This window comes from Nuphar pumila, chromosome 7 (assembly GCF_984573655.1).
Source record: "Nuphar pumila chromosome 7, dmNupPumi1.hap1.1, whole genome shotgun sequence".
In the NCBI taxonomy this organism is placed as follows: Eukaryota; Viridiplantae; Streptophyta; class Magnoliopsida; order Nymphaeales; family Nymphaeaceae; genus Nuphar; species Nuphar pumila.
Window position 1 is genome coordinate 3,614,851 of NC_143255.1, and position 144,179 is coordinate 3,759,029.

General features: G+C 36.7%; 4 protein-coding genes, 2 long non-coding RNA genes and 17 other non-coding genes across 25 annotated transcripts in view; 1 reads left to right on the forward strand and 22 right to left on the reverse strand.

Annotated features, from left to right (window-relative positions):
• Positions 1–20,226: 20,226 nt before the first annotated feature.
• Positions 20,227–32,211, reverse strand: NDB3 (NAD(P)H dehydrogenase B3). Of its 2 annotated transcripts, XM_090013534.1 has the most exons (12): positions 31,843–32,211; positions 30,701–30,974; positions 27,421–27,627; positions 26,195–26,445; positions 25,847–26,066; positions 25,648–25,752; positions 23,905–24,177; positions 23,420–23,541; positions 22,944–23,063; positions 21,102–21,280; positions 20,931–20,966; positions 20,227–20,466 (listed from the first exon to the last, which is right to left on the reverse strand). In XM_090013534.1, the coding sequence occupies exons 1-10, from the start codon at positions 31,929–31,931 to the stop codon at positions 21,193–21,195; spliced, it is 1,749 nt and encodes a 582-aa protein (XP_089869660.1). In that variant the 5' UTR covers positions 31,932–32,211; the 3' UTR covers positions 20,227–20,466; positions 20,931–20,966; positions 21,102–21,192. The 2 variants fall into 2 exon arrangements, with proteins under 2 accessions (XP_089869660.1, XP_089869661.1); XM_090013535.1 differs by lacking the exon at positions 27,421–27,627 and having other exon boundaries at positions 31,843–32,026.
• Positions 32,212–39,998: 7,787 nt separating this feature from the next.
• On the reverse strand, positions 39,999–40,101 carry LOC149830877 (small nucleolar RNA snoR97). Its single transcript, XR_016433513.1, has one exon. It is a non-coding gene; the product is annotated as a small nucleolar RNA snoR97 (small nucleolar RNA).
• A 174-nt stretch (positions 40,102–40,275) lies between these two features.
• LOC149830878 (small nucleolar RNA Z278) lies at positions 40,276–40,392 on the reverse strand. The gene has a single exon (XR_016433467.1). It is a non-coding gene; the product is annotated as a small nucleolar RNA Z278 (small nucleolar RNA).
• A 2,168-nt stretch (positions 40,393–42,560) lies between these two features.
• Positions 42,561–42,657, reverse strand: LOC149830879 (small nucleolar RNA snR60/Z15/Z230/Z193/J17). The gene has a single exon (XR_016433482.1). It is a non-coding gene; the product is annotated as a small nucleolar RNA snR60/Z15/Z230/Z193/J17 (small nucleolar RNA).
• A 250-nt stretch (positions 42,658–42,907) lies between these two features.
• LOC149830880 (small nucleolar RNA Z43) lies at positions 42,908–43,002 on the reverse strand. Its single transcript, XR_016433476.1, has one exon. It is a non-coding gene; the product is annotated as a small nucleolar RNA Z43 (small nucleolar RNA).
• A 1,727-nt stretch (positions 43,003–44,729) lies between these two features.
• Positions 44,730–44,832, reverse strand: LOC149830881 (small nucleolar RNA snoR97). The gene has a single exon (XR_016433524.1). It is a non-coding gene; the product is annotated as a small nucleolar RNA snoR97 (small nucleolar RNA).
• Positions 44,833–45,010: 178 nt separating this feature from the next.
• Positions 45,011–45,127, reverse strand: LOC149830882 (small nucleolar RNA Z278). Its single transcript, XR_016433469.1, has one exon. It is a non-coding gene; the product is annotated as a small nucleolar RNA Z278 (small nucleolar RNA).
• A 160-nt stretch (positions 45,128–45,287) lies between these two features.
• Positions 45,288–47,663, reverse strand: LOC149830883 (uncharacterized). Its single transcript, XR_016432970.1, has 2 exons — positions 47,473–47,663; positions 45,288–45,952 (listed from the first exon to the last, which is right to left on the reverse strand). It is a non-coding gene; the product is annotated as an uncharacterized LOC149830883 (long non-coding RNA).
• Positions 45,980–46,074, reverse strand: LOC149830884 (small nucleolar RNA snR60/Z15/Z230/Z193/J17). The gene has a single exon (XR_016433484.1). It is a non-coding gene; the product is annotated as a small nucleolar RNA snR60/Z15/Z230/Z193/J17 (small nucleolar RNA).
• On the reverse strand, positions 46,313–46,406 carry LOC149830885 (small nucleolar RNA Z43). The gene has a single exon (XR_016433477.1). It is a non-coding gene; the product is annotated as a small nucleolar RNA Z43 (small nucleolar RNA).
• An 18,309-nt stretch (positions 47,664–65,972) lies between the features above and the next one.
• LOC149830886 (small nucleolar RNA snoR97) lies at positions 65,973–66,075 on the reverse strand. The gene has a single exon (XR_016433436.1). It is a non-coding gene; the product is annotated as a small nucleolar RNA snoR97 (small nucleolar RNA).
• Positions 66,076–66,264: 189 nt separating this feature from the next.
• LOC149830887 (small nucleolar RNA Z278) lies at positions 66,265–66,381 on the reverse strand. The gene has a single exon (XR_016433468.1). It is a non-coding gene; the product is annotated as a small nucleolar RNA Z278 (small nucleolar RNA).
• An 821-nt stretch (positions 66,382–67,202) lies between these two features.
• On the reverse strand, positions 67,203–70,773 carry LOC149830888 (uncharacterized). Its single transcript, XR_016433244.1, has 2 exons — positions 70,525–70,773; positions 67,203–68,117 (listed from the first exon to the last, which is right to left on the reverse strand). It is a non-coding gene; the product is annotated as an uncharacterized LOC149830888 (long non-coding RNA).
• On the reverse strand, positions 68,144–68,243 carry LOC149830889 (small nucleolar RNA snR60/Z15/Z230/Z193/J17). Its single transcript, XR_016433486.1, has one exon. It is a non-coding gene; the product is annotated as a small nucleolar RNA snR60/Z15/Z230/Z193/J17 (small nucleolar RNA).
• Positions 68,627–68,707, reverse strand: LOC149830890 (small nucleolar RNA SNORD27). Its single transcript, XR_016433515.1, has one exon. It is a non-coding gene; the product is annotated as a small nucleolar RNA SNORD27 (small nucleolar RNA).
• LOC149830891 (small nucleolar RNA Z43) lies at positions 68,741–68,830 on the reverse strand. The gene has a single exon (XR_016433479.1). It is a non-coding gene; the product is annotated as a small nucleolar RNA Z43 (small nucleolar RNA).
• Positions 69,406–69,501, reverse strand: LOC149830892 (small nucleolar RNA snR60/Z15/Z230/Z193/J17). The gene has a single exon (XR_016433485.1). It is a non-coding gene; the product is annotated as a small nucleolar RNA snR60/Z15/Z230/Z193/J17 (small nucleolar RNA).
• LOC149830893 (small nucleolar RNA Z43) lies at positions 69,712–69,804 on the reverse strand. The gene has a single exon (XR_016433478.1). It is a non-coding gene; the product is annotated as a small nucleolar RNA Z43 (small nucleolar RNA).
• A 40,438-nt stretch (positions 70,774–111,211) lies between the features above and the next one.
• Positions 111,212–112,089, reverse strand: LOC149830894 (uncharacterized). The gene has a single exon (XM_090011906.1). The coding sequence runs from the start codon at positions 111,981–111,983 to the stop codon at positions 111,267–111,269; it is 717 nt and encodes a 238-aa protein (XP_089868032.1). The 5' UTR covers positions 111,984–112,089; the 3' UTR covers positions 111,212–111,266.
• Positions 112,090–120,301: 8,212 nt separating this feature from the next.
• Positions 120,302–120,374, forward strand: TRNAF-GAA (transfer RNA phenylalanine (anticodon GAA)). The gene has a single exon. It is a non-coding gene; the product is annotated as a tRNA-Phe (tRNA).
• A 7,800-nt stretch (positions 120,375–128,174) lies between these two features.
• FBS2 (F-box family protein) lies at positions 128,175–130,089 on the reverse strand. Of its 2 annotated transcripts, none has more exons than XM_090011908.1 (5): positions 129,942–130,089; positions 129,097–129,434; positions 128,923–128,997; positions 128,716–128,813; positions 128,175–128,582 (listed from the first exon to the last, which is right to left on the reverse strand). In XM_090011908.1, exons 2-5 carry the CDS (start codon positions 129,379–129,381, stop codon positions 128,468–128,470), a joined length of 573 nt encoding a protein of 190 aa, XP_089868034.1. In that variant the 5' UTR covers positions 129,382–129,434; positions 129,942–130,089; the 3' UTR covers positions 128,175–128,467. The 2 variants fall into 2 exon arrangements, with proteins under 2 accessions (XP_089868034.1, XP_089868033.1); XM_090011907.1 differs by having other exon boundaries at positions 128,175–128,585.
• A 2,961-nt stretch (positions 130,090–133,050) lies between these two features.
• TRNAD-GUC (transfer RNA aspartic acid (anticodon GUC)) lies at positions 133,051–133,122 on the reverse strand. Its single transcript has one exon. It is a non-coding gene; the product is annotated as a tRNA-Asp (tRNA).
• Positions 133,123–136,592: 3,470 nt separating this feature from the next.
• Positions 136,593–144,179, reverse strand: part of LOC149830898 (putative galacturonosyltransferase 10) — a 7,689-nt gene continuing 102 nt past the window's right edge. Inside the window, exons 1-2 of the mRNA XM_090011910.1 lie at positions 143,814–144,179; positions 136,593–138,440 (exon numbers count right to left, since the gene is read on the reverse strand). The exon at positions 143,814–144,179 is cut by the window's right edge and continues 102 nt beyond it. Of these exons, the coding sequence (XP_089868036.1) occupies positions 136,986–138,440; positions 143,814–143,951 (1,593 nt within the window). The 5' untranslated portion in view covers positions 143,952–144,179 and the 3' untranslated portion in view covers positions 136,593–136,985. The remainder of the gene's footprint in view (positions 138,441–143,813) is intronic.

Below are 144,179 nucleotides of genomic sequence, written 5' to 3' on the forward strand. Positions count from 1 at the left end.
AATGTCCCTTAAACTTGGACTTTCACGAGTCACTCCTAGATGATCTTAGCCCTTGCTAGCATAAAGGGTTTAAGATTAGATTAACTTCACTTATAAATACTTTATATTGTGGAGAGAGAGCGACGATTCAAGATCAGTTCATCCAATCTTTTGCACGGTGAGTCATGTAATAAGTATAAAGATTTGTTGTAAAAGTTAGTTTTAAATTAATATTTAAAATATTTGTGGGTTGTTTTGAAATATTGATTTCAGGTTGTTTGTAAATATCCAAAGCTTTTTTGTGGCCTCATCTTTTGTTTAGTCTTTTAGTGTCGTACTCTCTTGTTGACTGTGTTGTTTTCTTTATAAGCCCCATTTCATATCCATGATTTCAAAACTTAGATAAAATGATTTTGAGACTTAATTATAACAAATTATTTGACAAACTAGAAAAATTAGTTTCGAGCCACAAGAAGGAATTCTTGTGGCCTTATATAGGCTATGTTTGACTTAGAGGGCAAAGCCGTCTAGAGGGTTGTCCATTGCGATTGCGATTGCATTTGCATTTGTCTATGCCTATGCTCATGTCCATGCCCAGACTCTAAGCCTTAGCATTGGCTTAGTTTATATTGTGTTCATTTTTGTCCATGTCCACTGTTTGTTGACAGTCATGATCATTGCAGTTTCAACGGAACCAAGGGGTGTGACAGAGGGTCAATAGTGTGTCTTGAATGATGTGATTGTCTATAGGTTTGCCTCTGCTCTATTATAAAAGGTCACCCTCTAGAATGGATAAAAAACATGAGAATTCTATGCTTCTTGTTTTCTCTCTTTCTCATTTCTCTAGATTTTTTAATTTCATTTTTTGCATTAGGTTGCTGAAAATATTGTCTCTTATCTACAATATAAAGAAAATGTTTAAGTGTCTTTATATCTTGTCAAATTCAAGGCTTGTCAAGTGCTTCCCTAGCTTACTCATTTAGAAGTGCAGCGGTGGTGGTTGGCTTGTTATATCCCTAAGGTATACATCCTATGTCACACGGACTCTTCTAATAGGGCACCGCACCCACACCCAAGCAGGTGTCAACCACACTGAGGTCCATTTCCATCCAAAAGTAGATTAGTTAACCTTAATTAAGTTCATTTTTATCTATATCATATATATATATATATATATATAAATACATAAATGCATACAAATACACATAGTGTTAACTTAAAACTGTTAAAAATTATATATATACATCCTCCCCGCACCCCCAACCCAAGGTTTTTTAAAGTGTTGCATCACCCGCATCCGCACCCGCACCTATGTGACATAGTATGCACACTACAAGAAAAATGTTAATTAGCGACGGAAATTTGCGACGGATTTTTTCCGTCGCAAATTAGCGACAGATTAGCTAGAGAAAACTTTCTTAATGAATTTGTCTCTAAGTAGCGACGGATTAGCGATGAAAGTTGTTTCATCGCTAATTTGTCGCTAATTAGCGATGAATTAACGACAACAATTATTTCATCGCTAATTCTCAATACAAGAAAAACATTTTAGCGAGGGATTTATCGAGGGAATTTTTCCGTCGCTAATCCGTCGCTAATTTTCGATTTAAACCGAGCGCGAAATTTTCCCTCTCTCTCTGTTTGAAATTTAAATCGACCGCGCTCGATTTAAACCGAGCGACGTCAGAGAGCTTATTGGAGAGCATGTACATGAGAGTGGAGGATGGTGACGCCGGAGGACAGTCGGCGATCGCTGGAGGACGTCGGCGCCGGTTCACGGAGGACGACAACGTCGATTCACGGAGGACGGCGACGCCGGAGGACAGCGACGCCAGAGGACGGTCGGCAATCGCTGGATGATGTCGGCGCCGGTTCACGGAGGACAACAACGTCGGTTCACGGAGGACGGTGACGGCGGAGGACGATCGGCGATCGCTGGAGGATGTCGACACCGGTTCACGGAGGACGATGACGCCGGTCCACGGAGGATGACGGCGATGCCGGTTCACGGAAGATGACGGTGCCAGTTCATGGAGGACGGCGACGCCGGAGAGCACCGGTTCATGGAGGACGGCGACGCCGGTTCGCGATGAGGCAGAGCGATCGTTATGTGCATGCAATGCCTGTCGGGTGCGGTATAAGTCCGGCTTAGTGCTGCCGGAATACCGCCCGACAAAGATCAATTTTTTTTATTTTTTTTTTAAATTTAGCGACAGATTAGCGATGGATAATGTCCGTCGCTAATCTGTCGCAAATTAGCGACGGAATTAACGACAGATAATTTTTTCCACTAATTAGCGAGCAAAAATTCGCGATGGCCTCTATCCATCGCTAAGCCGTCGCTAAACAGTTTAGCGACGGCTTAGTGACGGATTAGCGATGGATAGAGGCCGTCGCTAATCCACGGTTTTCTTGTAGTGGCATCTAAACTCCTTGCACCATTGTAGGAGACAAAAACTACCTTAAAGAAAGCAACTAACTTAACACGGGCTAGTCTTACCGTTGGGAATTGAATCCCCAAAATTTCTTCATTTTCACATCCAATTTTACTACAAGATTGCTCCTGTTTCTGAATCATCATGGCTCTCTCTATCTCTCTCATATTAGACAATCAGTTTCTTTTTTCTTAAGGAAAGTCATTGTTGATTAACTGTCTATAAGTAGGCAAACGTGAAAACCAATATTGTGGTATTTCAGCCACGTGCATGCAATCAAAGGGCAGGTTCACTTCTGTTCACAAAAAGCTCCAAGATTAGCCTCTTGTTTCTTGAAGGAGTCCCAAGTAAAACTACCTGATTTATGATAATCTCATAATTTCATGGATTTCAAATAATAAATCAGAAAACACAAAAAAAAAGGTTGAGGTAGCTTCTTAAAAGAGTGCTTAAAATTTTGCAAGTGACAGCGTAAGATAGCAACATACTTAGTTCAACCCGGTTTGTTAATCAGGCAATCATTTCCTAAGGTCCTTGTGGAAAATAATAGTTGAAAGCTCTACAAACCATTTGAAGCAATTGGTCATTTACAGAATCACACAAAATATCCACACCCACTCAGACTAGAACTCAATGTACGTGGTTCGGCCTTAGATTGACCTACATCCATGAATAAGCTCTCAGATCAATGATCATCGTGAGAACATTGAATCTCATATGTATTCTTCATGGTACAAGGACAAATCACAATTGGAAAGCACACCAACTTCATTATTACATAGAATCCTTCTATTTTGGCCTTCTTTGATAGTTGTTATTGTTGTTTCCTTTGAGATTTATTTCTCCTTTGATTACATGATCTGCCTTAAGTAAGTTTGGACTCTTAACCTCATTAGCTTTATCTTCTTCAGACATGTTAGTCAAATTGTCTTTTTTCATTGAGTTGGATTTGGCTCTATTAGGATCCGTGATAATGAAGCTTGCCCTCTAACATTCCACCTCAAGTTCAAGAGGATGGGAATCACATTAAACCTGCCACATAATTCATGATGTCGAGGTGCTGGTAGAGGTTTTGTCAAGACATCTACCAACTGATCCTTAGTCGAGATATATTTTACACTTTTTCTTGGCAATTTTGTCCCAGACAAAATGAATGTCTATCCCTATGTGTTTACTTATGATATGAAAGACTGGATGAGAGGCGAAGAATAAAGCCCCAACATTGTTGCACCACCCCACAAGAACCTGATCTTGCTTTATCCCAGTTATTGGAGAAGAAACGGAAGCCAAGTTATCTCTACAATTGTATTCACAATATACTTGTATTCTAACTCTATACTAGACATGGACACGATAGCCTACTTTTTAGAGCTCCATGATATCAAATTATTTCTCATGAATATTTTATAACCTCTCATCAATTTCCTATCATCAGGGCACCCTGTCAGTCTGCTTCAGAATATGCTGAAATATGTTGATGAGGAGAGGCTTTAAGCAAGAAGCCATAATGTATAGTTCCCTTGAGATACCTTAAGAGCACTGCCTTAACCAGGAGGTTGACTCATGTAAACATTTTTTTGATAAAAAAACATGAAGAAAAGCATTATGAACATCAAGTTGCTTTATAGTCCAGCCATTACTAACTATAAGAGAAAAAACTAGTATGATTATGGTAGGCTTAACTATTAGACTAAAAGTATCAAAATAGTTCAAACCATCAAACTGATTGTATCCGTTGGCCACCAAACGAGTCTTATATCACTCAAGGAATCTATTAGCATACTTCTTGATCTTAAAGATCTATTTGCAACCAACTACATGAGGGGCTTCATGTATAGGAACAAGGGTTCATGTCTCGTTTTAATCAGAGCATCATGTTCTTTTTGCATTGCTTCATGTCGGTATGTATAACACCCCAAAATTTTTAACTTGTAAAAATGAGAAAAAAATAAATTTTTTAAATGGATCTCTTTTTCAGAGTCAATTTAGTAAAACATCAGAAAGAAATTTGTTCGAAAGAATTAAGTTAGCAAACCTTGGGCGGGTTACAGGCGAAGTACCCAACTAAAGTGATTGGGTTTGGGTCTCAATCTCCATGCATCCATTCAAGCATGCATTTGTTCAAACTAAGATTTAATTGAAAGAGATTATATAAAAGTTCACACCAATAAATAACAAGTTCATATAGAAAAAAAGAACATCAAAATATGCTCAGAAGCAAAAATATAGAGAGAGAGAATCCAAGACATTGTCGCGTCATCGCACCATTGCTTGTAGCAGCTAATCATTACCTGTAAACCCCATAAAATGGGTTAGACTTGTGAAAGTCTAACAGGTAAAATAACAATGCATAATTGTAAGGAATCAAAGCATACATGATAAATAAGAAGTAAAACATGTATTAAATTGTGCATTCAAAGTATGCATTTATGAAATCATTGGGTAATATCAACCCATGCTATAACTATTACCCATTTTCCAAACCATGCCAACATAGTTGCTCATCAGCAAGGTTGTGATATCAACAACATGCAATCATCTATGTTTCGCATTAATAGAGCATGTTTTCTATTCCAGTTAATAGTGTGAATAAGAGGTCATTGTTTTGATATTTAGCTTACATGCGGGTATCCGCAGGACCTAATGCGTAGAGACATTTCGAGCTCATCTGGGATTTATTATGCCATGTATTTTTAATACCCCGAATGACTAGCTGGATCTATTATTTTAAGGGAGACGGTATAACGATTGAGAGAGAATTTTTCTGAGGCAAGCAAACAAACTAAGAGGATGCAGCCTATATTTTTGCGAAAGAATGAGGGTCTACAACCTAGGACATATATTGGTAGACCGGCCCCATAACCTCCTAGTGACGGGAGATCAAAAGGGACACTTTGATCCCAAAATACATGAATTGTCATTGGGGTTGTATCTCTACCATCTCCAGGGTAGTCTATTAACTAAATGGGTTATGGGGTTATTTTATTCCAGGGACTTATTCTTTCACATGCCTCATAAAAGTAGGCAAATCAAAGCTCAATAGCTTGGGTACCTTAATAAGATAATAATCACATCGTGATCCGTTCATATGTACCCGACATATTCAGTGTTGCTCTGGTGCCTTTAGCCTATATGAGCAATTCGTCGATGAAAGTGATTTCAAACACTACAAGAAAAATGTGGATTAGCGACGAACGCTATCTATCGCTAATCAATCACTATTTGTTGCATAATCCTGGTCACTAAAATGCGATAAAATTTATCTATCGCTAATTAGCGATGAATTAGTGACTGATCATGTCCATCGCTAATTAAGGAGTGATTTGGTTTTGTGAAAGAATACATTTTGTCACTAATCTGTCACTAAAATTTAACGATGAATACATATATGCTACTAATGTCTGTCGCCAATTTAGCGATGGATTAAATTCCGTTGCAAAACATCGACTAATTTAAATTGGTGACGGATATTAGCGACGGATAATATCCATCGCTAATCCGTCGTAAATTTAAAAAAAAAAAATTAATATGAATATCGAGAAAAAAATTTTGTTATACAATTTATATAACCTGTGTATAAAAAACAAAATACACATAAATATATATATATACAAAGCAGGTGAAACAAATTTAACACAAGTTATAAGTTAAACAAATTTAACAACCCAGTATAGTCCTTGTCAAATTCTAATTAGTTATAAGTATGTGAAACAAATTAAACATATGAATCTAATCCTCGCCAAGATTCGGGGCATCATCCTCTTCATTGTCTCAATTTGCTTCTTCATCCATGCCTCCATCAGCTCCTCTACGTTGATCATCTCTAGCAACCTGCAAGAGAACTGAAATGTTAATATTGATAAATAAAATATAATGAAATAAATTATATGCAATGCACCTAATCTAATGCAACCAAAGTAAATGGTTGAATGACACATAGACAAGCAATAAAGTGAGGGACAATAACAGAATTCATATATATGTTCTAAGACTAACAAAAAAAATCATAGTAATTCAATCATGCAGATATATGTTCTAAGGTTGTCAAAAAAATATCACAGTGATTCACGCATGCATATAATGATTATAAGGCTATCAAATAAATGTGTTATGTATCATAATCATGCATATATGTGTTATAAGGCAGTCAAAAAACTTTCATAGTGATGAAATCATGCTTATATATATTCTAATGTTGTCAAAAAACTTTCAAAGTGATTTAATCATGCATATATGTGCTCTAAGGCAGTAAAAAAAATTTATAGTGATTTAATCATGCATATATGTGTTCTAAGGCAGTAAAACAATTTTATAGTGATGAAATCATGCTTATATGTGTTCTAAGGTTGTCAAAAGACTTTTATAGTGATTCAATCATGCATATATGTGTTCTAAGGTTGTCAAAAAACTTTCATATTGATTCAATCATGCATATATGTGTTATAAGGCAGTCAAAAAACTTTTATATATGCTAATATCATGCTCATATGTGTTCTAAGGTTGTTAAAATACTTTTATAGTGATTCAATCATGCTCATATGTGTTCTAAAGCAGTCAAAAAACTTTCATAGTTATTCAATCATGCATATATATGTTTTAAGGTTGTCAAAAAAAATTTATATTGATTCAATCATGCATATATGTGTTATAAGGCAGTCAAAAAACTTTCATATATGTTAATATCATGCTCATGTGTGTTTTAAAGTTGTCATAGTGATGAAAGAATGTTTGTATGTGTTCTAAGGTTGTCAAAAAAACTTTTTTAGTGATTCAATCATGCATATATGTGTTATAAGGCAGTCAAAAAAATTATAGTGATAAAATCATGCTTATATGTGTTGTAAGGTTGTCAAAAAAAAATTATATTGATTCAATCATGTGTATATGTGTTATAAGGGTGTCATAAAAATTGTATAGTGATTCAATCATGCGTATATGTGTTCTAAAGGTGTCAAAAAAAATTATAGTGATTCAATTATGCATATATGTATTCAATCATGCATATACTAGCTTAAAATCTAACGACATGAAACAAATTACATGAATCTTTATACCTGACGGACACCGGAGCTCATGTTGAATACAGAAGAAGTTCTCTTATCCCAAAAAAAGTTTCACAACTCATTATGAACAAGGTTGTAAATGACTTCATGTAAAAAGTCATGCATTTTATCCTCAAGATGCTGACAGACACCATCCCAAGACATAGCAGGGTCAATCGAACGGTGGGAGTTGATGCTGGCGATAGAACTCTGAGTGCCCTGACTACATAAGGCAACGACAGGTGTGGTGTTCATGTTACTCCCAAACCCGAACACACGACCCTTTTTGGGTTCACCAATTACAGTCACCCATGCTGCATGATCAAAAGGTGGATGCTGAGTGGAAGAGTATATTTAAAGCACATAAATGGTGTGATTGCCTCCCTGTGTGTGATCTCTTAGAATACTTTACACTTATAACCACAATACTAGAATTGTTCTTTTGCATAGTTGCTATGTTGATATGCGTCTCATGTTGACACCTTCAATGGTGCCTTAAGAGATAGTTATTTCAAATTAAGACATTAAAAAAAACTTTTACATTAAATGCAGTCTTGTTGCATGGCGGTCCTACACCTGACAGCCATTCATCTTAGCATTTCTTGAGATGGGTGTAGCGATGTTGAGATGAATGGTCAGAAGTAATGGAGCTGCATGTAAGTGCAGCTGCATAAAAAATGACCCATTAGAAGAAAAAACATGATTATCTCATTTGCATTATTAACCAATAAGATTTGAGGTCCAAGGGGGGTGGCATAGTGAGGTGGGACCTTGGCTGCTAGAGGGGCAATCAAGGTTCAATTTTTATTGGGGCCTTATGTGTAAGCCAATGTGTAGCATAGGTGTCGGGGCAGAGGTCCTAGCTTCAGAGTTTTACGCGATGTTCAGACCCGGGTATAGTTTGTGAAATTGTATATCTGACCCGGACCCAACTTGAGTTCTTATTAAGACCGGCAATTTTTCAATATAAAAATGATAAAAATATGGTTTTACCGTGTATAGTCTAGGTCTGGTTTGTGGTTTATGTAGTTCTTATCGGGTTCGGGTATGGTTTTTCTTATAATGGACCCAATTAGACTCAGGTCTGAACCTGATACCATAGTTGAAAATTGGGTTCAAGTCTAATTTCACCTGAGTCTGAACCAAACCCAACCTGTTGATACCTTACAAATAATGCACCATTGCAACTTATTTTTAAACTTAGAACATGATGAACCTGACGAAGCACACTGTTTAGTTTTTTTAAGAGGTTTGAAATAAAAGTGTTGCCCTAAGAGACCGTCTAAGAAAAAAGAAGAAGAATCACATTTGTCAAGTTTTTGAGCAATAGCATTTCTTTAGAATATATACCAACTCAAATTGGTAATTAAAATTACCGAGTAGAACTATCTTTTCGATTTTGCTTTTTTTCATTTAAACTATTTAAGAAAATTCATATTAAACTTGATATTTTTTTGTTATTTTATTATATTTGATGTGACCGCAGGACAAGCAATAAAATCCGACAAGACATGGTGACATGGTTTGGCGAAAAACTAATGAATGAATTATTAAATAATGCCAATTTTTTTTAGGTGATTATAAAATAAGCATATCTGTTAAATAATATATTTTAATACCAAAATTATGAGCATTTGGCATAAGAACCAAGGGACCAAAATTTTCCAAGTATACCCAAAGGAATTTTCTTCAATAATATGTGAAACATGACGCGGAGAGAGAGAGACCAATTCGTAGCGTTGATGATCAAGGCCAACTAAGGTACTAGGGATAACCGAGTCTCTTAGGTAAACCGGGTCACTAAGGACTGGATCGGGTTAATTAAGGAGACCAAACCAACTAAGGAGAGCGACCAAACCCAGCTGGTAAGGGGGTGAGAACTGAGTCACAAAGTGGGAAACCGGGTCACAAGGAGGAGGACTGGTTTTACTAAAGGAAAACCGACTAAGGGGGAGATGGACAGAGTCAAGAGTGAGCACCACAAAAAATGGTGGCCCTATAAGGGCTAATGAGAGAGGGGTGGAGAGAAAGAGTGAAAATGGAATGAGGCTAAAAAAGGGGAGGAGCCCTCTATTTATCGGAGATGGAGTGGGCTTTGGTATTGCCAACGTAACACCAAATTAGTTAGACTTGTTAAGAAAGGCAAATCTATGAATGGTTTTATCATGTGCTACTTTGGTGGGAAAGTAGAGAGGGTTTGAATCTTGGAGCATATCTTGACTCAATTCAAGTCTAGTTTAGTTGTATAACTTTTTTAAACTAGATCCTTATACAATTTTAAAATTTTGCTTAACCTCAAAAGCTAACTTTACAAAGGTGTTTTCTAGAAATATCATTCAATATATGGTTAACCGAGCTTGGTCAAAGAAGGCATGGATGATTATAATCCTTGGATCATAAATATCCTCACATTTATCTCAAAATTATCGTTATACCCCCAAGACATCTCGGGAGCGCTCTGATCTTATTTTAACTTGGTTTTATTCAAAATCAAGACTCTTACAATTTTGATATAAATACAACCACGCGTTTGAAACCCATAAAATAGACATTATAAATTATGATTTTGCCATGCTTTGAGTTTGCACAAACTCCCATTTTCGATAAAATTACTTTTGTTATCTTCAAATTTTTATGTGAAACTTTGCACTCAAAAATTATAAAATAAGTTATCAAAAATATAACATAGTTATTATAATTAATCAAAAATACCAAAAAAATTGTCAATTATTACATTGGATGATGTGATGGTGGCAGACGGTCGGACAAAGCACTGGTGCACACTGGCCAGTGAACACACACAAAGTAAGAACATATATAGAGAGAGAGAGAGAAAAAAAAGCATCTGGTGAACACAGAGAGAAAATGAGAGATAGAGATAGAGGGAGAACACAGTGATAGGGAGAGAGCATCCACCGATAGTGGTGTTCAACCAATAAACATAATTAAAGAGAGAGATGGAAAGAGCACCGACCGACAATGGTGGCTGCTAAACTAAGAGAGATTGTGAGAGAGAGGGAGAGAGCGACGGCCAACGGTGGTGATAGTTTGGTGGACATAGAAAGAGGGGGGAGAGCAACGGCCCGAGATGGTTGGATGAACACAGAGAGAGGGGGGGAGAACATATAGAGAGAGATTGAAAGAGGGTGGTGGTGGTCATCGGTGAACATAAAAAGCCTGCATGAAATATTAAATTTTTTAATTTGTATCTTTATACTGGTATGTTTTATTTATACGTCAATAAAACCATTTTTTACTGGCGCTAAGCAAAATAGTAACAGTGAAAGAGGAAGATCCTCTAAAAGGAAATTTTATTTTGTTTTAAATGTCAAATTACTGGTGCACTTTTTATTTGCGCCAGGAAAAAATATTTATACGCCAGAAAAACTTTATTATAGTGGCGCAGAACAGTGTGGGCCAGAAAATGCTCTTTTTCTTGTAACGGTGCAAACAGTATTAACTCTATCTAACCTCAAAGACTTGTCGGCATTATTATCTTTTTTAAGGATCTCGCCTTAGTATCTTGTTTTTAACATTAAAAATTGTGACTTCCAAATTATAACATTGTGGTACATTGGGCGTCATTAAACTTTCAAGCTATTGGAAAACCTGCATGCAAGTCATACATTCTGATTAATTCAAAACTTATTAGCAAAATCAACAGATACAAATGAGTCAATTTTTTCATGACTTAAGACAATATAATTTTTTGTGGAAAAAACATGATCCAATTCAGGGTTAATCTCGATCAAATTACTATGTTGAACGTATCTGCAGGGTCAGATTGAGTCAAAACAACTTTTATTTTAGAGGGACCTGCTCTTGAAGCATTTGATTCCAACACATTGGTGGGTTTTTATAAAGTTTGAAAAATCAACTGTCCAAAATCTTTGTAAATTTTTTAGGCTCCAAACATCATTTTTTTCATCGAAAACACATGATTCAGGTGTGGATTCTTAGTAAATTGACCATGCCCAACACATTTATTGGACCGGAACTGCATAAAAAACGCCGGACAAGTGATTAGTAGCTGTGAAATCCATAGGTACTAAATTTGTGATCAAATATGCTGACCGTCCATCACGTGTGTTGATGGATGGCCAGCACAAAACAAAAAATTATGTTTTTGATGAGTTTTTTCCGCAAAGGAGCATTGGCAACGATAATTTTTGTCGCTGTTGGGCAGAAATGAGCATTAACGGTGACAAATTTTTCTGTAAATGACCTTCAACGGTGATTTTTTTTCGCTGCTAATGCTCATTTGATCATTAGTCATCGTTAATGCCCATTTGGCAGAAAAACTCGTCATTTTGATGTTTTTTTTATATGTAACCATCTATCAACGCACGTGATAGACGGCCAGCACGATTGACCACCGATTTAGTACTTAAGCATTTTGCAGATACCAATTTTTCTATATATGTATGTTCAGGTGCTTCTGGCCATAGGAGGTATGGATCAGTCTTTTTAAAGACACGTTATTGCAAGTCATACACCTTGCAGAAAAAGCTATCAATTATCTCTGCCATTTTCTGATGATAGAAACAAGAAAGGATTGTAGAATGCAGAAAGAACAAAGAGATGGCACATTGAATTTTCCGGTGAATCCTGGCCCCTTCTTAATCATATTGGGCCACATAAAATCAGAGGCCATACAAGTAACTGGCTTTGCCATTGGAGATAACGATAAGAGAAAAATGGACAGGTTTGTTGCTTCTGCCAAGATGCCTTTTTGAGTGATTGATTGGATCACTGATGGGCCAACACAAAAGACCACAAGGAAGATGAGTTATTTTCCAGACAAACTAATTTGTTATTTGAATAAAGATGCCTGTGGGGGGGGGGCAGCCTTCAATGGCTGCAAAAGTTGCTTTCTTTGTCTATTTGTGCACGTGCTATGCCCATATTGGATGCACAAGGGCTAAAAGCCAACCTCTTATTTTTATAAGAAAGGTGGTAATGCCATGGACCAGATGATCATTGCGCAATAGTGAGAGAAAGACATAAGACAGGCCTGTAAAATGGATTTCTTCATTTCCTTGAGAGAGAGAATGTGAATATTCGTGCTGCATGTAAATTAGGCAGTTTTCACTTTCTTGCAAATCTAACCTTGCAATTGTGTTCTGCATAGTAGTCCATTTGGTGTTTTTCTAACAAAAAAAACGGGATTTTTTAAAGTTGAGTATTTACAGAAAATTTTGACCTAACGAAGAATGTGGTTCAATAGAAGCTTTCAAGAGAAATGGCATATGGGGTACATTCCCTTTTCTCCATGATGAAAAATTAGAGAAAAGGGAATGGTCTGCATGGTTACAAATTCTAAAGGATGAGAGAGTTCATGGAAAAGTAATCATGAAAAGTTGAAAACAAACTGAAGGGACATCTATGATCGAGTATTATAAGTTTTAGAAAGGAGACTGAGAGGAGAGTTGCCTACAGAATTGAACATCCTGCACAGTTTTGATAGGATTGACATTAGCCATAGTTACTGTAAAGTTTATTTTTTGGTTAAAAAACTAGCACAGCTAGCGAGGAGGAATGTCTAACACTTAGAAAGATCAACCCCCAGATTGGCACCCTTTGATAGATGGGTGAATTTTTTTGTATACATACAACAATATTTAGTTGATCAATGAACTGGTAGGGGTCTGTCTAACCCCACCTTGTCTATCAAAAAAAAATAAACCCTATAAAAATCTACCACGATCCATGAGCTTATTCCTGTAAAATCATGTCCAACACTCATCTGTTTGGTTAGATTAAAAGGAAAAAACAAGAAAAAGGCCTCAAAGATCCTAGTTTGTATGGGAGCATGGGGGAACTCATTATCCACACGCACACACATACGATGATGATGGTGTAAAATTTGTAGTTCTGGCAGTTCTTTCCAGCCTGGTGTAAAAATTGTGGATAGTCTTCGATAATGTAACCCGAGGCTTGAATTGTAAACTGTAATAATGATATGTTTTTCTTATTGTATACACCAAAATTTCAATTTTCTGTTTCAACTGCACATGATGATGCTTTTTTGTTATTGAGAAAGAGTTAAAAACCTGAAGTTGGAAATGAATTACACTTCTATAAGCAAATCAAACAAAGGAATGGGAATCTGCTCCCAAACCTGAAGTTTGAAATACACTTCTATAAGCAAATCAAACAAAGGAATGGGAATCTGCTCCCAATTTAATGAAGTGAACCAAACGATGTAATTGGAATCCTTGTGAATTGGATTCCAGGAATTGAATTCCTTCTAATTCTTTGAATCCAAACACAGCCATACAGGAATCGACTCTTGGATTGTCCGATTCTGATATGGAGATAGATTTTTATAATACTTAAAATCAACATAAAAATCGACTCTTGGATTGTTCAAATCCAAAAACTTATTTATGTGTCACAATCGTATGATTCAATACTCATTTTCCACTAAACAAAACTTGCAAGATCACATTCACAGGATTTAATCTAAAAAAAAATCTAAAACCTATGATTTTCAGCTAAATAGTTCTATATAATTTGGTGTCTTCAATGAGCTTCGAAAATTAATGGTTTACAATGTACTAAAATTGCATGTCTCAAAAAATCATATTTTTGGATTGAAATTACATGATCCAAGGTTTGATCATTAGCAAACAAACCATGATGATCCCAACTATGTGGTTAGATTGGGTCGATAAAGCTTGAACCTATGATTTTCACCTCAATAGTTATATATAATTTTATGCCTTCAATAGCATCAAATATTAACCCTATATAAAGTCCATGGTGCCCTGTCGTCCGTTTTATATGATATCTTACACAAAACACTGGTAAGTCACATTCCAAACAAAGCTATCAAAAGTCGACTTGGACCAGCCTGAATCAGTTGATTTAGATGTAATCAGCTTGTTACTTAAATAAAATAAGGGCAATTTGGTCCTCTTCCAAAATTGACTGATTAGTCGGATGCCCCACGCGCGGTCTTTAGCGGCAAAGACCCTTTTTATGATATATATAGTCACTAGAATATGAGAACTAGTGTGTGAACCGCGGTTTTCATAGATTTTGTGTTCTTTTCTCTTGAATCTAACCACACGGAGGCTATCTACATGATTGGTTTTATAAGAATCTACTCTTGAATCATTCGATTTTGATGTATAAATGAGATTTTTTTAAGGCTCTAAAATTAATGGCTCATAATCTTCATAAATATTCAAGCATTAAAAAACACATTTTTTAACAAAAATACATGATCAATGATTGATTCCTAGGAAATTAGTGATGCCAAGCACATCCACAGGGTCGGATTTGCAAAAAAAAGTGTTAAAATTGCCCATATTTCTAGTTCTCATACTCAAGTGACTATATATGCTTCAAAAGGGTGTAAGGTTAAACGCAGACAACATAAAATTATACGTTCGAAGTAGGTGTTTTCAGAAGTTACTAAATTTTATCAAGATTTGGTATCACATCAACCAAATCAAGAACAAGCATGCAAATTCTACATGGGGTTTGTGGGATTCACATAACAGTTCGCCTATATCCTCGCATATTCATGATCATGACAAGCATAAAACAAAATTTCAATTATCAATATTAAACATATTGATAAGAACACCACCATTAACAGCTATTTTCTCTTCCTGTTTTGCCTCGTTGCCAGCTTAATCAAATGTTTTTATTATGAATTTTAAGCTTTTTCCTTTTTCTCGCTCGCCCTAAAATCATAACATATTACTACTTGCTGTTACCAGGAAACATAAAATGGACTCCTCTGGCATACTATTACAAGCATATTTGGTTATTCCAAAATGTCATCGATTAATGCCTTGATAGAGAATGATGTAGAGGAGGGTAGTGCATAGACCTATACTTCAGAATAAGATACGATGGTCATTTGGAATTCGATAAGTTATTGTGGATTGAAAGCTAGAGTGTTCAAAGAAGGGTTGCATTTGCCCACAAAGGTTCCCCTTCATAGCTAGTGGGGATCCTAGTTTGACACCTGACATGGAACAATCATGGTTCAAAACCCACAGGGGCCGTAAGGTGGAAGATAAGTGTAATCCCCAATGGGCAGGGGGACCTCAAGTGTTTTAACAACTATAGGCCTGCCAATATAAGGTTGGTGATGGAAGAGACTTTTTTTTGGCTTAGTATATATATATACACACACGAAAATGTGTAAGTACATGATCACTTTCGAACATGACCAGAACAAACTTGAGTTGAGCGTCCATTGTGTGTGCGATGGATGCAAAGCACAAGTTTACATCAAATATCACCTTTAGTAGCGACTTTTGTGTCGCCTCTAAAGGTGTTATGCGGAAATAATGATGCTGAGCGTCCATGGGCGTGCAATGGATGCTCAGCAAGTTAGTTCTAGTCATGTTCTATAGTGATCATGCACCTATGCACTAATATATATATATATATATATAATGTGTGTGTGATTTTTTATATAAAAGTATACTTTTTTAAAAACCGCCAAGCAAAAAATGAGGTGTCAAACCTTCCGGCCGATGTGAACCCTTGGGGAAGATCAGCCTGTTATACCTAAATTAATATTTATATGTTAAGCGGTAGCCCTACCACTTGGCGTCATCAGATCTTGATCACTCCACAATGAATGGGATGGTCAAAACGTTTGAGCATCCCTTTTCTCCTTCCCTTCCCTCACATCCCGTTGAGCCAACCTGACCAGCTTTTTTTTAGAACAGTCAACAATTCAAACTCAAAAAGATCCTTTAAAATTCTTGAAAAGTGAAACAAGAGGATTGATCAAGATATATACATATATAGGAAAAGTGTTCGCTGCTCAATGAAAACGCACGCACGCACATAATGGATGTTCAACTCGTGTTCTGTATAAAAATGATATTTAGTGACACTTTAAAGCATCACTAAATGTCTTAGTGGGGGTGCCCTGGGTATTAAAAACTTTGACTTTACCTAAATGTCTTAGCGGGGCACCCTGGGTATTAAAAACTTTTTTTTAGCGATAGAATTGGGACCTTTAATGGCATTTTAAAAGTACTGTTAAAACATCTTTTTGGATTGTTTGTGTGTTGAGCGTCCATCACAGGCACGATGAATGCATGGACCGTGCGTACGTGTTTTTGTTAAGCACCTATGGATTAAGCAGCTAGCACATGTTTTATAGCTGAGCTTCAAAAGCATGTGGGGGCATCCATCATGAGTGGGTTTTAGCAAGGTCCCAGTTCCGTTGAGACCTTTAGTGGCGCTAAAAAACAGTCTTAAATACACAGGATGCCCTATTAAGGTATTTAGCGATGTTTTGCATCTTTATTGATACTTCAAAAGTACCGCTAAATGTAGTTTTTGTGCAGAACGTCCATCACGTGGGTGCAATCTAATGGTTGTCCACTAAAGAGTCACAAAAATTACTTTTAGCGGCAGAGTGACTGGCACTAAAGGTGTTTTTCAGCAGAAAAAATGAGAGGGCCGCGTCCTCTCGTGGTCAAGAGAGAGAAAGATCCAGGCTCCATCAAATTAAAACATGCATGGATCATGCATTTAGGCGATTTGCATGTATTCTAAAAAAAAATTCTTCTAATTTGCATATTCAAGATTCAGAATATAAATTTCGACATCGAGTCAAAAGAATGAGAGCCCTTAACACGGTTTTGGTGCTTCCGTCAATAACATCATGGTGTTAAAACGACGATTCAGCTTATGATAAGTAGTAAAACGTGCTTGGACCAACCAACTGATCCTTTCTGCACAAGAAAAAGGTAGGGATCTCTCTCTCTCTCTCTCTCTCTCTCTCTCTCTCTCTCTGCAATTCCCTCTTTTTCATTCATGCCCATTTTTAAGATTTTAAATGCCTAAAAACATCAAGAATCAAAGAGAGAAGAATTTCCCATCTTTTTCTATCATTGAAGCATTTTTTATGTGTGCACACGAGTGCAAAATCAGCCACCATACTTTGGAATCCTAAAATCCAGACTGGTGACCCATCCTGAACATGCATGTCAGATCCACGGTCTTTGATATTCTATATAATCACCAACGATAACAGCTTAAAGTGGTCACTGCTGCTCATAAAACGCAAAAAAAATGGCGCCTTGCTCAAAACTCCAGTGCATTCCCATGTAAACTTTTTTTTTTACTTTTGGATAATCCAAGGGACACCGCCCCTTTTCCCCGTAACCGACCACACATTGGCTGGCCTCCGGTTGCTAGAACCATGGGGGATCTCCACTGCCCACCAGGAGAGTACACCCAACTTCGACGTTGTGGCAAGGGACGCCACCCGTTCGAACTTGTGACATTCAAAAGTCACCCCTACCAGATGAGTGGAGTCCTTGTCGGCACGTGTGCATGCGAACTTTTTTAAGCAACTATCACTATATTCCTGACCACAAGGGCCCCATAGTGGGTCAGCTTAAGGTATTCAATTTGAAAGACATCAAGAGTTCCATACCCAGGGTATACATCCCTTGCCACAAGGGCGAAACTAATGGGAAACTATCTCCTTGTGGGCAGGAGATGAGTAACTATGGAGTTTTATACCACAGACACTAAAACAGGGCCATAGCCAATATGACAGCTCTCACACTTCAATTGGCGTTCAAATCAAAACAATGATTTCTCCCCATCTACACCATATTCTCTTGGATCCAAGAACTGAATCCAATATAGAAACTAGATCCAACGTAGGATCTGGCCACAGGGTCTCATGTATGAAACCGTAAGGGACCACAAACATTTATGGTGGGGCCCACAACTTATGAGATTCCTAAAAACAATTGAGAATCCAAGAGCCACAATCTTAGTGGTGGACCAAACATTTATGACTACCCAAGAGATGATAATTAGACCCAGCCCCTACCTTTGTAGGAGAGAACTCGATAAGTGCATCGAGGAAATCCCCCCAACAGACCGTTAACTAAAGTCTCACTTCCCTTCTTCTTTGTCGATTTAGAGCTCTTTTACTATGCACATCTGTCCAAAGTTTATGGTGGATCTGGATAGTATCAAGCCAGATATTTGGACCTAATAATAATATATTTTGCATGGATCTTAGTTTGACCTGAATAGAATAATATAAGTATAATGTTAAATGTGTGATGTAAATCCATTTGAATTTTTTAATATAGATCATGTTGGATGTGATGATAACATCTCAATATAAACTCATACAAATCTAATGGATTTGGATATAGATTTTTTAAGTGAATCTGACAATGGATTTGAACTTATATGTTCACAAGCTTGTAGTTTGATTGCTTATTATTAAAGATTAAAGTCTTGAAATAGACTGATCATGTTTGGCACATCTAAATGGTAATAGGATAACTCATTGAATATGGATCTAGTGCAAATCTAAATTGGATTTGGATACGAAGACTTAAGTTTTATTACTTATGTATATTGCTTATAGTTTATGATAGCTTAATGCACATATTGCTTAAATGCAATACATTGAAAAAATGAAAGTTGAATTATAATTTAACACATGCATGTGTGGATATTTATTTGTATATAATGATAAATAATTATCATAAATAATATTTTCTCTAAAATGCATGTATGAATGCATGAAAGGATATTTTTCACGTGTTAGAAGCTTATGCATGGTCTGCAACATGATGATATTTATATTATATAATTATTTAAATCTGAATATATTGATCCAAGATAATAAGTGGTAATAGTGATAGTATTGACTATAATAAAAGTTTTGAAAAGTAAAAGTATTTGCTATGTTAGGTAAATCATACTTTATCGAGGATCTATGAGTTGATAAAATCCATAGTAGTTCACTAGTGTGCATAAGAATGTGATGTTCTTTTATATAGTCATAGAAGAGTCATAAGAACTCTATAATTAATTAAGAAAGTGAGACCCATAATATGATTTTGAATATAGTATTATACATTAAGCGTTATGATTTAAACTATGACATGATGAGAAACCTATATGGTTATGTGAAATTAGTGCATGCATGAAAAATGTCATAGCTAAACTTATACTATATGTGAAAAGTATTATGGTTCATATGATGAAAAAACCACATGACTATGTAGGAAATAACTCATAGCATGTGTAAAAAATATTATATTCAAAAATGAAGAAAATATGCATGGCTATGTGAAAAATAACAAATAACATTTGTGAAAACCTCGTACTTTAATATGAATGATGGAAAGATCTATATGACTATGCGAGAAATAACTTGTAGCACGTATGAAAACCTTGTACTTGAAATTGAATGATGAAAAAATTCACATGATTATGTGAAAAATAACTCATAACGTGTGAAAAAAAACATCATTGATATAGCCTAAGAAATTGTGCAAGTTTACTTGGTGCTTGTTTTATCGTAAAGTATTATATATGATATATGATGCAACAGTTGTGATATAATATTGGTGTTTTTTCCGTATGGCCAAGTGGAAGATGTTGAATCAAGAAACGGGATCCAATATAAAAACTGAATCCAATGTAGGATTCAGATTCAGTGTGGTCATAGGGTCTCACGTATGGAACCGTAAGAGACCACAAACATTGTGGTGGAGCCCACAACTTATGGAATTCTCATAAACAATTGGGAATCCAAGAGTCACAATCTTAGTGGTGGGCCGAACATTTATGGCTGGGTAACGGTTACCCAAGGAAGGATAATTAGACCCAACCTCTGCCCCTGCAGAGAGAGCTCGATATGTGAATCGAGGAAATCCCCCTTGAAATAGGTCATTTACCAAAATCTCAATTCCCTTCTCCTCTGTTGACTTGGAGCTCACCCTCACTGCACACACCAATGGCGTGAATTTAAACATATTCCTTCTCAACTCTTCATGTAAGAGTAAATGTGATCTTAAGAAGTCAATACTAAAAATATGAAACTATTGTTGCCACCCAGCAAAAATAGTACAATTGAAGACAAATGAAGCACGATAATAATAAAAATGATCACGAAGGAATTTGCCAGTTTGCACCTCCAAGCAACCATTGAAAGCAAAGCATCTAAATATCGACCAGAAAAAGGAAATGACAAGAGTAACCTGCATGAATACCAAGTAATAAGATCAGTAAGAAACAGGAAATGAAAACATTCTAATGGTCAGTTACATAGTGCAACGTGCAAACTCATGTTTGACAGAATATTGGCTGTGTTTTGAAAATATTCTACAATATTAACATGCCAAAGATGGCCTTTTAATTTTTTTTATTGTTTATATTTCTATTTACATTTGTACATTTTTATATTGAACCTTTTTTATTAAGATAGATTTTTCCATGAGATTTTCCCAATACTGAAATTTGTAACATTGCTATCAGTATATTCATATGTAACTCTTCTAGGCAAATGAAGAAGCTAGAAAACTACACTGGGAGAGAAAGAAAAAACAACCTGAACATAACAATATGAATACAACCACTGCATCGCTTCAACTACCATTATAAATCATCCGACCAGAAAGTAGGGACAATAATATCAACTACATAATTGCATTTAAACATTTACCTGAAGCATGAAACAGTCTGCTTTATATTATGAAACCTACAGAAAAAACACAAGAAAAAGTACATCTCAACGTAAATGCTGGTTATCCAATCAAATTCCAATTCTAAGAACTTTTAACGTGTGCAATTTGTAATATATTCAACACAAGCTCTAAATCTAATAATTGAATACCTCATATTATGTGGTGAAAAGTGGGTGCATGACCCATTCAGAAGACAGATACAGGATCATTTGCAAATGCTCATCTAGCTCTGAGTAGCTGTTATATCCTACTAGAGTCCTTACCAAAAAAAAATCTTTTCGTCCAGTCAAATGTCACCAGAAATCTTGTGCGCCAGCTAACTTGCTTGCTGAGGGTAAAAGCAGTCATAGTATCAGGCCAAACACTGCAAACATTTGTAGGCAGAGACAGAATGCACAAAGAATATATTTCCAGCAAAACCAGAAGTCTAAAAATAATTTAACTAATCCATGTAGCTTGTGGATAACTTTCCGATGGCAGAAGCATAATGCACAATATACAGAAGAATTGGCTATGTCAAATCTGAAGACTTTGTTGACAGTGCACGGTTGCACTTCCTATAATTTCTCCAGTCTCATGATATAATTGCAGAGACATGATGAGTGCCAATAAACCCGTCAGAGATAGGTTGATGCTGCACCTTCTTGTTGGAAATATCTTCAACTCATCCCAACAGGATCCTAACGCTATACTTTTCCATACAAGGTTTATATAAGCACAAAAAGGCTTCTTGATGCTGGGGAATTCTTGGATTGACATTCACATTATTGCCAAGTGTTGTCAAAAAGTCTTTCTCCTATTAAGCCCAGCCTTATTAAAACCAGGTTTGGGGGTAAAGCTGGAGTGTGCAGTGTTTGGGTGAACCAGGTTTGTCAGTCAAGACCCCCTGAACACCTACCCTCCCCTTTCTACCATCATCATCAACTTCCATGTTCCAGCAGTCACTAACCTTTTTTTACAGGAACATTCAGCCATTTTACAGCTGACGAGTGGCTAAAATGGCCAACTTTTTCCTTTTTGTTTTGTGTGTGATGAATGTCCAGCTATTTTCTGGCCATCCACCAGCCAGAAAATGGCTGAGCTGGTGATGTCCATGCCAGAAGTATTGGACCAGCCATTTTTCAGGTGGTGGGTGGAAATTTATTTCTTTTTTTTATTTCCAGCCAAAAGACGACAAGGATGATTCTGTCTAGCATGAACAATACCATTTCGGCCATTTTCAGCAAATGGATGGTTGAAAAAAGGTTGGCTTCTTTTTTTCCTTTTTTTTGAGCTTTCGTCAACCAAAAACATTAAAAACCAGGGTTTTTGCCATCCAAAGAATTAGAAACCTAGGTTTTTGGTAAACTAGGTTTGCAAAAGAAACTGGTCTTATGCAAAACCTGGGTTTCTCAAAACCCAAGTTTTGTCCCCTGTCATCCAAATGGAGCCAAAGTGGCGTTGGCAGCCATCAAACACTAGCAATCTCGTGCCAGTTCTTCAATGATCAATGCCTTGTCTAGACTATCCTCCCGCATGGCCCTATACTACCACAAAATATGCTCCAAATCTAAGGACCAATTACTCAATAATTCTGAAATTATCTGCAAAATAACATCCACAAATCTATTAAGGAAACCCTCTTTTCTCTAGAAATATCATTGACAACCAAAAATATTAGAAGGTTTTGTAAATATGGATGGAGTGACCAAGGTTGAATGAAAAGGCCATCTCCAATATAGCCAACTACTTGGAAGCCCTTTAAAGATCCTCACATCCTCCGAATTTCAACAGCTAAAGAAAAGACATCTAAAATTGTCATCACTTTCAAAATTTTCAACTAAACCCCAAAACTCAAGTCTCCAAAGCAATCAATTGGCTTGGCTTCTATATGTGAAACAGTCATGAATTCTCTGTTCACCACAAAATCAAAATAACCAATAAATCCACAAAAGGACTGGCACAAATGTCAGAAAGAAGGTGATAAAGCAAGTCAGAGGACAAAAAATTACCTTGCATAAACAGAATACCAAAGCCATTGCGTGCTCTGCCCTATTGAAACCCAATCCCCTGGAAGTTCTGCAGCAGCTTGTTCTCCTCCCAGTGGAGCAAACTGCCCAAAATGCTTATACCTAAGTTACCAATTACAAGTTAGTAAGACATCAAAAGAAATCACATTCTGCTGTGCATGTCACAACAAAGAGAAGGTAAATCATATAGTGACACTTCATACATCTTCAACGAAGGCAACCCTGACCAAATAAGAAGCAAGTGCAATAATATGTTTTACAGAAAATTCAACAGCATACATGTGCAATACTTCAACATGCTCTAAGTGTTACTAGAAGTTAGTAACACATTCGCATGAAGAAAGTAGAAATTCACCCTTTGGCAAGCCTAACAGGTATCATGAAATTCATTTTCCAAGCAGATTTTTGTTCTTGCTTGTCCATTCGCTATTAAAAGAATGACACATTCAGGCACTTACCTAAAAGGGTGGAAGTAATGGCGACCTGGTTGAGTAATTCTGAGAGGACCTTCAGGTTCTGCTTCACGCTTGTACCTAAGATTGAAGCAATTAGCAAGGTAGGTGCCTTGTTGAGCAGCAACCTGAAAGTGATAAGCAAGGTAGCAATGATCTAGTTGCGATCAGACCATTTACGTGTAAAACAGAATTGCATAGAAGCATTGAACATTTTAAACATATCTTGGCTCTTAGCAAAGCCAAGCCTGAACTTCTGGCAACAAAACTCAGCTCGCTGCCCACTGCTAGTTGCACGAAAGTATTTCGGACCAATATATGATGCACAGAAAGTATGGCATTTCATCAAATCACAGGAGGTTTTGAGAAAAAACATGAATTTCCCAAAAAATATGCTGTAGTTTCCAAACTTTTTTAGTGAATATCTAATAAGAACAATTCCCAATTGTTCCTAATAACATAGTTCACGTAGATGTCAGTCTGCAGATCACCTGAGCGGTAGCAGGGAGATTTTTCATCTGTGAATCCACCTCTGCAAGAGCTAATTTGAACTCTTCAATATTCAGTGCTTTGGGTTGGTTTTCACCGCTTTCTTTGTCACCCAGTAACAGATCTGTAACATTTCGGATATGCTTTCTCTTCATATAGATCTCTAATTGAGGATATCTTTCACATAGCTCTCCAATAACTTCTTGAAATTCCTCAACACTCAAAGTGCCAGAGTTATCTGTATCTGCAACTTTGAAGATATTTGAAATATCTTCCTGATGTACGTTTACAGCATAAAATATACATTAGCAGAACAGTTTTCATGATATAGAAATTTGTGACAACCAATGATATCAAAAGAGCACAATTTGGTGATATGAAAATAAAACTGATTATTTGATCTAAAATATCAAATTTGGGTTCCAAGATGTTGAAGTTTATAAACGTGCACTATTGCATTCAAGGATCCAAGTAATCATGCCACTATTGAATCAACAATTTCATTTAACCACATAGATCCACAATTATTTAATGGCACTGAAGCCCAATGGAAATTTGAAAAACATTTAGGTCCAATGACCCCATTACAGCATGAAATGCCCCCCTTTGCATCACCTTAAATACAAATTGGTATTTGTTATCATTCAGATGACAAAATATAGGGTGATTATAGTCCACCATAGAGTTAAATCAAGGCTCTGTTCAGGAGCCCATGTTGGGAGTGGCATTGGTCTCCGTCAATTGGCATCCCAGTTTTGGGAGGGGAAACGGAGACCGGTTGGTGTTCGAAGGGGCGATGGCATACAAAATCAGCAGATTTTAACAATGTTCTTGCAAGGACGTTGTTGTGAAATCCCCTGATTTTGTTGCCCATATCAGAGCCCCTCCTAACAATGGCTCTCAAACAGAGCCTAAAATGAAGTAACAGCATTTTTTCCTTTTTCTAATAATATTAGACCATAAGAGGCCAAGGAAGGGAGAGGAGAGGAGTGCAGGAGCACTTTTGAAAGTACAAAATCAAGGTCTGTCATTGGTACCAGTACACAAGAACCTATCCTTTACATAGAGCAGAGGATTCAGTGAAGTAAACAAGGTTAATAAAATAATTTGTAAGAGCTCAAACATTTCATTATAAAAAATTCTATATAACACTTACAACTAAATAATGTCATGTAGTGAGAAGTAACTAGAAGTTTGGTAAGGTGAGTATGGTAATAGACCCATGGAGCACATGAAAAACAAATTAAGTGGACATCAAATTCATGCAGCAACCTCCTGATGGAACGCTATGGTGTTTGGATTGACTACTGATAGACATGGCATTCTGTATTTTCATAGGAGGCTTGTGGGATATTTTGCTTCATATGATTTACACTGCACTTCAGTACATAGTTTTCATGTGTTCGAGCAATTTTGCTGAAAAGAAAAGGTCCAGACAACTATAGTTTATTAGGAAAAAAAATCTCTTTGTTGAAATCACAAAATTGTGTTTCAGATGCTAAAAATAGGCTTTTTTTCATTGGTAGCTCAAACACATATGACTGAGGTCCTGCAAATGCCTTGAAATGTAAATGTTTAAGTGCTCATTTGAGTCCATAAGAAGAAAGAAAATGTGCACATAAGGCTTCAATTGTTGCATGTTAAGACTGCTAGCATACTTTTAGCTATAAATGTTATGCAAACATTTTCTAGATAAACATCCAGTTACTACACTTCAAGCTATCAAAAGAAAAGTTGGTGTATACCATGATTTTCCGTTGACGTACTGTAGCACAGTCCCCAATTGCATATACGTAGTCACATCCCTCAACTTTCAGCCATTCATTTGTAGCCAAAACCCGTCTATCATGCTGCATACTTCAGATAAACAGTTAAGTGCAAACTTCAACCTCCCACAGAAAAAGTATCATAATGCTGAGAACTTATGCAAGCATATGGCAGTACCTGACCAATTTGATCCATGAAATTCATTATGACAGGACGGGCTCCAATACCTGTAGACCAGACTATCATCCCATATGGAATTGATGATAACTCTTTCTCGTCCTTACTCTTCACATTGATGGACTTGTCAGTTACTTCAACAACTCGATACCCTATTTTCACATCAATACCATCTCTCTGGAACTTCTGCTCTGCAAATGTGCTGATTCTTTTGTCAAACCTATAAAAGCAAATTCTGAAGACATAAGTAATTTACAAAGAAGCAAATTCTATGGATAAACACAACATTATGAAGTTTCAATGATGAAATGCTAGCAATGACTGCAAATATGTCACAGTTGTTCTCACATGTTCAAAATATGATCTCCAGACTGGACAACTGTTATTTTAACCAAGTTTTGGACAGCAGGGTATAACTTCACCAAATCCTCACGGACAAAGTCATGCAATTCTGCAGCAAACTCCACCCCAGTGGGACCTCCACCAACAATAACAAAATGAAGAATAACTTTCCTTTCTTCTTCACTTAGATTTGGAAGGTTGGCCTTCTCAAAGCAGTCTATTACACTTCTACGAATTTTCTGTGCGTCCTCTATTTCCTGAGAGGGAAAACCAATGATGTGCTTCAACAAGTGTGCAAGAAGCAATGAAATCAGAGAATTGGAAGCAGAAATACATCTAGTAGCTGTAGCTACAAGTGTTCTAGGATGAGAATGGTTTGTCCCAAAGTTACCAGAAGCTTCATAGATGGGTGGGAAGCGCGCTTCCATGAAACATGCTTCGGAAGCGCGAAACTCCTCACTTCCAAAACTTGATAGGAATCTCGATTCTCCCACGCTTCTCCTATGCTTCCCACATGTTTCTTCCTTGCTTCCCTACATGATTCCTATATGCTTCTCTCACGCTTTGTTTCATGTTTTCCATGTGCTTCCTTTCACGCTTCCCACTCACTTCTCATGTACTTTCTTTAAATTGACAACCATCATTTTTATATTTTGAGAAAATTCTTACACTGCGAAATCACAAAATTTAAGAATAATTATTTTTATTTTAGTTTTTATTTATTTCTCCTTTGATTTGTATTTTGCTTCACATTTGATCCCATATCACTTCCTCTTTTATTCCTATTTCGCTTTTAAATTGATTCATCACATCCCACATTTTATAAATTTTAAAATATCTCACTTCTCGCTTCCGCTTCTCGCTTTGTTTCCCACTTCCGCTTCCTAGTCTGGTAACCAATGTTGTCGGTATCGGTCTAGATCGGCCAATACGTATCGTATTGGTAGAAAATCGGTATGATACTAACCTGAATTGGCTATTTTTTAATAAATGTAAAAATTGCTTAAAACTATTATTTTAATGGTTTTAACATGTGTCACGTTCTGATTGACACAAAATATTTTTAATTATTTTTTAGCCGATTTAGAATGATTCACTGGAGACTTAGTATCAGCCAATTCACCTGAATCGTTGGCCAAACGATTCAGGGCAGATACCGATACTGACAACATTGTTGGTAACCTTGGTTTGTCCTTCCTTCATCTAACCAACATATCCCAAACATCGGGTACCTTTAAAAAATGGCAATGCTCCATGACACCAGGTGTGTTGAATGTGTTTGACTGTGCTCCAACAGATATCACCAAGAAATCATAGTCCAAAAGGAATTCCTCTTTCCCTTCCATATTTTTATCATGATTAGAAAGACAATGTACTGTCTTGTTTGCTGCATCAATTTTAATGCATTCTGCTTCCCAAAAACGAATTTCATCCTTTTTCTGAAAAAGAAAATGGTCATTTACAAAATAAAACAAATACTGCAAATCAAAAGATGAGATAGATCTGGCTGTAATTGTTAACATAATTATAAATATCATCATATTCATGAAAAATAGCACAAAAAGAAGTGACATACTGGTAGTGTAGGAACCTTATATCATGGAAAAGCAAAACCTAGATAGGTGTCAAAAGGTCAACGTAGAAGTAAAATATGAAGGTCTTGTGAATATACAGAAATGGCAAGGATATGGAACTAAGTGAACACTTTGTGCATAAAAATAAAAGGACCATGGTTTATTGCAATGACAAGTACCCCTCCATTGGCACCCAGTATGTTTCTTAAGATCAAGCAAAGCACATGCCAACTGACTACTATTTTGATAGAGAAAAGATCAAAGTTAATCAAATAGAAGCAAGATATTTGTTGTTATAGAAAATCATATAACTGATAATTTCATGTGGCTCATATTTTCATATAAAGATATGAAAGGTGCAGCATGCATGCCCCGAAGACAGTCATACATGTTTAAACTTTAAAAGAAACTGTAACATAAGGAGGATTCTTAGATACAGCTTCCTTTTTATTCTTTTCCTTGACTGTTGGTTAGCGGCTGTGTACTTGTAATTCCTCCGTATTTAAGCCTGCAAGCATAACTTGATAAGAGTTTGTTTTATACAATACAATCTAAGAAAGATTGCCCCTACAAGAAAATTCTTAAAGTTAATGGTCTGTTTCCTTTCTCTTTATTTCCTTCAAGAGTTTTTTTCTTTTTTTTCTTTCCTTGAAGCCCTACTTCAATATATCCTTCATCTCACAGAAATCCCAGCTTTTCTGGCCTATATCTCAGTTCGATGGTCCCCCCTGTTCATGAAAAACATGTGCAACAACCCTCAGAATATGGATACACAAATAGAATGAGAGTAAGGTGATATATGTTTGAATGAATGGAGAAGCCAATTCAAAGTCTGACATTGATGACAGAGGATGTCTGTTGAACAGAAGGATATGAGGATGCAACAACTAGCTCACATAATGTGGCTGCTTTAAAATCAGATCCAAAGTAGGTGGGATGGTCATGCTCATACCCCACAAGTAAACAATCAACTGAAAGGTGATACCTATAGAGATCATGGATATGGGCCAATATTTAGTGCCTTAGGACTACAGAAAAGGGGCACAGATGGTCACAGAAAAGCTAGAATCTTCCTTGTGTATGCAAGTGCGTGTACATGAAAATATATGCTGGCATGCTGCTCATTAGATGGCTAATGGAAACTTTTTCTTGGAAGATCGACCATGCTTCTTGCAATCTAGCACCACTTCATAATTGTTTCATTTTATACCTCAATAGCTTAATTCTACCAGTTGAAGGAAAAATGATTCTGTCTATTCTCTTCAGATGACATAGAATAATTCACAAACCATGAACATGAACGAAAATTGAGAGAGACTGTAGTGAAGAAAATTGTAATTTTCTTTTGAGTAGAACATCAACCAGTAGTAGGTTATACAGCATGTACTTTTCCACAATAAATTCTTCAAACCGTAAAGTCATACCCTGCCACCAAGTTGAGGAAATTGTTTAACTAATTTTTTCTCAAATGCACACTTTCAAAATTTAATAATTGACTGTCAGGGTGAAAGCAACTGTTGACCAGCTGGCTCCCACTGACAGCATATCACCAACGAAAGTGTCATCATGCAGACCTAGACTTTTGACCATGTTTTAATAATGAAGTGCCCCATCCAACACATAAGGAGACCCAGTCCATGTTGCTTCAGCATGAAGCAGTCTTCCCAAAACCCAAAACAAAGTGCACAGTTAACACTCATGGAGTTCTTGCTACACTTACAACTTACAGACAGAGACAAGGTACTCGATATTAACTGCTAGATACCTCATCAGGCCACTGTTTTCTCAGCTGCCATGCATCTGAAAATTGCTGGTATTGCTCCAGTAATTCCTTCAACGTGCCTACAAGTTGGAATATCAATGATCCCATGGAAGTCCTTCACATACCACATATCCAGGCCACTTTCCCAGTCTATCCAGGAAGTAACAGTCAAAATCATCTTCTCAAATCTCACTGTGCAGCCGTGAAGTATTGGCACATTATGTTACATTCAGGAATAGCCATCTTGTCACTGGTGAGTGGAGAGAGAAGTTCATACTAGCAAACAAACTTATCAAGAGCTTTATGTCCTATTTTTCCAAGATTCTTGTCGATAATTGGCATTATCTGGTAGGTCATCATCATATACTTCATTAGATGAGTTACACGGATGGAGTTTCAAATCTACAAAACGGTCTTCAACTCATCGTCAAGCCACTTGTAGCTGTCAGAGGCAGCGAGTACTGCACCGCCTATCCTTTTCAAAAAAAAGTCATTATGTTATCTCTGCATGTAATTTGTGTTAGTTGTTTAGTGTATGAGAATTAGAACCATAGAATCTTTACTCCAACCCTATGACTTTGTCAGATATATTAATTGTTCTATTTAGACACATCAATGCACCATAATAATTTGTTGAGTTTTGCGGAAAATGTACAGGGTGAAGCTTATCGTGCAGCAGTTTCTTCAACAACCATCTGCCACTTAAAATAAGGAAAACATGGCCATCAGATTGAGACTGCAGATTTGTATTCTTTACTGCACTTCAAGAGGTATTTTACACAATGAGCTTGTTATGGATTATCAAGGGTGTAATTTCCTCACCACACATCTTGTTAACGTTCAGGAGGTCAGCCCAATTATGAACAATAATTAACCTTTTTGGCTAAACATATTCATTGTTCTTTGCAGTTTGCAATCCTAATCAACAAAATAAGAGACAAATATGCATTTCTTATGGCATTAATCTCATCATAAATTTACTTCTAACCACCTTTTATCATAAGAGCAAGAATTTGTAGCAAATACAATCACGTTTTGCATTTGGTAAGTGCGTATAAGAAAAGTATCAATACGTAACAGTAGCATGTGAAGCAAGAACAGGTTGATTTATATCCAAGCAAGAGTGTCCAGGTCAGCACATCCATCTTCATCCACAGAAAATAAAAGCATGCTTACCCTTCTGATAATATTACGAATTGGCTCAACAATGCTCCTTGCTTCTACTGTACCACAAGTCACACTTGGCAACAATGGCGTGAATGCAAAATAATTACGTGGTGAAACTACTTCAACATCATACAAAGAACTATCCAAATTCTTCAAGAAACTAGTGCCGGCCCATCCTGTCCCAAGTACCACCACCTTCTTCTTAGCTTCTGCCTTTGGAACATCAACACCATTCACGCTCGGATCAGATTTGAGCTCAGAATATGAAACAAGGCTTCCACCACTGCAGTAGAAGTTTAGGCACAACTCATTATACTGTTTATGATCACCAACTGATCGTGGATTACTCAATAAAGAAGTAATTGTAAACTTACCACAAATTTTGACTTTTTTAAAATTAAAAAACATGGGAAGCTTTTAGGAGGTGCTTAGATGCAGCCAATGGTCCAGAAAAGATGGATAAAGTTGAAAAATCAAATTAGACACTTATCCAAAAGAGTGGGACAAATTCAATATGCAAGAAAACTAGGATAAGGTCTGCAATTGCATCCTACTTTTCTGGATAAGTGGTTGGATCCAACTGACCTCCTAACAACATGTAGCTTTGAGCTAATTTTGCAAATGAACTTGCACCCATTTCTTTGAACCAAGAGACTAATCAGAATTCTTGTTGCTCTAATTCTAATCTCTTAGTTGCAGCTTGTGTTCCCACCAACCAGCATCACCAAGGGGAGCCAAAGGCACAACGGTTCATCCAGAGAAAACCAAGAAAAAATCACGTGCCCAACATTATCAAGCAAAGCAGAAAGTGTCCCTAATCACTAATGAGAACTAAACTACAGATTCAACGGCTGCCCACATCCGGGAAAACCCAAAAAAAAACAATGAATTACTAAAAATTCGAGCACTGACAAAACAAAAACTTTCCTAATGTATCAAGTTTGTTTTTGGAAGAATGTCCTGTTTCTTTTCACGTTTTTTGAGGCTAGCTTGCTTTTATGGTCTTATTAGAATAAACAAATTAACAAACACCAGAAACATAAAAGTTCTACAAATTTACTATCCTCATGTATTGTTTATCGGGATAATTGTTTTCTCTATCCAAACAGGTCCTGAAAGGAGAGAAAAAAAAAGGAATCAATGGATCTCACCTGACTCCCAAGAGAAGAACCAGCCGTGGAATCCCATGCCCACCTCGGAACCCAACAGTGGCCCTCTCCAACAACGGTAGGAAACCCATTCTCTCTCTCTCTCTAGGGGGAAGAAGCACAATGAGAGAGAGACCTCAGGAGAGGACGATGGAGTTTGCTCCACTCAATTTCTGACATTACTAAAACCAACACTAAAATGAAGGCACTAATGGTCACCTGACACATAACGTGAAGGACGGATTTCTTGTCCTCCACGAGGGAAGGAGAAACAAAAGGCGTCTGTTGGGGCCATCCCATTCGTTGGCAAGGTGCCCCACAAGATGTCACTGTGGCCCATTCTACAGTGCGGTACCCTTCGAGCTCCCCCCGTTGATCGTAGGGGCACCCGTAAAAATATGGTTCGGCTTTGCACTTTCTTTTGCCCTTTTTTGTTCTTTGGGTTTCCTTTTTGCACCGACAGTCAAACTGTATATGTTACATTATATTGGGGGTTTATATTTGATACAATCGATTGTACCTACGATCTATTTGACACAATCTAACTCACAGAAAAAAACATGTTTTTATAAGCTAAGAAAAATCTATGCCTGATAACCGTTGATTTTTTTATCGTTGGAAAAACTTGTATCCAGCTCGAATTCTGGTAATCCAAAAGCAGGTTTCACTAAAATAGATTATGGTGTTAGATGTGAGAAAAAACAAAGGAATTCTGACCACCTACAATCAACTGTAGCAAATCTTAACTCATACATTGCACATCACCGGCAAATAGGAGTGTCAACGGGTTGGGTTTACCAAACCCTATAGTTCAGACCCGATACAACAACAACAACAACGCCTTCAACCCAAACAATTAGGGTCGGCGATATGAACCAAAAAGAAAATCATTTTGGGTCCTCCACATGAATCCTTTTCCTCCACTCATTTCTATCCAATGTCATGTCCTCGGTGAGGTTCAAAACATTCATATCCTTTCTTATCATCTTCGTCCAAGTCTTCTTAGGCCTAACCCGACCTCTTTTAGCTAATATATTTTCTCATTTCTCCATTCTTCTAACCGGAGCATCATTAGGCCTTCACCGAATATGCCCAAACCATCGTAAACGATTCTCACTCATCTTATTTTCAATGGATGCAACGCCTACCTTCTTACGTATTTCTTCGTTCTGAATCTTATCTTTTAGTGTCTTTCCACACATCCATCAAAGCATACGCATCTCAATTACACTCATTTTTTGAAAATGATGTCTCTTGGCAGCCCAACATTCCGTACCATATAGTAAAGCAGGTTTAATTGTCATCCTATAAAACTTCCCCTTCAACTGCAATGGTATTCTACGATCGCACAACACTCCAGTTGTACTTTTATATTTCATTCACCCAACCTTAATCCTATGATTTATATCTCCATCAATTTCTTCATTCTTTTGAATGATAGATCCCAAATATTTGAAACAGTCATCCACCACTATTTCTTGCTCACCAAGCTTCACTATACTCTCATCACTACTTCGTTGCTTACTAAACCGACATTCCATATATTTTGTCTTACTCTTACTCAACGTAAAACCTTTTGCTTCCAAAGTCTGTTTTCATAATTCTAACTTAGCATTAACCCCAGCTCTAGACTCATCAATCAAAACAATATCATCAGCAAACAATATACATCACGGCACATTTTCTTGAATTGATCTCGTAAGTTCATCTATCACTATAGCAAAAAGGAAAGGGCTTAATGTAGATCCTTGATGTAACCCAACCGTTATAGTTTGGACCCGATAATCCCAATTAATACATAGACTGGGGTATTGTTTGTGAAATTTTATAACTGACCTTAGTTTGGATTAAGACCCACAAGTTTTCAATGTAAAAATAAATAAAAAAATATGGTTTTACTGGCTATGTTCTGAGTCTGGTTCATGTAGTTACTATCGGGTCCGGGTATGATTTAACACTTATAATGAACCCAAATAAACCTAGGTCTGGACCAGATACCATACCCCAAAATCGGGTCTAAATATGGTTCCACTTGGGTCCAAACCAAACAGGACCCATTTACACCCCTACCACCAAACAACTCACTTGATGGAGGTGCGTGTGGGTTCCACTCGCACATCTCCCACTTTCCTTAAGTGAGATTTCGGTGGGAATCAAATATGAATGCGGCTATACATGATATGAATGCAACTACCCAAAAAAACTAAACCAAGTGAGCCGTGTAGGGATAATCATGTTGAGATGGTCCTAACCAGAATAGCTTTTCTACCCTTGTGGGTAAGGAGCCCCTAGTTAGAACTCATAAAGGAGGGTTATTTTGAGCAAATCTGACCTCATGGATGTGATAATAGTGGTTAAAATGGTGAAAATCAACCCTTGGCCTTATCCCAGTTTTTTCAACATAAATATATGTTTTTGGGGGTTTGAAAATTTGGTGCATTGTAATCAGTTGATTTTTTCAACCCTCATAAAATCTGACATATATGTCAAAAAAAACATGATGCAGAGGTCAGTTTATTAGACTCAAATAGGAAAAAAAATAGAAAATTTTATATTTTCCTATTGGGGGAGATTTACCCAGTAATTGGGTTGGTAAACAAGCCGAGTGAGCTGAGTTTGGGCTGTTCAGACTCGGCTCATTGAGTGTACACCTTTGCTTGGGCTCGGCTCATTAGCTCGTCATGACCCAAGCCTGAACTCGTTATTTGCTCAGCTTTGCGAGCTGATCATGAGCTAGCTAGTTTTCTAAAAAATATTTTTAAAGAGTTTTCTAAAGCTTGAAAATATATATAATATATATAATATATGATATATAAATATATAATATATAAGTCGATCCAAGCCGAGCTTGCCATGTTCGTGCTAGACTTATTTCCCTAAACGAGATAGTTCGTAGCTCTGCTTGCCGAGCTCAATTGTTTAGCCGAGCCAAACAACGAGTTGCTCGTTTGATTTCCCAACCCTACCTACGAGAGTATCAAACATTACCCCGTCCTATCCAATGTCACAAATATCAAACGATAATTTAAGACATGGTGTTATAAAATCAGAAAATTGTGATATGGGCCTATTACTTGTAGGTAGAATACAAATTTTTTTTTTTAAAGGCAAGCTGGGGTTAGGCAGATCCCACCAGTTACTATTCAACGTACCATTAGGGTTTTGAACCTGCAATGTCCCACCAGAGAGAGACGTGCACTGACCATAGTAACAAAAGTTTAAAACGGCAATATCTGGGCAGGCAAAAAATTCAAGTGATTTGAAAATTTTCATAAATCTTGCATTTTTTTAGGTAAAATCTCCAGAATAAAAAATAAATAAAATAGTTTTTATAAAAAAATATAAGTAAAACACATTTAAAAATAAAAAACTTAGGGGTTTTCATGATAAAATAAATAAATATTTTAAAAATATAAATATCATGATATTTGTCACAGTTTGAAAATTTTGCTGGAAACTGCCATTTTAAACTTTCAGGCAATTTCTCGCGGTATATCAGCGAGATTTTTATAAATCTCACAATATTTGTCACAGAGGCAGCGGAACCCCCTTTGCTAGGTAGAATGCAATGTTTACCTCCCAAGATCTCATGTCAGCGATATTTTAAAAAATAAAATATTCTGACAAAATCCAAAAATTCTTAACATTTCAGAATGACGAGCATCGCCTATTTGAAAATTGTTACTTTCTATTGCAACATTATTGTATCTCTCAAAAAATATATTGCAACTGGGGGTGGCAAAATCTGACCCAACCCGCCAACCGGATTCTTAGTCGGGTTAGGGTTTGGCTTAAACGGGTTCGTGTTGTAAACGGGTGGACCCACCTAACCCGTTTATTAAACGGGTCATGTTCGTGTTAGGGGTATGCCAACCCGCCAATCCGTTTGACCCGTTTAATAAACGGGTTAGGCAGACGGGTCAACCCGCAACCCAAGTCCCGCCAAATACACGAACATGAATCCTATTATGGTAATTGGGTCCCATCACCAAGACCGGCAGGTTCCTGAGCAAGATTCTGACCGATGACAGCCCCGTTGGAACCCTAATCCTCCACTCGAAGCTAACAATGGTGTGCTTCCTCACCGAAAAGGCACTCCTCGCACGGATCTCAACACCAAAGAATGGGCCATTGATCACGTCGGCAAACGATCCCGATGCCACCATCGATCCGTCACGCTGCTTGGTCGCGACCACTCCTCCGTTCTCGTAGAACCCTAGCCGAAGACGATTAGTTGATCCTCTGCCGCCGTTCTCCTCCAAGAGGTCGTTTACCCCCAAACCCCCACCCGTCTTCCGATCAAAGAAGGCACTGGGATCGTCGGAGAATCCCATCGGCGGCGATCTGGCCGTCTTCTTGATAGAGAAATCGTCGGTCCGAGGGCTGAACCGGCCGAAGAACTTGGGGTCGCAGCCGTCGCGAAGGAGGTTGAACTCGACGCTCATGGAGAGCGGGGAGGCAGTGGGGGAGCCGAAGGGGCCGATGCCGGTCTTGACGACAAGGCGGAAGGCGTTGGAGGGGTCGTTGGGGAGGTACGAGAGGCGGACAGAGCCCCGCTGGTATATCTTTTACAACTTTTTTTTTTTAAAGGCAAGTTGGGGTTAGGCAGATTCTTATCAATTACTATCAACGTACCTTTGGGGTTTGAACCTACGTCGAACCACAAGGAAACCCCGTTGGTATCTAATTCTCAACAACTTGGTAGGACATATTCGCCTATTATCATTATTCAATTGGTCAATATATCAGATGGCTTCAGGACGTGTTGATTTTTTTTCATGACCAAGGAAAACCCTCACCGACTGGGTCACTTAATGGGCCCGCTTCAGAGCCTTACGTGCGGCAGCACACATGAATCAGCAGGATTTGATCCAGGCAAATTTAAAACATGGTGGTTAACGAGTGATAAACAAACCACAAAATTCTGCAACTTGGGAGCAATGATGAGGGCAGGGGACCCCAAAATGGCACATGCATCTGACAAGTGGACAAAAAAAAAAGGAATGCATTTGAAACGTGAGAGAAACTGCAATCACCATAATTGAAAAAGCCAAGCGGAAAAAAAAATGAAATACTTTATTTATCATCATGGTACAAATACAATTTTCAATTAGAGGAGATCCTGGCATGCCACCTAACATCAACCACTCCATTAACAAGGTTTTCGTAACGCCATCTTCATTACCCTCACTTACCACGCAACACCAAGAGTAATCGTTAGAGGTCTTGGTCGGAGGTAGGCACAGAGGGCTCGCAGTTAAATTTTGGAAGTATTGGCTAGCACCGAGGTGGTATCCCTAATATCCCATGCGGGGTCTTGTGCTAAGCTGAAGGGCCAGGTTCGAATCCATCTGCCACATGGGGTTTAGGAGATATCTGATAGGATGCCTAACCCCAGATAGACTTTATAAAAAAAAAAGATGTGGAATATCAATGGAGATTGAGAAAGTTTTTCCTCGGTTTGACATGTTTACAAATTTTGAAACAAATGAGAGCAGCAATTTTTTTTGAAACCGAAACAAAATGGTTTTAACTACAAACCCTGCTTATGCATGTAATTGTGGTAAATAATAATGCCCTTATTGTGGCTACCGATGTCTAAGTCCGTATTGAAGCATCTAAGCGAGAACTATGGCAAAAACTAATCCATCACCATAGAAAACTATGGCACACCAGCAATTTAAAGGTTTGATTGAGGTGAAAAGACTAACAAATATTCAAATTCGAATTCTCTGATCAACAAAATAGAAGTTTATGTTCCGATCATTTGCATAGATGTTTGGACAATGACCTCTGAATTCAAAGATTTTTCAAATTTCGAGGCAAAAATGATTACTAAATTGGTCTCTGATCAGACTTAGATTCATATCAACTCGACCACCAACTTTGATCATTGGCCCCTTACAGTTTTACAACTTTTAAGCTCTTAGGAATGACTGAAGTTGTGATTAAATCCTGCTGAGAATTTGAGATGGACGGGTGTGTGATGTTTGAACTCACTTCACGATTAGAGACAGTAAAAAAATAATCAAGTGAGCCAAGTCTTATGGAAGGTATATTAATCACCGAATTAAATATATACAACTAAAAGAAAGATGACCCATGTCACCTAAAGCATGAAATGGTGAGCACGATGATACGTAATGATTTTTTTAAAATAGAATTCTCTAAACCCTATAATAAAATAAACTACGATTTCTTACAAGACAAATTTTTAGTTTCGATAGCAGATGGATTGAAAAAGTAATGATAGTAAAGAATGACAGGAAAGCCGAGATATCCATCAAGATGACCCCATGTCACCTTTCCTATTTTTACCAATCATGAAAAGGCTCAAAAGAACCGTGAAACCGGCAGCTAAGGACCTTCTCCATCAAGGTGACATCATTCCTTTTTTGTAATGGTCTTATTTTCCTCAGTGACAACAGGCTCCATTCAAAACTTTCTAAAGGAGCATTTAAGTAATGTCAGGCCTTCAAATAAGCAAAGAAACGATTGTTTTGGGGTCATGCAACGTATAACATAAAAAGAGGCATCATTAAAAGGAGGGAGTGGCAGGCAAAGGATCTTTCGTTCCATTTGTTTGGATTGGACTATGTTCAGAAGTAGACCCAAGAAACGTATGGGAAGACATTGACAAGTTTCAAAATAAGTTAGAATCATGAAACGCAAAGAACAATCATCTTGATTAGATCCATGTTATTTTCACTTGCACTGTATTAGATGCGGTCATTTATCCAAGGAATGTTAACCAAGCAAATGAAAGCATAGGAAATAATTTTGAGGTATGATCAAAACAATCAAAATCAGTTTCACTCAATTTGTTGGGAAAAGATTGGAAAACCATGGAGAGGGCATCGACCGATTTGCATAGATGAATTCAGCAACCTTGGCGAACTCGGCTAGGAAGATAGCCAATCTTACCGGAATCCAACTGGTCAAAGCAAAATATCTCGAACTAAAATCAATCTGGATGCCTTTAAACCAAACACGAGTGGCATATGGACGGAGAGGGGTAAAGCAAGGGGTTGCTGCAATCTTAGATCAAGTTCATCCTGTAAAACGCTGGATGAGATTTGCAATCTCACCGGCATTTAATCATAAAACCCAACCCACTGAAACCAGCGTTTTACAACAATCATGTAATGTGAAAATTTGGCAAGGACAGCAAAATAGAGAATTGATTAATACCTTGGGATCCCAAGTCCCATGTTAAACCAACGCCTCGAGCTATCGAGATATATATCACAGAATAGGACAAAATAAGTTTGATGAAACCAACACTTAATCCTAGTATGATTGGTATTGTTTTGTAGAGGATATATGCCATCACAGTAGACACCTTATAGTTGATATTCATTACAGATTTGGTATCAAAGAGTTCGATGAATCTAGGAAGCGGCGTTGCAGTTTTGTTTAGGACACTTCCAAAGTGGGCGAACCAACCGCAGCAGAATTTTGACAATCAAATGAAGAGTCCCCTCATATTCAAATGGAAGGGACCAATTTGTTGACATCTTCAGGACTTGCAGGGTGATGTGGAGTTCAGATGGAAAAACTTATCAGATTAGTTACCACCTCGCCCAAAGTCGTTTCTAATCAACATTAATGCCAGACAGAAATTCAAATCACATTAATAGTTCAACTCATTGGTATTTTTTAGAGGCAGGATGCTACTCTATTTAAGGATCACTGCTATAGAAAAAATGATAGTGATGGAACAAAATCCTTTTAACTCCAGGGCCCCAAGGGCAAAGACAGTGGTAGGATTGATTTAGACAAAAATATTAGAAGAGCTCTTGAAGGTAGTGGCCGAAAATGAAAGTACGACAAGATTTGAATAACATTATGTACAGAATTGATAGATGTCTACAGAGGACAAAGTTTAATTAAAACACACTAAGTACCTAGGAAAATTAAGTACAGGTTTGAAAGAGCCCCATACGGATTCCTTTCACGCAAAGGCATAACACGATGAATCTTTTATTAATGAAATTTGGTAGGGTGATCGGACTCACCCAAGCTTTCGATTATAAAAAAAAATCGTCTCCCATCATGTAGACCCCTTCGAATCCGAAACTCAACACACTCAGCTGGGATATTATTAAGGACCGAATAGGAACAGGTACAACAATCAAAAGAGAATTTGCCAAGTTATGGAATGTTGTGCTGTTATTTAACTCCATTCTCAGGGATGATGAGAGGAAGCTGATGTCAACACAAAATCTATGAGTTATTCAGCCTCGGAGTCCAGGTTTATGGGACACAGAGGATAGTGAAACTCAATACTATTATGCATGTATGTGAAATATGAACCACTCAACGTAATTCATAGAAATTTTTTGGTTTCCATTAATTTTCACATACTACAACCTACCTTTAAATGATGAAATAACAATAAAATAAAAGATCATAAAAACAGATGATGGAAGATCAGCCTCAGTCAGGATCCAAGATATCAAAGGACTACAGTGGCAACTCCAAGTAGGTTCTCCTTGATATCAAGGGCTTGGAACCACTGCAGCTCAAAATATGGACTGATTCATCATCGGCCACTTAAAAAGAAAGTTGCTAAAGACTCAAATATCATAAGGAAATAACCTCATATAAATAGGAGAAAACACAGAATTCTTTCAACAAGATACAAGATCACTTTGGCTAGCACCTTGTCCCTGTCCCAGTTCAATGCATTTGATTCCTTTCAAATAGCATAACAATTAAACACCGGGTGGGTGTGTATCGTCATAAAAAGGTATCACTACAACTTCAAAAGAAATACATGCAGAAGCTAGAGCAATCACATAATAGTCATTTGAGCTAACAAATGACTCAATCAAAGGAATAGAACACAACAATCCAAATACAGAAACAACATAAGAAACCCATAGGAAATAACTGAATATATATCTAAGGATAGGCTTTAGTATGGATACAAAGGTGGGTGTGGCATGTGCACAGGTTGGTTCAACGCAGGTGCTGAAAAGGTGTGTGCATGTCACTAATTGCGTCATGTGCCTGAGCTTGACACTAGACAGTGGAAGGAGTGTGTGACATGTGCTCTGGCAAGGTGCAGTGCACATTCATAAGAGGCATGTGCATGCCACAGATGGTGTCGTGTGCTAGAGTGGAGCACAGGGCTATGCAAGGAGTGTGGCATGTGCCTGGTGTGGTGCAGTGCAGATGCGGCAAAAGATGCAAGGGTTTGTGTAGTGTGGTGGAAGTGCCCCAAGAGTGATGGATTGGTTGGTTGCGGCATGCATGAGGCGTCGGGCCCCAAACAACTTCAAATGCTCATTGGATTATCGCCTCAAAGATTGTGCACGCAACTGTGCCCACACTACGCACATTGCTGCACATGTCAAGCTCTGACCATGCTCACCACAACTACGTGCCCACCGCATGATGTGCTTCGCACGCCACATGCATCATGCATGACAATGATCTGTGCAACACATGATACCACTGTTATGCATGTGCACCAAACTCTGCACACATGGGCAAGGCCTGTTTGTCACAGGATAGTCATTTGAGCTAACAAATGACAGAATCAGAAGAATAGAACACAACAATCCAAATACAGAAACAACATAAGAAAGAAACCCATAGGGAATAACTGAATATATATCTAAGAATAGGCTTCAGTATGGATACAAAGGTGACTACTCCAAGTAGGTTCTCCTTGTAATCAAGGACTTGGAACCACTGGGCCTCATAATAGGATCAATCATCATCAACCCCCAACCAAAGTCAACCAACACAGATTACACAACCCAAAGTAAGCCAGGTCATTCTGGTACACAATCAAAAGATAGTGCATTATTAAGGAGTAGCTAGGTCATTCTCAAAAGATAATGCATTATTAAGGAGTAGCTAGGTCATTTTGGAAGAGCTGGTTCAAGGATACTGATAATCTCAACCCAAGCAACATTATCCCTACCAATTAAAGAAGTTATCGTTCATTAGGTAATGAAAATAAACACATCAACCCCAGCTTAGAACAAGTACAGATGTACTGATATGAAAACAGGCAGTGTACAACAGAAGATATCACAGGATAACATAATGAACAAATAAATCAAGTCAACTCGAGCTTATATCCATAACTCTTCGAGTGATCAACCCCTAACAAAATCTAACGACAACAAATGCATCCACTGTCCGAAGTATCAACCCAATGATCAAAAAAATTAAATACAAGACAAAGAGAGCCCATCAAGGCAGATCCCATTCCAGGCATTTAACAAGGAGAACATTACTGTGAATAATGTATGCTCAGATACTGATCAGTCCGTCAATCATGAATTTTCTGAAGCAGAGTACACCATGATCAGTCCGTCAATTCATATTTTCAAACACCATAATCCCAAAAATACTCCCAAAAGCAAAGTTTTCTGCAGTGGCAATGAAAATAGCAAAGTAGTTGTGTAGCATGCATAATGATAGAGAAATGAACCATTTATTTTCGGTATGTCTAACCAGAAATGATACGAAGTATCACTTTATTCTATTGAAGAGAAACTAGGACGAGTACATACATTACTAATAGAAATTGAGGAAACCAATAAAATTAATGCAAAAGACAAGGCAAACAAGGATGTTCTCAATTCCTTGGAAGAGGCAGGACGCTCGAGCATAATGAAATCTCATGCCCACTATAAAGAAATGGAGATTACATTCAAGCAGCACAACCTTCACTACAACAGCAAAGGAAAAAAGGAATGTTTAGTCATCAGATAGGAGCGAAAGATGTGAAGTGTAATCACAACCTTCAAGGAGGTTATCATTTGAACTATGCAACTTGTTCATCACATGACTAAACAAAACCATAACCACAAGTTTCAAAACAAACTAAAAAATTTGATAAATCTAATGAAAACAACAAAAAGAAAAAAAATCTAAATTCAAGCCTTTCCTGGCCATCTCAAACAAAAGAAATGAAGACCTGGTTATCAACAAAGTTTTCAGCAACATTCAAACGTTCCCCACACATCATCAGCCATCAAATCACATTCACAAACACAAGCACAAACATACACAAAAGATGCACGCATTGTGAATGCATCACATAGGACTCAGAATATCGGTGGTGATATATCAGAATGGTCATCAAGGCATGATTGCCATTATGATGAACGAGACCTTAATTAAATTTCCTCATTGTCCAATCCCAAAAAGAGAGAGAGAGAGAGTATTCAGAAACGCATTCATGGTCACACACACAGCGATTACACCAACAAACATCAACCAAAACCAACAAATCAATCACTACTATATTTTCTATAAAACTCACCATCAAGACCATTTCCTTGATTTTTTGTGTTCTAGAACCAAATATCAGAAATTTTGAAATAATTTCTTTATTGAGATTTTGGACAGCTCCTCATGAATGGTCACTACATCACGCTAGATTCAACTGTAGAAGGATGATCTACATATGGAGAGAGACAAGGAAGAATGGAAAAGAGAAATACGAGGAAGAGGAAGACAAGGAAAAAAATGCCATTAAAATTGGTCCACAAAGCGATCATTTAAAAAATGAATCGAATCATATATTTACAAAATTTAAAATAAATATATAAACCCCAAGAAAAGAAATAGAACTGCAGAAAAAATTTATAATGAGATGATCGCCATGTGTTCAAACTTCAAAGTATTGAAAATTACCCAACCAAACGTTTCCACCCGACATTTTTTTCATGACCAAGGAAAACCCTCACCAACTGAGTCACTTAACGGTCCCGCTTCAAAGCATTACGTGGGGCAGAATCCATGTGCCAGCAGGATTTGATCCAGGCAAATTTAAAACAAGGTAGTTAACGAGTGATAAACAAACCACAAAGTTTAGAAAACTTAGGAGCAATGATGAGGACAGCAAATAGAGAATTGAATAATACTTTGGGATACCAAGGTCTCATGTTAAACCAGCTCCTCAAGCTCCCGAGGGGACATGTATCACATTATACGACAAAACAAGTTTGGTGAAACCATCATTAAATCATAGTGTGATTGGTATTGTTTTGTAGACGCTAAGTGGGTCACACTGCAGACACCATATAGTGGACATTCATTACGGAATTGGTATCAAAGAGTTCAATGAAGATAGGAAACGACCTTCCAGTTTTGTTTTGAATGGTTTGAAAGTGGGGGAACCAACAGATTTTTGACAATCAAACATTCACATCGTATTCAAAACGAATGGAACCATTTGTTGAAACAGCACCTGTTGTGTATACTCCAGGACTTGCAGGGAGATGTCGAGGTCAGATGGAGAAAGTTGTCAGATTAGTTACCACGAAGTACAAAGTCGTATCTAATCAACATTAACGACCTACTGCAATTCAAAAAAAAGGCATAATCCAACTCACACTATTGCTTTTGTAGAGGCAGGATGCTACTCTGGTTAGGGATCACAGTTAGAGAAAATTGGAAATGATGGACCAAAATCCTTTTAATCTGAGGCCCCAAGTGCAAAGGCTATCTATCTATGAGTGGTTGGATTAATTTAACCACAAAAATTAGAAGAGCACTTGAAGGGAGTAGCCCAAATGAAAGAATCACAAGATTTGAGGAACATTATGTACAGGTTTGATGGATGTCTACGGAAGACATTGTAATTAAAACACACCAAGTACATAGGAAAATTAAGTACCGGTTTGAAAGAGCATCGAGAATACGGATTCCTTTCAAGCGAAGGCATGACACACGATCAATCTTTTATTAATGAAATTTGGTAGATCAGACACACCCAGGCTGGCCATTAAAAAAAAGTCTCCAATTTTCAAGCAGTGAAACAAATCGTCTTCCATCATGTAGACACCCAACTGGGATATTATTAAAGACAAAATAGGAACGGCACCACAATCAAAAGAGAATTTGCCAACCAAGTTTTGGAATGTTGTGCTGTTATTTAACTCCATTCACAGGGATGGTGAGAAGAAGCTGATGACAACACAAAATCTATGAGTTATTCAGCCTCGGAGTCCAGGTTTATGGGACACAGAGGATAGTCAAACTCAATAATATTATGGATATGTGAAATATGAACCACTCAAAACGTCGCTAATTCATAGAAATTTTTTGGTTTCCATTAATTTTCACATAGTACCAGCCCACAATTCAATGACGAAATAACCCCAAACAAAAGATCATAAAAACAAATGATGAAATATCAGCCTCAGTCAGGATCCAACATATCACAGGACTACAGTGGCAACTCCAAGTAGGTTCTCCTTGATATCAAGGGCTTGGAACCACTGCAGCTCAAAATATGGACTGATTCATCATCGGCCACTTAAAAAGAAAGTTGCTAAAGACTCAAATATCATAAGGAAATAACCTCATATAAATAGGAGAAAACACAGAATTCTTTCAACAAGATACAACAGCTATAAGCTTCCCAAGATATTTAAAGTTTCTACCAAAATCTCTGTGGCCAACACCATGAAATGTCACAGTTCAATGTATTTGATTCCTTTCAAATATCATAACAACTAAACACTGCGTTGGCATGTATTGTCATAAAAAGTATCACTACAACTTAAAAAAAAATACTTGCAGAACCTAGAGCAATTACAAGATAGTCATTTGCGATAACAAATGACTGAATCAAAGGAATAGAACACAAAAATCCAAATACTGAAACAACTTAAGAAAGAAACCTATAGGCAAGCACTGAATATATCTAAGAAACGGCTTCAGTATGGATCCAAAGGTGACCATAGGGATCAGTGGCTACTCCAAGTAGGTTCTCCTTGTAATCAAGGACTTGGAACCACTGGGCCTCAAAATAGGATCAATCATCATCAACCCCCAACCAAAGTCAACCAACACAGGTTACACAACCCAAAGTAAGCCAGGTCATTCTGGTACACATTTTAAAAAGATAGTGAACAAATAAATCAGAAATGATACGAAGTATCGCTTTCTCCTATTGAAGAGTAACAGGGACGAATACACACATTACTACTAGAAATTGAGCCAACCAATAACATGCAAATGACGAGGCAAACAAGGATGTTCTCAATTCCTAGAAAGGGGCGGGACGCTCGAGCATAATGAAATCCCATATCCACTATAAAGAAATGGAGATTACATTCAAGCAGCACAACCTGCACTAAAACAGCAAAGGAAAAAAGGAATGTTTAGTCATCAGAAAGGAGCGAAAGATGAAGTGTAATCACAACCTTCAAGGAGGTTATCATTTGAACTATGCAACTTGTTCATCACATGACTAAACAAAACCATAACCACAAGTTTCAAAAAAAACTAAAAAATTTGATAAATCTAAACAAAGAAACAAAATAGAAAAAAATCTAAAATCAAGTTTTTACAAGCTATCTCAAACAAAAGAAATGAAGATCGGGGTTTCAACCAAGTTTTCAACAACTTTCAAACATTTCCGACACATCATCAGACATCAAATCACAAATACAGACATACACAAAATATGCACACATTGTGCATGCATCACATAGGACTCAGAATATGGGTGGTGATATATCAGAATGGTCATCAAGGCGTGATTGCCATTATGATGAACGAGACCTTTCTGACTTTCCTCATTGTCCAATCGCAAACAAAGAGAGAGAGAGAGAGAGAGAGAGAATATTCAGAAACGCATTCATGGTCGCATACATAGCCATTAACCAAACAAACATCAACCAAAACGAACAAATCAATCATTACTATATTTTCTACCACTAGAAAACTCAATTTCAGGACCATTTCCTTGATTTTTCGCGTTCTAGAACCAAATAACCAAAATCTTGAAATAATTTCATTCACATTTTGCACACCTTCTCATGGCATCTCACTACAGCACAATAGATTCAACTGTACAAGGATGATCTACATATGGAGAGAGCCCAAGGAAGAATGGAAAGGAGAAATACGAGGAAGAGGAAGATAATAAGGAAAACAATGCCGTTAAATTTGGTCAAAAAGCGATCATTTCACAAATGAATCGAATGAGATATTTACATAATTTAAAATCAATGCATAAAGCCCAAGAAAAGAAATAGAACTGAAGAAAAAACATTATAGCAATGAGATGATCGCTATTTGTTATGCTCGAAGTATTGAAAAAAAATATCGATATTTACAATATTTATAATTGCCACAATAATAAAAAACAACACAAACATGGAAGCAGATGTTAATTGTTATGATTTTGTAAAAACAAATAAAATACAGAAATGACATTGTGAGGGGTTTTGAGCTTTTTAGAAGGTTTTAGTTCCGATGATTTGAACATGAAAAAACAACAATAATAAAGATCGTGAAGAATGCAGTCACCGGATCGCGCTTTAGATTGCGACCGAAGGAAAAAAATAAATCAAAACAATTTCAAGGTATTGAAAATAACAAGACCAGCTGTTTCCCGACATTTGTAGGGTTACAGACAGATACGGTCAGTTTAAGAAGGAATCGGTCAAATTTCAGATCGATCCCTAGTATTCAAGCAAGAACCAGACGATTTCAAGAGAGAACTCGTCAAACCTCTAAAATCGGCGAATTTTACCGTCGATTCTAAGCAATTTTCGTCGATCAAACCAAATAATCGAAAAAGAAGAACGAGACAAAGAAAATAAGAGGGAAAGGGGAAGAGAAGAGAAAGAGAGATAGGGAACGAACAACAATAACGCAGGATCGGCGTAAAGCTTCGAGCGTCGAAGCATCACTTTCTCTTACTTCATAAAACAGAGAAAATCTCTTGAAAATACCAAAGATAGAACCCTGATTTAGAGTTAGGGTTTCCTGGAGAAGGATTCACACGAAACCACCGCAAGCAAACCCTAACCCTAAGGCCTAAAAACCATCAAACGGCGAGAGAGGCATATTTTATTTATAGAGAAAGGGGTCCTTTGAACCCTTAACCTTGGACCATCAGATACGGGTCCGGTATAGCTCGGCTACACGTTGATCCGTTCAGAGCGGGTCGGGTTCTCTTTCAGATCAAGATCTGAGACACCGGACATGCCTTGTAATAGGGTTCCGATCCGGATCAGACATGAACCTTGGTGAAACCCATCATTGTTATATCTTAAAATATATCGCTCTTGGCACCATACTTGTGTGTGCGAGAGTAAGAGCACGGGCATCAACAGGTCGGGTTTGATTTGAACCCAAGTGGGACCAAACACATTTGATTTAAGTTGCCCGTATCCGGTTCTAATTTGGACTTACCATAAGAGAAATCATACCCAAAAGCCTACAAAAATTACATTAATCAGACCCTACCCACACCCAATAAAATAACAAAAATAACCATACTATATGAAAAAATAACACATTTTTGGAAATGCTTCAAAAATTTTGAAATCGGGCCGGTGTCCAAAATCTCAAATAGTCAACTTAAAACATTTTTACCTTTTACATGTGTGAAACTCAAGAAGTGGGCACGATATATTGTTCCGCTCTTCAAGTATAGAAGACTCCCACTTAAAAGGTGGTTCACAATCATATATATTGTAAAGCACACAGTAAGCTTGACACGTGGATATAGAGGGAGCCACATCGAATGCCAAAAATTTTGGTTTATGACATTTTTGATAAAAAATACATCCTTCATAAATCCAAAAATATGTGCTTAAATAATATACAAACACTTTTAATGTTTGCTAAACAACCACAAATAATTTCAAAGTGACTCATCTCTTAGAATGTGTAGAAAATGTTAAAGGGCTTGGGGCACAATCTTGTCTCTCAGCCCGAAAGCACCTAAGAAGAGAGAAGGTGACTTAGTGGTAAAGAAAAGTGGCAATGACTCACTCTAATGTTGTTGATAACCTCAATGCTTGAATAATTGAAGTTGAAGATGCAGCCACCTTTAATGGCAGTGGCAAGATAAAGATAAATATTATGGATATTAGAAGGGAAGGATCATGTACAAGGGTGAAGAAGCGTGGTTAATGTAGACCTTCCTCAATAAGTTGACGTGAGTGAGGGTATTGTGGTTGGATCAGATGCTCAAGGCAATGTGCAAGCTAGGCTAGAGAATGCATTAGACAATTATAAAGGGGATCATCTTTAGGAGTTTGAGGATGATGTCCTAAAAGAAAAAGGGCAAGATTGAGGAAGAGGTCGTAGAGAAAAACAAATTTTGATGCTCGTATACACGTATTTTGTTTATTTTTTATTTTGTATATACATGTTTGTAAGATATTTACAATCATTGTTGATTTTATGTTCAATTTTTTATTAAATTGCCATATGTATGTGAGAGAAACATATTGTTAAGATAACTAGTTTGATTGTTACAATTCAAAGTATAAAATGATATATATATGCACAAACTATTATTTTTTCATTGAATCAATAATAATGTTTATTAACATTTTTTTACATTTAAAAAATTCAAAAACAATTTGATTTTTGTTCATAAGCATTATGTTAAGTTATAAAAAAATTGGCTCAAATTAAGTGGTAGTTATAATTTTATATTAAACCTTTTATGTTAATTGGCTATTTAAATCATTTGAATGTTAAAAGTAAAAGTGTCTAGTGTATCTAATTGAATTCAATATTCATTTCAAGTAGTTGAATGTTGCTAAGATTACCACTATCCATGGATGCAATTGACTAGTTAAATGTTGTTAAGGTTACTACAAATCAATTCAACCAGTTTGAATATTGTAATTGATTGATTAGTTTGTCATGTATGTGTAAAATATATTTTTAGGATAACTAAATTGTTGTAACGTTATATTTGTATTTGTGCATAATTAAATGCTTAATGACACATTTCATCAAAATTAATTATAATTGCAGAAACTGCAGCTAAAAGATCCAACATCCTGCATGCACTGGTTTTACTAGTTCCATGCACACCAATGGTTCATAACACTAAAGAAAGATGCTAAATACTTATTGGATCAAATGCACTTCTAAAAATTATTGGAGATCACACTATGAAACATTAGTCACAATCACTTAGAGGTCATTGTGTAATTATGAAATATGGCAACCAACATTTTTCAATTCTGAGACATTTAGATGATCATCACATTGAAGGATATAGCATGAATCACTAGATTTAAGAGTTATGGAGAGCCAGAGAGTGGACATCGATGGAAAGATTTCAAGTACCTATGTGATCTTTATTTGAAAGCAAAGGTTAAAGCATTTAAAGGATAAAGGCTTCAATTATCATGGTTGAGGAACTCCTATGACCTCATAAAGGAGAATTAAGGAAAAACTACCGGGTGTTGGATAGAAGGTTGGTAGTAAGGTGGAGAAGAAGTTGACATCACATAAATTTATAGTTTTATCTGCTCAATTTAAATTGATAGCGTTTACATAATTCGCATGTTTACAATTATATAATTTACTTGTATACAACATTTACATAATGCATCTATTTACAATTTCACCTATTTACAATTACACAATTCAAATTGACAATATTTACATGTTTCACATATCGAATAAAGTTAAACATAAAAAATTTGCAGAACCTAGTTAACTATTTAAAGAACATCATTCACTTACAAAACATAATTTACACATTACAAAATATTTAAAGGACATCCAAAATTAAAACTCATAATTTGCATACTTATGTTGTTGCTAAATCCCCCATCCTCATGCAATTTTAGACACAAAGTGTGTTGAGAGCAAGGGGATGTTTCAAAATATGGATGTAGCAAGTAAACATAACCCATCCATTGTGTCATTTTTACCCAATAATTTGTGTTTCACCCCCTTGTTACGGTTAGAAGGGGAACAACAAAACATTTAAAAAAATATTGGGGGAGGGATCCCCATGCTCTCTCTCACTCTCTACCAAGTGGCGAGGGGTGAGGCCGGCGACAATAAGGCAACACCAAGGGTCACCGACAGCGAGGGGGTGAGGCCGCCAACAAAGCATCTTCCCCTTCTTCGTTCTTCTCCCTTTTCTTTCCTTTCTTATTCGTTCTTCGTTCCATTCTTTGTCTTTTCCTCCTTTCTTCTTCTTTTTTGTTCTTCGTTTTTTCACCTTTTATTCTTTCCTCTCTTATTTGTTCTTTGTTCCTCTCTCTCTCACCTTTCTTAATAATATCTTCTTCTTCTTCTTTTCTGTTTTTTCTTCTTCGTCGTCTTAGCAGTTTGAATCAAAATTCTTAAATTTTGGGTTTTTTTAGTTAATTTGATTAGGACTTTTTTCTTTGATTTGGTCTTTAAATCTAAAATTTTAAATTATAGTTCTAAGAGTTAATTTAATTAGGGTTTTCTCTAATTTGATTAGATTTTTTATTTAGGGCTTTAAATCAATTTTTTTAATTAGAGCTTTTTATAGTTAATTTGATTAAGGTATTCTTCTTTGATTTTATTTGATTAAAGCTTTGAATCAAATTTTTTAAATTAGGTCTTTTATAGTTAAATTAATTAGAGTTTTTTTCTTGAATTTCTATGATAAGTGTTTCAATCAAATTTTTTCAATTAAGGTTTATTATTGTTCAATTGATTAGTGCTTTTCTTGTATTTGATTAGGAATGAGGATTTTTTCCTTAATTAGAATTAAGGCTTTTTATTTAATTTTATGTTTATTTTTCTTGTAATTTAAGGTTTTTTGTTTATTTATGATTTTTTTTTTTTGTATTTTGAGGTTTTTTTATTTAATAGGGTATGATCATTTGATCTTTATAGTTAATTTGATTTTTGCGTTTGATATTTTTATGATAAACTTTCATAATTAGATGTAATATGACATTGATTAAATCATTTATATATATATATATAAATTCTTATTTTTTCTTAAATTACTCAAATTTAGAATATTGTTTAGTTTTTACATCCAACATGAGATCCATATTCGAGGCTAAAATCCATAACATGTTTGTTAAAACACACATATAGTTGAGCAGATCACATCGTACGATCCAAAACGAAGTTATCCAACCCATTATTCATGCGTGTTCAAGTTGCCCGCACACAACTTAAAACAAATGTTAAGCATAAAGAGCATAACTTCTTGTACCATCGAAATAAACATCGGTCCTTGCACAATTATTACAGAGCAGACATAACATGAGTTATGTTTGTTATGTTCGTCTCTTCTATGCAATCTTGGATGAGTTATCAAATAAGCCCTAAGGTTTGACAATCCATACAATTTTACTTTAACTATTAAATTAAAATCCTCATAATTGTCCACAACTCAGTTATCATGACCTCACAATTTGACATGTCACTAACCAATGTCTCCTTAATCTTAGTCTTTTCATTGGCCTTCGTATCACATGTGTTCTGCTCTGGTTCATTTTCATTTTTTTCCTCTCTCAACCTTCTTTTTGGCACCCTCCGAAGCTTCTTTATTTATATGTTGATATAATTTAATCATACACCTTTTGTACTTTGTGACATCTATATAGAAAAAAAATTATTGGCAAACAATTAACTATAGCAAACATCCCAAATGAGTGAATTGAATATGACATATAAACATGTACATGTGTGAAGTTGAATTCTTAGATTATGCCCAAGTAATACATGCATAGTAGGATAAATATACTAAGTCAAGAACATATACATATACAAATTTAGTTAACAGACATATACAAAGTAATTACCCATTTTGTTATTAAGCAATAGCCTTCATGGTCTCAGTTGTCCAATCATCGTAACTATCATAGCCAAACCACGCAAAAAAAAAAAACAAACTTACAAAAAAATGTGTTAACAAACATATGTTAAAAAATAGTATATTATTGAATAAGTAATGTTATCATACTATTTGTATGATGTCACCATCTACACAATCTTTGAACCTCATGAAATTGTACAACTTATTCTCCTTTATGTTCATTTTTCAAAAAACCTAATGGTGGTTTTTTTCTAAAGAATATAAATTGAGTTTAATGTGGTTGTGCATGTACAAATTTAAGTTTTGTAAGTATGCAAAGTTATGCAATAAATACTTTGTCAGCTTCAAATAATTGATATGGCAACTTGCAACTCTCTAAGCACCCATTTGCCCTATCTCATTGCCCTAGAATTATGACCATTTGTTGTGAATGTAAATGGTTTACCAGTTATTTTTAATAATTGGTAGAAAAAAATAAAAAACTCGCTTTTATGACTCACTAAAAAATACAGGGTAAGGTAAAGGGTCCTTGATAATTTCATTATTCTTTATATGTCCTCATTGTAGTCTGCTTGGGGTCTTTATATATGTCTTGTTAAATGTTATATAGTAAAAATATATGTTACATTCATGTTAGATTCAAATGATTCCACTTACAAACATAATGAAAGAACAACTATGCAAACAAACAAACTTAATGCATAAATCACTTGCCAACAGAGTTTCTTCACTAAATTCATATTCTTTTGGATCTTTAATTTGTGTTGTGAAGCACAACTTTTCCTTCCTCATTAACTTGTTATCATCACCAATTAAAATTGTATATAAACACATACATGTATAATGAGACAAATATACACACTTAACTTGGGATATTAATTACACATCGAGGTCACAATTGGTTTCTTGCTTGATGGTGGGAATTGAGGTTTGGTTTCTCTTCTGCCACATTTTTATTTGCATTTACACATAAAAGACATACCTATATATACATACACACACACACACACACACACACACATATATATATAACATAAGATGCTGGAATAATTCATGAAACAATACTATATAAATACAAAGAAACAGTTCATTAAATGACTCTTATCAAATCCCATATTTTGCAAAGCATATGTACTCTAACATATTGTTATTCATAATTTTTCCTATTGTGGCCAACCTTACCACATACATTACACTTATACAATAAAATATCCTTGTATTTTGTTTTTCGTCTCTTTACCTTAGGTCGCACTGCTTTAAAAACTACTTTTGGTAGATAGTTAGTTATAAGAGTTGATGAAGTGATCTGAGTTATTATTTTGTATTAGAAAGAATTGATATTTATTATATATAGCTAGATAAAATTCAACTGCGAAGAACTTGTCACAATAATCCTTCAACAATTTGCCTTCAAACAAAATGAATGTGATTACATGTTCACAAAGAATCTTGTTAACATATCACTATTCACAATATCACAAATGCTTATGAAGATCAACATTATAACTGTGAGATCGATCGTGGACTTTGTACCGATATTGGTTGCAATGCACTACTTGAACACAAAGTTGTGCATTTTCTTTTCAGTTTCTTTAGCTTTTCTTTTACCATCGACAACACAATGTTAGACATAAGTTGTCAGTTGTTCTTTCTTTTATCAAAAAATTCATCAGCATAAGATGAAGACTTTTAATAAGAGGAATTAAAAGTTGATCATATATGGCAAAAATCTATGAATTGAAGTTTTGTGTTATATTAGATGTTAATCGCCCATATATTTTTGCCAAAAAAATGATTGCTAGTCTAAGCTTCTGGTTTCACATGAGTGGCAACATAACTGTATGCAACTTCATCTTGCTCTTAAATTTTTTGAAAAAAAAAATAATTACACCATCATCTCATGTCTCCTTGAGTTGAACTCTACCAAACTGCATTAGTGGTGAACCTAATTTCTTAGAAAAGTTTGTCAAATGCTTCATGCAATATCCAATACGACACGTAGGTCATGTGTCAAGAACAACATACTTTAAACTTTCTTGTATATATAAGATAAGTGTAAGTTCAAGACTCTTTTTATATTCGTCGAAGCATATGAGTTCTTCTTTTCGATGCTTCAAAAACCATGCCCATGAATTCTTTGACTTATTATCAATAACTGCAAATGTTACCAGAAACATCTCACTTCAAAGAACAATATTATTGGCTAACAACAACATACTAGTGTATTTTTTTCTTAATAACATGTCATCTACCATAAGAATTAGAAGGCATTCTTTCAAAAACTCATTGATACTTGGAAAGAAGGATAAGAATATGTACTGAAATGAATCTCGTGGATAAGTCTGAATGTACCCAAGTGATTATTGATTAACCATTATCAAATTATCTAAATAAGCGAAAAGAATTTAAAAAAACTCTTTGAATGAACCATATAACCCTTTCTTTGTTTTTTCTCATCCACATCATGCTTGTTTGTAAGTAACCTTTACACCTACATCACGGCTAATGTCATTCATGATTTCTCTTCGAGTTATCATGAATGCATTTGCGAATAACACTTGAAAGACACTTTTTTCACTATAAGGTTGCCCATTGATCTACCATATGCATGCTCGCTTTGATATTTCTTCACTTGAAAGAACCTTGTTTTGTTCTCCTTTGTGCAATGGATCTTTCAAGGGTAATCAACTATAGTTTGTGTGTTCTTCCTCATGTATACAATAAAGACTATGTTGTTGCAACTCTTTATGAGTTTTGCTTTATAATCATTCTTGATTACATGATCTTCAAAAAACTCACAATAAAATTGAAAATCATTAAACCTATTGCCGAAAGCAATTTCTCGATCGTTTGAATCTGTTGTTAGTCACTGAAATTGTTCACAGTCATTAAGTTATTTGTTATGCAACTCATCAAATAAATGAGATTTCTTATAATTCAATGGTTTTTAATTGCTCTTAAGTGTAGTATAATCCATTAAACAGGAATATATTCAACAACGTTTCATTAGTGAAATGACATAAAACAGATATACTGATCAACAAATATTCATATAACTTATACAACATGCTAACAGTTCAACCTTTTAAATGTCATTTGTGTATTATTTTCACCAACTATTATGTGTCGCATATCATCATTGCCTTTCTCCTCTCCCATCGACATGGTAATCATCACCATCAATATCATCTAATTCTTCACTGCCAACGTTTGCAACCACTAATTAATTGATTGATTGCATAAATAAAATCAAAATTCATTATATCTATCGCTTCATTTATTTCAAGCATAAATTACAAGTCCAACAACCTATACCTAGTTTTACCATCTGTCTAAAACGGCTAGATATCATTCAAATGACCATGATAAAAATTACTAGCATTGGTTTCTCCACATGATTTCATATTTCTCTGTAGTGATCATTTGATCATGTATAACATAAATTAATTGTTCTTTATTGCTTGCACGTCGAACATCCATATCTCTGATTGGTTTGATACGTGCCTGAGATCAATGTTTGGGACATCAATATAGTTCATTGTTTAGGACAGTTGGATGATTGCCAAAAGATTGAGCTCGAAAAATGGTGCATGAGATAAATGTGCATTCTCCACAGGATTCTCGTCATTTGATTCATAAACTGCTAATTGTTTAACTTCGCTAATAACTTTTTTAACTTTGTGAGCAACTAAGTAAATGTCAACATTAAATAACTTCAATTATACATCATCATCGTCCAACAAAGCTAAACATATATTATCTATTTACATTTAAAGAACAATTATTCTAGAGGATCATTGACTCTTTTGCATATCCGATTTTATGGGACATCAAAGCCACAAATTTCTTATAGCTACTATTTTTGAAGACTACTATAGTTTTTCAAGTAAGGAAATGAGTATTAAAATAGTATGTTTTAACCCTTTCGGAGGCCATCATTCACTGCCTGTAACAACAATAAAAATATATCATTTATCTAATAAAAAATAACATAAGAAAAAAGATCATTCATACACACTGTATACATTCAATTAACATAATTATCAATAACAACCACACTAAAAACCAACACCCCATATTCAATGCACAATCAGTCCTAAACACATTACACGAACAAAAAGACAATGAATATTAACTAAAGATAAGTAAACACATAAATCATCTACAATACAAACAACTATATATCTGCAAAAATTACCCTAAACACAGTAAATCCTAAAGGATAAATACAGTGACAAATATTAAAAAAAACAAAAAAAACATGCTAAAACATCAACAAGGACCAAACACAAATACACATGTGGCTATTAAATAATCACATATATAAAAAAAATAAAAAAAGTAAAAAAAGTTTGGAGTGAAATAAAGTAATATGTTTATATAGATATTGTTTATAGGAAAATCACCTTTCAACCTAACCGGAAAAAACAATGAGCAGGATGATACTGCAACCTTGGCAGAATGCAACCTAGCTTCACAACATGGGTAGATAAAAAATATCAAGGGTTCTATAGAAAAAAATTTGTTTTTTTTTTCGGACACAAACGAAAATAAAAAATAAAAACAAGTTTATATATGATTCAACAAGCATGAGAAGTTATGCAGGTTCATATGCCAAATATTTGTGTAGATAGCCACATATTTGTGGATCTCCAAGTTATTGAAAGAAGGTTTAAATGGTTTCTCATAAATTTAGTATTATATATGCGACTTTAGTCTAGTATTTTTAAAATTATGAGATTCAATTTAACATGAGGTTAACAAATATTTTCATGCAAACTTTGTGAGGCATATGCAGATTAGGTAGGATATTTGTAAGGTTACGAGGTTCAATTAAAAAGGAGGTTTGCATATTTTTTAATGTGAATTTCATATTATATATGAAAACTTAGTCAGGTATTTAGGAACTTTCGAGGTATGGGTTTACAATATTCGTGCTAATATGATTAAGCGAACTTCATGATATTTGACAAAAAAATGTGTGGACCACCTTTTAAGTGAGAGTTTGTGATACCCAACAATAGCGATGTATCAAGCAAACTTTGCCAGTTTCATACATGCGAAGGAAATCACTTTGTAGAGAAGAAAAGAAAGAAGAAAGAGGTTGCAACAATGATTCTCCACACCTCTCATTAGGCTTTTGGGTTACTATGAAATATTATGTATTTTACGTAGAAAAAAAACCAAATTAATATACAAAAGGTAATACAGCAAAGAGGGGTAATATGGTCATGCTGATTATAATACATTATAATAAGTTTGGGATGTTAGATAGGCTTTAGATCTGGATCAAGATCTAATAGATCACATCTCAATACCTTTCCTCAAGTTGTGCATGGTAAAAACCATAAACTACTTGCTCTTTAAGTACCAAAATTGTCCCTCAATCATTTTGTGAACAAATCTGCAACTTGATCTTGCGTCCCAACAAATTGAGTAGAAATCTCCTCATTTTAAATTTTGCTTCTAATAAAGTCATGATTTATCTCTGTATGTTTTGTTATTCCATGTTGAATAGGATTAAGAGATATCTTGACTGCACTTTGATTATCACAACAAGATAGAACTTGACATTCAATATTTGATTAAGCCACTGCCTTTTATTTTTTACTGCTTCATGAAACCAAGTTATTTCCAATAAAAACATAATAATCATAGACAAACCTTTTTTCATCTAGATCCCCTACCCAATCATCATGTGAAAAGGCCATAGTTGTTAAAACATCTTTATCTCTAGCATTTCTCTAATAACGAAGCTCATTGCCAAGATTGGCTTTCATATATCTAAGAATTTTTTTGGCAACTTTAACATGATTCACACAAGGACAATGCGTAAATTGAGAAACTAGATTGACTGTATAAACAATGTCAGGATGAGTAAAAGGGAGATATTGAAGAATACCATAATACTCCTATGTCTTGTAGCCTCGTAAAAAATATATCCTTCATCACGTCCAAGTTTTTGCTACAAGACACTTGAAGTAAATATCAGTATGCAATCTTTTATTCCAGCCCGATTGAGTAGATCAATGTTATACTTATGATGTGTCAATACTAATAAGTCTTTTCTGGTATCAACTTCAACACCCAAAAAATATTTGAGATCTTCCAAGTCTTTTATTTTGAATCTTCTACTTAGCACAACCTTAATGACATCAATATGTTCTTTGGATTTTCCTTCAACTATGATATCATCAACATAAATGAACAATGTTGCAATCCATTTATCACCTTTATAGATGCGTAAGGAATTATCTAAATGAGATCTGTGAAAACCATGTTGCTAAATTTCATAAGAAAAACACTTAAACCATGACTGAGAAAGTTGTTTTAGCTTGTATATAGCTTTGTTCAATCTAAACAAATAGCTAATTGGATTTTTCTCATTATACCCATGTGATTGCTCTATATACACCTCCTCTTTAAGGTCTCCATGCAAGAATAATTTTTTAACATCAAGTTGACCTAAATGTCAACCATGATCTACTACTAGAGAATGAACTATTCTGATGGTTCTCATCTTCACTACTAGATTGAATGTATCTTCATAGTCTAGCCCATGTTCCAGAATGAACCCTTTTGCAATCAGCCTTGCCATGTATCTCTCCATGTTGCCTTCCGGTTTATATTTTATTTTAAAAATTCTTTTTGATCCAACTACATTCTTTCCAACAGGTCTTTTACAATGTTTCACATCCTACATTCATATAAAGCTTATATTTCTTCATTCATAGCCTTAATCCATTTGTTAGATTTGGAAGCCTAATTGTATGATTAAGGCTCTTTATATTGAGATTCAACAACTAAAAAAATTTGGTGATCCATGCAAAAATTTTCATAACTTATCTATCTATCAATAGCATGTCGCACCCTTTCAGACCGTCAGTTTATTTGTTTTTTGTCCAATGTGATCATTTACAGATTCAATATTACATTGTTCTTCATTGCTTTCAGGCACATTTTCGGATTCAACATTTTGAATCTTGCAATTGTATGTAATTTCCTTGAATTTTTCTTCAATGTCATCTGAAGGATCCACTTGTTGTCCCTCAACATTTTGTTGGTTTGATCCCACATGTGCACCCTCTAATTTGTCATTGTTTGTATCCTTTGTTGTTACTACCTCAACAAGGGAACATGCCATCATCTAACAAAGGTTGATATAGTTGTTTTTATTGCAACTGAACACTTTATGCATTGTTGCCTTTTGAAACAATACCATATTCATAAAAAATAACATTTTTTAAAATATGAATGTATTTATTTTCAGCGTTATGGCACCTATACCCCTTATAGTCATTTGCATATCCAACAAATTTGTAAACATGGGCTTTTTGTCAAACTTGCTTCATAAAGAGGCATCAATGTGCACATAACACATGCAACCATATGCCTTTAGATAATTATAATCAGGGTGTTGGCCAAACAATTCATGATGCAACAATTTATATTGCAACAGCTTCATAAACAATATATTTATGATATGCGTTGTTGTATGAAATGCCTCTGTCCAAAGAAATAAGCGAACAAATCTCACATTCATCATGGCTAGTGCACTTTCAGCAATGTGACTGAGTTTTCTCTCAACAAGTATATTTTTTGAGGTGTTTGGTGACAAGATGCCTTTCTATTAACTTCATTCTTTTGAAAATATTGAATAAAGTCATTTGAAGAGTACTCACCCTCACAATGATAGTGGAAATTGAGGATGGGTAAAGAAAACTGATTTTGAACCATAGCATGAATGTTCTTAGAAGTTACAAAAATTCCATGCTTATGTTTCATAAAGAATATCTCTGTATATCAAGATTGGTTATCAATAAAAGTGATATAATATTGGCTCTCAGAAAAAAAAAAAACTCTTTCATTATTTGAAATAAAGGGAAGTACATGACTCTTAGACATTTGATAACTAAGACAGATTTTATTTAACTCGTGATTCAAACTAGATGTTGGAATCAAATAACTAGAGAAAAAACTCTCAATAAAGGCCTTATTATAATGGGACAGGCGACTATGCCAGACATTTGACTTATTTGACTTTAATTCATCGACCAACAAGGTGACTTTTAAACATCTTGGACTGGAACATGGACCAACAGATTCTTTTTGAAGAGATATATACTCTCCCATCTTTCCCCTTCAGTGAACATCCTTTTCATGTGAAGATCATTAACATTAAAAAAAGAAGTAATAACAATACAAGAATTAGTATCATCAATAAGTTTAGAAACTGAAACAAGATTATTTCTTATATTTGCGATAAGAAAACATTTGACATACAAATATTTGAATTTGACATGGGAATCAAAGCATTTTTAGTCGTATGGTATGATGACAAGTGCTATCCCAGGTGATGACTCTATCTTTATGAAAATAAGGAGATAAGTTTTTAAGTTTACTTTTATTCCTAGTAATATGATTTGCTGCCGCAGAATCAACATATCAAACTCTCTGATCATTCTGCTTTAGATTCACTCTTGCTAAGGCGACCAACAAAAGTTGTTTATCCACCAATTTCGTCTCTGATTTTACAAGTTTATTTGGTGAACTTATATTCTATGAACTCTGCTTTCCAACATACCTGGGATCATCCTTATACTAGACGTTTGTTTTAACATGTTCGGGTTTCTTGCAAATGTAGCATGTAGATATTCTCTCGCCCTAGTAAGATATGTGAGTTACATTAGGAAATGGAAGCAGCCCATGTCCTCCCTAATTACCTCCTTGTCCTCTCATGTTGTATTTTTCTCTCAGAAACTATGTACTTAAAATAAGTACATTATGATTGTTTACTGCCCTTACAGGATTCTTAACCGATCCCCCTCCTAAATTCATCTCAAATTGAGGGAGCTTATGGTGTAAAGCTTCAAAAGTGGGCAGCTCATCAAAGCAAGACAAGGTAGTATGAAAAACGTTGTATTCGGGGCTTAGTCCATTAAGAACCTGTTGTAAGTTATCTTTATCTAGAATTATGCAGCCAATCACAAGTTCAACTGTGATTTTCTTCACCTTATTAAGGTATTTCATTATAGACATAAACCCTTTTTAAAATCTAGAAATACTCACTTAAAGAACATAACTCTGACCTCAGAAACCAAAGAAAACATTTGCATAAGTTGGGTCCACAACTCCTTAGCAATGTAATCATCTAGATTACTTACCAAAACCTCATATGACAATGTAGACGTGATATACGCAATCAACGTCTGATCGTGTTTCATCCAAAAAATATATTTTGGATTTTGAATATGTAAATATTTAAGAACAACCCATTGTTCATCATTTTTTTCTCTTAATGTGAATTTTTGTGGGGTCTTAATCGATTTATCCAAGTGACAAGAAAGGTCTTGGCTCTGAATAAAAAGCATAACTTCTCTTTAACAATTAAGAAAAATTGAAGTTTTAATTTTTTTTGAAACTAGTTAATTGAGAAAGCTTGTTGAAAGAACCGAAGAGAAGAATCCATGGCAGGTAACATCGAACTAAAGGAATCAAGAACATAATATTTTTTTTTAGATCAAGGATAGCTCACAAAATGCAACAATAAGGCATGAGTAATCAATAATCATAAGTGAATAATTATTTAAAAAAATGTGACTAAGAAATTAATTATCACAATAAATATATAGAGACGTTTCAAATGATATCATATTCAATACAAATTTGATTGGAAAATTTGTCAGATAAAATCTGGTTTGAGAAAACAATCAAGAAAAGGAACCCCAATATTTCAAATAAGAAAATGAAAGAAAACCCAAAATCGATATAAGGTTTTTCCTTTTTTTTATTGAAAGGAACATAAATTTTTGTTGTTCAATCAATCAGTAAAAAGACAAAAGAGAGAACCAAGAAGAAGAAGACAAAGAAAGAGAGAAGAAAATGAGCAATATGATCTGACTAAGGGAAGAGCATCCAGATCTGATGTGATCAGATCTGTCAAGGAAATAAAGCAATACGATAACAGAAATAGTAAAAATACATTAGATTTGTCGTGATTAAGAAAGAAGTAATATCAAGAAATCAAATCCAGGATTTGAAAAAACAGAAACCCAAATCTGGTATTAATCAGATTTGATGTGAGATTAGAGAGAAATATATCAAGAGATTGGAAAAGAACAGAATTTGAGAAACAGAAAAAGCCAGTTTTGATATAACTAAATTTGGCTTGAGATGAAGGAAGAAAGCAAGAAAAATAGAAATAATAAAAAAATAGAAGAGCCAACCTTCAAGCCGATCTTGATGAACACAGTTCCAATACAAGTTGCTCTGATGCCATATACGATCTGCACCAAAAATCATTGGAAGAAAGAGTCACTATAGCAAATGATTTTCCAGGCCTCTCATTAGGATTGTGGGTTATTTTAAAATATTATATATTTTATATGACAAAAATACCTCTAATTTATATACAAGAGACAATACAGTTAAGAGGAGTAATATTGTCAAACTGAACATGATACATTATAATAAGTCTCAGATGCTACACAGGCTTTGAATCTGGATCCAAATCCAATAAATCACGTCTTAATAAAAAGCTCCTGATGAAGTTGGCTATTTATGATTTTGAACGTGAGCAAATTTTAAAATTGAAGAGCATTTCAAAAAACATCTAGAATTTCTCATCGTCTTCTTTATGGGATTCAAATTTGCCACATCCGTGCAACGTTAGGGTTTTCATGGCACTAGGTCCCGTTTGGTTGTTAGATGGATCATTGTCCTTGTAACAATTTCTGATTTTGGTAACTGAATATTTGTTGACGTGTAACACAAAATCAAAATAAGGAACTTCTTAAGCATAACGATGGAAGTCCCGTTTGGAACGAACTCGTTCTTGGAAGCCTAGCTGAGGGCACACTTGCATCTATAATGGAGGATTCTCCAAGGTAAAACTTCACTTTTTCAATCATTCGGTTCTTTATTTCCAATCCATGAACTGATTAGTTATATCGAATTCCATCGAGGCAATTTTGGCCTGTTCGATTCAGTTAATCACACTTAAACCACAAATTCTATTTGTTTGATTGCTTGTTGAATAACTCTTGTTGGTGATTCTTTGTAGTTTCTGTTCGATCGTGAATCGCTTCATATTTTGGTTTTTAGCATAGAGTACACTGAAATGCTGCATCTTACACAATATTTTTGGTTTTCGCCTTACCTTATTTTTATTGATCATGGAAAGGCTCTCGCAACATCTAAACCAAGCGGTCACCAAGGACCTCATATTTTTCGTTAGACTTTCAATGACATCAAATTTTTTTTTGCCGACGATACCTTATTTTTCCTCCATGACCAGAGACAATTTATTCAAAAATTTCTACAGGTGATGGAGCATTTTGAAGCGGTATCACCTTCAAATAAGCAAAGAGAATACTGTTTTTGTGCCATGCAACCTATCTCATCAGAGAACCAACATCATTAAAGGATGGAGTCCATAATGTTCAAAAAGTAGACTCACGAAAGGTACATAAGAACCATTGATAAGTAAATTTAAAAAATAAGTTGAAATCATGAAACATATAAAGCACTTATCAATGGCAGCTACAATCGTCTTAAATAGATTGGTGTTACTCAAACAATTGGATGGTCTCCTTTTTGCAAAAATTGCTACTCCAGCAATTAAAGGCATAGTGCATAATTTTCTAAGGTATGATTTAATTAATCAAGAGCACTTTATCTAAATGTGTTAGATAAAGATTTGCAAAGACCGGGAGGAAGGGGGGCTCGGCATGAATTCAACAAGCTTGGCAAAGTCAGCTTGGAAGCTAACCAATCTTACCAGAAACCCTTGAATACAATTTATCAAAGAAAAATATCTTCAATTAAAATGAATCTGATTGCCTCGACACCCGACTACAGTGAAGTACGGTGAAGAGGGGTAAGGCAAGGGGCTGCTACAATCTTAGATCATGTCAAGTGAAAATTTGGAGTGCACTAAAATCGAGTTTTGGTTCAATCTATGGTGCTCCAAGGTCCAATGTTAAACCAACTCCGCACACACTGATCAAGTTTGATAATACCATCGATAAATCCCAATCTCCTTGGTGCTTTTTTTTTTTTTGGTTCTTGATTTCGAACCTGCGCCTTCAGCTTGGCAACAGAATAGATTTTTGGTTCAATCTATGGTGATCCAAGGTCATATGTAAAACCAACCCCCCAAACACTGATCAAGTTTGATGACATCATCGATAAACCACAATATCCTTGGTATTTTTTTTCCTTTCTTGATAGGCAAGCTGGAGTTATTTAGACCCCTACCAGATATCTCTAAAGCCCTAAGTGGCAGAGGGATATGAATCTTGGCGAAGGACCCCCGGCTTAACACATGGGTTCCCAATATCCTTGGTGTTGTTTTGTAGAGGCTACACTTCGTATTTTTGAAGCAGTCACAAGTAGTGTAAACAACGAAACATGAGACCCGGGGAAAGAAGATAACTCTTAAATGGATTCTGACTCCTGAATTCTCTTCCAAATCGGTCTGGGAAACCATTAAAGAGCAAGGTCAGAGGAACCATATCTTCAAGATAAGGCCTTCCCGAGTGCTGCAATTAATCTTTGATGGCTATAGATGAGCGTTTTCTCACCCAGGAGAGATTGCAAATGTTGGGATTCCAACTCCAGGGCCACTGTGAGATGTGTGAGACAGCCACAAAAGACCCATCACACATATTTCTTATCTGTCCGTAGCTGCAATTTTTGGGAGAACCACCACGAATCTATAATACAGAGTTCAACGGCAACCGTCTGGAGATCTTATAGGTGACATGCATTCCTGATTTGGCATCAAAGAGTTAGATGGAGCTAGAAAACGACCTTACAAGATTTGGTTTCGGCAATATGGAAGTTAAGGAACCAAGAGATTTTTGACACTAATAAGAAGTCTCCCTCCTATTCAAAAGAAAGGGAATAAAAGGTTGAGAGAACAGGTGTTGAGAATCCTCCAAGACTAGCAGGGTGATGTTGTAGCCTGATGGAGACAGTTGCCTGCATGAATATTCCAAGTAATCTAGGGTGGTATGTAATCAACATTAATGACCTATTCCAAGTAATCTGGCATCTTGGTTTCACCATCAAAGCTCGGGGATTGTGCTTTTGTAGAGGAAGCATGCTTATCTACTGAAGGCTCTTTGGTAGACAAATAATGGAATGGATGAAAACAAATTATTAACTCTAGGCCAGTGCAAAGGAGATTGATTTAGTCTCTGAAATAAGAAGAGCACTTTAAGAGAGGGGACATGAAACATCAGTTCCTCAAGAACTGAGGACCATTATGTAGGTTTGGTACATGTGCACAGAAACCAATGTAATTCAAACTCACTAGCTAAGTACCAGCTAATTTGGCTAGAGGAGGAATCATGGAAAGACCATCCTCTATACTGGAACCCTTTGCGGGAACACACACAACAAACCATCAATATTTTATTAATGAAGTTTGGTAGGGGTCGGTTTAACCACAGCTTGGCTTTTTCAAAAAAAGGAAGCCATCCATTTTCAAGCTATGAACCAGTAGCCCCCCTTCAAATCTGAAACAGATATCAGAATTAAAAAAGAATTTGGCAACCAAGTTTTGGAATGTTGGGATGTTATTTAACTCCATTCTCAGGGATGGTGAGAAGAAGCTGATGACAACACAAAATCTATGAGTTGTTCAGCCTCGGAGTCCAGGTTTATGGGACACAGAGGATAGTGAAACTCAATAATATTATGGATGTATGTGAAATATGAACCACTCAAAATGTAACTAATTCATAGAAATTTTTTGGTTTCCATTCATTTTCGCATACTACCAGCCTATCAACCAGTCCTTTTAATGATGCAATAACCCCAAAAGAAAGATAGTACAAACAGATGATGGAAGATCAGCCTCAGTCAGGATCCAAGATATCACAGAACTACAGTGGCAACTCCAAGTAGGTTCTCCTTGATATCAAGGGCTTGGAACCACTGCAGCTCAAAATATGGACTGATTCATCATCGGCCATTTAAAAAGTAGCTAAAGACTCAAATATCGGAGGAGGAAATAACTTCATATAAATTCGAGAAAACACAGAATTCTTTCAAGATACAACAGCTATATGCTTCCCATGATATTTCAAGTTTCTTACAAGATCATTGTGGCCAACACCTTGTCCCTGTCCCAGTTCAATGCATTTGATTCCTTTCAAATATCATAACAATTAAACACTGTGTTGGCATGAGATAGATCATAAAAAGGTATCACTACAACTTCAAAAGAAATTGAGATAGATCATAAAAAGGTATCACTACAACTTCAAAAGAAATACATGCAGAAGTGAGAGCAACTACATGATAGTCATTTACAAGAACAAGTGACTGAATCAGAGGAATAGAACACAAAAATCCAAATATTGAAACAACTTAAGAAAGAAACCCATAGGGAAGAACTGAATATATCTAAGAAACGGCTTCAGTATGGATCCAAAAGTGACCATAGGGATCAGTGGCTACTCCAAGTAGGTTCTCCTTGGAATCAAGGACTTGGAACCACTGGGCCTCAAAATAGGATCAATCATCATCAACCCCCAGCCATCAAAGTCAACCAATACAGATTTACACAACCCAAAATAAGCTAGGTCATTCTGGTACACATTCTCAAAAGATAATGCATTATTAAGGAGTAGCTAGGCCATTTTGGAGGAGCCGGTTAAAGGGTACTGATAATCTCACCCCAAGCAACATTATACCAACCAGTTAAAGAAGTTATTGTTCTTTAGGTAAAGAAAATAAACACACATCAATCCCAGGTTAGAATACATGTATAGATGTACTGATATGAAAATAGGCAGAAAACAAAATCAGATATATAATGCAACAAATTCATGTTGTACAACAGAAGATATCACAGGATAACATAATGAACAAATAAATAAAGTAAACTCAAGCTTACATCTACAACTCTCCAAGTGATTAACCCGTAACAAAATCTAATAAACGTGTAACCACAACAAACACATCCACTATCAGAAGTATCGCCCCAATGTTCAAACAATTAAATACAAGACAAAGGAAGCCTGTAAAGACAAAACTCATTCAAGGCATTTAACAAGGAGAGCATCACTGTGTATAATGTATGATCAGATGCTGATCAGCCGGTCAATCATGTATTTTCTGAAGCAGAACTGGCACTTAAGCTGTCAAGTAATCTCCATTGCCAAATTAAAAGTGGAAAAAGTAGAACTTCATGCTCTCCAACACCATAATCTGAAAAGCAAAGTTGGATGCAGTGGCAATGAAAATAGCAAAGTAGTTGTGTAGCATGAACAGATAACACATGCATGAAATAATTACAACAGAATCAGCAGTACAGATAATACAAAAGGTTTCTACATGCATCACAATACATAACTTATTAAAGGGAAGCACCAAGCATGAAAGCAATGCCTTTGAATTAAAATATTCTCAAGATGATAGAGAAATCAGCCATTCCAAGTATCTCTTTCTTCTATTGACGAGAATCTAGGATGAATAGGCACATTACTACTAGAAATTGAGGCAAACTTCTCAATGCCAACAGTTTCAAAGATCATGAGCTTCTCCATAAGTCCAAATCCTGCAACCACTACAATCAACATGCACATGACGAGGCAAAAAATGCTGTTATCAATTCCTTGGAAGCAGCTGGATGATAGAGCATAATGAAACCTTATATCCACTATAAAGAAATGGAGATCACATTCAAGCAGCACAACCTTCACTAAAACACCAAAGGAAAAAAGACTGTTTAGTCATCATATAGGATGAGCAAAAGATGTGAAGTTTAATCACAGCCTTCATGGAGGTGATCATTCGAACTATGCAACTTGTTCATCACATGACTAGACAAAACCATAACCACAACCTTCAAAAGAACAAACAAAAAAAAATGATAAATCTAATGAAAGCAACAAAAAAAGAAAAAAAATCTAAAAACAGTCCTTTCCTGGCTGTCTCAAACACAATAAAATGAAGACCTGGTTTTCAACCAAGTTTTCAGCAACATTCAAATGTCCCCTAAAAAGGAAAAGAAAGATTCTAACAAGGTACAACCATAGAAGATTACATCAATCATTAAATTTCAGGTTCACTAACATCATCCCTTTCATTCATAGTAAATTTAAACAAACTTATTTTCTTTGCCTCAATGAAGAAGAAACCAAGCCCATGGTAAAGCCTTGTAAACCATAAAAACAGTGAAAAAGTGAGGTGAAAAATCTTAATATTTGAAGCCTCAGAGAGAAGATTAGATGTAATCCACACGTGTGAATTCAGACATATGCTTGTCATTTTAGATGTTCATCACTGGCCATCAAATCTATGCAAAACACACACACACACAAAGGACTCAGAATATGGATGGTCAAATATCAGAATGGTCAAGGCATGAACACCATAAAGATGAACGAGACTTTCACCATTTCTTCATCATCCAATCCCAAGCGAAACCCCATATATATATATATATATATATATATATATATATATATATATATATATATATATATATATATATATATATATATATATATATATATATAACAAAGCCTTCAAAATAAAGTATTTTCATGATGGTAGGGAAAATCCTGCATTACTTTCCCCATGTCCAATCTAAACTGATTCCAAACATTTCTTTCTTCTAGTGAAGAGACTAGAAGAAAGAACACATTAGAGCTAAAAATTGAGGCAAACTTCTCAGTGACAAAAAATTCAAGGAAATTGAGCTTCCCCACAAGTCCAAGAATTGCAACCACTACAACCAACATGTACATGAACAACACGAAAAAGGCTGCCCTGGCTTCCTTGCAGGCAGGATGATGCTAGAACATGATGAACCCTTATAACCACTATAAAGAAAAGGATATCACATTCAAGCGGAACAAACAAACATTGCATCTAATCAACACAATTGACAACTACAATTGAAATTATAATCTAGAATTGATAATTTTCAAGAAAGTAAAACAACTCAAAAAGGATAGCAATAGAGACAGATGATAAGAGAAATGATTAGTCATCAGATAAGAGCGAAAGATGTGAAGTGTAATCACAACCTTAAGCAGGTTATCATTTGAACTATGCTACTTGTTCGTCACATGACTAAACAAAAAACATAATCTCAACAAATAACACCCCCCAAAAGAACAAAGAACCCAAAAAAAAATTGGTAATTTTTTTATAAAGCAACAGAAAAGGAAAAAAATCAAAATCCATAAGCTGGTTATCCAACAAAAACAAAAAAATAAAAACTGGTTTCAGCCAAAGCTTTTAGCATCATTCAAACATCCCCTGAAAAGGAAAGATGCATAACATATAAACCAGAATATGGGTCGTGATATATCAGAATGGTCATCAGGGTTTGATTGCCATTACGATGAATGAGACCTTTCACAATTTCTTCATTGTCCAGTCCCAAACAAAGAGAGAGAGAGAGAGTATATTCAGAAACACATTCATGGTCTCATACATACCCATTACCCCAACAAACATCAACCAAAACGAACAAATCAATCATTACTACATTTTCTACCACTGGAAAACTCAACTTCAAGACTATTTCCTTGATTTTTCGTGTTCTATAACCAAATGACCGAAATTTTGAAATAATTTCATTGTTGAGATTTTGGACACCTTCTCATGGCACCTCACTACATCACGCTAGATTCAACTGTAGAAGGATGATCTACATATGGAGAGAGCCAGCAGGCAAGAAGGTAAACAATGCCGTTAAAATTGGTCCACAAAGAGATCATTTCCCAAATGAATCGAATCAGATATTTACAAAATTTAACATAAATATATAAAATCCAAGCAAAGAAATATAACTGCAGAAAAAATTTATAATTACTAGACAATTGCCACAATAATAAAAAAACACACAAGCAGGGAAGCAGATGTTATTTCTAATGATTTTGTAAAAACAAAGAAAATAGAGAAATGACCGATGATGAGGGGTTTTGAGTATTTTAGAAGGTTTTACTTCGAATGATTTGAACATGAGAAAACAACAATGATAAAGATCTTGAAGAATGCAGTCACCAGATCGTGCTTTGGATCCCGACGGAAGGAAAAAAAAAATCAAAACAATGTTCAAAGTATTGAAAATAACACGACCAGCCGTTTCTCACCTCCAATTTTAGGTTTACAGACAGATTCCGAACAATTTAAGGAGGAATCGGTCAAATTTCAGATCGATCCCTAGTATTCAAGGGATAATGAGTCGATTTCAAGGGACCACTCCTGGGCGCCCTATAATCGGCACATTTTACCGTCGATTCGATGCAATTGTCGTCGATCGTACAAATAATCAAAAAAGAAGAACGAGAGAAAGAAAAAAAAGAGGGGAAAAGGAAGAGAAGGGAAAGTAAGAATAGAGAACGAACAACAAGAACGCACGATCGGCGTGAGGCTTCGAGCGTTGAAGCATCACGTTCTCTTACTCCACCAGACCGAAAAAAACTCTTGAAAATACCATTGACAGAACCCTGATTTAGAGAGAGGGTTCCATGTAAAGGATTCACACGAAACCACCACCAGCAAACCCTAACCCTAAGGCCTACAAACTCTCTACGAGCGAGAGAGGCGTATTTATAGAGAAAGCGGCCCTTTCAACCCTTAACATTGGACGATCAGATATGGGTCGGGTCTAGCTTGGCCCGCGACAGTACCTGTTAGTCTGTTTAGAGCGAGTCGGGTTCTCTTTAGGATCCTGATCTCGGACACCGGAGATGCCTTACAATTGGGTTCCGAACCTGATCAGACATGAACCTTTAGGTAGGGATGGCAGTGGACCGGGGGAAAGCGGGGCCCCGCCCCGCCTCGCCCCGTTTGGACCGGGGATGAAACGGCGATGGAGGAAGGGACAAAGGTTAAAATCCATCCCCGTCCAGGGGTGGAGGCGGGGATGGACGTGCACTTTTCCCCACCCCACCACGATCCCCGCCTCATCCCTGCCCCAACCCCACCCGACCACTTTTCCCCGCAATATCCCTGCCCTGCCCTGCCTCATCCTCGTTTGAACCGGGGATGGAGGACATGAAACAGGGATGAAGGCGGGGGTGGAGGATAAAATCCATCCCCGCCGGAGATGGAGGCGGGGGTGGAGGATAAAATTTTGAGGCGGGGCGGGGGTGGAGACCTTGTCCCGCGCCCCGCCCTACTGCCATCCCTACCTTTAGGGTACGTTTGATGCGCCGCTCCCAGCGTGATCAGAACGGAAATCACGCTGGGAACAACGATTTTCAATGAATGTTGGACACGGCGGATCGCATTTTGCGCGTCCGCCACGTTCATTTTGAGGTATAATTTTTGCTTCACCCCTCTCCCATTACAAAAAGAACCAGAACTCAAATAACAAAAAAAAATGCATCGATGAACGCATCATGCCCATCGATGCTTCTCTCCATCGATTGAGCAAGGCTGAGGGGCACCGACTCTCTCTCTCGTTCGATCCACCTTCACTCAGCACCACCACCCAACCAATCTCGCCGGAAGATCGTTGCACTCGACGCCAGTGCTTAGCCCAATGGGCTCCCCAACCCACTCCCACTCCTCCGTCGGTCATCACTCCCGTGAGTCCTCTGCCAACAGGGTCTTCGTCTCTCTCAAGTCGGGCTCTAGCAAGATCGACCACAACGGCAGGGCCGACAAGGTCTCCCTGTGCCCTCCCCTCTTGTCGGAGTCGGAGCAGCCCCCTCTTGCCGGAGGGAGGGTGCCGAGCATCCCCCCTCTTCCCCTCTCTCCATCCTCTCTTTCCACAGGGGAGGGGCACAGCCCCTCCCTGTCTCTCCGCGCCTCCCACTCTTGACGGATCCAAAGCCGAAGGGAGGGTGTTGAGCACCCCCGTCTTTCCCTCTCTCAGTCATCTCTTTCGACAAGGGAGGGGCGCAACCCCTTCCTGTCTCCCAATGCCTCCCCCTCTTGCCAGAGTCGGAGCCAGAGGGAGGGCGTTGAGCACCCCCCTCTTTCCCTCTCTCCATCCTCTCTTTCAACAAGGGAGGGGCACACAGGCGTGTAGCTAGGATTCATGTGAGGGGGGGGGGGGGGGCAAACAGGGGTGTAGAAAAAAAATGTATTTGTGTGATAGTCAGGGGGTTCGGGGGTAGCGCCCCCGGAAAAAAAAATTGAGATAAAATAAAAAATGGCTACAATTATTAATAAAAATCTATTTCATATGGACAAATCAAACTATTTGCTGCAGTCAGGGCTGGGCTGGGCTAAAAAATGGATAAAAATCTATTTCATATGGAATCAGGGCAGGGCTAGGATTGGGCTTTAAAAAAAAAATTAACTGTTTGGGGAGGCAGGACTGGGCTACAACCCAGTCCTGCCCCCCCCCCTAGCTACGCCCCTGGGGGCACAACCCCTCTCTGTCTCCCTGCGCCTCTCCCTCTTGTTGAAGCTGAAGCAACCCCCTCTTGCCAGAGCCGGAGGGAGGGTGCTGAGCACCCCCCTCTTTCACTCTCTTTGTCCTCTCTTTCGACAGGGGAGGGGCACAACCCCTCCCTGTCTCCCTACGCCTCCCCCTCTTGTCGGAGGGAGGGTGCCGAGCACCCCCCTGTTTTCCTCTCTTTGTCCCACATCATCATCAAACAACAGTCATTTGGAACATAGCATTTGAGTATGGTCCAAACAAACATTGGACTTGGAATAGTTGTTACAGAACAAACTGTTCGGCTCTTTTTGTTCATTTCGTTCAACACTAGACAAGCCATCAAACATACCCTTAGGGTTTATTTGGTGGAGATGAAAAAGCAAAAAAGAACACAATTCTTAACGATGCAATGAACGAGTAGAATGTCACCCTTCACGTCCATGATAAGTGCAAATCACGGAAGCAGATCAGGTCATGTTGAACATGAGTGTTTTTGCTCATGCCCACATCGTCGTCGTCTGTTTGCATTTTTGATGAATGTCACCTAGCATATAACTGTATTGTTGACTTTTTAACTTTTTTAAATACAAAATGGATGACCACGATGTAGGCATGAGCAAAAGATGCTCATGTTCAGCATGACCTGATCTGCTTTTGCAAATCACTGTTCCACCCATCATGTTCCAAAAAGAACAAGGATGGAAGCGATTTGAAGTAAAGATAAAAAAATAAAAAAGTCGGACGAGAGGGGTCCCCAGATGCTCCTCCTTCTATTTTTGCTCTCTTTCTCTTGTGCAGTTATCGAGCGAGGAGACCAAGTTATCGTTGCCTCGCCATCAATGATGACATCCTTGTCTTTATCTCTCTTCTTCTTCTCTTTGATTAGAGCTCTAAGGTTTTTATTAGAGTTTTTATTTATTTTTTCTCTTCTTAAGTTTTTTTTTAATTAGGTTTATTTTTTTTATTTTCATTGATTAGTATTTTTTCTGTTATTTTCATTGCCTAAGGATTTTTTCTTTGATTTTCATTAATTAGAGTTTTTTTATTTTCGTTGATTAGGGTTTTTTTTCCTTTGATTTTCACTTATTAGGGCTTTTAATCTAATATATTTAATTGTGGTTTTAGATGTTTAATTTGATTATGACTTTTTTTTATTATGGTTTTGAATCAAAATTTTATAATTAATTTTATTGAGATTTGAATTAGGTTTTTTTTTTTGTTTTAATTTTATGATTTATTTATGATTTCCTTATTTTATGGTTTATTTTTCTTATAGTTCTTGGATTTTTGGGTTTATATATGATTTATTTTCTTGCAATTTAGGGTTTTATGATTTATTTATGATTTTTTATTTATATATAAGAAATATAAATTCTTATTTTCACAATTTTTTCGAAATGTAAACAACTTTTTCATACTTCTATATGGTTTGAGATCCATATTTAGGGCTAAAATCGATGATTTTTTTATAAACTTTCATAATTAGATCCAACATGACACTGATTAAAGCATTTATATATAAAAAAAAACTGTTTTTTTATTTTTCTCAAATTATAGAAATTGTACACATTTTTTAGATTGAATCTTAATTCTATATTCAAAGTTAAAATTTATAATAAACATGTTAAAACACTCACATGACTAGTGAATCAAGTTGTACTGTAAAAAATAAAGTTATCTGACTCATTATCCATGTATTTTTATGTTGTGCACGGCAGATCTAACAAACGGCTAACTTTAAAACACAACTTTTGTTTACGATCCAAACAAACATTGGGGTCAGTACGATTGTTACAAAACAAACAGAATTTGTATTCTGTCTGTTTTTGTTCTTTCATTATGTCTAATCTTGGACAACCATCAAACAAACCTTATGACACCACAAATCTAGTGAAATGGGTATTACCATCATTGTTATATCTAAAAATATGTAGCTATTGCCCCCTACCTTTGATTTAAGATGTTTCATATTCCAATTGGAATTACCATATGAGAAACCATACCCTTATTACATGAACAAATACTCATACCATGCCCAATAAAAAAACATGTTTTTATCCTTTTTACATTGAAAAGTTGTGGATCTCAGTCGAAACTCGGGTTAGGCCTAGGTCTGCTATGAAATTTTATAAACCATACCTAGCTCTATATATTAATTGGATCCTTTGGATTTGATTTGGATTTTAATCGAATGTCCTTGTTTATGGCAAAACCCCTACCCTACAGTAGGGGTTGGCATCGGGTCAAGTCCAATTGGAACTCAGTCTGCCCCAGAAATAACCTGACCTGTTTACTAAGGGGCCGAGCTTTGGCCTGGTTCTTAACATGCTTGGGTTTGAGGACCAGCCCATGACCCAACCCAATGAGCCAATGTGAAGCGGCCCGACTCAAACCCTACTAATTAAGTACATAATAAATAATGAACAAATTCTCATGTACCCAACTAATTATCTTTCTAGTTTTTATAAAACTAATGCAACTAATTAGGTAAATACCAATATTAATTTTTTATAATATTAATAATTAATAATTAATAAATAGCTCAGGCCCGTTAGCCTGCAGGCCGATCCGGACCCGAACCACATATATAATGGCCCGGGTTTTGGCCTGGTAACTAACAAGCCCGGGTCTAAACCCTTGACCCAAACCCGGCCCATGGCGGGTCGGGTCAACTTGGCCCGTCAGCCTGTTGCCCACCCATACCCAATAGGGGTTAGGTACGAATTGAGTTCGGGTCAAACTCGACCCAATGACACCCCCCAAGAGAGAGAGTACATGTAGAATGGGTTCAGTTTTTCTATTGCTTGTATTTTTATTTCATGTGTTTTCATTGTCTCCAAATATTGTCATTATATATATATATATATATATAATTTACCAAGATTTTTTTTATAAAAATAACATTTTTCAAAATCTATCGACATGTTTCCCTGCCGAGAAATTGCCTCTAGCGATATTTGTGACTATTCTCATGAGTCACCAGTAGGGGTGTCAACTGGGTTCGGACTCGGTTTAGTTTGAACTGGAATCTAGCTTTGGGGTGGAGGTAGCAGATTCAAATATGTGTCTGATTGGATCTGTCCTAAGAAAAAACATACTGCGGTCCTATAAAGATTACATGCCCTCGGTTCATACATGGTAAAACGATGCATTTTATATTTTTTATATTGAAAATTCAAGGGTCTTAATCGGAACTGGGCCGAACCTGGGTTTGGTATGAGATTTCACAAACCATATCCTAATCGGACCAACAGGGGCTCCACTTGTCTTTAACCAAATAGAAATTGCCCACAAGGGATCCATCTTGGTTGGCCTAATGCTTTCAAGTTGAAAGAAGTTGAAGAGTTTGATACCTGGTGTGCATGGCATTTGCCAAATGAAAAAATACCCCCAACATGTAGGGGGAAGTACTTGGGGAGTTTTACACTCACACTACGGACACCAACTCAGGTACATGGTTAACGCAACACCAACTCCATGTATGTTGTTTGTGGTGGTGGAGGCTGGTTGTGATGGTCTGATTGGCTATTTGTGTGTGTGCGCACGCGCATGCGCAATTAACATTCTCATATAGTGACATTTTTCGCCTTTGATGACTGAAATTTGAGCAATCTACAATCTAGATTACATTGTCCAAACGAGTCTTCAAAAATTGACGTGGTTAGGTTTAACTTATACAGTGCTGCCCTGTTGGTTTTGGTACAAATCTTGTTCTTGTAAGAAAATAGTGACAAAAACCGAGGTGATATCCCATGTGGTAAGCGGGGTCCGGTGCCAAGCTGAAGGCCCATGTTTGAATCTCTCTGCCACATGCGGCTTAAGAAATATCTGGTAGGGTTCTGCAGTTTGCCTTTCAAACAAAAAAGAAAAAAATATATCAGCAAAAATTCATATTCGGGTCAAATATCCGGTTCGAGATCCATATTCAGGAAAAAAATCTATATTCAGGGCAAAAATCCAATTTGAGATCCATATTTGGAGCAAAAATCTATATTCGGGGCAAAAATCCAATTCCAAATCCATACTCAAGATACAAATTCATGATTTTTAGATATAATTTCATAATTGGATCTATATTCGAGTAAAAAACTATAATAAACTTCTTAAAACATGTAAAATGATGGACGGATCGGGTCATATGATCCAAAACGAAGTAATTCGACCCATTATCAATGACTGTTCAAGTTGTCCGCACATAATCATCAAACATGGACATTTGAAACATAGCATCTGAGTATAGTCCAAACAAACGTTGGACTTGGAACAGTTATTACTGAACGAACAAAACCAATGTTCTGTTATGTCTTTTTTGTTCATTTCCTCCAACCCTAGACAAACCATCAAAGATACCCTTAGTGCACGTCATCTTGTGTTCGAAGCAGGTTATATGTTCCCCCCCCGAACAGGGCAGTTAGCTACATCTCATGATCGGGGGTCCCAAAGAGCACCATGTATGTAAGCATGTGCGTTTCGTATCCCCATGTTTGTCAGCATTAATTAGCGTTGGAGTTTGATGCGATTGCAAAGACTTAAGTACCCTCTCCTCCATTGGTGCAAAAAAAAATGACGGTTCTTGAAAAGGAGTGGTTGTAAAGACTTAAGTGCCCCGAAGATGATTATTTAAGACCCAGTCTCTGCACTGCAGGATTATCCGAGAAAGAAATCTCCTCTGGAGGAGGCCATGAACATCAACCCTCTTACTCTCTCTCTCTCCCTTCTATTTCTGCTTCTGTGTATATCCATTAGAAGATAATACATTGCTCCATTAAGCACCGACTGACCTGCACAGGAAGAGGGTCTGGGGGCTCCTCCCAGCGTGGGTAGCATCACCAGTGTGGGTAGCATCATTCAACTTGAAGAGTTATGGAGTCTGATTCAGAGCTTTTACCCTTACAGAAGGGGGGTCTGAGGGCTCCTCCCAGCGTGTTCATGGCCTTTTGCCCTTACAGGAGGGGGGATTTACATTTCGTAGAACACCCGTCACCGAAACGAGATGAACACCCATCACCGGAACGACGGCTCCGCTGAGACCTCCTCGCTAGGGAGAGGAAGACGACGTGGTGGAGCTTCTGTTGGCCATCCTCAGCGCGACTGCACCGACTGAGTTGCTGTCGAGGAGGAGGGCGAGAACGGTGACTCTTAGCTTGGGCAATCTTTCTTTTGATGATTGTGGTTGTAATGTATCGTTGAAGTTAAAATGGGGAATGAAATGACAATAAAATTTGCTGAAAATTTACAGAAATAAACTAGACTCAATAACGAAGACCCCACTTTTTACGGATTTGGAACATGACCTCTGGTTAGGGAGATATGGCCCTGACAAGTTGGTCCTAATTCGGGTAGCGATTTACAACGATTTGCTTACTGAATAACATTACAAATCACTATAGCGATTTGCGGAAACACTACAAATCGCTATAGCGATTTGCGAAAGAATATACAAATCGCTATAGCGATTCACGAAAGACACTACAAATCGCTATAGCGATTTGCGATTTGTAGTGTATAGCGATTTGCGGAAACACTACAAATCGCTATAGCGATTTGCGAAAGAATCTCCAAATCGCTATAGCGATTCACGGAAGACACTACAAATCGCTATAGCGATTTGCGATTTGTAGTGTCTTCCGCAAATCGCTATAGCGATTTATAGTGTCTTCTGCAAATCACTATAGCGTTTCGTTGGAGACCCGAAAATACTACAAATTGTTGTAGGAAAGCCTGATAATACTACAAATCATTGTTGGAAGGCCCAAAAAAAATTTGGTCCGGAGGGCGCTGCCCCCCGCCAGGGGCGCCCCCCCTAGACCCCCGCCCGCTGACCGCGCAGCGGGATCCGCGCCGGGGGGGGACCCCCCGGACCCCCCTCCTGTAAGGGCAAAAACTCTAAATCAGACACATAAGTAAAGAGAGAAGGGAGAGAGAGTGAGAGGGTTGGTGTTCATGGCTTTCTCCAGGAGGAACCCTTTACCTCCCTTGATTTCTTCTCTAGAGAAAGAGAGGGTTTTACAGTGTTTTACGAAGAAGGAAGAAGAAGAAGATGACGATGGAGCAATGTAGGATCGTCTGTTGGATGTGCACAGAAGTAGAGAGAGAAGGGAGAGAAAGTGAGAGGGTTGATGTTCATGGCCTTCTCCAGAAAGAACTCTTTGTTTCCCTTGATTTCTTCTCTAGAGAGAGAGAGGGTTTTACAGTGTTTTACGGAGAAAGAAGAAGACATGTTTGTCCTTTTTTTGAACAGAAAAAGAAAAAGACTTTGAAGAGTCAACATCATCCTCGACTTTCTGGATGGAGGACATGTTTGTCCTTTTTTTGAACTGTTTGTTTTTTCTTTTTTGAATGAAGGGCATTTTTATCATTTTCTCAAACCATCACTTTATGAGAAGAATAGCAAGAAAGGGTACTTAAGTCTTTGCAATAACACCAGAGTCCGATGCAAAGTTATGTCAACATACACGGGAATACGAGCCCCATGTGCTTGTATACCTGGTGCTCATTCAAAGCCCCGAACACAGACGTGGGATTCAGTGAATCATCGGGGGCGAACATACACAACCCTCTCTCTTGTGTTGGGACGTTGCAAGTTCAAACCATATGATTGTATAACTGACCCAACTTTCTCTGTAGGAAAAAAAACCATTTCCTAATCGAATCTTTTCTATCCGATCCGGTTTTTAATTGGACCTCATTCTTCATCACCAAAGCCTCACAGGTTTCAAGTTCGGATAGATCGGAACCTTACTTCTCACAGAGTCCTCCAAACAAAGGCGGTCGGTTCACGTATCTTAAACCGATACGTTTCGAAACTTCGTGTAACGATCCGGTACGAAAGCTTCTACCGCGAAATCCAGATCGCTACTACTAACACCTCCGACTTTGGCGCCACGTTCGAGATTGAAAATTTCCCCGATTCCTTCCTCCGGAAGCCTCTTCCGCTTCTCTCCCACAACCGTAACCTTCGTTCCTTCTTACTCTCGCTTCGTTCAGCGTTTCCCATCATCTCTCCTTCTAGGGATTCAGATTTCAAGCGTTCGTGATCCATTGAGTTTATCGTCGCACTAGGTCCCGTTTGGTTGTTAGATGGATCGTCGTCCTTCTTGTAACGATTTCTGGTTTTGGTTACTGATTCTTGCGCGGTCGTGTTGAACACGGAATAAAAAAAAGGAACTTCTTAAGCGTAACAATGGAAGTCCCGTTTGGAACGGACTTGTTCTTCGAAGCCTAGCAGAAGGCGCACTTGCATCTAAAATGTAGGATTCTTCGAGGTAAAACTTTTCTCTTTCAATTTCGGATCTTTATTTTCAATCCATGAACCGATTAGTTATATCGAATTCCATTGAGGCATTTTTAGCCTGTTCGATTCAGTTAATCGCACTTAATCCACGAATTCTATTTGTTGATTGCTTGTTGAATAACTCTTGTTGGTGATTCTTCGCATTTTCTGTTCGATCGTGAATCGCTTGATATTTTGTTTTTTAGCAAAGAAGAGTATATTAAACTCTGCGTCTTACACTCAGTATGCTTAATTTCTTTCATCTGCGACTAATTAGACTTATAATTTCCAGGGAAGATGCTGAGAACACGCTTCGGATACTTGTTGCGACGGATTGCCATCTTGGCTACATGGAGAAGGATGAAATACGTCGCCTTGATTCGTTTCAGGCCTTTGAGGAGATATACTCGATACCGGTGCAGAAACAGGTGAGGGAGATTATCGTTTGATTAATTCCAGGCCATTCTGACGCACTATAAGAAAACTACATCTGATGTCATTAGAGTATGCTCTCAACCTGGTTTGGTTAGTCTGATTCAAATGTGTGCTAAAATATGATCGGATCGGGCACACATAATTCACACCTTGAATACACACGTATTTCATACCTTGATTTTTTTTTGGTTTCACTTTTGAAGCCGAAATAAAAACCTTCACTAAATATTAGATAAGTATGATATTGTGTAAGGGCAGTACAAATACTCGGCACTAAAGAAAAAAAAACTTTGTAAATGTAGACAAGAAGTTCAGCATGTCCACATTTATCCCCAATTCCCCATCCATGCTGTAGTAATGTTTCTTTTGAAAACTATCTCAAATTTACATGACATGTTCAGTCAGGTTCAATGATTATATGGGTTTTGTTGTTTACTAGTAGGATGCTATTGTTTATGTGTAAGAACAAAAATATTTCCAATTCTTTTCAATTGTTCAAAACTTGAGATTTTTTGGAAATATTTAATAAGATTAAATATATTAGTTAAAAGAGGTCGGGGTAGGCCTAGGAAGACTTGGATGGAGATGATAGGAAAGGATATGAATGCTTTGAACCTCACCGAGGACATGGCATTGGATAGAAATGATTGGAGGAAAAGGATTCATGTGGAAGACCCAAAATGAATTTCTTTTTTGGTTCATATCGCTGACCCGAATTGTTTTGGGATGAAGGCGTAGTTGTTGTTGTTGTATTTAATAAGATTAAATAAAGTCTGTCTTAATCGTTGTTCTGGATTGCAGGTGGATTTTTTGCTGCTTGGTGGTGATCTGTTTCATGAAAATAAGCCTTCAAGGACTACTCTAGTAAAAACCATTGAAATTCTCCATCGCTACTGCCTCAATGGTCGACCTGTCCAGTTCCAAGTTGTCAGTGATCGGACTGTGAATTTCATGGATATGTAAATTTCTTATGCATCCATAACTTTTGGATAAGTGACATGAGATCATGGTCAATTTTCCGTCTGTTTACTTGCTTTGAGATTGCATAACACTTTTCAAATTCGGTCCAGCTTATTCATGCAATCAGATGTTGTTTACTCACATGTTTCCATTTGAAATGTCGATATCACACTTGGTTTAGAGCGTTATGTCCATCTGTTAAGGGAACAAACAAAACTCAGGCATAGAATCTCCTAACCCTGATGCATTTCTAAAAGGAAAGTTCCTTTTGATATATATATATATATATATATATATATATATATATATATATATATATATATATATTCTCACAATTCATCAATGTCTTTAGGTAGTGGAGGACAGTTGGTCCTCAAATGCTTCCCATTCAGGAAGTTTGTTGTTCTGAAACTTGGTATATTGTTCATTCCTAACCTTCATGACCATTTGGATGATAAGGAATCATACAGCTATGGAAATACAGGAAAACCTCTGCCATCATTTCAGCACTTATTTTTCTTCAAACAATCCTCAGCAGTTATTATCTTCTTGAAAAGCTGGGCTTCCACTGTAAGTGGGCCAAAAGCCTGGTTTTATTAAAATTTTATTTTACAGTATGTATCATAAAAATAGAAGCAATTAGTTTTTAATGGCAGAAATGTCTATCACATAAAAGATAACATTCAATTAAGAATTGCAAAGCTTGATATAACTAGTATATAGTATGAAATAACATGAATAATAAAAATGTGGATTCATAATAAGTATCCATAAGTTACTAAGCTAGTATATCAAGCATTCACAATCTATAAATATGTACTGTGCATACCCTATTCAATTTTGAGACCAACTATCATGAAATAAGAGTTGAATTCTGAAATTATGAAAACTAATCATGTCATCAATACCTTCATGTAAAAGAATGTTACAGATCTTGAAAAACTAATCATGGCAAACTGTTAAAATAGTTTGTGTTAATAAAGGTTAAAATGAGAATGTAATCATGCACATTGCACAAGTATAAAAAGAAAATTCTGTATCTCACAATAGTTTTTATACATGATGTCATTTGTGTAACTAAAACTGAAAACTAAGCATCATGAAGGAAGATATATGTGAAGTGGGTGAACAAACTGTGTTAACCTAGTAAGGACGCTGATTGGGGTTGACTTGGATGAGTCACCTGGTCAACTCACACAAGCAGCACAAACAAAACACCTTATCCTTCATCATAGTTCTTAGTGTCATTTGTATAAGTATAACTAAAACCTAAATGTAAGAATCATGAAGATATATGTGGACTGTGTGAACAGACTGTTTTGACCTATTAGGGATGCTGATCGGGTCTGACTCGGATCAGTCATCAGGCCACATCACTAGGGAACAAAATGCATACTTTGCAAGGAAAGTCCAATCTTGTATGGTATAACTGATTCATTTTAAATAAGGGCACATTGGTGGTTGTGTATAAGTGTAAGACAAGTCCGCCGCTATGTTGTTGTAACATATTATTGAACTGGTAGCCGAACAACATAATAGCAAAGCATGCATTCATGGTTGCATGTTTTGGTTGTATAGAAATGAACTAGTAAGTGTACATTCCATTAGCTGCCTTATTGCTTCATGTTTCATTGATATGGTTCTTGTTATTTCTGTTAAAATACATGTAATCTCCCTCTCTCTCTATATATATATATATTGTCTAATATACCCGATAGGGTTATTTTAGTCATTTCACAAGTACCCGATAGGGGTACTTGTTATTTTCCCCTTTTTTGTATTTATTTTGCACATTCTTTTTTCTTTTTTTATTTATGTTTTTTTACCCACATAAGGGGCCCCACCATTGAGTCGATGGGGCCCCCAACGGTCACATTTGTGACCGTTGGGGGCTCCCAACGACTCCATGGGGAGCCCCCTTTTGTGGCACTTCTTTTTTGGCCATAAGGCCACCCCTCTCTCCCTTTTTTTTTTGTATATATAGGGGTGCCCCCCTCTTGTATTCTTTACTCTTGAGAGCTCTCTCTCTTTTCAATAAGAGACATTTATATTTTTATGTTGTATTGTCTCTTTGTGGATTTGGGTGTTATCCCTTTTGTTTGTCCATTGGTGGTTGTTGTAAGTGCTTATCGCACTCTTTGTTTTTTCGTATATCTCATTACATGGTATCAGAGCCTTGTGTATGCTCTTGATTCTTAATATAGCTAGTTGAGTAGTTATATATTGTTTTCTTTTTGTATCTCTCTTTGTTGGTCTTCTTGTGAGAGATTAAATGGAAGGGGAACAAAAGATTGATCTCTCCTTAATGGATCCAACTACATGATGCGGGCCGCCGCCATGGAGAACAACCTCAAAGGTAAAAAACTTTGGGGATACGTTATGGGCACCATTCCGGAACCACAACGCCAACTCACCAAAATGGATGGTGATCAAGAAAAAGCTCTTGAAGGAAATGCCCGCATGAAGGCCATTGAAGATCACCAATCTAAAGTGGAAGATTGGGAAAGTAAGCATGCGAAGATTCTTGCTTGGTTCATGAACAATGTGGAGCTCAAAATTTGCGCCAACATTGCTAAATTTCGGATGGCTAATGAAGCATGGTTCTTTATGAAAGGTATGTTTACTCAAAAAGACCTTGCTCGTCAATTTTTCCTCCAAGAAAAAATCCGGACTATCAAGCAAGGAAAAATGAGTGTAAGTGATTACTTTAGCACTCTTGGACCCTTATGGGATGAGCTATCTTTACTAGAACCAAAGTGGGGTTCTAGTGTGGATGTGGAACTAAGAAGAGAACAATTGGAAAAAGAACACTTTTTCCAATTTCTACATGGGCTTAGGCCCAAATATGAACAAGTTAGATCTTCCCTTCGTCATAGATCTAAGCCTCTTCCCTTTGAAGTTGCCATAGCCGAAATATGCCAAGAAGAAACTTGTCTTGGCATGATTAAAGGAGGAGATGATGTTTTGGCCGTATTTTATAGATATATAGTGATATATTAATAGAACTTGATGGCGCTACAAACTTTCTTTTTTTAGCATTTTCTTATTCCTTCCTTAACTGCATAAGTGTGACATCAATCATCATCAACATGAGAGCACAATCTAATACCTTGGGTTTTTATCTTGAAGAGGAGCTTTTACTCTTGTGTATGATCCATTGAACTCCACTTTACGAAAATTACACATAAATTGCATATTCCCCCCTCCTCCATGACTTCTACCCAATTTTGTTACACGGGCCTACAATGGGTGATCCTCAAGTACTGAGGTACTGAACTAGAAGCACATGTTGAGCTTGTTGTCGCATTTCTACTAACACTTGCAACTTCCTTTCCTTTATCAGCCATCCTATCACACAATAAAAAACTTCAAAGCAAAATTACCACATAAGAATAAAATAAATCAACAAACCATACATGACAAAATAAAAAACTAACCTATGTAAAGTGTAAACTGATATAAACTGAAATAATCTAAATATATATGCTATATCTAAAAAATATATTATTATACTGAATATAAACTGAATATATCTAAATAATCTTATCTAGTATCTAAAACATATACTGAAATTGAATACAAACTGAATTACTAAATATATAATGTTTATAATTTATCTAATAAGTAATAATCTAAATTATAAACTGAATATTAACTATAAATTTATAAACTGAATATTAACTAAATATATCTAAATTATAATTTGAAAATATATATTGAATCTGAATACAAACTGAAAATCAGAAACTGAATATAAACTATAAAGTTATGAACTGAATCACAACAACAACAACTACCTTCATCCCAAAACAATTGGGGTCGGCGATATGAACCAAAAAAGAAAATCATTCTGGGTCTTCCACATGAATCCTTCTCCTCCAATCATTTCTATCAAATGCCATGTCCTCGGTGAGGTTCAAAGCATTCATATCCTTTCCTATCATCTCCATCCAAGTCTTCCTAGGCCTACCCCGACCTCTTTTAACTAATATATTTTCCCATTTCTCCATCCTTGTAACTGGAGCATCATTAGGCCTTCGTCGAATATGTCCAAACCACCGTAAACGATTCTCTCGCATCTTATCTTTTATTGTATTTCCACACATCCATCTAAGCATACGCATCTCAGCTACACTCATTTTTTGAATATGATGTCTCTTGGCAGCCCAACATTCCGTACCATATAATAAAGCGGGCCTAATTGTCGTCCTATAAAACTTTCCCTTCAACCGCAATGGCATTCTACAATCGCACAACACTCCAGTTGCACTTTTCCATTTCATCCACCCAACCTTTATCCTATGTCACAGGGATTCGGCTAGGAGGGTGCCGCACCCGCGTCGACGCGACTCGACGCGGGTGCGGGTGCGGGTGCCGCACCGGGTGCGGTCAACTCGATCCTGGGTGCGTTGACCGCACCCAGGATCACTAATGTCCATTTTTAAAAAATAAAAAATTGCCCAAATGGGCTTCGAATTTTTTTTTTAAAAAACTTTATGCTAGTCTGTCAGCTGCTGACAGACTAGCATAAAGTAAGTTTTTCAGTTTTCACGCACAGCTGCAGCAGCTGCCTGTCAGCTGCTGACAGCTGCAAAGTTTAAAAAAAAAAACCCGCCTATTCCCCAACCCCCTTTTTAAAAAAAAACCCCGCCTATTCCCCAACCCCCTTTATTTATATATATATATATATATATATATATATATATATATATTACTTATTACATTTTTGCCCCTGCCGCACCCCCGCACCCGGGTTTTTTGGAAGTGCCGAATCCCCGCACCCGCACCCGCACCCGCGCCCGCACCCGCACCCATGTGACATAGCCTTTATCCTATAATCTACATCTCCATCAATTTCTCCATACTTTTGAATGATAGATCCCAAATATTTGAAACAATCATCCACCGGTATTTCTTGCTCACCAAGCTTCACTACACTCCCATCACTACTTCGTTGCTTACTAAACCGACATTCCATATATTCTGTCTTACTCTTACTCAACTTAAAACCTCTTGCTTCTAATGTCTGTCTTCATAATTCTAACTTAGCATTAACCCCAACTCTTACTCTTACTCAAGTTATGAACTCAATATTAATTGAAAATATAAACTAAATATATCTAAATTATAATTTGAAAATATATATTGAATCTGAATACAAACTGAATATAAACTGAAAATTAGAAACTGAATATGAACTATAAAGTTATAAACTGAATATTAATTGAAAATATAAACTAAATATATCTAAATTATAATTTGAAAATATATATTGAATCTGAATACAAACTAAATATAAGCTGAAAATTAGAAACTAAATATAAACAATAAAGTTATAATTTATAAACTGAAAATATAAATTATAAATTGAAAATTTGAATACAAACTGAAAACCTAAACTGAATATATGTAAATATATACTAAATACAAAACCTAAACCGAAAATGTATACTAAATACAAATGGAATATAAACTGAAAACCTAAACTGAAAGCTATAAACTAAATATAAAGAAAACTGAAGATGTTAATATTCTGTGTAGAAACATCTTCAGTTTATAACTTACATAGATTAAATTATAAACCGAAAATACCCTAAAACAAAAAAACAAAACAAAACAAAAGATGTTGGTCCTACCTCATCACTGACCGCCGGAGGTCACCGAATGTCGCAGGAGGTGAGCTCCTAGTTGCAGTCGCCGAGAGAATATGCTGGAAACTATATTTGGATTATGTAGGAACCATTAATTTGCTGTTAGTGAACATGTGAAAAGGACGGTTCTCTTCTAAATCTGTTAATTTGCCTTGATGTATTGCTTTTTCAATTCATGATGAGTGTGGTTTTGGAGTAATTAAGCTTTTATAGTGAAGCTCCTGTCTCCAACCATATTGATCCAGGCCCATCCTGAAAAGGAAAATTAATTACTGTGAATTTGCATTTTCCCTCACCCTTTGGTGTAATCCTTCCATTTTGCATCATTTTGTTTGACATGTTACAACATTTTCGTACTGACCCTGGTTACCCATTCACAGATCAAGCGAAATTGGGGTGCACTGAGGAGCAAGAGGAATGGGTTAGTAACTATGGCCTTCAAGTTAAGCTTATATATCTTCTTTCCCTTTTCAACAATGGAAGGGAGCTGTTTTTCTGTTTCTCGTGCTCCTGCTTTTCATGAATTGTAATCCCTGATTCTCTGTATAATTGTTTGATGTTCCTTGAGTAAATTTAGTAAAATGCTGATTCCCGTGAAGACCATGCAGATCACATCTAAGGGGCAGATTTACCCCCAAAAAAACAGTCAAAATGGAGATTAACATGATTTTATATATATATATATATATATATATATATATATATATATATATATATATATATATATATATATATATATATATGAATGCTGTGGGAGCACCTACTAGAAATTGTAGTTGTAGGTTGCATCTTCTCAATCAGGTCTTATAGATTGTACTTAACACAGTTTAGTTGATAGGAATCGTGTTTTTTCGACTTAAATAAGATTTTTCAAGTCATGAAATTTTGATACATGGTGGGCTGTTGATTTTTTATCATAAAAAACCTATCTCTCTCTCTTTCACTCTCTCTCATATATATATATATATATATGAGAGAGAGAGAGAGAGAGAGCTGTTCAATCCATAGGTGCTCAACTTGCACTCAACCGCGCTGACTGTCCATGCCCGTGTGATGGATGATCATGCAAAAATACACCTTTTTTACTAAAAAAAACCCTTTAGTGGCGCTTCAAAACGCTGCTAAAATTCCAGCAGGGACACATGCGCTATTTTAGTTTTCTTTTAGCTGCATTTTGAAGTGCTAAATGATATTTTTTCTGCTTTTTCACGTTTTTTGTGCCCTGACCATCCATCATGCCCGCAATGGATGGTCCGTGCACTTACCGTTGGGTTTTGAACCTGCAACCTCCCAACACAAGGTGACGTGCATTCGCTGCTCCTACCAGACAAGCGGAACCCCCGTTGGTTCAATAGGTATTATATCTGACACGATTTACTTGAACTTCTAATCTTACACAAAATAATTGAAACGGTGGCCTCCGAAGCACATGGTTCTAGTTATGTTTTATTTTGTATGTTCGTTTAAGAGCATCTATGGTTCTGAAAAAACTTAGTTGGGTCCAAAGTAAAAAGATGACATTCATAGTGTTTTGGAGGCCGTTCATCGTGTGAACGAACGGTATTAGAATTTAGAGGCAGCTCTGGCGGTGATGTAAAAAAGTGAGGTGGATATGTTGGATTTGACTAATGCTCATGCTATTCATATCCCATTTGTTATTGGTTAGATTCATATCAGGGCCATTTTTTTATGAATTGATCATTTGTACCGATTCACGTGTCCCGGCAGGGACATTGAGGTGTAAGTGGGTTGGTTTCATCAGATCCGATGTTAAATTGAATTCAAAAACTAAAACCCAAAACCTAACTGATATGAACCAGTTTGGATATTCTATATATATTTTTTAAGCCCGCATATTCGTTTTGGATATTGGATACAATCAGTTTGGGTGGATATTGGATCGATTCCTTCACGGGTTGTGTTGAGTTCGGTTTGGGTGTGAATCAAGTAGGGTTTTCAATGGTTTGGGTTAGTATTAGTTTACTACTGCAGGGTCATGCACCTTCTACCAAGGAGTTAAGTAACTTTAGGAAAAAAAGAAAAAGAAAGAAAGAAAATTTTCAAAAACTTGTTTATACTACTGGCAATAATAAAAGATGCACTCAAAGTTTTATAAATTGTTAAAAATACAACTGAATCTCCGTTATTCATAACTATATTTTTGTCATTTCACTTGGGTTACCACAAGCCTAATCTGTATTTTGAGGGTAAAGCTATCATTTTACCCTCAAACGTTTGTTTGGTGTTTATTTAAAACACTTTTTTGAAGGCAAAATTGTAAATGTAGGCAAACAGATAATTGTAGAACACATTTAGGAGCGACTTTTTTTTTGGGGGGGTGGGCGGGGTGGATAATCCAAGGGAAAAAAACCCGTCACTAATAGCACATTGGCTGATCTTCACTTGGTAAAACGCTTGAGGTCCCCCCCCCCTGGTCCACTAGGGACACCCAGCTTCGACCTTGCATTAAGGGATGCTACTCGTGGGTTTTGAACTTGTAACGTTCTGTCAACTTGGTGACATTCACAAGTCATCCCTACCAAATAAGCGGAGCCCTTGTAGTTGTTAGAAGTAAACTTGGGTTCTTTTAATTTACAAAGTTCGGATATGTTTTTGACAATTTTGAAAACTTAGGTGTGCCATTGATTGTCACCAAGAGATTAAAAGGGAAATATGCCATGTCTCGGTTAATTAAGAAGGGATGTGTCTTTTAAAATATTTAAAAAATCTTAAAGAAAAAATATAATAAAGATAATTTAGACATCATTAAGGGTGCGTGAGGAACACTTTTTTTAAATAATGGTAAGGGCAAACAAATTTAGAATTCTTTCAAATAGCAACAAATATAGAATTCTTTCAAATGTTTAAGTTTTGGAAAAAAAAATATAAAGACTAAGACTAGGGTTTTGTCATGAATAATCCCATTTCTGCTTTTGTGTATCGTTTGATATTGGCGCACTGCCCCTGATGCGAGATTGCGAGCTTGTAGACTTGTAGACCATGGATACACATTTCCTATTGCAAATAACTTATGCTTTGCCTTTGCTTTTTTATAGTCCACGGATCACATGATCATCAAGGCCCATTTTGTGGACGTTGATCAGATCCTAAGCGCAAAATACCTGCCTTTAATAAGATGAAAATATGGCATCGATGCATACAATTCAATGTCATATGCTATTCAGAAATTGCGACTAGGAATGCAAACACTTGAAAAGATCAGAAAAACATTCTGAAAGTTTTCAAGATGAATCGACAGCCATACTTGCTAATCTGTTTTGAATTCCACAAATATGCTGACCTTTTTCAAAGCAATTTTTTCACCAATTTAAGTTTTTTACGTCTCAAAGGTTTATGCTATCCAGGATCATGATTCTTGTTCTGCATTTTGACCCTTATGACAACTAGAAACCCGAGTTACTAGAAGCTTCTTAGATAGGTGAAAAGCTCGCTTCACGGTACTCTTCACTTCTGAAACTTGATGAGAATCTCGAATCTCTCACACTTCTCCTATGCTTTCCATACACTTCATCTATTCTTTACCTTTTCACTCCCTTCCATGTGCTTTCTCTAAATTGGCTGTCATCATTTTTACATTTTGTTAAAAATTTAATTCTTGCACTAAAAAAATTATAAAATTTAAGAATAGTCACACTTTTATTTTAGTTTTTATATGTTTCATTTTGATTCTCATTCAATTCTTATATTATTTTTTTATTCCTCACTTCTAGCTTCCTATACATTTTAAAATGCATTGCTTCTTGCTTTCACTTTCGGTATAGTTTTCTGTTTTTGCATCCTAGTCTGACAACCTTGTTTTGAACATAATGTATTTCTTGGTTTTTCATTTCTTAACTAAGAAAGTCAACAAGTCTTACTCCCTACTTGACTTTAGAACTGAAAAGAACATATACCAACCTTTAAAAAGGAAGTTGCTTTAATTCTTATAACATTATCAACGACACTTTTATTTTGGCTTTAAATGGTGACAGAAGAAGACATGCTTTAGATAGCTTATGTATGCAGAAAACCACGTGTCTTGGTGGGGCTCTATTCAGATCACTTTTCAATATTTGGAAGACATGCTTTAGATAGCTTATATATGCAGAAAACCATGTGTCTTGGTGAAAGTATAGCCATTCTGACCAGAAATGGATTGTATGTGGGTCCTTGCTTTTGTAAAGTCATCTTTTCCTCTCAAGAGGTCATGTTTCATAAGTCAATTTTCTTTACACTTTTATTTTGTAAAGAAAAATAAGAGTAAAATTTGTGGCATAAGTTGAGTATGGACTTGGGTCTGTCAACAAGTTGGATCTGGGTAGGATGCAGGTGGTTCGGGATCCAGGCCTAATCATAACCATCTGTCAACAGGATATGGGAGTGCCTAAAATTACTATATGTATCAAGGTTTGGACCCAAATAGGTTGGCTGAAAACGCATAAACTATATAGGCCATATTTACATCAGTTTTTTTTAAAAAAAAAATTATTTCTAGTCCTGGAAGGCTGAAATTGAGGTGGATCCAAATCGGGGCAGGCCAGATTTGATGGACTCAAGCCTGATTTCATTTGCATGTTCCACATTATATTTCCTTTTCCCTCTCTTCCCCCTTTCTCTAACCAGGTTAGATGCCTGACATGAACCTGGTATTGCATATTGTGGGTAGGTTTATCATTTCATTTGCAGTTTCTAAACATGTTCCTTTAATTTATTTTGTATTATAAAAGTTTGTGACACGGACCAGATATTACTGATTTTGGGTAGTTTTGGTTCATTTACAACACTATATAGCATAGCCCCATCTTCAAGAGGCAATGTTTTGAGTTTAGGAAGAATCACACACACACACACACACACACGTGTAAGCAAACTAAAATATTCGAACTGGGTCTTCAAGCATTTCCGGCACTATTTTTGCAAATCAAGTCTGATAGAGTGCTTAAACCAATGCCGTTAGATACTCAAATGAGTTAATTAGTAAGGCAAAGAACACGTCTAGAATATAGATACAAACTTTTGTTTTATAAAACAAGATACAATAATTAAACAAGAAGGTCCAAAGCGTGGACTCTTGAATCTTGGCCTTGGAATTGCTCTCTCATATTATGACTACAAAACAACACAAGGAGACAACAAAAACATGATTGTCTTTGTTAACACAATTGCTTCATGTGCAACACTTGGTTCACATGGACAGTGGCTGCCTACATTGCTTCCTGATACAGCAAAATTATGATCCATACATTACGTTGTTAAAACACTGGTAGGTAGTCTAACTAACCCAGCTTGATTACTACACATACAAACAGCGGAAAATGATTATACTGTACATGTAATATGACATGTTTCTTGAAATGTTCTACAATTTTTGATATTTTTTTCATGTCTAAAATCGTAAATAACCAGCTTTTAAATGCCCTTTTTACCCTTCACATGTGCAGAACTCACGAAGTTATCACGAAATGTCGCTTTGTTCCTCGGGTGTCGCATACTCACTTAAAATGAAGTTCATACATTTTTTTATAGACTTTACGAAGTTTGCATAATAATATTTGTAAACATCCTGTCAAACTCGAACAAAATGAGAAAGTCTGCATATATATATATATATATATATATATATATATATATATATATATATATATATATATATATATATATATATATTTATGCAGACTTTCTTAAGTCCACATATATTTTATGTGAACTTCCTCATATGTTTACGAGGCACAATCTATCTTCTAAAAGACGTATATTTTCAATCGCTCATCAGATAAAGGTGATCTTGGTGGTAGTGAAAAGCTAACGTTTCGTTCTGTCTCTTTACTTTTTTTTTATTTCTAGCACAGATGGCTAGAAAATAGTATAGAATAGACGAAAAAGGTGTAACCGCACTTGCTCATCTCTTGTTTTAGTAACGATGTTAGAGTTATATCTTAATGCCTCTTTGTCATTTTTCAGCAAATGAGGTGTTATTGTTTAGTTTCTTTGCTCTTTTCTATGTTTTTTTTTTAATTCTTCATTTTCTACGTCAAAACGTCCTCTGAAAGATATATTATTTAGCTGTTCCAATATGCAAAACATGTTTCTATTTTGGTTTTGAAACTTTGAAAAGAAAACCCTATAAAGGTTTTTTATTTTGACTCAAAACCTGAAAGTTATAGGCCTATATCTCATCTTTTTAACGATTGTAAAACATAAGTTTTTGATATCAGATAAGAGATACATATACGAGAACAAAATTCTTCTACAAAAGTAATCACATATTTGAGAAAAAATTCGCATATATAGGAGGAAGTTCACATGTGCGAAGAGTAAAAATGTCTTTTTAAATTTAAATATTTACAATTTTGAATATGAAAAAATATAAAAAATTATAAGGTTTTTAAGAAAACACATTAAATTAGCCATACAATACGATCATTTTCCACACAAACAATGCCTTCCCCCTCCCTACCCCACAAGCAAAAAAAAAAAAAAAACCAATAACCAAATTATGGATACGTTTAAAACTTAAAAAATAACATTTTTTCACATCAAACTCTGATTTTAGTAAAAAAAAAAGAAATTATCTGTATTTAAAAAAAAAAGAACACCACAAGGTGTACACAGATACATTACCACAAGCAACTAACTTATTGAAACATGATATATAAATTTTAAAAACTCTATAGAGATCCTCTAATGAGCAAAATTTGCTTTAACTAACTCACAAGAGGGACCGTGGTGCGAGTTCTCCCTCGAAGATGCACTATTTGCTACAGTGCGTGTTCGGGGGTCCGAATGAGTGCCACACATATAAGCACATGGGGCTCATATTCTCGTGTGTGTTGGCATCACTTAGCATCAGAGTCCGGTGCGGTTGCAAAGACTTAAGTACCCTTTTCTGCTATTCTCGCCATGAAACGATAGTTTGAAAAAAGGACAAAAATGTCCTCCATTAAAAAAAAGGGAAACAACAGTTCGAGAAAAGGATAAAAATGTCCGCCATCCAAAAAGTCGAGGATGATGTTAACTCTTCAAAGTCCAAATATTCCGTTTTTGCCTTAAGCAGTAAACTTTTGCACCATCTGCTATAACAGGAGCTTCCTTTGACGACACACCCTTTATCGTCGGCTGCTGTCATCGGAGTAGCCTTTGCCATAATCTCGAGTCCAGGTTTTTCCCTTGGTTTTTAGCTTGTGTTACAACACATTGCCGCCTTCTCATTCCTGCCTTATGTTACAAAACATTCCCAGGTTTGTGATCGACTAGTTTGATCATTGGTGGGCGCCATAGGGGCATTTGTCAACCATCTCTTTTTACAATATTCTCTTCTTTTTCGTTGTCATTAGGCAGTATGGAAGAAAGCAATGACGCACAAACATTCCAACAAGTGCCATTAAGGCATCATGAGTACCGTTCCATGTCATCAGACTATTATTGAAGAATGTATATCATCGTGAGTGCCATTAAAGCGTTGTTTTGTTATTGCAGGTGGATCTTGTCCTTTCGACGATTGGAAAATAAATAATATTTGTAAGACGCTGGGACCTGTTGACAAGAATGCTTGTTTACAGATGCAAGGAAGGGCCTCAACCCCATCCGGTATCGTTCATTCACTTAATATATACAATGTATCGCAAATCGGGGTTGTAGTAACATATTACCGATTTATGAGTTATTGTTTTGTTTGTTTATATCGATTTGTAAGCTATTATGCTGAATTTTTGTATCGATTTGAAATATATTTTGCGATATGTATATCGATTTGTAAGATATTATGTGTTTTGTAGTGTCGATTTGTAAGCTATTATGCTGAATTTCTGTATTGATTTATAATATATTTTGCGATATGTATATCGATTTGTAAGATATTATGTGTTTTGTAGTGTCGATTTGTAAGCAGAAAAGTTGATTACCGCATCGATTTATAATATATTATGTGATATGTATATCGATTTGTAAGATATTATGTGTTTTCTAGTATCGATTTGTAAGATATTTGTAGAAAGAATTTTAAAACGTGTGTGCGAAAATACATTATTGCGCGCTTGCAGTGGCGATTTTCGTATTCAAATTGCTGCTCATTTAGCAATTTCTATTGAAATTGCTTCATAACGTCGTAGATATAATTAAATCGCTGTCACGTGAATCGCTATCGTCAACACACATATATGACAAATCGTTTCTTTTATTGGCATGGTAAGTAATAACTTGATGCATAGTATAAGCAAATAAGAAATCATTGTTGTTGTTATACTGTGATTCATTCAATCATTTCTTTGACTTGCTTAACCTTATCGATATCCGTTTAACATAAAATGATATATTGCTTATGACAGTAGTGAGCTTATCACCTGGTTGCAATGAAGATAATCTATCTCAATCATTGGAAAGTTATGGAGAAGTGAAGATGTGCACTAATGATGCACACGATAAGAAGTGTGCAAGCATTGGATTCACTATTGACTTGAATGTTCCAGCAAAAGAAATGCAATTCGATAATGAGGTAGACGATCATGACAGTACACTTGATAAAGGTGCAAGCACTGAGAATTAACATGATAGTACACTTGACTCTATTCCCTTAGAAGGAATGCAGTTTAATAATCAGGAAACTGCATATAAATTTTACAATGATTATGCCTTAAAACTTGGCTTCAGTGTTAGAAGGTATTCTTGGTCAAAAAATGCATAGGGTGTTGTGGTGAGAAAGACATATGTTTGTTCTAAGGAAGATTGGAAGAAGTCAAGTGGAAATCCAATAAGGAGCAAGCTAGATTCAAGATGTGGATGTCCAACAAGAATGGTGTTAAGAAGACTTCCGAATGGAAAATATGTAGTTCGTACTTTAATCAGTGATCATAACTATGATTTATCTGCTTCATTTATGACTCCTATGTTAAGGTCACATCGTAAAGTAACTGAAGCGCATGCTATAATTGCTGAAATAGCTTATAGCGCCAGCATTGCACCAATGAAGATATACAATTTGTGCGCGCACATAGATGATGGTCATGAGAATGTGCCATTCACACCTATAGATCTAAGAAACTACTTGAGAAGGAAAATGACAGATAACATGAAGAATGGAGAAATATGTTATTTGGTTGATTACTTACAGAAGAAATCAAGCATTGACCATGGTTTCTTTAGTGCAATGCAACTTGATGAAGATGGATATGCTGTGAATATGTTTTGGGTAGATTCAAAGTCAAGAGTTGATTATGAATGTTTCAATGATGTGCTTGTTTTTTATACGACAGTGAATATTAATACTAAACAATGGCCATTTGTGCAGTTTATCGGAGTGAACCATCACTCATGGAGTTGTATATTAGGCGACGTTTTTTTGTATGACCAGACCAAGAAAAGCTTTGAGTGGTTGTTCAGAGTATTTACACAGACAATGAATGAGAAGCAAACTGAAGCTATACTTACAGATGGTGATCACGCAATTACGGATGCAGTGTCTCATGTATGGCCAGATGCACATCATCGCCTATGTTTGTGGCATATCTTTCAAAATGCAGCAAAGAACATATGACACATATTTAATCAGAAGATAGGGTTTGACAAAAAGTTTATAAGGTGTATACTTGAGAGCATAGACGATGTCACATTTATGTCTGATTGGGAGGCAATGATTTAGATATATGACCTTGAAGACTGTCTGTGGTTATAAAATTTATATGCAGAAACAAAGAAATGTGCATTGGCATATGGAAGACAATACTTTTGTGCAGGTATGATAAACACACAAAGAGCTGAATCTATACATGCCATACTAAAGAAAACCCTGTATTCATGTTTAACAATGTTTTGCTCCATGGAACAATATAAATTATTTATAGTCAGTCTTTGACAGAATGAGCTTGAACAAGATGTGAAATGCTTCAATACACGCTCTGTAACTTTGGGCATGAAAATATTGATGCGACCTGCAGATTTGTATACACTAACTATATTTGAATGGATTAAGAAAGAGGTTATACAGGTCATAAACTGCAACATAGAAGGATGCGTGCAAACCGAGAATATGCAAAAATGCCATATTGTATGGGAGAGCGAAGATCATTCAAAAAGGCAAGAAGCACTTGTCATGTACAATGTTGACAATGAAACAATTGAATGTATGTGCAAAATGTATGAATTCAAAGGTATTTTATGTCATTATGCATTAAAGGCACTTAATCAAGAGAAGATACAAGAAATACCTAAGTCATATTTAATACGAAGATGGACAAGACAAACAAAGATTGAACTGTTGGATACAGATAATGTTAATATTTTTTTTGTTGATGAGAAGTGTCACATAGCCTCTCGTTACCAACAACTATGTAGGTCACTTATGCATGTTGCAGATTTAGCATCGAAAAGTGAAGAATCCTATGTATGCATGAGAAAATTGTCAAGAGAGTTACTTGAAAATGTATAGTTAATTCACCATTAGTCTGTTGCAAGTCATGAAGGCCAGTCCAACAACATGGAAGCGAACAACGGAGGTGAAAATTATGCTTTCCTTGACACTCATGAGAAGTTGCACCGAAGCATAAATATCATCTTCAATAAGTCAGGAGTGAACATTGTAGATTATGGTAGAGAAATTCACCTAGCGAAGGGTATCAAAAGAAAACCTGCCTCTAATCACAGTCGTCGAAGGACAAATGGTACACTAGAATTGGTTGGCAAGAAAAGGTCTAAGAAACAACCAACCTTTAAGCAAAAACAACTAAGCCCTTCGCATGAACATGTATGTAATACATTATATTGCTTTCCATGCAAATTGCATTATGTGCAACTTATCAACATTTAACTTGTGTAATTTTTAACATGCAACAATACCCTACAGACGTGCACTCCAACGTTGTAACCTTCAATCCTTTTGACCAATTTTTCTGGAATGATAGCTTCAGTTTTACAAGTCTTTTGATATGTAATTAATGTTGGGAAGATGTTTTCATTTCTTGTGAAACTTAATGTAGTGTCTTATATTGTTCTGTTTCATGACATTCTCAAATCAATTCAAAAGCAAGCTATGAAACACAAGAATCGTGTGTGAATTTTGTTTAAGTCTTACCATAAAGGAGTTGTTATGCCTCTTTGCATGACCCAATTTCTACATTTTTGGATTTGTTAAGAGTTTAACAAAATAGAAGTTGAATATGCTTATACACCGGATGGTCTTATTAAGAAAGAGTATTTGGATGAAGCATATTTTCATGAATCATGAGCCACAAAAATAGAATTGTTAATATTTTTGTGGATCACCGTTCATGAAAATAGCTTCACCCAAAAAGCTATGGAACATCGAAATGACGTGTGAATTCTGTTTAATAATATATCTTTCACATGTATAAATTGATGTAATATGTATCATTCACATGTATAAATCATTGTCTCATCTAGCCTACAAAGCTACAATTTTGATACTGTAGGTAAATCGTCATTGCTCAGTACTTATACAATTAGTGAAAATCGTTGTCTCATTTAACTTTCACATATACAAATCGTTATACATATACTGCATCATCCATATTATATGGGAGGGCCTCTACCCTATCCGATATCATCCATTCACTCAATATATGCAATATATCGCAAATCGCTGTTGTAGTAATATACTATTGATTTATGAGTTATTGTTTTGTTGGTTAATATCTATTTTTAAGTTATTATGCTGCATTTTCGTATCAATTTGTAATATATTTTGCCTTATGTATATCAATTTGTAAGATATTATGTGTTTTGTAGTGTTGATTTGTAAGCTATTATGCTGAATTTCTATATCGATTTGTAATATATTATACGATATGTATATCGATTTGTAAGATATTATGTGTTTTCTAGTATCGATTTGTAAGATGTTATACCATGTAGTGTCCGATCGCGATCTACACAATGACGTCTATGTTGGCCATAACTGGATGAAAATCGCAATGTGCATGAGTATAAATCACGATAAAAGTTTGTGAATAAAATCGATTTCATTCACAAAGACTAACAAAGACATATCGTTATCGCGGTAACTTCATAAATACAAATCGATTTCATTCACAAAGACTAACAAAGACATATTGTTATCGGGGTAACTTTAAAACTACAAATCGATGTGATTTACAACCATAATCATTTATAAAAAAACTATTCTTTTTTACCTGACCAGAATCAACCGCAATCAATTTGTGTACATGTACGTAAAACCCTGCAAAATGTAAAACCCTAATATAGATCTATATATAAAACCCTACCTGACCCGTTGTCCAAGTCTAAAACCCTAATCTATTTAACCTCTCTTCCTCTTTCTTTTCTGCGGCAGCGCATCTTCTTCTCTTCTCTTTCTTCTTATTCTTCCTTGTATTTTTCTCTCTTCTTTGTTCTTGTTCTTTTCTTCTACCTGTGCTTGATAGATGAAGTTTGATGCTGATAACGTAGTTGTTTCACAATGTGAGGAAAGATTTGTATAATCTTTGATGATGATTATGGTGGTTATCTTCTGTGTATACATCAATATATTCATGACACATACGACTGTGGCATATTTGTCATAAAGTATATCAAAGCTTACGCAGAATATAATAACCATAATCATCTTTAATCGTTGCCGCTATACCGTCGGACCTTCTATTGTTCGCAAACCATACTTCATAGTTGGAAAAATATCTGCTTAATCTTCGATATACTTCATGACAAATATTTAAAAGCGATTTATTATGTAGCCCATCGGCTCCTTCAAAAGGACAGTGCTTGAGCTGAAGTTTGTGAAGTATATTCTCAAGAGTGCACCATTCCTGTAGTCTCTAAGAATTAGCCTCAGTCTGAGGAAAATGGTGCAGTGGGCTGCCATTACTAATGAGCTCATTTTCTTGGAGAGGATGTATCCTTAGCTGCACATAGAATTGCTTTGCAACAAAAAATAAACTCAACGATGAACATTATGAATGTTTTGGTGATCTCTTCTGTAAAAATGAGAGTCGCTAAAAGATTGATATGCGTTTGACGGAAATGCCCTTCCATAGATATTATAACTAAATACTAATAATTTTTGTATATGAATATGGTTGTAAATCATGTGGATTTATAGTTAGGAAGTTACGACGAGAACGATATGTCTTTGTTTATCTTTGTGAACGAAATCGATTTGTATTTAAGAAGTTAACTCGTTTTGTATCGTTAAAGTAAAACCCAAAATCCTTAAACCCTAAACCCCAATCGCCCGTAAAAGCGATTAGGAAATATCATTGACATAGACAACCCGTAAAAGCAAATCGCGATAGCACGTAGCCTTCATGCGTCATTGTGTAAATTGTGAAGTTACGTATCATTGACTTAGACAAAGTTCATTGTCTAAAAGATAGACGTCATTGTGTAAATCGCGATGGTATAACGATTTACACAATGACGTCTATGTCGGCCATAACTAGATGAAAATCACACTGTGCATGAGTATAAATCACTGTAAAAGTGCATGGTCAATGTTTGTGCAAATTGTTTTAACCATTTATCAATGTTTGTGCAAATCGTTTCAGCCTTATATAAAGGCTTGTTTGATTTTAATTTACGAAGGCTGATCATTACAACGATTTGTTTAGTGCCATTTGTGTGCTACACTTATAGAATGTCACGTTACAGAAAATAGTTTGTTTCTACTGTACACAATGCTAATCACTTTTACGATTTTCATTTACGAAGGGCGAACATAACAACGATTTGCCTTTACTATAAATAACAGTCCAACTTATTGGCGTGTTTAGTAAAATCGAAATTTTATTTATTTCAACCCAGAGAGATTTACATAATTTGTATACACAGTCTTACAAAATTTGGTTGTACGGTCTATAAAATATGTTAGAAGTCGATGTACATCATATTACTCCAACGGGGATCGCGTCATTCGTTGCCTTGTAGGTATTCTTGCAGGTTGAGTTTTTTTCTCTTCCATAATTAGAAACTTCGTCAATTTTTTGCATAGTTCTGTGCAGAATCCAGGTATATCATCCTGTAACAAAAATGTAATGTGACACCAATATAAATTAAGTCCCCAATAATAGAGGATAATAAAGAGCATACAACGTCAAAATCAAGTTCTCGTTCATTGTATATTGCTTCAATATACATTATTACAAATATGCTTCAATCAATGCCATTATTTTGTAAAAGAGCATCATGTGTTGAGCGAAACCTCCACTTGCCAATGTCGACACCCAAAACGTCTTTGACGAATCCCACCTGTGGTTAATGCAGAAGCAAATAAATTTCTGACCACCGTACATGATACAATACCCTTATAGATGAAAACTTACCAAATGCAAAATGTCATCATCTACACCAGTGTGAAAGTCCAATGAGTTGTAGCACCATATTCATTTTTTCTTTAAATCCATCACGTATAAAATCCAATGCTGAGCAGTTTGCTAGAGTGTAGGAATCAATATCTGCAAATCGATAAAATATCTTACAAATCGATAGTATAAATCGTGTTAGGACTGTTATGCCTAAACTTTGGACAAGAGGTTTCTTTACTTACCTTTTCACTTGACCAAAAGTCTCTGCAGTGATCATCGTTACCCCCAATATGGTAGTCCATCTTGAAATCCAATGAAATATGGCAATCGACAGGCGAAACTCTGTTGAACGAAACAATGATAATAGTAAGGTTAAAACACGAAGCAACAAGAGTAAATCAAAAAAGAAAATAAACATATAAGATAACCAATATACCATGAAATAAGGGGTGACAATGCGTCTAGTATTGGTTATTACATTGCTTTGAATATACATGATGAAATCAGATATAGTCTGTTTGCAACAAATATGCACGTGTTAACATACATACCCATGACATACGTAATATATAACTGATAGTGGTTTCGTACGTACAAAATTACTGATAGTATTTCCTTCTACAAATTTGTTTTGCAGCCGTTTGATGTTATCTTGGAGCTCTTTGCTGAGTTTTCGGGCACCACTTTTTTGGATGTTCTATTGACATTAGCAGAATATTCAAGAAATGATATTGAATTTCTTTTCTACAATACACAACACAAATCGAATATGCGCCATAAAAATGACAAATTTTGAAGAAACTTGTCACAAGGTTTAGATAATATACACCTGATTCACCATCGCTGGTTGTGTAGCTGTCGTCTTCTCCTTCCTTGACATCGATACCTCCTTTTGCGATAAATCAAGTTATATATTCGATACATGAATACATCATTTATAAAAGAAACATTGGTTCATGTGTTCCTTATTTACGAAGCAAAGCGAAACGACACCATCCTGAACTTGTGCGACGTGTCATTCATATATAAAGAAAACGCCATTTTTTAAAAAATACTGTCAGTTTTTAAAAAGCGCGAGCAAATAAATTGCATTGCACATTAATTAAATTAAAAAATATCATTTCATCTGCCTTTTACAATACTAGTCAACGCGATAGGATATATCAAGCAAATCGCGTTAGCACACATCATTACAGTGAAATTGATTTACAACTAAGTCTCGATTTGTAGTTTACTGAGTCTAAACATCATGTTGATTTATTTATTATTTTCTTGACATATCATTAACATTGACAAAGCTCGTAACAACAAATCGCAATAAGACAAATCGTTCACATTACCAATAAATATCGTATCGATTTATTTTTTCATCATCTTTTTCGTCTTTTAGCAGTCATTGTGTAAATTGCAATAGGAAAATCGTTAACATAGACAAAGCTCATCAAAGCAAATCGTGATAGGACAAATCATTGCAGTGACATCGATTTGCAACTGTGACTTAAATCGGTATCAAGTTGTAAATCGATTTGTATTTAAGAAGTAACCTCAATTTTTACTTTATCTATTCTAAACATCGTCTCGATTTTTTTTATTGTTTTAGTTTTTTGTCTTTTATTAATCAGTCATTATGTAAATCACGATAGGATATATCGTTCACATAGAAAAAGCTCGTTAACCCTAAACTCTAAACCCCAATCCCTAAAGCCAAAAACCCTAAAATACAAAGCTCATCAATCACAATATTATATATCGATATCGTTCACAAAGACAAACAAAGAATATCGTTGTCGCGTTAATTTCGTAAACCCTAAAACCTAAAACCTAAAACCTAAAACCTAAAACCTACAACCTAAACCCTAAACCCTAAACCTAAAACCTAAACCCTAAATCCTAAATGCTAAACCCTAAAATCCTAACCCTAAGCCCTAAACCCCTAAACCTAACCCTAAACCCTAAATCTAAATCCTAAACCCTAAACCCTAAATCCTAAATGCTAAACCCTAAATCCTAAACCCTAAACCCTAAACCCTAAACCCCAATCCCTAAAACATAAAACCCAAAAACCTAAACCCTAAACTTTAAACCCTAAACCCCTAAAACCCTAAACCCTAAACCTAAACCCTAAAACCTAAACCCTAAATCCTAAACCCTAAATCGCAAACCCCAAACCCTGAATCCTAAACCATAAAGCATAAACCCCTAAAACCCTAAACCTAAACCCTAAACCCTAAACCCTAAACCCTAAACCCTAAACCCTAAACCCTAAACCCTAAACCCTAAACCCTAAACCCTAAACCCTAAATCCTAAACCCTAAATCGCAAACCCCAAACCCTGAATCCTAAACCATAAAGCATAAACCCATAAAATCCTAAACCCTAAATCCTAATCGCGATTGGGCATATGATGATGCCTATTTTCTTCGATTTATAGTTTACTAAGTCTAAACATCGTGTCGATTTGTTTATGAATCAGTCATTATGTAAATCGTGATACGACATATCGTTCACGTAGAAAATGCTCGTAAAAGCAAATCACGATAGGACAATAAACCCTATTCTCGGTTCTTACTAATATAGCATTATTGTGTAAATCACGTTTTTTATTTTTGAGTGCTAAAGATGAGTTGACGATTTATAATAATGGGTTCTTACTAATATAGCATTGTATAAATCACGATAGGACATCGTTTACATTGACAAAGCTCATAAACGCAAATCGTGATAGGTTAAATCATTTCTGCTTTATGTCTGTTGCTGTACAGATCGTGATAGAACACCTTCTATAAAATAGTGTTAGCGATTTGCAATTTTTACTTAAATATTTATATCAAGTTGTAAATCAATTTGTACTTTACTAAGTCTAAACGTCGAGTCAATTTATGTACACGTGGGTAAAACCCTATTCTATGTAAAACCCTAATATAGATCTGTGTAAAACCCTACCCGACCCGACCCGTTGTCCACGTTTAAAACCCTAATCTATTTAACCTCTCTTCCTCTTTTCTGCGGCATCGCAACTTCTTCTTCTTTTTTTTCCTCCTTCATCTTTTACTTCTTTTTCTTCTCCTTTTTCCTTATATTTTTCTTTCTTTGTTCTTCTGTGTTCCTTCTATCTGTGCTTGATAGATGAGGTTTAATGCTGATAACGTAGTTGTTTCACTCTATGAGAAAAGATCTTTATTATCTTTGATGATGATTGTGGTTGTTATCTTCTGTGTATACATCGATATATTCATGACACATACGACTGTGTTGTATTTGTCATAAAGTATATCGAAGCTTACACAAAATATAACGACCATAACCATCTTCAATCGTTGCTGCCATACTGAAATAAACACAGATATTCTGCATGATAGACAGAGAGTGATGCTAATGTCCATCTATTTGATCTATTCCTACTGTCGGTCCCTCTATTGTTCGCAAACCATACTTCGCAGTTGAAAAAATATTTGCCTAATCTTTGATATACTTCATGATAAAATGGTGCAGTGCAGTGGGAGTATCCTCAGCTGCTCATAAAATCATTTTGAACACATTTTCTTGGAGATAATGTACCCTCAGTTGCACATAGAATTATTTTGCAGCAGGAAATAAACTTGATGATGAACGATATGGTTGTTTTTATGATCTCTTCTGTAAAAATGGGAGTCTCTAAAAGATAGATATGCATTTAATGAAAATATCCTTCCATAAATAGCTTTCCATGATGTATTATAACTAGCGAAGTCCACTCAGTAAACTGAAGGTGCTAGTCGTGTGGGCTGCATCTTCTCTGTCTGTTGCAATTCATACCTTCGATATACTTCAGTTCTGTCTGAAAGCAAGCTGGATTGCATGCGCACCTGGATTGCACTCGAAGCACATAACTATTTGGACATGGAGATGATGCTGATGATGATATCTGTTTTCTTTGATGATGATGATCATGTATTGTAACTAAATACTCATATATTTTGTAAATGAATATGGTTGTAATGTATCGTCTAAGTAGATTTGTATTTATTCACCTTTTATCAGTCAGTGTAAATCACGATAAGACAAATCGTTATACATATAATGTATCTGAATCATTATACCAGATATTGTCCCAGAGCAATTTACACAATGGCGATGTCAGTTTTTTTACTAAGTCTAAACATCATGTCGATTCGTATAAATCGCGATGGAACATACAATTTGCTTAGACAATGCTCGTAAAGGCAAATCGTAATAGGATATTCAAACGGATTTGGTTTGGTTATTTGATGGGTTTTGGTGGTATGGCTGTACAGATTGTGATGTAGCAAATCACGATAGTACGTAGTCTTTATACGTATAAATTACTTCATCTTTTTATTAATATTTGTATAAATCGTGATATGAAGAATGCTCGTAAAAGCAATTCATATTTTGCGCAGTACACAACTCTAAACGTTTCTTCAAATTTTTTTAATGAAGGCCGAACATTACAATGATTTGTTCAGTGGCACTTGTGTGTTACGCTTATTAAAAAAAATTATACATTTATAGAATGTCACTTTATAAAAAATAATTATAGAATTACAACAAAGAATTATAGAATTACAACAAATAAATATTGGGATAAAAAATTTATATAATGTTTATTCAGTGGGACTTGACGACTCAGATGGACTTTGAAATACAAATCATCTTTTTTTTTTTCTTGATGGACTCTCTTTCCTCGATGGCCTCTTGGTTCCCACGATCTTATTAAAACCACTAGTAATCAGCTTTATCAGTGACCACATTTGTCTCACCTACTTCCGTAACTGCTTATTCTCCCTCTCCAGCATCTCAAATATTATGGCTGAGACTACCTTATTTTTTGTGAGTTGTGTTCGCTCCTCATCGTGTACTGCAACTGAGGGAATCATTGTTGTAGCGGAGGGTCACGATAGACGTATTTTCTATGCTGAGAGATGACATAATGGAGGACATGAGGGACGCATGGGTTCCGAACATTTCCACGTTCTTTATTCTCAATCTCCAGATTTCGATGCATGGGTTCCCAATATTTTTTGAAATAGTTGGGGTCATATTGTCATTCTTTATAATCATACGATATGGCACGAACACCACCTTTGTTCCAGCTATCCAATTGTTCCTTAAAGCGATCATGCTAATTCACGTTCCTGGCCCCATCACTTTTCATCTTCTTTTTCACTTCCACAGGCTGCTTTGGGGTAGACTGTCCCAAGCCAGCTTGTAGGAGAACTCGACTACCATGCTGTATCTCGGCTTCATAATTGCTAAACAACCAAATATCGCGGACAGATAGTCTCACAGCTTGAGCAACAATCTCTTGGTCCTCGTCCTCCCCATCTCCATACAATCTCCGCACAACCTGTATATTAGAGATTATGGTTTAGGTATAGATATAATTATTCATGCTAATGAATGCTAAATATTAAAATGATTCATAATAACGAGTGCTAAATATATTAGAACAATTATTACTAATGAGAGCTTTGTATTAAAATGATTTACACTAATGAATGTTACATATTACAACAATTTACAATAACGAATAATAAATACTAAAAAGATAACGCTTTGTACTAACGAAGAAATAATCTTGCAATGATCATTACTTAACAAGGCTAACAATTACAATGATTTACATGCGATAACGATTTATACTAAGGAATACAAAATCCTACAACGATCATTACTTAAGATTGCTAACGATTACAACGATTTACACTAATAAAAGTTAAATGCTAAAGCGATAACGATTTGCACTAAGGAATACAAAATTCTACAATGATCATTACTTAAGAATGCTAATGATTATAATGATTTACACTAATAAAAGTTAAATGCTAAAGCAATAACAATTTGTACTAAGGAATACAAAATCCTGCAACGATCATTACTTAAGAATACTAACGATTACAATGATTTACATTAACGAAAGTTAAATGCTAAATCGATAACGATTTGTACTAAGGAATACAAAAATCCTGCAATGATCATTACTTAAGAATGTTAAACATTAGAACAATTTATACTAACGAAGTAAAAATCCTATAACGATGATTACTTAAGAATGCTAAACATTTCAACGATTTATACTAATGAATGATAAATGCTGAAATGATTGTAAACGATTTTAAACCATTTACCTCATTTAATTGCAGACCATCTAAAATGAACTTAGCATTATCTTGCTTTACATTTATTCTAGCCCACCGACCGATCTTTGAAAAACCATAAATCACAGGGCTACACTGAGGACGCAAGGCGACAATATGCTCCCACAACCAGGCCTACAAAATCATATATATCAGTATAACTATAACTTTCAACTATCTTAGTCTACAACTACAAAATATATAATAAATAATTACTTGGACAAATGGCCAAAACCCTGCGATGGTTTTTGTATCATTACTTGCATGGTAAAGTTGACTGTACAAGTGTGCAAGCATAGCAATACCCCATGCATAGTTGTCGACTTTATCTAAGTATTCCAAGAATTGCAACCACATGTAACTTATTCTCGAACCAAACAAATCAGAAAATAAAGTAAGTCCAAAAAAATAAAGAAGAAAACCGCACAACTCTTGGTTAGCACTTTTAGATGCACATGTAGCGGACCGACCTTCCCATTTATTATGGAAAGAATAAACTTTCATCGATATGGAATTGCTTCCACCAGAAATACATTGCCTCCAGTCCTCCATCGACATTCCTAGAAGGGCCATGCACTTCCCTTGCGGTATAGTTTGAATCCCGTAATAGGACAACACTTCCATAGTACTGAAGGCGTGTAATTCGCATCACATCTTCTAGAGTCATGGTGATCTCAAAAGAATTAAACTGAAATGTGTTCATCTTATTATTCCACTTATTTAACAGGTGGGTCATGGTGTTTCACCACGTTTCAAAAGAATGCTGGTCCAGAAGGCCGCTGAAGTGCATATTTCGCAATCGATCATTCAGATATTCACTCAGCTGTCCATACCACGACAAAATTACAGGCCATTGACACCGCCCTCTGAGCTTTTCACGGGTTCTCTACTTCTCTTGTGACTTCCTTGTAACACAAAATAACATATTATTCGTATCAAATCAAAATTAGTCTCGCTTGTACTTCTACACGTCATTGTACACAGTAATCACTATAAATAATAACCGTTGCACACTCGCTATATATAATAATCGCTATCACAATAATCGCTATACATAATCATACCTATAACAACAAATCATTCACAGTAATCGCTATCACAGTAAATCGTTTATAGTAATCACTATCACAGTAATCAGTATCAAAGTAATCACTATCACGGTAATCGCTATAAATAATCATACCAATAATAGTAAATCATTCACAGTAATCGCTATACATAGTAATAACTCTCACAGTAAATCATGACAGATAGGATCGATTTATGTACCTTAGTCACACTTTTTTTCTCTTCATCTCCTCCCTCCATCTTCTGACTTTCTTCTTCCTTCCTTCGCTCTTTCGACTCCCTACTCTTTTTTTCAATTACTTTATTCCTTTCCATTTCATTCTCTCCATCCTCCTACTTTTTTCTTTCCCTTTCCTTCTCTTCATCCTCCTGCTTCTTCATTTTCCTTTCCTTCTCTTCATCCTCCTACTTCTTCCTTTTCCTTTCCTTCTCTTCCTCATTCTGCTTTTTTTTTCCCCTTTCTTCTCCTGCTTTTTCCTTTCCCTTTCCTTCTCTTCCTTCTCCTGCTTCTTCCTTTCTCTTTCTTTATCTTCTTCATCCTCCTTCTCCTTCCTTTGCCTTTTATTCTCTTCCTCGTCCTCATTTTCCTTCTTTTGCCTTTCCTTCTCTTTCTCGTCCTTCTCATTCTTCTTCCTTTGCCTTTTCTTCTCTTTCTCATCCTAATGCTTCTTCCTTTGCCTTTCCTCTTCCATCTTCATCATTTGCCTTTCTTTCTTTTCCTCATCTTTCTTCAATTGCCTTTCCTTCTCTTCCTTCTCCTCCTTATTCTTTCTTTGTCTTTCTCTCTTCTCCTCCTTCTTCCTTTACCTTTCCCTCTCCTCCTCCTCCTTTATTTGTCTTCGCTTTTTATTCTTCTCCTTCTTCTTCCTTTGCTTTTCCTTCTCTTCACCATCCTTCTTCAGTGATCGTTCTTTCTCATGCTTCCTTTGATCTTCAACCTCAATATCTGATGGATATTACTCTGCATAATACAATTCCAACACTTTGTCCCTTTCTTTATCATTTTCAATCTTCATTATAGTTTGATACCTTTCATAATGCTCATATAAATATGAATGGTGGATCATTTCATTAAGTCTCATGAAATCGAACGGCTGAAGATTTCTTGTCTTACGAACTTTAGACATTGCTAACCTACATAACACATAAATTTAACCACATCATTATATGTTACAACCGCCTCTCCAAGTATATAATATTACAAATTATCACATTCGTTAAACAATCACCAATATTATAAATCATCGTAATATTTGGCTTCATAAGTAAACATCATTGTAAGATTTAGCAAACTTAAGTACAAATCAAGGTAACTTCATAAATACACATCGCTACTTCTTTAAATGTATAAATCGTTGTTGCTTCAAACTTACAAATCGTTGTAACAATCACGACATTCATAAGTACATATCGTTGTAATGTTTGGGCTTCATGCGTAAACATTGTTGTACGATTTATCAATCTTAAGTACAAATCATAGTAATTTCATTAAATCGTTATACTTCAAACGTATAAATCGTTGTAGTTTCATAAGAACAAATCGTGCTAACTATTTTTCGACGCCCAGAAGGTGGATAGGTATAAATCGATTTGTTTCAGTATGAAAATAGGTGTTGTTTAGCATGAATAGTAAAATCAATTATAAGATTTAACATTCAGATTTACAAATCGATTTGTTTGCATAACAAAATCTTACACGAAACTCACCAAAATGATACGAGTTTTGGTAATCCAACAGTAAAGGAGAAACACCCAGAACCAAAAGGTAGACGCAGCCGATGGTGGCAACGATGCTGCCATTGCGTAGAACATTTGGATGCTCCAGCGACAGCAGACGATGACAAAGGGTGCTTCAACGGCAGCAAACGAAGGCAAAGGTTGCTTCAGCAACAACATGCGATGGCAAAGGGTGCTCCGGTGGAAGCAGACGACGACAAATAAGGGTCCGGGGGCAGAGATGACAACAAAATGTGTGTCGTCAAAAGGAGCTCCTGTTACAGCAGATGGTGCAAAAGTTTATTGCTTAGGGCAAAAACAGAACGTTTGAACTTTGAAGAATTAACATCATTCTAGAACCAACATTTTCATTTTTCTAGATAGAGGATCTCAAACCGTTGTTTCATTTTTCTAGATGGACATTTTTATCTTTTTCTAGAACCATCGTTTCTTGACGAAAATGGCGAGAAAGTATACTTAAGTCTTTGCAACCGCACCAAGACTCTGATGCTAAGTGATGCGACACACACGGGGATACCAGTCCCACAAGTTTATATATGTGACGCTCATTCGAACCCCCAAACATGCACTGTAGCAAACAATGCTTCTTGAGGGGGGGACATATAACCTGCTTCAGAATTGGCTTTAAGGCATTCGAGTTAAACTGCATCCCAAGTTTGATACCTCATGTATGTCCCTTACTGCAAAGTCAAAGTCAACTAAAATTATTATTCATAACAATTTCTACACCGGCCATGGTCAATGTGACACCTCTCCGCCCCATAATGTGACTTTCAAACAAAAAAAAATTACTCTAATACAGATCTCATTGTTTGATATATAATGGATTCCATCCTATATTCAATCTCAACAGTCCAATCAATGGTTAGGTTTGCTTCACATTTTCACTTAGATGTGAACTGATTTAGCCGTTAGGATAGGGTGGGATCTTTTTTTGTGATTAATGAAATCTCCGTTACAAACGTGGGCTAACAGTGAGTGTCCGCCTGAATCTTCGCCGGAAACCTTGGATTCTTGATAACCGTCTGATCAAACAAATTGATCTCGATGAGATTGTCCTCCACCGGGAAGAACCCCAACCCGCCGCCCTTAGACCGGCACGTGTCCTTCCCCAATGAGATGGGTATCTCGATCAACCCGTCCTTCTCCTCCTCCCACTGGAAGCACAGGTTTTCTGGCCTCTCCCACTCTTCCATCGCCGGAAAACCACCATCCGATGAGCTCTCCGAATCGGAATCCGGATAGCACAGCCCTAGAGGGCACGTCTCCTTCCACCCCCTCACCGGAGGGGATTTTTTCGGCGCATCTCTGGCCACCATCTTCTCCCCCTCCTCTCCTTCGCAGTCCTCATATATCACCTCTAGCGGGACTCGCCGGTTCCACTCCACGAATACATCGGAAAACCGCCGATCTTGCCGGAAAACCTCCTCCCTTTCTCGTTCCTCCTCTTTCTCGCGCTCCCCATGTTGGATTTCGACAACTTGTTTCGAGCTTTCGGGTTGTTTCTGCTTCTTGGTCGATCCCAGGTGAAGGATTCCGGCGAGGAGGGCGCCGGTGGAGATGAGAACTGGAGAGAAGAGAAGCCGGAGAAAGAGGTGAGGGGCGTAGAGCAGTACCAACACGTAGAAGGAGACGAGAACGGAGACTAATGGGTTGGAGTTCAGGGATGAGAGCGTGGAACCCATCTTTGTGAACGCATTGGTCAACTCCCAAATGACAATGAGCTAGAATGAGCTACCACTCATAGGGTTGTTCTTTCAGAGGGAAAGTTGAGGATCAGAACGCCCCAGGAGTCTGTGACTACCGTTCACAAAATTGGCTCTCTAGAGAGAGAGAGAGAGAGAATTGGTGATGTGCTAATAAACCAGCCGTGAAGTGGTCCTTACTAGAGAGAGAGATGACTAAAAATGGTTGCGTGCTTGGTTATATATCTATTAAGCATTGAGAGTAGGGGTGGCAATCGGGTCGGGTTGGCGGGTTGTATCGGTGGGTTGACGGGTCAGCATACCTCAACACGAACCCAACCTGCTTATTAAACGGGTCGGCTGTGGCAAACATGAACTCGACCCATTTATTAAATGGGTAACCCGACACGACCCGGTTAACCCGTTTAATAAACGGGTTGGTTTGAGTAAATGGGTTGGCGGGCGGGTCGGGGTCGGGTAAACGGGTTGGTGAGCGGGTAAACGGGTTGACCCGCCCACCTAACTTGTTTATTAAACGGGTCAGCTGAGTTGGCTGATTAACATACCCCTAACACGAACCCGATCCATTTAATAAACGGGTTAGACGGGTCGACCTGTTTATAACGTGAACCAGTTTAAGCCAAACCCGAACCCGCCTAAGAGGCAGGTTGGCCGGTCGTGCCAGGTTTTGCCACCCCTAATTGAGAGAGAGATAAAGGAATCTTTTTCAGTTTTTCATGCATAACAGAAGTGAGATGATTGCTAGCAACGGGGCTCCGCCTGGTTGGTGGGAGCTGTCAGTCTCCTTGTGGTGGGACGTTACAGATTCAAACTCCAGCGGTACAATAGCTGGTACCCAGCTTGCCTTTAAAAAACAAAACTGAGATGATGTAATTGTCGGATAGGGAGAGAATATTTGAGTCACTGTGCGACCAAATACGCTTACCAAGTGGAGAGATCAAGAAGGGGGAATGCACTTAATTTGTGTAGAAAGCAAGCGTTATGGACGTCAGATCAGGTGCAATCACATTGCACACTTTATTATGCCACTGCACCTGATCTTCCCTTCATCTTCCGTTGGGCGGCACAGCTGACAGACTGTACCCAAAGATGAAGGACGGTTTCAAAGTGTGCAATGTGATTGCACCTGATCTGCCCTCATAAGAATAATGCGAGAACAAATTGGGTGCCAAAGGTGGGCATCTCAGTTTTAGAGAGAGAAATGAAATATATCAGGGATGGAACAAAAGAATATGAACTAAATTCAAAGCTCCACGCGTGATAGAGCCACCATTTCATTTGGTAAGAATCACCGCAAATACCAAAATGAAGTTTGCTCAGATGACTGTAGTACCAATATCAGAACCTGTGGCAAATAGACAAATATACGTGGACATTTATAGATAACTTTATATTATGTGACATGCCAAACTATACGGATATATGCCAAATCATGTGATGTGATGCCAAACTATATGTGATACGGGATCTCTCTCTCTCTCTCTAGGCACATACACCAACATTTTCTTTTAGGGTAATTTAAACGTAAGCGCCTAACCTATAGCAAATTTACATCTAACAGCCCATTTTTGCAAAAATTTAAGTTAAATTTCACCTTTTCAACAATTGGTAAAATGACTGCCAAAGCTAATTTTCATGTTCACCTATCTCTGGTTAACTCTTTAAAATGACACTTTAGCCTTGTGTTCTATATATTATATGACATTTTTTAGGGTAATGTAATCCTCCCTACTTCCGTACAACTAGGTTTCTAGATGGTTTTTTCATTCTTCTTTTCAAATTTTACTCTAGAAATGTATTTAACATGTTTGATTTTATAAGAATCAGCTCTTGAACCGTCCAACTCTGAATTATGAATAAGTATTATAGGGCTTCAAAGTCAATGATTTATTTATTTTTTGTAAATATTAAAGCATCAAGCATATTTTTTTTCATTAGAACTACGATTCAAGATGTATGGTCAAATTCGAAAAAAAAAAGTGTTGAAAATGCACAGTTTGTGTGCAACATAGATAGCTTGTAGCATGGACATCCTCATTAGCCCACATTTTTATAGCTCGTCAATTTGTAGCTGTAGTTAAGGCCAAATAAGTATTTTTAAAGAGAAAAAATCATATATTAGAATCAGTAGATGTTCATATTAAATATTTAAAACTCTAGTGGATAGAGATGCAAATTTCTATACTTTAGTCGCTTATATTTAAATTACCTCTTTCTTTATAATTAAAAAAAAAAATCTTGCAGGCCTTTCCTTAGCAAATAAGGATAAGGTGCAATCACATGGCACAAATGCAATGTTCAGCTACACCTGATCACCCTCCATCTTCTGTCAGCAAGTTGTCACAGTACTGCCCAACAGCAGATGGTCGGTGATCAGGTGCAGCGGCACATTGCAATTGTGCAATGTGATTGCACCTGTTCTCAACACTTCCCTCGCAGGGAAAACTGAAGAACCACGCTTGTGACCAGTGTTGTCAGTATCGGCTGATACGTATCCTATCACAAGAAAATCAATACAATATTGATCTGAATCGGCTATTTTTTAATAAATGTAAAAATTAGCTTAAACTTATTTTTTAATATTATTTTAATGTCTTTAACATGTGTCACGTTCTGATTAACACATTATTTTTTAATTGGATTTAACAAGCTTCTAGATTTATGGTCATTTATGATAGCAGAGTTCAACTGTACTACTCATCTTATTACATATCATATCACAACTTATTGCATGATTGACATCTTGACAATTCAAAGAAAAGTGACAGATACATTGATTTTGGTTCCTGGAAATCTAGCACAGCTTCAGCTATACAAAAGATGTTAAAAGTTGAGTAGCATTATAGGGGTGTGTTTGATTGCACCGACGGTCATGTTGCCGTCCGTGCAATGCGTGGGGCCTACGTGCATCCACGGAAATGTACAGGAGGCATGGATGGGCGCCTCCCACATCAGGGGCGGACAGGACACTTTGGATATTTTTGAAAAGAAATGAAAAAGTGTCCTTGTCTAGACACATGAAAACAGAACAGAAGAAGACATGGTGCCCTTGTTTAGGCCTATCCGCGAATCAAACGTGCCCCTTAACGGCAAGTTGCCTCTGGTGGTGGTGTCCATGGAAAGGCATTACTCTAGCTTTTTCATGTAGGGATGGTAATCTACAGAGTCATTGAAACATGGGTCTGGTGTCTTGTAGATATAACGTAAAGAGACTAAAACATGGATTTATCTTAGGGTAAAAAATGATGCATTTTTACCATAATAAAAGGCTATTAGCTTGGGTAGATTGAATGCCTTTGTTTTTTTTAGGGAAGATATTATTTATACCATATAGTAGTAAAACCAGTACAGCATTACAGCGCCAAGTGATGAGATATCACCTGCTAACGGTGAAAGACAGGTAGCACAAACAGAAAAAAAAATTTGAGACCTTAAAACCTTTCTTAATCGCACATTACAATCATATGATCAAACATTTATTTTATTTTTTTTGTCAAAATCGAGTCAAAAATCATATCCATATTCATGTCCAAAATCCATATTCAGGGCAAAATCCAATTAGAGATCCATATTCGGGGCAAAATTCCAATTTAAGGATTATATTAAGGGCAAATTCAATTTGAGATCCATATTCGAGGCAAAAATACATATTCAGGGCAAATATCCAATTCAAAATCCATATTCGAGGCAAAAATTCATATTTGGGCTAAAAATTCAATTTGAGATTCATATTTGAGGCAAAAATCTAATTTGAGATTCTTATTTGAAGAAAAAAACCATATTCACTGCAAAAATCTTATTTGAGATCTATATTCGAAGCAAAAATCTAATTCCAAATTCATATTCAGGGCAAAACATCATGATTTTTAGATATAATTTCATAATTGAATCCATATCCAGGCAAAAAACCATAATAAACTTGTTAAAACATGTAAAATATTAGATGAATCAGGTCATACGATCCAAAATGAAGCAATTCGACCCATTATCCATGACTGTCCAATTTTCTTTGCACATCATCATCTAACAACGGACATTTGAAATACAAAATTTGAATACAGTTCAAACAAACGTGGGAGAATGCTCTATTCCTTTCTTTTTGTTCATTTAGCCCAACCCTGGACAAGCCATCAAACATACCCTAAGAGTGTGTATCAGGTCAGAGTTAGTGAGTGGTCACCCTAATGCTGTTCATCCATGCGATGACTGACATCCCACATACCATGGTTGAGCCCATGTTTGAAAACTCTAGATACTGTTCATGTAGGGTATCAACAGTTCTGAAAAAACAAAAAAAAAGTTGGATTCCATCTAAAAGACAAAGGCTTCAGGGTGACCTCTGGCTCTGATGGAGGCCGCTCTGACCTGACACACACTCATTATAAGCCCAAAATTTCCGTCTTGCTAGATGCACATACTTGTAGCCTTATAATAGTTATTTTTTTTAATATTTACAGGGAGAAACCGCCTTTAGGATCAGAGACTTAGCTACACTGACTCTGCTTACTGTACTTTGTTTTTTGAAAATCCAGCTGGGGTTAGGCAGACCCTTACCAGTTTATACAACTATATCATTGGGCTTTCAACCTGCAACGCCCACAAACACAAAGGTGACATGCACTAACTGCTCTTACTGGACAAGCGAAGGGTACTACTCGCTATCACTGTCCAGTGTAAATTTAATAACCGGTTAAACTTTGCCCTATAAATAACATATCAACGTGTCACCTTAAAAGAATATCACCCAAAACTTATTTAATTTAATTTACTGAAGAAAGTTAAAAATAGGGATGGTAGTGGGCCGGGCTACCTTGCCCTGTTTGGACCGAGGATGAAGGCAGGGATGGAGGTTAAAATTAAAATCCATGCAGAGATGGAAGTGGGGATGGACTTATGCTTTTTTCCACCCCACCCCGTCCCATCCTTGATCCGGGCCTTGCCCCGTATCCGATCCTTTTTAAGAGATGGCAGTGGACTGAGAGGAAATGGGCCCCTACCTGCCTCGCCCCGTTTGAACCGGGGATGGAAGACATGAAACGAGAATGTAGGTTAAAATCAAAACCCATTCAGGGATGAAGGCAGGGATTGAGGGTAGGATTTTGAAATGGGGGCGGGGGTGGAGACCTTGTCCCCCTCTCCCTCTCCCCGGTCCATTGCCATCCCTAGTTAAAAAAGATAAACTTTTCATGTTGGTCTGTATCTATACCATACTGGTAAAAGATGACTGAAGAGGGGCATGAGTAAACGAAAAGGTGTATTTTAACAAAAAAAAATTTTAATGAGGAGAAACCCTTGCCAAAGCAAGAGAAAACCCTGGGTAGGGCTCCATGATCACCCTGCCTTACCTGACCTACCTCTGAAAGCTAAGGACCCACCCACGTGACAGAGGGTTTTTTGTGGTTTAACATTTAAAAAACAAGGATCGTGCGCGTGTGTTGTGCGTTCCTTGTGCACTTAAAAGGCCTGCCTTCGGTGTGTGTGATTGGTTAGAAATGATTGGAGGAGAAGGATTCATGTGGAAGACCCAAAATGATTTTCTTTTTTTGGTTCATATCGCCGACCCCAATTGTTTTGGGATGAAAGCGTAGTTGTTTTTGTTTTTGTTGTAACATTTAAAAAACAAGGATCATAGTATGACTTCAATGTCATTTTTGAAATTGTTAAGGCTTCTTTTTAATACCTCCGATACACAACAATTTAACAAATGACAAACACAGTAGTGCGGGTTTCTTGTCATTTGGAAAAAGGACGTGGCTTAACTGTCTTTTAAGGATGGTGTTTTTTTTTTTTTCTACAGAGAAATCTGAGGTTAGGCGCCCCTACCAGTTTTGCAACCATACCATCGGGGTTCGAACTTGTAACGTTTTATTGTTTTTCTTTAAAAGGCAAGCTGGGGCCCACCACAAGCAGACGTGCACTGACAGCTCCTACCAACCATGGGAAGCTCCGTTGGTAATTCGAACTTGTAACGTCCCGACACAAGGTGACGTGCACTAACTACTTTTCTTTAATGAGATAATGCTTTCATATTTTTATGTTCTCACATGTCTCTGTTTGGGAGGAGGGATTTTAACATATTTCAAAGGAGTTGGTGAAAGTTTAAAGGAAAGGAAGTGATTTTCAAGGGAGTTCCAAACATCCTCCATTGTTTGGAAGCATCATCAAATCCCTCAAGAATTCAGGCATTCAACTCCTCTTTAATCCGATATCATGTTTGGGAAACGATTTGGTGCAGGATGTGCAACATTACCATGGCGCAGAGTTGGATCCGATAAATTCAGATCCAATTCAAAGTCTACTTGGGTTTCCTCAAAGCTGGTATATTCACTTTTAATTAAAAAATAAATTGCTCAAAAGCCGTCTAAAATAGAATTAAGAATGAAATAAAAAACTAATTAAACATACTCAACTATCGCTTTCTAGCATCCTTAAATAATAAGGAAAAACTAAAAACAAACTAGACATAATAGACGTCTACTACAATCAAGTATAAACATTTTATTCAATGTGACTAGAAAAAAATCAAATGACATATTTCATCAGGAAAAAGTATTTTAGCGGACTATGTCTATGGATACACTTACTCAAAATCTCACTTATCAGATTCCATTGTGAAAGAATCGCGGCGTCCTAATAAAGCGGAGAGACATTAGGGTGTTTGATTATGAAAAACAAGGAAGGATAGGAAGGGATTCATTTATCCATTGAAATCCTTTCAAAATACCTCCTCGTTGTGAAGGATTTCAAAGAAAAAAAAACAGATTTTGGAAGCCCTGATTCTGTGCCTAAAATCACGGTTCCCATGGGTTCTTACTTCCAAACACTTCTTGTGGACCCTGAGTTTCCTTAACCGTGCTGATACCATCCTCCCAAACGCAGCCATAGAATTTGGGATTTTGAGGTGTATATATTATAGTCACTAGAATGTGAGAACTGAAATATGGGCATTTTCAACACTTTTATGCAAATTCAACCATGTGGATGTGCTTGTCATGGTGAATTTGCTAGGAATCAATCATTGGATTGTGCATTTTTCATGAAAATACGTTTTTTGAATGCTTGAATATTTATAAAAATTATGAGCCATTGATTTTTAAGCCTTAAAAAATTTCTCTTTTAATGCATCAAAATCGGATAATTCAAGAGTGAGTTCTTATAAAACCAAGCACGTAGATCACATCCGTACGATTAGATTCAAGAGAAAAGAATAAAAACTCCATGAAAATAACCGTTCACACATTAGTTCTTATATTCTAGTGACTCATATATATATATATATATATATATATATATATATATATATATATATATATATATATATATATATTACATATATATATATATATATATATATTACATCAGTATGTGTTTTAGCATAAAATGTGAAAAAACTGACTCCGCAAACCAGTTGACTCACCAAGTCATAATTTGGATCCCACGGGTTTCTTGTCCTAGCACGGCCATTTAGCTGAGGTGAGACCAACGGTGGCACCTATGGCCTCTTTAATATTTCACGTACATGCAAATGGCTAGATCAAGTCACTTGGGCCCCGATCAAGTCAACCAAATCCATGCCTGCAATCTGAGTCTATGTGACTAACAAATTAGTCTAAGCTTGTTTTGTCAATCTTTAGTGTCTATTTTGCCAATAATTTATCAATACGTTCCAATGGGATATCATCAGATAAATTTTTGCTTTGCATTTCTTTACTCTCTTTTTTCCTATACATTTCAAAACAAGGGGTATTTGAGTGCTTATTTGGTCTCATGGATGAAACCCATAATCCTACAATTTCACACATAGACAAGTACAATAGTAAATCATTGTCTCTAATGAACTTTATGATTGTACCCCAAAAAAGAATCCAAAAATAGAACATGAGAAGAAAGAGGGGAGAAAGTTGACCTAATCAATAATAGGTGAATAAGACCATTGATAGTTTTCCTTATGATGTCTTATTGCTAACCTCATGGATTTACTTGTGCATTATTTTATTCACTTCCTCTATCAATTTGCAAAGGCATCAAAATTATTCAAAGGGCATGAAAGGGATGAGACACTCACGTGCAAGTCTGCAAAAGAGAGAAGGGGTCTCAAGTGTTTGTGGTGGCCACAAAGATGCTGAAGATCCAGAGAAAAGCAAGCCCATATCTCTTTTTGTGCAAAGGTCAGGCTTTCTTTTGCTAGAAAGTAGGGCATCCTTTTGCCAAGAATGATAAGAATAGAATCTGCCTTTTCAGGCGTGGGTCACATGTTATGATATGAATTAAATAATTCGGGCTCATAGACCAACGGTGCGGGGATAGCTCAGTTGGGAGAGCGTCAGACTGAAGATCTGAAGGTCGCGTGTTCGATCCACGCTCACCGCATTTTATTTCCAACCACGCTTTTTTTGTATTTTCACCGCATTTTATTTCCAACCACGCTTTTTTTCTATTTTCACCGCATTTTATTTCCAACCACGCTTTTTTTCTATTTTGGGTTTTTGTAGCCTAGTCCATCATTTCAATTGGCTTCTGCCGTTTGTATGTGGCATAGTTATAAATATCGGTGATTTTCCCAAAACGTCAACAAATTTCACCCACTTTATATCACTTTGAAAATCAAGAAATTTTACTTGTTTTCAGTGGTGGATTCAGTACCCCAGAGGTTCATATCTCCACTGGATCTAAAACATTATCGTAAGATATAATTGGTAATGGGTCTAGAATCTGATCCACTCTTCAAAAACCAAATCCAGAGTCCGGTCCAGCATAACCCAACCAATATAGTTGCTGCATATCCTACCCGTTTGCAACCCTAGTTGAAATGGACCTACGTCCAGCCGAGGATCCTCTAGTGTAGCAAGCAAGAGGTTCCTGATTCTCAGGACGAGTCATAGCTAGGGGTGTCAGCAGGTCGGATCTGGTTCAGATCCAGGTGAGTCTAAATCTGTATCTGTCTTTGAGATGCTGGTACTAGGTCTGAACCCAGATTCTATCAGGTCTACTATAAGAAAAATCAGACCTGGATTCTATAAGGATCATATGAACCAGACCCGATTTATACCCGGTAAAACAGTAGATTTTTATATTGAAAAATCAAAGGTCTTAATCAGAACTCGGGTCTGACCAGGGACTGGTATCAAATTTCACAAACTATGCTCAGCTGCATATACTAATCGGACCCTTTAGGGCTGAGCCAGTTTCTATTCGGACTTTTTTTTTTATCACCAAACCCTAACCCTATGGAGTTTGGTACGGGTCAGGGTAGGCCTGGGTTAAACTCGACCCATTGATACCCCCAGTCACAGCCCCACCACGTCTTGACTTAAGCTTCCCACTTCTTGATTCTTGAATCAATAAGCTTGGGTTGGTAAATAAAAAAACATTCAAGGCTATATTGGTGAATTCTCACTCTTAACCTGTCTTCTTAGGGTTATATTTATAAACTTCTTATTGACAGCCTTACCATATATATGTATTTCAGGAGAACTTGAAAAAAAGACCTTCCCATGTACCCCTACTCAAACAATAAGCTTAATATTGCCTAAATCAAGACATGAAATGTAATGAAAACAGTTTTATTTATATTTTAGTTTCTGTTTATATATTTTAATTTTTATATGTGCCAATATTTTCTAAAAAACAGATTTTTAAAGTATCATAATATTTTACCTCTCGAAATTTTGATGAGAACGACATTCGTGAGATTGGTTCATGGTAAAAAAAAGAAGGAATCTAGCGAGGTGTCTAATTGAATGATATGTGCAATATGATAAACTCTCAAGATTAAAACCGCCCGAGTAGTTTTCCTATGTAAAATTAATTGTAAAACCTTAAACCGTTAATTAAAAAAAAGGAAAAACCTAATACAGTTATAGAATGTACTTGTAAGGTGGTTAGCCTAATATGAACTCATTGTCCAAAGAGGAGCACATTAGGTCAAGTGCATAGGGAAGTGCAGGAGTTTCATAAGAAATTTTGATGATTTTGGATGAAAATGGATTCCACATATAACAAATGTATGTATGTATTGAAACATAAATGAATATAATTGTGCACGATTAAGTTTCAGTTTGCATCCAAGATCAAGAATGAGATATCTTATTTTGTCTTTAATCTTGTGTCTGCTCTTTTTTTCAGTTAGCTGGGTAGTATTGCTTGGGTGTGTCCATTCATATTATATTCTCATGACATTAAAACAACTAGTAGTAGAAATGAGTGAAGATATTTTTTTATTCGCATAAAGGGTGAAACATGGGTTTTAGATCTTTGATTCATTCCTATGTGTAAAATTACATAAAAATCATGAGTCTTTTATGGAGACTATAGTGAAACCAAACTATATGACATGATTGAGGACTTAGACTTCACCTCAGTGTATGTCTTGCCATTTGAGATACATATCATGTACCTATCGCAAAAAAATCTACCAAACTACCTATTGTGAATGGTTAGTAGATCGAACTTACTCTTGATGATATGAAAGAACTAATTATTTGATGCTAGTGTGACTTTTCAAATGAGCTAATCAATTTAAATATTAAGTTAATATTATTTTGTCTTCATATTTGATTAATGGAAACATGTTAATTCTTATATGATATCTTTAAATGTTTGGAAGCATAAATATGTTATGCTTTTTTTAATCATTATCAAGCATAGATATAAATGTGTAAGACAACATAGACAGTGATAAAATAACTTTTCAATTGTAATTGGTTTGATTTTTATTATGTTGTTAAATGAGATTTAACTTATACTCTAACTCATGAAGATATTAACTAATTCGATCAAATATGCAAATAATTTATCTAATTTGCTATGATTGAAATTCGAGTGTGATCTTGGTGCTGATATATTTTTTTTAAAAGAAAAATATTTCAAAAATCATATTATGAGTTATTCAAACCTAAATAAGACAATTTTTTAATGTTTTGATTTCTAGAGGAATTCTTTAACTATTAGATATTCACTATATCTATATAGTGATGAATTTGAGAATATTCCTATAGAACAATTACATATCATTTTCAAAATGAGTTTTTTGTATCTTATTTAGACAAACTTAAAAGAATAATGAATTTTATGATCCAAACATGTTATTCTTGAATTTTAATGCATTTAATGTGAGTGATATACTCATCATGAGAAATTGAATGAATTGCAATATTCTATTTCACATGTTGTGAGATTGAAAGTTTTAACATGTGGTGCTACAACTGTTTTATCATAAGTGAATCACAATTTATTCATATTATGATAAATTATATTGCAAGTGAGATAAGCTAATGAATTGATAATATAAGAAAATAAATAATATAAATGCTATTCATCTTACGCCTTAAAGAATCTTAAGAATTTAAGATTATGAGATAAGATGTACTTCAAAAGTACAATGATGAAAATGACAATTCTGATTTCAATTTTGTTGAGTAGAGAAATGAATGAATTTTACTCTAATATATTTAGATGTTTAAGTCTTTTGGATATCTACATGTGACAACACACTCAGTTGTATGAACACAATTGATTGTAACCGTCTTTGCTAGTTTGAAAGTCACCTGTTATATAAAAGTTCAAATAAATCAATCTATTGTATAAAAAGTGAAGAATATGAACTTAGAGAAATTTGGACTTAAACAGTTCAAAAAATAACTATGTGAATCATCACTTAAGAAAGGAGTAATTTTTGTTGATTATGCGAGATCATGCTAAAACCAAGCAAATCTATGTACAAAAGGCTTTTTGCAAAATAATTATTCAAAATAGATATGAGAGAGACTAAAACCTATCAAAAAAATTAATTATGATGAAAAGTCAACTGTGACATGAGTACTTTGACTTCAAAGTTCAATGGAAAGAATAATTTGATGAACATCAATAAATATATATATATATATAGAGAGAGAGAGAGAGAGAGCCGAAAGTAATTCAACATTACCACTCATGAAGATCAACAAAATGTTGAACCCATGAACTGAACAAGAACAAAATCCAAAACAAATAAAGAAAGCACAAGAGAAAAGAACATCAGACAGATAAAATGGGCTCACGCCAGAGCTGCTTGCCCAGATTGCGACAAAGGATAGGTAGCATCAGTAGGAGGGAATGGAAGATCACTAAGATGCATACGCAAGATCGCATAAACATCTACCAAGATTTTATGCACCAGGTTTTGAATGTTAACTGGAATATGATGAAAATGAGCATCGTTTCGCGCCATCCAAACAAACCACCAAGAAGTAAGCAACCACGTCCGCCAGATGAACCTCCATCTCTTGCTGAGCCTAATACAAACCGGCCCCAAGATCAGATCTAGCGCAAAGGACTCCTCCTTAACAAATACTTCCGGATGCCTTCAAGTCCTGCTAAAAATTTCCATAAATATTGGGCAAGACCACAACAAGTGAAACGTAGATTCTTCTGCAGCTCGACAAAGCACGCACCAACTCGGGAGTTGAATGCCCCACTTCTTTAAATTACTGTGGGTCTGGATCCTATCGTGCAAAATTAACCAAGCCAGGACTCGAGAACGGGGGGAAGGACCCTTCGCCCAAAGCACATCCTCGGGCAACCAATCAGCCCCTGGCGGTAGCAACGATCTATAGACTTTTTTGGTGAGAAACTCTCCGCTTGGTGCCAACGCCCACTGCAACCACTGACCAAAATTTTCGGAGAGGTCAAAATGGTCTCTAAAGCAGGCTAAATCCCTCAACCATGATTTACGCAAGTGCGAGAGCGCCAAACCTCGGGTTCCCAGACGAACCGGGATAAGAGCTGGATCCCCATATTTAGCAAGAAGCAAACTAGCACAAGGGTTATTCGGTTGGTGGGCCAACCAACATTGCTTGGCGACAAGAACAATGCTTCGCAGTCTGGGCGTAGGAATGCCTAAACCACCCATACGCCGAGGTAAGACCACCGAACGCCAACCAATCAAGTGACGCTTACCTTTGAGTTGACACCCAGACCATAAAAAGCCTGCCAACAAGCGCGTCAGCTACTTCTCTACTCCCACAGGCATCACAAACATAGACATGAAAAATTCTGGAATAGTTGAAAGGACATGTCTGACTAAGGTTAGACGGCCAGCGCTAGAGAGATAAGACAACTGTCACGAAAGCAATTTACGCTTCACTTTTTGAAGTGTCGGAGCCCAAGCAGCTGAAGAGAGGTGCTTCACTTGTAACGACAAGCCAAGGTACATAATAGGCAAGTCAAAAGTAGTGCAACTAAAAATTCTCTTTCCAGCTGCAAGCATATTGATATTAACATTGAACATGGTAATAGAGCATTTGGTCTCATTTAGAGAAAGCCCAGAAAGGGTGAGAAAGAACTGAATGATAAGCTTGAACCTAAACATCTGTTGAACATTTGCATGACAAAAAATGATCATATCATCAGCATAAGTAAGAATATGACCTAGAAAGTCAGAAACCTGCAAAGGATCAATGAAACCCGATACAACAGCCCGCTTAAGCAAGACCACAAGACCCTCAACAACTGCATTGAACAACAAAGGTGATAGGGGGCACCCTTGCCGCAAACCCCGTCCTAGCTTGAACCGGTCTCCTCTAATACTATTGATATTTAACATGGCTTGGGCATTTGAGACCAGCTCTCTAACCCAACCAGAAAAACGACGACCAATACCGAAATTTGCTAACATTTGAAATAAGAATGGCCAATGCACAAAGTCAAAAGCTTTATGAAAGTCTAATTTAAGGACAAAGTAAGGTTGACCGCTATGCTGCAAGGAATGGACAACCTCAGACGCCAAGATGAACGAGTGCTGGACCCTCTTATTACAGATAAAGGCGAACTGAGAGTTTGAAAAAATCTGGTTAGCCATCGATTTCAGCCTATTCGCCAAAACCTTAGCAAACATCTTATAGAGAGCACTCATAACTGAGATTGGTCTGAATCGAGAAATATCATTGGCCTCATCATCTTTCGGAATAAGCGAAATAATAGCAACATGCAAATGATAAGGCAGTCTGGAGTTACGATGAAACTCATCAAACATACTCACCACGTCTGATTTAACACAGTCCCAAAAGATTCTAAAAAAGTCGACATGAAACCCGTCAATGCCAGGCGCTTTCCAACCCGACAAATCCTTAATGGCCGAAAAAATCTCATCTTCAGAGAACCTTCTTTGCATAGATCTGGCTTGCTCAGGCTGAATTGAGCCAACTATGATATTACTAAAGACACCCTCCGCAGTTAACGAAGCAGAATATAAGTTCTTAAAGTATAGCGAGAATGCCAGATTAACGTGCTGACTGAGATAAGAAACACCCTCAATGGAGATAAAAGGAACAACCTTCCTCCTATGATGATGGGAAGCATATGAGTGAAAAAATTTAGTGTTGTCATCACCAGCCGCAAGCCATTTCACCCTAGACCTTTGCTTCCAACGAATTTCCTCTTTGTTCCTCCAACTTTTCAAGAGCATAGTTAATTCTAAAGACCTGGCCTGAAGACTGATAAGTTGCAAATCAGAAAGAGAGTTAGGAGAAGACATAGACTGATACAACGCAGAAATTTCTTGCTCTCATGCGGCTATTTGCTGAAATTTCTCCACCTTACGACTATGAAGCCAAGCTTTGATATCCTTAGCTAGACGAGAAAGCTTATTTTGAACACGTAGCGCGGCTCAATGCTCATCAACAGTTTTGTTCCAAGAATTAGTAATAACCGAGAGAAAATCTTGCTCATGAAGCCACCATTCTTCAAACGCAAAGCTCCTAGTTGATTTAAAGTCATCCCCCCAATGAGTGATGATCTGCCCATGATCCGAGATAGAGGGAGCAAACAACACACATTTAACGTCGGAAATGAGGTCCAATAAATTAAGGGTGACAAAGACCCTATCAAGGACCCTGCAGCACGGACGAGACCACATATTCGACCAAGAGAAGAGCTCCTCGGTTAAAAGAATAGAGTAGAGAAAATGACGGTGAACAAAGTCTTGAAAACCTCGCATAGAGGGATTAGGAATTACGAGGTTATTAGAGTCATGGATAGATAACAAACAATTGAAATCCCCCATAAAAATATGACAATCCGCGCTGAAAACGACAACCCTATCCAAATCATCCCAAAAAGCGGGCTTCATGACGGCGAAATTAGGTTCATAAACAACAGAAGTCACTACTCTTCTATCAACTGCCTGCAAATTGAAAGCAAAAGACAGAGAGAAAAGACTCACATCCAGCTGTGATAAATTTAAAGACTGTTTTTCCAAGATAAGGATATCTCCTGCATGATTTACCGTTGGCCTATAGAAATAGTGAGCTCCTTGCCAGATGCTAGAGACGACCACGAGCGAGATGACCTCCATTTTAGTTTCACATAAAGCAAGAAGGTCGGGTTTTTGCTCTCTAACCCAATTAGTCAGAAACAGGCGTTTAGTGAAACAATTTAAGCCCCTAACATTCCAACAAACAGTCTTCATGAAACAAAATCTGGAAAAACCCGTGGTTGTTAGCACCGAGATGACCCTTTTGGGGACCTAACATCAGTAGCCGAAACAATTAACGAAAGCCTCCTTCTTCGCTGACCACGGGTTTTTCCAAATTTTGTTCCATGAAGACTGTTTGTTGGAATGTTAGGGCTTAAATTGTCCCACTAAATAGCAGAGAGAGAGAGAGAGAGAGTATCTTCATGTTATGTGATGATGAACATCCCTAATTATAGCTCTACTAGCAGCTTAAGAAGCAAGAAACTTGCTAGTTTCTCTTCTACAGCAAGCTTGCAAGAAATGATGTTACAAAGTTTAAGAAGCTACTAAGCAGTGACAACCACGCCTACAGCGATCCAGGTCCCATATTCAGGCTTAGCCAGTTTTCAAAGAAACCCATGGTTATCAACGAAGTCCAATATTGAAAGTGTACAAGTTCTCTGGGGGCAATGGCTGCACCACAGGTTTACACCATCAGAACAGCGATCATAAGTACGGCAGGCTTATGATCCCTATGGAGGTTTCCCGATCCTTCATGGAGGTTCCTACAGAAACCAAAACAGGAAGTGGGATTCTTCCCTCAATCTCACAGCCCCAAAACTTACCACATCCGTTCACCAAAACTGCCACCAAACGATGGATGGGGATGATAAACCAGTTACAGGACAAGTGTTAACATTAGACAACTGCCCAGTAACAGGATAGATGTACAAAACAGATTATACACAGAAATAAATGCACCTTCAATGTATTATTCCCTAATGAATGCAGAGAACAGCTTCTACAGGCTGTTACTCCAGCTACATTTTACATTACATGATGCTTATCATTCCCCCTCAACAGGGTACATTGAGGGACAACTCTACTTATGACTAAAGAATTCAAGGGAACAGATGTACACAACACCATTGTGTCCGTGTTACTATTTACATATCGCTACCAAAATAGAAAAAAATAGGATGAAGGATGCTTCAAAACCAATAACAGCATTTCTTCATTAATCCTCGGGAGCCTACTGGAACAACTTCACTGAAATTTCAGCAAATTTCGTGCCTGATCTAGCTTTTCCATACCTACGTCGAAGCGGAGCATTTGGAGTTAAAACGTCACCTAATTCGGCAGAATTACTGCTGAAACAGAAAAAAAAGAAAGTTAAACTCTATGCTATGCTTAGCGCAGTTACACATAATAAATCAAAAGCAAAACTTCAAAACCAATATAAACCATCTTTACAATCTGAGCAGGGATCAAATTACACACCCAAGAAAGTCTAGAGAATCCGACAGAAACAATTGCGCCCGACACAGTTTTGATTTGGGAGTGCTAAATGCAAAATGGCGATCCTTAGCAATCAGAGCCTGCAGATGAATTCCAATAAAAACTTGAGAACTTCAAACAAAAAATAATACTAAACAGTAAGGAATTTGAAAATTTGTTAAGAAATGCATAGTTGGTGAGGGCTCTTACTGCTTCTCTGATTGACTTGGAGACGAGATATAGCTGATTCAAATCATCATGTTCCACCCCGCACAGAATCCGCACCTGAAAGGCGCAAACAGAACCAAATTGCCTATGAGTAAGCATGACACCGAGGAGGCTCAATCAAGCAAGCAAGAGAACTCAAGGAGACACCAAACCCACCAAAATGTCCGTAGGCAGAGCTTCAAGATGCAAGCTTTTCTCACTGTATACCGAAACCCCGCATGCCTTCGAATTAAGGCGCTTGAGCGGGCGAATTTCACAAGGACATCCAATGGGTAACATGTCTGCTCGATTTGGAATCAAAATTCTCTTCCTCCCAATCGTTCGCATACATCTAGTCAGCTCTAATCCGTCATCCTGGCTACTGATTTCCGGTAAACACGAGGAAGGTTTCAAGTAGTTCTGTCCATACTCTGCAAAACTCCAACTCCTTCCCAACGCCATCTTATTCCACTAAGAAAAAAACCTTTTTTTTTAAAAGACCCAACTTCAAAATCCTGAGAAAACAGAGCACGACTTAATGAGGATTCAAATGAACTAAGAAGTAAGAACTAAGAAAACCCCAAAACACGAACTCTCTGGTGAATTCAGACGAATAGAAGAGTCAATGTCGTCTGCAAAAAGGAAAACGAAGAATGGGGAAAAGGAAAACACCAAAATGCCTTAATGACAAGAGAAAAAAAGGTTTTGTAATAATGAGAAGAGAAAAAAAACAAAAAAATTAACGTCCCAGAGTAAAAAGAGGGAAAAAAACTTGTTTTTTATGGGATTTCAATTACAAAATGCCCAAATATGAGATAATCACCCAAAAATTTTCAGGAACTCATACACCAAAATGCAAAAGAAAATGGAGAAAAGAAAGAAAAAAAGATGTTAGAACAAAACTACGAAGTTATTGGACAATCACAACAAAAAAAACATGCGATTTTCCAATAGAAAAACACAAAAAAACTCAAACATTTTCAAGATTTACTCCAAAACAGAAGAAGAAGAAGAACACTTACCAAAACCTACACAAAGAAGAGCTCCAACTCAAGATCAAAGAGATCCAATTTCTCTCTATTCTTCACCCTCTTCGAAGCCACAATAAAAGAACCTTTCTTCTTCTTCCTTGAAACCGCTACCCAACGTTTTACTCTTACCCACTACCCGGCCGGTAAATTCGCCCACCTCCTCACCCTTCTTATATAGCCAGTCAGGGACCGTGTAAAATTAACCGAAACGCGTACGCATTAAAAGAGGAAAACCAGTAAATGACTTAAAAGATCAAGGCGAGCAAATTTACGCAGCCAGTTGCACAATCTAATTGGATATACTAAACAAAATGGTAAAATAAAAGGACATTTTGGGGAATATAGTCTGGTAATTTACAGGCAGGGCAATTACATTTCCGGCTTAATATTGAAATTCATAAAACTTTTAAGGACTTCTCAAGATAAAAAAGAATTTTCGGGAACTTCATGGAAACCCCTGGGGTGGGGTCCAGCTCTATTCTACGGTTTCCCGCCCAAACTATGTCAGCCAATCATATTCCTACGCGTGGTGATTGGGTCAAAATGAAAGGCGGGCGGGTCAGCCATTTGGGGCGTCTTCGGTGAAAACTAGCCGTTGGAGTATGGGGGTTGATGGCGGTGCCACGTGGCGTATGGACAGTGGTTGATTCACTTCCGGGATCCGATTGCCACGTCGAATCAAGTCGGTGGGGTCGGTGGTGAGTGGACAAGTGATTTTTTTCTTTTTTGAAGTTTAAAAAAAAATGGAAATTAATCTTTCGGGTCAATGTTGAGTCTTGGCATCGACCCGAATTAAATCAGATGTTTCTAGGTTAGATGTAGCAGATGTGAACACGGATCCAAAATTTATGTGGTATGTCTGATCCAGGAAACAAAGGTTGGAAACGAGAGTTTCAAACGTAAGATGTGCAAATGGATCAAATTCATCAGGATTTGGATACGGATCCAACAGAAAATGCTGATCTGACTATGGACTAAAAAGTATGAACGAAATCCCGAGTAAAAATTAAGATTTTTATTTTTAGTCTCCATATCCAAAAATAATGTGTCAAACTATGTCACGAAGATTCACAGACAAGAGGACACGTGATGCGAGTTTGAAAAATTTTCAGGAACATAGGACACAAGGACAAGTAAGTTTTTAAAAAATGTAATCAATAAAAAACTTTTTTTTTATAATTTGATAGTAAAATAGCATGTTTTATTGAAAATATCAAAAAATATTAAATTATTATTAAAAATAATTAAAATAATATAACACATGTCGGTGTGTTTGCTCATGTCATCAAGGACACGCTCCCAAAATGGCGTGTCCCTGTGACATAACTATCAAATTGAAATTAGATATCTGACCAAATCTGTTCCATTTGCACACCAACATCCAGCTGAATCTAGGGGTTGACAACACCTAGCTTATAAAATATCCAAATCTGTGGTACATGTAAAACCTATGCTTCCAACCTTAAAGATCTATATAAATTTCGGATATGTCATGCTCATATCGTGAACTTGTTTCAATGCCTGCAATGTAAAACTCCATGATTTCTCCCTTCTCCTCTAAGGATAGTTTCCTTCTTTTTTTTTTAATATAGGCAAGCTGGGGTTAGGCAAACCCCTACCAGTTATACAACGATACCATTGGATTTCGAACTTGCAACATTCCAATACAAGGTGACGTGCACTAGCTGCTCATACTGGACAAGCAGAGACCTGTTGGTTCTAAGGATAGTTTCTTGTTGGCTTTGGCATGGTAGCAAAGAAAGGGAAGCAGATCAGGTCATGCTGAACATGAGTGTTTTTGCTCATGCCGACATCGTGGCAATTCGATTTGCATTTTAAAAAGCTCAAAAATCAAGCAAAACGACGCGGCATTCATCCAAAATGCAAACAGACGGCCACGATGTCGGCATGAGCAAAAACGCTCATGTTCAGCATGACCTGATCTGCTTTACAAAGAAAGTGCAACCTGGGTATCAAATTCTTGACATCTTTTAACTTAAATGCCTTAAGCCTACCCATAAGGCAGACATGCACAGCCCTTGTGGGTCATAACTAAGAGCGTCTATGGTTCAAACGAATCAGACCCCACAGAGGTTATCCTTACACTTGCCTAAAAAATAAATACACAAATACATAAAAAAAACATACATATACTCAGATCTGTTAGTAGTTATCCCATGTCCGATCCGTTTGCACGTCTATCATAGCACAGCATGGGTTGTGCTTCCACAAAAAAGTGGCCTTTTGAATCACTATGGAATTCAAAAGTTTTGGTACATTTATACTCGTAAAAATTTGGAAAAAACATAACAATGGGTTTTTGCTTGTCTGGCAGGAGAAGTTAGTGTACGTCACGTTGGGTTGGGACATTGCAAGTTCGAACCCCAAATGGTATGGTTGTATATAACGGGTAGGGGTCTGCCTAACCTAAGCTTTCTCTGTCGAAAAAAATAATTAGAAAAAAATGTAAAAGTATAAAAATTAAAGAACGATTAAAATGGCAACAACAACAACATTATGCTAAGAATAGGTGATATTTTTAATCAAGTAGCTTCATCGGGATTCTTACATGTGAATATTTCATGGTTGAATAATGAAAAAACCAAAACATGGCAATGTTCATTATTTTGTCCTCCTGTCCTGTACTGTCCACAGATGTTCCAAGATGCACTGTCTTACCGCATTCACTTGCCTGAAAATTTTTTTTTATTGTCTATTTCTGTCCGTCCATCACTATTCTGTGTGTATGGGCGGTTACAGAACAACGGCGGACGCTGTTTCCGCATTTGCGAGATACGTCAAATTAGCTTTTGCACTGGGTGAGTCCCGAAGACAAGGATTCAAACACTCCGTTCCAGGATTTGCTATCCTACAGCATCCAAGTGCCATAAAAAGCATGGAACAGCGGCGGATGCTGTTTCCGCATTCGCGAGACACGCCAAATCAGCGTCCGCACTCTGTGTGGCCCGCGGACGAAGATTCAACCCCCCCAAAACTGCAGTCAAACTCGAGAACGGGTAAAGCATACACGTCCTACTCTATGTGATAAGCCTACACAGCCACAGAACAAAACTGGGAAGAATAAAAAATACAAAACGATCGCCGTTGCCGGGGATCGAACCCGGGTCACCCGCGTGACAGGCGGGAATACTCACCACTATACTACAACGACCGATGTTGTTTGGAAATATCCAGATATATACTTATAAACTCTGGCACCCAATTTCTTTGCAAATTCACTTGAGAGGTCACTTCATTGGAAATGGAACACGTTTATTTTATGCGAGTGGGTCCAGATACAGATCTGACTCAGTATCATAGTGGCATTCCAGATCTAGTTAGGGTCGGAGCCTCTATGGTAGTGGGTATACCAAACCCGAGTAAAATAAGACAAGAATGAGTTTGACTGGGATGCAAACAGATGGATTTGTATCTGTTCTATGCTTAACCATACTAACCTAATCATGATCCAATATTTATTCGTACAGACTTCGACCAATAGTAGGAGACCCTTAACTGCATTTAGATCCGTTTGGATCATTGCCCTTATTCATCTAGATTTGCATGTCAAGCAACCTAATTGGATTTGAATTTTTGGTGTTTCATTGGATCCAGATGCTAAACTTATTGTACTATATCCTACCAGCTAGTGTCTAGTTGGATCCAATATGGGATTGGCAAACGATAGATTTAAGTTGCTACCCCAAACCATAGTAATGCCCTAAATAGAGGTATCATTCGAACCCAAATCAAGATCCATTGTAAATATGTGGTCCAAATCATGTTCCATGTCAAACGGGGCATTGCTTTGACAACCCCCATAGCTAATCCACTTCCTCTAGGAATACTATGAGCCTATGAGGTTCTCCATCCTTTGGAATGGGCATGAAGGAGGCTGCTATTCGGTCCATGACCATCCTAGTTCTAGTTTCACAAAGTCTCATGATTTCAATTTTTTTGGATCATTCGGTTGACATGTAACTATTTTGCTATATTCCACAAACTGCAGCTGAGGCTAATGGTCAGCCATGTTTCCTATCTGTTTTGATTACACACTGACCGTTCATTTCCTTCCCATGGAAGAGATCATCCTTTCATGAGAAAGCGCACAATATTTTAAGGTCTTGCCAGCATGGCTTTCCCATTAAAATCCATTATCATGAAGAGAGGCGTCAAGGGACTTTCATGTGAAATGAGGAAGGAGGTGGGAAATGCAAGGGATAATCTTGCCAGCATGGACTTTTCCAGCGGAATTGCTTGGGTGTTTGTTTCACGGAAAGGCAGTACCAGAGTGGCGCTTTCATACAAATTAAAATTGCCTGAAACAAACATGCCCTAAGGTATATTCCTAGTAAAAAGTGATGTGCAAGTACCTATATTGCATGGATTGCATCGAAAATGTTAGTTGATAACAGTGAGTTTGGCAATTTTATCATTTTTGAACTAATTGCCGGGGGCAGTTGTAGATATGCACTCCTCAGGGGCCTCGGCAACATCCAGAAGTCTAATCCATCCATCCCTCAGGAAACAATGAATTTAAAATGCAAATATTATTGTTCAAGAAGCTATATGTACCAGAGTTATTGAAAGCTTCTTAAATAGGTAGGAAGCCCACTTCTCAGAAAACTTGATGAGAATCTTGATTCTCCCACGCTTCTCTATGCTTTTCACAGGCTTTATCCATTCTTGTTATATGTTCTCTCACTTAACTTTTCTTGTTTTTTTTTTTTCACACGCTTAAACACAACAAATGCCCTGAAAAACTCGATTCTACTCTTATATTAGCATGTATTTTGCATTAAACTCTCTCTCTCTCTCTCTCTCTCTCTCTCTCTCTCTCTCTCTCTCTCTCTCTCTCTCTCTCTCATGTGGGAAAACACTTTCTCAGGAGGAAAGGCATGGCAGCATCCACAATGGGCGTTCTTTTCACCCATCATGAGCTGCTTTCCTACGCTTTTGATTTACAAAAAATGAGACCAAAGCGCTCTGCTACAATACATGTAAACATTTGTAAATTTCCTATCTTTACATGACAGTGGCGACATCAAGGACAAACGATGTCCTTGACCAAGAAGGCTAATTTACAAGGAACTAATATCTTGCTTACATTATGACATCTATGCCAGCAACCATAACCTCACACTTTGTAACAATTACTATTGATATTTCAATTTACCATGATATTTTCAACATCCAACAATGACTACGTTCAAGTGAATATTTCGATGGGCGGCAACTTTGCAAAAATCCCTCATGTTCATCAGCAACAGTTTACCGATGATAAAAAAAGCTTGAATTTTAGCCATTCTCTAAAAAAAAAATCCACAAATATTCGGTGTTTTTTTATCGTTGGTGAACCCATCGATGAGGGATTTTAGCAAAGAACCCTAAGGTTGCGAAAATAGGGCATTTGAATGAAAAAAAGGGGCTGAGAAACAAAACATCATTTATGTGAGAAAGAATTTTGCAAAAAAAAAAAAAGAAAAATCACGGTGATGCAAATTCAAAATTTTGCAATATCGGACTTTCAATATTTTTTTTTGTAAAATTTGCAATATTCTTTCAAAATTTCACAAATTACAGACTTTTGCAACACTTAAAGTTATTTTCAAATTATCAAACTTTCGCAAATATTTCAAAATTTCACAATACTTCATGCTGCGATACTCAGTTCAAAATTTCGCAAAGTAAAGACTTTTGCAATACTTAAACGCCCACAATTTTACAATTATCAGACTTCCTCAAATTTTATGATTTTCGCATGTGATTGCATGAAACTTGTCCCGAGTTTTGCAAATTTTTGTAATTTCACGATTTGTTTTTAATATTGCAACCTTTGATGCGATTTTGTTGACGAGTTGCATGGGTGTATTATTTTAACATCATGACATGCGAAAATCGAAAATTCACATTTGCAAGAATTAAAAGCGTCCAGCAAAAATTGAGAACCTGCGGTATTGTCCATTTGATAGATTTAGTAAATTGCAAGGCATTTTTTTGAAAACACATCATTTTTGCCACACAATACGGTCATTTTCAGTTTTGAAAATATTGCAATTTCACCATGATGTCAATACGATGAGACACACTTCGTATCTTTTATGCTCTCAAATTTAATTTATGCTTTTGCATATTTTTATGGATTTTTAATTCCATGCGATTTTATCATGATATCAACATATGATGAAAACACCATTTCATATTTTTTATGCATTTACGTCCTTCACAGTGTTTTACATGTTCTTATACATTTTATTTGTTTTATATGCTGATATTTCCCTAAAATATATCACGAAACAAAAAGTTTACATTTTTCACAAGATTTTCTCTCGCTCAGATTTCCCTCATACGGATATTTGTGTTATTTTTCTATCACATATAAATACAGTGCTATATAACCCAATATATCAAGGCTGGTTGAAAAAGATGAACACGAAGTTGGGCTTCCAATCCTCAAAACTGGAAAGAAAAATAGGTCAGACCTTGGATTTGTCACGGTTTTATTGTGAATTACAGTCAATGAACTTATCATGATTTTAATGCAAAGATTTCAGTTTCTCAATGATGTCTAAAAGTTAAAACTACTTCAAACGTAGCTCATGTTACCAAGCTTGATGGTTGTAAACGAATCATGCAAACTCAACTTCAAAACTTGAAGGAAACAATAGTCTGAAATCAAAGAAGCATGTAAGCCAAGTCTTTTCAGTGTTTATGGATTAATATCTGAATTTATATGGAAACCACTCCACTATTCTACTTTTATCTCCTAGTTTCCGCAACTTGTTGCATCGTAAAGAATTTCCTAAAACCTCACCAAAATTCACATCTAGAGAGGAAATAGTAACAGAACTAAAAGTAAATTCCTAATTCAGTAAATCTAAAAATTATAGCCAAAAAACCAACAGCGAAATGCCAATCACCTTACCTCAGTGCCACCACTTAGATCTCTCCTTGAAACTCACATGCAATGCCAGCATCTCTTGACCACCAGCACCATCAACATTCGCTACACCGGAGTAATCTGACTTAGTTCTGTCAATGCACGTTGCATTGCTGCAAGAATGGATGTGAATAATCTACATACTTTTCCCAAATGCCCTTGTATTTCTCAATGGCAATCTTCATCCATGGTTTCTTGTTTCCATTGTAATGCACAACAGCACCATCTTTGAACGCCTTTAAATCTTTGGACTCATCGTAACCTAAACCTAGCACGTGCCACTTTGGATCCAACACCTCCGTCAACCCGTTAAAGGACAGCAAACCTGGTGGCAAGGTACCAAGTTTCCACAGGGTGTGATCGACATTTCGCTCCTGCCAGTAGTGGTAGATCCCTGTGACATTTCGCTTCCTCCACTCCACCAAGTCAAACACATTCATCCCAAATGCCCACCCGCATGCATCTGGATCAAAGTGTGCCCGGATCAGTGGATGAGAGAAGTTTAGATATGTATGGAATCTATGGAAAGTCTCCATGCAGGTCTCAACGGCCCCGTTCACGTTGCCATGAAGATCAATTGAGAACAGCGGTGTCAGATCTTTCTGCACTACCACATCATCATCAAGAAATACTACTTTTTTCAACTGTGGTAAGAATTCAGGGATGTAGAACCGAAGGTGGTTGAGCATCGATAAGTACTTTGGATTTTGGAATTTTATCTCAGTCCTCCTCACGTTGGCCTTGCCAGAAAAGTAGTATTTCTGGGTCTCTGAGTCTTGGAGTTGCTTTAATACAGGAGCATAAGATGCATTGAGCCATGTGAAATCTTCTAGTTTCTGCACATCAACTGTTACCCCCATGAAATTGTTCATGGAGAACCAGGATTTCATGGCAGCATAGTTTACTTGGTCAGTCACAAGGTGGAACACAAGCAGTTCAGGGTGCTTGGCATTCATTGAAGTGGAATTGACAACCACAGATGTTCCCAAGAGATTATCGGAGAAGATGCAGAAGTGATAAAGACTATTGTCATTGAGCTTCTCCGCAATTCTTCTCTTCTCTACGATTGTCCTCTTGAAATTCGAGTTTTGGAACCAATCTATCGTAAGCATGACGCCCAGGCAGTAGAGCCCCTTTGGAACTGCCTCCGCTGCTTGCTGACCGGACTTTGTATTCTTCTCAGTGAGAATTCTCACCTGTTCTCTGTAGTCCTGGATCTGAGCTTTCAACTTCATGATTGTGGTTGCACTGTCATAGCGAAGCTGTTTCGCTTGGTGGATCAACAAAGACATGTCACGAATAGCTGTTTCCACTTCTGCAGGCACTACAAATGCTTGGTTTGTTGCCGAGTTGGAAAGGAGCAGCTGAGAGACACGGATCTGAGCACTGAGTTCCCAGGCAAATTGGAGGTTATTGCTTTCTTTGGCGATGGCTATCAAAGATTTTGCAAGTGCAATTTGGTCATTTAGTTGTCGAGAGACTGAATAGGGTCCTACAATTTCTTCTGTGACATTATATCCTTCTGCAAGGCTACTGTGTCTACGAGATTTCTGAATCCATGACAAGATAAAATGATATATGAGCTTCAAACTAGGGGTAAAAGGATTCAGATGCACCTTGCAAACTTATAGCCAATATACAGTGGCATAGAATAATAATGAGTTCCTAGAATCCGTTCAAGCCAAAGATACCACCATAAAAAAATGAATATACCATCTGCTAAGGTGCAAAATCTACAAGTGCCTAGACAAACCCAGCACAAACAAAAAATCCATGATAAAACTCACTTTATTCCAAAGTAAAAAAATTTTACAAACACCTCCCAAGAAATGAGGCATATGATTAAGATACTGTGGCACAAATAATGGGAAAATATAGTGTCTTGGGAATTCTTTATTTAAGGTTTGCAAACATTTTCTCTAGGAATCCATGCCCTGTAGTGATGAGAAACCAATGGCAAGAAAACGAGCATTACCTAGATGATCCATATCTTAATGACATATCATACAATTGCAAGAATGCCCTTTACTCAAAATCGTCACCATCAAGACATACTACATGAAAGCCCTCTTTTAACTTAAAAAACATGTACCCATTTATACAACTACATCATCTCTTAACAGGGAATTGTCCTTTTCCTTTGGTTCTCACAATAGTTCCAAGATGAAGAAGGGAGTGCAAGAAGCAATGTGTGAAGTCAGAAAAGAAAACCAATGCATGAAGCACTTAGGAAGTGTTAGGGAAGCAATGGCAGAAATGAGATTGGAAAATAATTAACACAAATGTTTGAATGCTTCTTTTCCGCTTCAATATTTGAAAAAAAAAGACAAGAAAACTTACATATGCAGGTTTTGTAGGTGAAGACCAATTTTTAAAGGAGAAGTACAATGCCCCCAACAAGGGGCTCACCAAAAAGGCCATTTTGTAGGCCTTAAGGAGCTTCTATTAACCACGATTCTCACAATTTAATGTCTAAAAACCCATTGGGTTGACTAATAAACTCAATGTAGTTAACCTGGATCAGCCATTCACTACGTCAACCCATTGAATGACACAGAAATCACACAACCCAATGGAATCACAGGTTGCCTTGGCTGAGTTGGTTATACAATACACAATATAAGTATGTAACATATATATGGGACAACATTTGCTAATGTTGGCCTGACTGTCCGAATGAGCTGGAAATCATATGTGCTGGTCGTGTTGGCCAAATCCGACCTCATGGATAGATTCAGCACTATGTCACATGGGTGCGGGTGCGGGTGCGGGTGCGGGGGTGCGGCAGGGGCAAAAATGTAAATATATATAGAAGGGGGTCGGGGGCTCCCCCGGCACGGGTCGGGGTTCAATTTTTTTTGCTGGTGTGTTTGTTTGAAGACTAGTTACCCACGTTCTGCTTGTTGTGTATTTTAGCTCAACGGGACAAAATTGATGAACCGAAAGGATTGGCAATCTGATCGACCCAGCCTGCTGCGTTCTGCTGACTGTCATGATTCAATCATGTCTGAAACTCCCTGGTCTTCACGAAAAAAAATATAAGCGAAAGGTTTGACGTGGTTTGTTGGAGAGAGAGTCTTCACGAGGCCTACAGCGCCACTGCCTAGGGTTCTTCAAATTTCATTTTATATACAGTTGCACACAAATGACAGCTACGGCTAGAGCACCCATCTCGTCAGGAGAAAAGTGAATACTAATAGCCACCAAGGCTCTACTCTACCACCACCATTATCATTTATTATGGAGAGAGAAAATCCTTGACGAAAAAGGATTTGGTTGGTTGAAGCATAAAGACTTCAAAAGGCTCTTGAATTTTGGTTTTAATTTTTGAGGAAGATGGATCATCATTCCCAAGTTAACAGTATGTTTTCCAACGCTGTGAATTAATTGTTTGGAGGCAGGAATAGCATGGGATGCCAACAAAGCTCGTCAGATGTTGTGGACACAAGTGCCCCTTTATAAAACAAGAGCAGCAGCTGTCCAGAAATTTGTTTTTTTTAATTTTGTAACCCATTTCGTAGGCAAATTTTTTTTTTTTAAAAAAATCCAAACAAAAATGGACCGAAATGACCCTGGGTGCGGTCAACGCACCCAGGATCGGGTTGACCGCACCCGGTGCCGCACCCGCACCCGCGTCGAGTCACATCGACGCGGGTGCGCACCCTGCTAGCCGAATCCCTGTGACATAGATTCAGCATGGTCCAAATGCTAGGAACCAGCCTTTGGATCATGTGTTTTTTTACGAAAAAACACAATTTTATGAGCGGAGAAAGTATCACACATTGTAGGCTGTTGATTTTTCAGGGTTCATAAAATCACGTCTACATGCCATAATCAGACGATCTAAGAGTCGCTTTCCACTAACCTAAACATGTAGATCATATCTGTAAGGTTAGTTTCATGGAAAACAATAAAAGAATTTTAAAAAATGAAAAAGAAAACTCATTTGTAGGTAATGGCGATATATATATATATATATATACACACACACACCCTACGGAGTTGGCCCAACCAAATCCCCAGTCAGTCCAGTAGTGCTTGCAATAGTTATAAAGACCATTTCATGAATGCTTAGGGATGTAAGTGGTCCAGAATTAATTAGACTATATAAACAATCAATATATATGAGTACATATTCAAAGCTTAAAATCAAGGTCAAGAAATCCTTGCCAAATCCAACTACAATTAGCTATCTTCATCTGTTGAATCTAAATTTCATGTATGATGTCCTAATCTGCTTTGGAATCTGTAACAAAGTCGGATTTTTTGGTATTTTTTCAAACTTTATTTTATTGTTCCAAGTCAACCATATATTATTCATTATGATAAGATAATCTTTATCCACCAAATTCATTGACCCACTTGCACATTCAACACTCTGAATTTTATTGAATCGATGATTCAATCAATATTTCTTAGATGAAAGAGAGTGTATGTTGATTTGGTTTAAAAAACCCAAAACCAGAACAAGAAATAACAAAAAAATGTATACCATTAGATGCTGAAGGGGCTTACCCAGCCTTATCGAAAGCTTCTTAGATAGTCGGGAAGCCCACTTCCTGGAAACTCGTTTCAGAAGCGTGATACTCCTCCCTTCCAAAACTTGATGGGAATCTCGATTCTCCCACACTTCTCCTATGCTTTCCAAACACTTCATTTATTTTTCTTATACATTTTCTCACTCTACTTTTCACGTTTTTTATGTGTTTCTTCTCACGCTTCAAACTTACTTCCATGTGCTTTCTCTAAATTGGCGGTGATCATTTTTAGATTTTGTTAAAAATTTAATTCTTACACTAAAAAATCATGAAATTTAAGAAGTCACTGTTATTTTAGTTTTTATTTGTGTTCCATTTCTATTCTCATTCAATTCTTATATTATTTTTTTTATTCCTCGCTTCCCGCTTCCTATACATTTTAAAATGCATCGCTTCTCGCTTCTGCTTCCTGTATCGTTTCTCGCTTCCGCTTCTTAGTCTGGCAACCTTGGTCTTACCATATCGAACCAAATGAATTTTGTCAGGTCAGATATCTTACCAACCTCTACCACTGACATCTCTATGGGTAAGCTTACAAGTTCTTCACATGGTTAAACATTGTAGTTGCATAAGGGTTATTCTTAGCATGCATACACTCTGTATATTGGAATTTCCAAGTAAGAAACATTCCTTCAAGTTTTGACACTGCACATAATAAATCCAGCCAACATAAGTATGCAATATATATATATATATATATATATATATATTAGCCTGTGAAAAGAGTTCACCATAGTGACTATCTCTGATGAACTAATTTATCATCTCAACCAAGATTGACTTTTGATGTAGAATATTGCCTGCACAAATTTCCCTAGCATTAGCCACATTCTTTCAGAACTCATTTCACACGGTGTGGCAAAAGTTTCTTGATGTTGCAAGCCTCCTCCCTTGAACCACCAATTGTGGTATGAAAAAGGAAAAATGAAACAGGTTCTGCCCCTCCCAATATGTACTACCACATCTGCATCATGTGCCTGTGATCCCCATGCGGTACATTCCAAGCTTGATGATATAAAAGCAAAAAAAGTGCATGTTTTTTCTGATTTTATCAGTACAATTCCTGAAAACTTGTTTCTTTCAGTCCTTGGGAATGGAATACAGACTCAATTCTCCACATTTAATTGAGCAAGATCCAATCAGCAAATAAGTTAAGAATGTCTCTTTTTTGTTTTAGCTTTAGTACTGACAAAGAGATTCATTATGAAATCTTTATGCACCCAATGTTCTTTCCTTACAAGTTAGAAACATCAATACCCTCTGCACTGCCCAGATCCACAAAATTGATTTCCTCAAGAACATTGATGATCAATGTCACTCCAAAAGGCAAAAACCACTCATTTCTAGAGTTTTTAACATTTTCCAACAATGTTGGTCCTTAGCATCACCAATACCATGTCAAGTGGCAAAAATCAACAAAATAAAAGTCGGTCCACAACTCACAAGGCACCAACCGAGGTGACTCCAAGAGACCAGGTTCCCACTACCAATGTATCAATATGCATTATTTCATAAACATAAATGAGTGGCCCCAAAATCCTCCCTTGAAACAGATCATATTCACGTAAACCCTGGATCTGGATCCAGTCCAGTTTCTCAATGCTGGATCAGTGTATGGGCACTCGGGTCAGATCCAGATTAGAGTCATCTACAGCCTTGAGAAGAGGCTAAAATAGACCGGATTTGGTCAGATCTACAATTCGCATCCAACACATTAGTTTCGAATACGGATATTATAAAATGCAAATTTCCATTTGGATCAGATTAAAGCTTACATTGTTACACTTTTGTGCAATTCAAATTTGGATGGGTACCTTCAACCGGATCCAAATGAAACCCAACCCTTGTGCGATGAAGGATGGTGGGTTGAAGATGCATGCACAATGAAGATGTACTTATATGAATGACGAGTTCATATAACCATAGTTCATTCAAAATTTAGGGAAATGAAACCCAACCCTTGAAACAGATCACATTCACATAAACCCTGGATCATCTCTAACTAGTTCAGCAAGGCCAGCTATGAGTAACAACCGCAAACTATCACATCACATTTTCAACACAAATCTCACTCTGAATTGGAGCTTACATCGTTAAGAAAGCATCTCAAATTTAAAAAGGAAAGAAATGACTGAAAACCATTCAAAGAGAAAAAGAACGTTTGCTGATCCGTGATAACAAACTGATTTACGATTCTAACCAATAGAAACCATCAAATTGACATTTGCAAACGAAAGTTTCACTAACTAGGACCAGTCATCAAGAACAGGCAATCTATCAGCTCCAAAGCTACTCTTTCTTCTGTAAAAACCCTAAAGAACTTCAATTCACAATAAAAATGAACTAAAGAACAGAATCTGCTCGTAACGAGGATAAAACAATTACCTGAATGAACGATGTCTGTGTACGTGTCTGCCTACTATGACTATAGATCGCGACGAACATCAACGCTACGAGCGCTAAGAATACGCAAACAACACCCGAAAACCTCCGGCGAGCCGGCCGATTCGACCGTCGCCGCATTATCTCAGCAATCCCTAAAATTCCCCACCGATCTACAGAAAATCCAGCATCAAATTTGTTCTGCCGATCCGCCAAAACCCTAATCCACCGAATCTTGCGCCTAATCCCCCATCCTTTGGCAGAATCATCAAGAATCTTTCCGATCTACAAGAAACATCGATCCAAAAGCATCCCTCGAACCACAGAACCACAAAGACCATACTCCACCCAAATTATGGCAAAAAGAAG

Coding starts and splice junctions, on each gene's coding strand:
- FBS2 (XM_090011907.1), bottom strand. CDS start 129,381: ATGGCGTTGGGAAGGAGTTGGAGTTTTGCAGAGTATGGACAGAACTAC. Junction 128,814..128,922: donor CCAAGTCAATCAGAGAAGCA/GTAAGAGCCCTC, acceptor ATTCATCTGCAG/GCTCTGATTGCTAAGGATCG. Junction 128,586..128,715: donor GATTCTCTAGACTTTCTTGG/GTGTGTAATTTG, acceptor TTTCTGTTTCAG/CAGTAATTCTGCCGAATTAG.
- LOC149830894 (XM_090011906.1), bottom strand. CDS start 111,983: ATGGGTTCCACGCTCTCATCCCTGAACTCCAACCCATTAGTCTCCGTT.
- NDB3 (XM_090013534.1), bottom strand. CDS start 31,931: ATGGGTTTCCTACCGTTGTTGGAGAGGGCCACTGTTGGGTTCCGAGGT. Junction 24,178..25,647: donor TACGTCAACGGAAAATCATG/GTATACACCAAC, acceptor AACGTACATCAG/GAAGATATTTCAAATATCTT. Junction 23,064..23,419: donor CATTACTTCCACCCTTTTAG/GTAAGTGCCTGA, acceptor TTGGTAACTTAG/GTATAAGCATTTTGGGCAGT.